Raw genomic sequence first — 138678 nt, 5'->3', positions numbered from 1 at the left:
ATCCTTGTGAGAACATGGTAACCAGAAACGCGAGCAGTGACTCGTGCTGCTGGAAATCAGGCAGAGGCAAGACGATGAGGTTGACGAAAGAAACAACGAACCTCGCGTCTGTAGGGAACATTGGGTAATGCAGAGCAGATAATTTCTGCCAGAAAAGCTAGGTTCCTTTTGGCGGTACCTAACTGAGGCGATGTGCTGATGACCAGCTAAATATCGAGTCGCGGCAGATTGATGTCCGACACGTTGCAGATCCAAGAGAAGAGTGCGCATGCAAATGAAGATGTTGTATCCAATGACAATACCTCGCCTCGTATTCCCAAGTTCTCCTCTAGAGTAACCAAGAACAGCTTTGATCAAGCGCGATGTCAGAGGACTACTCAAGGGCGTTGCGAGAAGGTCGATGTTCCAACAGGATACCCGCGTGGTCATGTTCCCATACGCAGCCTTTTGGACATTCACGAGTCTCTTCAACGTGACAGAGAGCTGGGCTTTTAGAAATTGATGGGGCTAGTCTGTATGTATAACCGCAATAACTTGAAAACATTGGGGGCTCGTTGTGTAGCTAGGACGATGTAGCGATAAGCTAGACGCTGTGTTGTATACCGTCTCGAGTTTATGGCTTGTTTGGGTAAAGAGGTCCAGTATCTTGAGATAACAATTGATGTCAGTACTGATGAATAGCGGGAATAATAAACTCACACTTGCACCACGGAATCAGACTTGGCCCTTGAAGCTTCGATCTGTAATTGTACGATAGAGCATGAAGGCCGTCTCGTGACCTAGGCCTCTGTATTGTTTTTGGAGCACAAGATATAGATCATGTGATATGGATCGCGGCCGGCCGTCCATTTCGATCTTTGGGAATAAGGTTGTGGGTAGTTTAAAGAGGCTTCAGCCTCCAGCGCACAAACGTAAAGAACACCAATAAACACATACGGGCAAGATACTCATTACCCTTGCTGTTGCCTAGGATTTCGATCTTTGAGTCTTTTCAAGTGTCATGGATGTAAAATGCGCCGCGATATCTCGACCCGAGGGAACTGGTTTGAGAAGTCAACATCAGCTAATGGGTTCAATAGTTGAGATCCTGTAAGGACATCGCGTCAATCACCAGCTCTGCAATAAAGATGAGTTGGGTGCTTGTCTTGTTATCTGGCTGTGCCGGTACTGATCTCTTTGACTCTCAGTAGTATGGCAATGACCTCGATGTTAGATTCTACGTACTAGTAGTCTCCACGGCATCGAGAGGAACGTGTCAAGTCAAAGAAGGAGAAAAGAGAGAAAGTTGTCCTACGGGCACTACAGAGATCTTTTAGACGTCCATGTTATCCCAGGGTGAGGCTCTTCATATAAGATCCCTTCACATTGAGGGGATGTGTGGGAGCGAATATGAGGTATGAAAACAAGTAGTGATGAACAATGGGTTGCAATCCTCAGCCTCGGTCTCAACGAGTTCAATCCCGGGCTTGCTCGTCATCCTCAAGCCGTGTTGGCGCATCGTCCACTTCCATAACCACCTGCTTCTTCCGGATTGCTTGCCGACAGCACAGAATATCATCAACGTTATTGTCGGCAATAATATCCAGAAACAACTCCTGCCGGTGAACACTCCACTCTGTAATCCCATCAACTCCCAAATATGACAGGTTCTTGAGGCCGCCAATGATAGCCGCCTTGTCCTCAAGCTTTGCCAAAGCCTTCTGTTGCAGTTTAACAGCGTTGAGGGCATCGGATCGCTTCGATTCCTCTTTCTCTAGCGGACGAATCTTGTCGCTAAGCTCTGGAAGACGGGCTTCAATCGTCGGTTTCTCTCCATCAAGTACAGAAATCGCATCTCGGTGTTTTCGGTGTTCTCGGCGTATTACCTTTCGCTTTTCGCGCTTGATTGCGTTTTGGCGGTCACGTTTGTTCTTTGCGATGCTCTTGTGCTTTTCCTCGGCATTATCGCGCTCGGAGGTAGCATTCCGCATTGCGGTCCAGGCACGATAATGGTCCAGGCTTGCCGTACTGTCCTGATTGGCACGGGCTTGCCTTCTGACTCGTTCGTCTTCGCCTTGTTGTATCTCGTATAGCGAGTAAAGAAGCTCGTTACATCGTAGAGTGGTCGTTTAGCCTAGGGTTGGTGCGGTTTGAACAACGTCGTCGGGCTCGTCTGCTGAATGATCCAGGCCTAGGGTTCTGTAGGGTTTTCGCACTTAGTCCTAAGCATGGCCTATCCGGCTGGTCAGTTTCTCGAATCACTAGGACAATATTTCTATGTTATAGCACATACCCTGCGTTATGCGAATGGGTACTCGCCTCGCTGCCTGCCAACAGGTGTGTGCGCTGAACGGAGTGGAGGCATTGGAACAGACGTGATCAATGTGGTGTTTCTTGGTCCCGTGGGAAACCTTGAGGAGTTTAAGTGATATGAAGGGCTTAGAAGTTCAGGCTGAATAACGAGTCAACAGGCTCACGGCGATCTGAAGTGTTCAAGAGTTTAAAGTGGTGAAGATCGATCCGATGGAGTAGACTTGGCCAGTATCTAATTTTGAAGTTATGTAGGGGGCCTTGTTAGCTCTACATGTAAGTCGCTGCCACCACCAACTATATCTCGAGCTCTCCATTCGTTCTCTTCAACTTGCGTAGTCGTGGATGCATGCATGATATTGGCGGGCCAAACAGCGCAGTGCCACTACAAAAAAGCCCAATCCTAACAGATCTAAACGACTCGGCTCTTTCTTCGCCGTGCCCAAGGCCACTCGTCAAGATCATTATGGTTACGTACACAGCCAAGGGTCTGTCTGTAGTCCCTGCGATTTAGGTATTTCCAATAATCACCAATCTTGACCGATCCCCTGCTCACCTGTCGAAATGAACCGTCCTTGCAGCGCAATGATCAATAGACGCGTGAAACTGCAGGTCACTCTGTCTCGTGTGCGTTATCACAGCGCTCATTTGGCCCCTCGCCGACCGATGACTTCCGAAAGGACTCCCTCCCCCGCCCTGATTTGAGCCTACGGCCAAGCTCGAGATAATGCTTACAACACGCTCGACTTTCTGGAGGGGTCACTCAAGAGGAACACAATTCCATGGCTTGACCCGCTACTAACCTTTGTTCTTTGGCGTTCCGTCCAAGCATTCTTCGGCTTTGATCATGCTCCGTTGTAAACATCGCTTGTAGTATCAACAAGGGTTATACCACTAGCCTGTTGTCGGCCACCAACTAGACCGATTTCACATCTGAATCGTGTAAGACGATTGGCTGATCTCTGACTACGTCCCTGTCTTGTAGTGGAGGGTCACCTAAAGTTGGCGATGAGGCTTGATGATTTCTTAAGCCAACCTGACTCGATTCTGCGACATAGAAAGCGTTGGGATTCACGATAGAGCAGCGGCTGCTGTACTCAAGTGTACAGTGTCATTTCTAGGCCATATTGGCAGCCTGATCTTCATAGTCTTCCCGCGGTGTTGGCCTGCTCCTCTGCCAGATCAATTGATGATCCGAGAGTTCAAGCGTTTTACCCACCACTACTCTGTCCCGAAGGAGGTCACAAATCCAGATTGCCAGAGCTCCTTACGGCTCTCGGCAAAAGTTGGAACTTTGCTCACCTTAATAATTCCGTCAGCCTCTGGTAAAAGAAAGAAACAAGTCAGCGCAGCTACTGAAACGTGGCCCGGTGTTTCCTTGTCTACACGCCATCAAAGATTGCAGCCGTGCAGAGCAAACATCCCGTATCCCGTTTGAATAGCCTTTGGCCTCTAATTTTACTAACATGGCCCTTCTGTGGTTACCCGCATTAGCACTGGATGTTTGAACATTCACTCTTAGCCCCATTTTTGACACAGGATACACGTCGTCTCTGCAACTCGTCATGACAGGCAGGTATCCGAGACACAATTTTATGGATCTGCATTCTCACCATTTGTTGTCAATAGGCAGCAATCTCATCCTCTTGAGAATTAGGGCTTCGGTGTTTTTGACTTTTGACATCTTCATCAACACCTGCCAATGCGACTCACTCAACAAGTTCCTCAATCAGATCGCACGCCACAAGTCATCATGTCCAAGCTCTCGGCTGAAGAGTATGAGCTTAGAGCCCTTAATGCTCAGATTCAAACCACTCTCTACAACATTAATCCGTCTTCACGATTCGCAACACTCCTTCAAGAGGCGATGGTCACCATACGACGTCATCAAGAGTCACGCGCCTGCCGAAGCTCCGAAGGATTGATGTGCGAGGGAGCTGAGGATGATTCGCTCATCGCCACGTCAAGCAGTACCGATGCAGACTCTGATCAGGTCTCTCTTTCTCTCGCATCTACTAGTTCCGACGAACCTGAGGGAGAAGAGGTGACTGCAGATGCGGCGAGTTCAGTGCTTGGGACGCACTTAGACCCGGCCCCGACCGCCCAAGAGTCTGCCGCCATTAACGAATATCCCACTGCTGCCGAAACACGAGTCGAGGCTTGGCCGGACGAGACCACTTCTACATCTTCTGATACTTCAAGCGAGGAGGCGGACAGTAAGAAGCGCAACTTTGATGATGATGATAGCGACGACGACGATGACAACAGATTCACCCCACTGGGGAAGCGAGTCAAGTCTTGAGTATACGACGCATCTTCTGCTGCTCTGTCTTGGTGGTAAAGGGAAATTGTACCTCAGTGCTCGAGTCTATCGCACAGTGGAAGATCCGTTAGCTGTAGCAACAAGGGCAATGGTTCATGAGGTCCCTCAAGCAGACGCGGAACGGTACATTGACGGGGCTGAGCAGATACATGTTGAAGAATCAGGGTGTCGGCATAGGGATTCCATATGTAGAACATGAATTGATTGAGTGTTATCAATCTGCGTGCTCAAATTGAATCAATATTACCAGATCTCAACGCTCCGTTCTCTGTACAAACACCCACTGGGAAATGATGTTGGGTTAAAGTTGGAGGTGTTTACAGCCACTACAGACATCCATTCAACCTGCTCTAACCAGATCATGCTCCAAAGAGCACATTTAGGTACTCACGATTTGTTTTCTGAGGCGAAATAAGGTTCAGGAAGAGATAGGTAGCATTTGCTTTCCAAGATCAGGATGTCTTACAGTCCCCAATGTCATGGGAAATTCGGACCTGACGCTCTCACCGTGCATTCCGTGCTGGAGAATGTGCAGGGTGCAGTATCTCGATTCGGTAGCGTTGGCCCCGGCTTAAAATCAGCGTGGCCTGCGAAGGCAGTGCTAAAATGAAGTTTAACGAGTTCAATACTGATCAAGCTCGACGGTTTGAAGGGTCTCATGGGAGAAGGCCCATTGGAGCTATTTAGAGACACTAAAACAGTTAATAGTAGTAGAGAAGTGTATGTCATTTATTCCGCTCTATAGACGAGTAGTGAATCTGACTACGCTGCTACCGCAAAGGAAACTTGCGAGCTTTCCATCGCTGTTCATATATCACCACTATCCTGGTCCACCTTCAAGTCCCCGGTCGTAACTCGCGCAGTCACACTACTAAATTACTTTTATAGGTGTCCCCCAGACTTAATACTGATCCATCAGCATCAGGGTCTTCAGTATCGCGCAAATGTCTCGGCCTCGGCGTTGTCAGACACCTTTGCATATGAGACGCGACATCCAACATTCGGCTTCCCTCTCTTCGTCTACATTCCCGAACGATCGTTCCCTACATTCCATTCTCAACAATCTAACCAGAGAAACGAGTATTGCTCTTTACTCTACAACGTATCAAGCCAGATCTTCTCCATACTCTCGTTCCTTTCTGGTCCGAACTTGAACAATCGAATCCGCAGACACAGCAAACAAGACCATAACGAGCGCGATGGCCAAGCCTCGTCATATTACGGTCTAGATAGCTGTTGTTACTGAGCAAGATGTCATGAAACTGTGCGGAAATGGGAAACGCATCGACAGACTCTCTATGTCTCGTCAACTTCACTCCAGCGCATCTTGGTGCGTAATAAGGAAACTTTTACATCTAAGGGCTCCATAAGAGAGTTGTTCCCGGCAAATTTGCGTGCCCGCTCATGGATGCAAAGCCATCCGCCATAAGTCTCGGTTGTCAAGCATGAGAGAGCACCAAGGCCCTCCCGACTTCTCATAAGCCACGGCCGCAGCCGCCACGACCGACGACAAGCTCAAAGCACTATGGCTAGCATTAAGTGGCAAGCTTTTTCTTTAGTGCACCCTGAACTAAGGATCTCCATGTTAGCAACTGGGTTGGGAGGCTTGGTACCGTAATTATACATAGTGTGGCAATGACATTACCGCCAACAGTCGCAAATCACTCGGGAACGACTATCTTCCAGCACCGATGGTATCACGCCCAGTCAGGTCAAAGTATATTGGCGAGGGCCTGATGATTGTGACGGAGCTCTATTTCAGGAGTGATTGTAGTACAACCTCTTGACAGAGATTGTGATTCGCAAGGCCTACTTCAAGATCACTGCGTCGTTCTTCCTCCACCGTATCGCGGGACCCCCGTATCCTTGCTTTCGTGAAAGACATAGCATTGTCAGATATGTCGGGATAAACACTGATTGATAAAATGACTAAAGAATGTGACGGCCATGATTCACGGCGTCAAAACAAATGCTACACAGACCCAAGGGCCAGGCCAAGTTCAGGACATCAGTCTTTCTTGTGTCGACAGAGTGCTTGCACCCGCAACCATACAAGCGCCTGACAACGATATGCTGGACGAACTCCGACTCCTCACCAGAATGAAGCGAAAATACTAGAACGCCCGCACTGGCTTCGTCCATGATATTGCAGATAGATCGCCACAGGACAATATTCGCTGAGGCTCATCAAGCGAAGACAGAACGCGGCGGGGAGTGTAGTAGACTGGCATAGCAACCCAGGACGAACCTAAAGATGACATGAGAGAGGGGAATGAGAGCGATGACAAAAGGCATAAGAGAAGTCAGATACGGGGTAGAACAAAGACGCAGCGAACCTCCAAGACTGCTCGACCCGAGTTCAGGATCCTGCATATTTACATTGGGCCCTTCTTCACTTTCAAGAGTGGCCTGCAGATAGTAATGCTCACATCGACACTTTGTTATGTCTCACGTTCGCATCAAGTGAGGATCTCTGGTTTGAGACGCACCGATATCATTCTGTCGCCACCGATTCGAGAGCTCAGGCGACAGATTCTCGGTATAGCGCGAATTGGCATCCGGCTGTACAGTCTGAAAAGTTGTGGTTAGGATGGCTTCGGACCATCCAAGACACTCCCCTCTCCTCGATGAGCAAGGGCTGACAAAGCGAGGTATAATTGTACGGGATACCTCGGATCAGAGCCTAGGATATGCTTCATTTGCCGTCAACGCAAGAGTTGCGTGATGGTGTCACGGAGCTTGACCCACATTCAACTGCAATCGCATCTTGCCAAAAGAATCCACCAACTTATGTCGAAGTAGTTATGAAGCTCCGAGGCCACCGCGAACGATGCATTCCTCAGCTGCTATCGGGACCGTTTGAGTCCTGCAAATAGACACCACGGAGTCCCCTGAGAACATCGTGCTCTGAATTGTAAGTCGGCGATTTCTATCACACAGACCATTAAGCATTGATCTGAGAGCTTCCTACAGAGAATCCCCCTCAAACTCTACTAGCCGCGTATATTCGACACCTGCGTTGAAGGTAGGGCTACCTAGAAAGCGGAACATCATACAGTTGAACCGAGTACGAAGTGTGGCTTGGTCCAGCGAGATCAAGTGCGATATGGAAGAGAAGAAGAGCACCGACGTCAAGAAAGGTAGTGGTGTCAACTGGTGTCAACTGATGCACAGAGATGTTGAGAAAGCTAGATGTTGACTTAAAAGATATATAATTGTTCTTGTTAGTGGCTTCGATGTGCATAATGAACATCGCAGCGAGCTCATCTCGGTCCTTTATGCCTAGCAGTGAATGGACTAGGTTCTGGCATCTCAACTCATTGTCGCGACGAGCCTCTCTGTCGAGCTCACGGGTCAGATTCGGTGATTACATAGGAAGCCTGGTCGCGTATCACCTCACTCTATGGACTCAGAAGCGCATCAAATCAAGTGCTACCCCTTCGATGCTGATGCACCCTTTCAAATACCAGCCTCAGCCTAACTCTGCCCTAAGTACAATTTAGACAGCATTATATCATTACCTCAGATTTGGCTGTCTGCTCGCCGAATGCCTTCGTCCTCAAACCGAGTACAGCGATCTTCCAACCCGCATCTATCCTGACTGCCACCATGAAGACCGCCCTCTTCCTCTCTGTCGATGGCTCAGCTGCCGTTGGAATCATCGCCGAGGATTTTAAGATTGAGAGTACTCTTCTCGTTATCTGCGGCGGCACAGAGAAGGGAAACGGGGATCGGATGTACTACCGGGATACCCTCAAGGACTTGGGCAAGCAATTCTCCGAATCAGCTCATCGATTCGTCAATGCGCCCTGGTATCCTTATTGTAAAGGACCCAGGCTACCTCCGATAGGATGTCACTGGATGCATCTATTCGGAGCTTCTCTTAAACTACACGAGTCGGCAATGATGCTTTGAATTGGACTAGGTGCATCTCAAAATGGACAGTAGTGATGTCCTTGGTGATTCTGAGGCAAATTGCGGCAATACCACAAGAAGCCGGCCTTAAACTAACTATTTCTATGCTCTTACCCACGGGAAGTATGCAACGGTGCTAGTTTGGCTTAATATATATAGTTTGACCGACAGTCAGGGCCACCAACCTAGCACTCTTAGCTCTGGGCTAAACATATACTAACTTGGGCATGCAAGATCTTAACTGTCGTCTTGAATGAGTGAGAAGACCTCTGTTTTCCATATAACCACTACGGACAGACCTAGCGCTTGCTGAATCAAAATCGGCAAAGAGGACGACATGCTTCAATTCCCAGCCCTGCGACTGTAGCCAACTTACTTCATGCGACTTTATCACTTCTCGGCTACGGCTCGGCTCGCTCTCCAGCCACTCCCGCATTCCCGAGGTTAAGATCGAGATAATACTCTCAAATTCATCCGGCAGCCTATTTTTGAGTTGAGTTTGTCGTGGTCTGGTACTCAGTTAATTACGCAGGTCGATCCTTGCAGGTTCAAAGAAGAGGTAGTATCCAAAGGCCATAGAAACAGACCCAGCCCCGGGGGAGCATGGCACCGCCCAGAACGACTTCCGACATCTCGGTTAGGCCATCAGAACGATCGAGACCCTACGGCAGACGGAGAAATTTGAAGAGAACACTTATCCTTGGCAATTGAGACGGTCAAGTTATCACAATCGTCGGAGCTGCAGTGGCGTTGGTGATTGCTTCGGGTACTGACGTAAGAATCTTAACGCTGGACACGAGGGCGGGAAATAGCATCAAGTCTGTGAGCAATGTTAATGTGTCAGCAAAAGCTTTATACTCTACTCCTGCGAGAGACTGCATGGCTTGCCTTTAGTGGCAATCGGCAACTAGATGCACACTTCAATGGCGCTACCTACTTCCAACGGGCAGCAAGCATCTTCAAACACGGCCACCAAGAAACAGTCCAACCAACACAAACTCCATAAGACTCGATCAGTCGTATCTATTTCGGGTCAACTACTCAAGACGGGTTAAGTGTAATAACGACCTCTAATGTCAATCCACTCGGAGAGTTCATATCCTCTGCCAAACCGGGATCATAGTGCAGGAATTCAGGACGGGTTGTTAATAATCACTTATGATCTCAGTAGGTTCGATGCTTGTGGCAATGAGTAAATGAAGAAGAATTGGAATGCAATAATTATGAGTTCATGGTTCAATTTGCAAGCACACTAAAGAGGTATTTCCTTAGTGTTGGGTAGTGTCTGACGTAGTGCCCACTAAGCTTACACTCTGTAACGTTAGTGAGGTTAATAATTACCAATTTGGGAAATCGAAAAGATAATCTGAGTATCGTGAATGGTCCGATCTGAGATTGAGTCTCTCGCTAATCTGTTCTTGAGCGGGTCTGTAAGTTCACTATCTTTTGAAGGATGAATATCTCATGATCATGGCAATTACCACGCCGCCTGTTCATGATTGTATCACTTGGATCTCAGTTATAAGTTCTCAGTGGTGATGGAAACTACCAGTCGCATGTTAGCTGCAAGCGACGTCTCGTTCCAGGTCCCTCGCCATGGAGGTACCGCGATGGATCACTGGACTAGACAAAGAGGTAAAACCATGTCGTTATTACATGCATTATTGTTGGTTACAATGGAGGCCAGCTTGGACGCGAACACTAATCACTCCTGTCTATATCCTAGTATTTACAGGGCGTACTTGAAAGAGAATAAATAGAACTATGACAGTGGCGATGCACTGTAGTGCAATGGCTAACCGAGGATGACACTAGACATGTTTAAAGAGACGACCATACAAATAGCAAAAGATATCCCGAAAGAAGCAGGCTCCCTGAGAAGCACATACTTCAGCACTTCGTCAAAAAAGGCTCAGAAGATGGTGTTGAAGACGAGCTGTCTCTGTATCGGACAGCGAGAGCACGACTGTCTCGATTGGCAACCAATGATGCTCAGTCTTCGCCTTGAACATCGCTAACTTTGCCTAGCGTCCTGCTCGTCCAGCTTTTTGTTACCGTCGCTCTATCCTTATCGAAGCCCTCGATCTCGTCTCGTGTACACTTGGACTTGAGTTTCCCAGCACCTATGTGAAATTCGCGCTTGGTGGATTATTAGGCCAATTGTTATTCCAAGGACAATACTTAGATGGTGTGGTTCGAAGTATGCGTAGCTTGTCAAAGCTCGGAAGATAGCACCAGGGACTTACCAAAGAGAAATACACGTTGGGTATAGTTCTTCCTTCATCTTCAAGGGTCAATAGAACACAGCCCATCTAGATAGATCTACTATCGAGGACAACGACCAACATGATGAGCCATCCACGGTAGCTCGAAATCCCTCTCCTTCCCACCAAGCCAATGGCTCGATACTCTTGAACGAGGATGAGGAAATAACTCGAGGTTACTCTCGACGTATTACAAGTCTGGAGCTGTAATGCGTCTCTGAAGTGTTTACCCTCTCCTATTCGCAACCGAAGGCGATTGCTAGGGCGCCATCCAACCAACAAGGCCGACGGCAGTGTGGCCGGGAAGCTGTTAAAGATAGTATGCAGATTCTCTCCCCCAAGGTCCCTTAAGGGAGCTCGAGAGGACACACGGAGAGAAGACAGCGCAAGACGCAGCTTCCAGATATCATGGATTGAGGTGGAAGCATTCGATCGGGTCATTCGCGAGGTCACTGAGAGTCCCAGGGTGCAGATTGAGTTACGGTGCGCGCGTTCTTTGCGCTCTCCTTGTTCGTTGATGGCGAGCTTCTTGAGCTACTTCTCGCTGCTCCTCCCATTTCTCTTTATTATTCTTTCGTTAATGTAAATTCGACCGGAGGTTGTTGTTGGAACTATCCATAGTGGCTACTATGGTAGCTGGAGGATCGTGTCGTTGATGATCGAGGGCGGGTCAAGGGGAAGATGTCGCAACCAAGACGTGACGCTGCTAATGACGCCATTGATCGATTCCTTCTCGTTCGCGAGTGTGCTGTGCCGCGCTCGGTGACAGGTAAGGCGCTGCTTGAACGGCGGAGGTAGTTGAGGACGTCGGTTTTGGGGCAGCCTCGTCGTGTTCCCTCGCGGTGTCGACATGCATAGCCTGCGTTAGCCAATCATCGGGAGATTCAAACGCTCTTGATGGAAACGGAGGCAAGATGAAGTACAGAGTTCTCAGCAGGCGATAGGGCATTAAGAATCGATTCTAATGCGAGCTTCAGCTAAATTAGCGACAATAAACATGAACTGGTGCCTTGGTAAGAACGCGGGTGCGACGTTGACGCGCGTGGCCAGGCCAAAACATGGCCCCAGCGTTATTTAATTTTCCGTGAAAAGTTGACGTTCTTGCCTAAACAGGGTAACCAACAGAGAGGCATCTGTGCAAACATGGCTATTTTGTAAAAGGCAATTCTTTATTTAATCCACAAAGGTCCTGAAAGCAATAGTATAGGTAGTTGTATGGGGTCAAGAACTTGACGCTTTTGCCTTCAGACTCGCACTCCCCGTGGGGGGAGGAATGGGCAATATTGAGCTTCAATGATCGACCGCCATTCACGGAACCACGACCACAAATAAGCCATAAACAACTAGAACAAGGCCATTTCCTAAGATTTGTCGACAATGTATTGTCAACGGATACTCTTTAGTTAACAGCGTCTCTCCAATGCCCGTGTTTCATTCTTATAAGCCATGACCTACCTTCTTCCTGCCAGAGTGACTACCATGCTCGTCGCTGAACGAAGACCTTTCTTTGTTGGCTCTTTCATTGTTTGTCGTCAATCCTCTTAACAGCGACTCCTCAGTAGGGCTGGATGATGGGCCATGAGATCTAGACGACGATATAACCCTTGCCTCGACCGCGAATGGGTATGAGTGCCGATCGCGTAATCCGTATCATACTTATAGAAACATCGCAGTCTACTTGCCACCATAGGAAAGCAAGAAGCTGGCGCTGATATAGACGGAATTCCTTCATCCAGAGACAAATACCCATTGTGTTTACCCCTTCTATTGACTGCCATCTGTAATGAAAGACGCGCGCTGGGCTGTAGAAGCCGAACGAGTCGGGAGTCCATGGTTGGTAGTGCTCTGGCGGCATCTGTGCTGAATTTCTTCGACAATCGCATGATTTGGTATCTACATCAGTCACGTTATTGCCGCGGCGGGATTTACGAGGCGTGATCTATACATCCGTCGCCGTGCAAGAGAGCGCCACGTCGTTCGGTAAGCTTGTTTGGGAGCGCCTCAACGCTGTTGAACAAACTGCCTAATTCACGACTCGATGGTGAGTTAGATCTTGGGGCGATCCGCTCTATGCTCTTTGTAAGTTGTGGTTGATATTGAACTCGTTCGAGAAACCAGGCTCGTTACTGTACTGAACACTCGAGGCGAAGTGCGAGGGGTCTTCGGTATCAATTTGGCTGCGCTTGCTACTGTGCTCGAATAGCGGATCAACAGGATTGTATATGGCATAACTAGAAGGAAGCTTAAAGTGAGAAGCGACAAGCGAATCCGACCAGTCTGTGCGAAATGGATATGTCGGTTGTGATATCTTGCTCTAGCTTCCTTGGACCATCGCCTTGCTAAGGTCGATCAGGGAAGCGCGCCATCCTCAGCGGTGGTATGTAGAAGAATTCAAGCTTCGAGTGCAGTCAGCAACGTCGTGTACAAAACGCTGGTAAATTCCTTCTGTTGTATTCGCGACAGTTTTAAGGAATTTACATGGCGATCTGTCCTTAGAGTGCCTGTGTCGAAGTGTCGATAGATAGAGTCCAATCCCTAAAGCACGTAAGGAAATGGTAAATCAATCACTCGCCCTGACTGCGTCGGAAGATTAATGCAGGGACTTACAGCAGTACAAGGTGGCACTCACAGGACCGTAAGCCTGGTCATCCGTGCACATCCAAGGTCTTCACCCTAGAATATATTTACAGTAGAGTCCAGGTCACCGAACATTAGTAGTAGATCACCTTCTTGTAGGATATTCTCGTATTTATTTGCTACTACTTTGTCCCGGCAGACATGCAAGACCATTCGTAGAGAGGACTGATCTGTGGTGGATGTACCTTGGATGGGAATATGCGGCTGAAGCTCCTTCATGAAGCCACCAGCTGCCTCGGCTGGCTCGCTTTCGCAGGACCCTTTGCTCTAGTCTTCTAAGTTTGCAGTTAGCGCGTATCAGTGAACACCCGCCGTGCCTCGGTACTACAGATAGGGTCTTTTCAACCTGGGGACTACCATTTGGTCCTGAGATATCGGTTACATTATGCTATTCTCTCAGCCTTTCTCTCATAGTTCCCATTCTTGGTCTCCAGGTTAGACATCCTAACCAACAAGCTTTTAGCGATCTCTTAGCCTACAGCGTTAATAGCTTCTATTTAGCCGCGTCATCTACAGACAATTGCAACCTGCAAGGTTTTACGAAGTTGCTACAGGCGTTGGAATTGTTGACTACGTAAGGGGTTCATATGATCCCGCTGGCTATAAGACTACACTTTACGCAAGCTTCGAAACCAAGTTCGCTCGGAGCCTAACGAGGGCGACAGCAATATCGCTAACAACACCTGCATCGAACTACACTCTAGCGTGAGCTAATATGACGACTTATCTGGCTACGCCCGCCCTAAAGAAAAGAGGACATAGATACTCTCTAATTCCGCATGGCTTTTGCCCTCAACCGGTTTCAACACTACCTGCTGTCCGACTTTGACGAAGGAGACCTGACTTTAAGGAGTGTAATCCGCCGCACTTTCTCTTTAGCCACGCGGTGGCCGGTAACAAGTCGTGTACAGTAGGAGTGGGCTTCACCAAATGCTTCGACCGCGTTTATAGTGGTGACACCGCCAATTGCTTGAAGAATAGCATCATCAATGATACCATCGACGTATACTAAGACGTCGATTGCGGCTCTGGAGGGGAGGTTCGCTAGCATGCCTAGCACTCGGCTTACCACCGTCGCCGCCATTCGAAAGAACCCGGAGGTTCAAGCGATAATGCATGGCGGTAATTCCCTCCTTTTCATGAGAACTTCTTCCTTCAGTAATGCCCGGTCGTTTTGTTGTCGATGGCGTTGCAGGACGGCTGTATCTTAGGACGAGATTCCAAGAGCTTAGAGAAGATTAATCTGTTATTTGGGCTGCTCTTTGGACAAGACGTATCTCAGCATGAACATTTAGGATCTGGCCTTTGGATAATGAGATCTCACTCATAAGTAACGCTATAGGCCTGGAACCCGCGATGCCAACAGGAATAAGCGGATACACATGCAGTAATGGAGTTAACAGCTGATCAGAGGAATCTAGATATGTAGCGGGGGCACAGAAACCGCCAAGATACAGTAAATAACCCTAAGAATGATGTCGCGAGTTCCCCCAGTGTTACTAAAATGGAAGCATTGTTGGCGGCACTATCATCCTTCTACTTGACATTTACAACGCAGAAGTTTTATGTCAGAACTAACCAAGCTTTCTTCCGGTGTCTGAGGTAAATAAAGGTATTGTCAGGCGAGTCCCAAGGGGTAAGGCCGGCCGGGAACCAAGGTGACCGATATTAGTAACAAGGGATGGGCAGGAAGTTCAGCTTCCCGTACTGCCAGAAGTCATTAAACATACAGCCGCGTAATGCAGTTTATTAAATTCAAGGCCTTCAGGGCTGCTTAAGGCTGTGCTGGTGATGTTTTTGAGCAAAGCTGGTGAAGGAGAATAATAACAGAGGACTTAGCTTCTGCTACATTATGCTCTGTTCTTAGCCTATAGATTTGGCTCAATAAGAAGAAGCCATATTATAACAGCTAGTAGAGCAAAGCTCAGCGAACCCGCGTCGGGGACGTTGGTCAATGGTAGAAATAGCGGTTACTTGATCCCAATGCAACATCATCAGGTAAAAGAATTGGCCAAGCTACTGGGAAGCTGACCAAAATGCAGAAATGGCAACTAATGGATTCTTCCCGAGCGAACCACCGAGTTTGCTGGAACGACACCTCCACGGTCCATCCGGAAGCAGTTCACGAAGAAGGGCAACAAGGCTCCTACTCTGATAACCTGGCAAGTTGGCGCAGCTGCATATTCTCGCCCTTCGCTTGCTCATCTATGCTGCAAGCATTGCTTGTCTTGCCAACCTGTCTGAACCTTCGTTGTGCAGTACTCTCTTCGCAATTGAAGCTGTGATACAAATGGCCGTGGGCTTGTTACACTCCTGCGCATGATGAGATTGATTCTTCGAGGTACCGGAGCTACCCATGGCAAGAATAAGATGTATTTGAGAAGCGCTGTGCCTCTGCGGCATCGACAAGGAGGGGGGACACCATACCAGCATCGCGAAGGTGGTAATAGTTGTAGAGGCCATTTGATATCTCGGTGGAGAAGTCGTAAACCTGTTGAAAGGGTTTGATGGGACAGCGAATCTGTTGCCTGGATCTTGGTCATGATATCGATCGGATGATGGGAATGTCAACTTACCGCCACCATCGGTTTGTCGACGGCCTCCTTCTGCACACCATTCTTGACCTTGTCCTACTTCACCTCTATATTCTTTTCCGTCCTCTCAATGTCATCCGCCAGACTGCTCATCTTGTATCCGTATCGCTCGGTCACCGCCAACGCGGTCAAACTCAACTAGTAAATTTCGTAGTTTCCCACCAGGTCTTAGCATCTCTCTTAAGTTGCCATGCTAAAGTCCATCGTGATAGCGTTCTGTCGAAGTTCTTTGTTTTCTTTTTTCTGTACATCGTGGTATCTCGAGACCATGACTGCGATCTTGCCGCTAAAACCTTGATCAGCTTGAGCATCTTGTCATTAGCAACGTCGGTTTCTAGTTGGTAGTGGCGGGCTGGTCGTTGAGAAGCATGCTCAGCAATGGCTATTGTGGTGAGACAAGCTCCAATACCTGGAAAAGAAAGGTCAAGCTTGTTATCGGTCGCGGGACCATGACATCTTAGTGCATGACATCGCTGATAGCATCTAGTATCTCTTTTGGTAGCTCGGATGCCTACGCGGATCGGGCGGCGGAAAACGGACAGATAGCTTCTAGCACCCTATTCGATGTCATTTTGTGTGGCGCAAGAGTTTATATGGCTGCGATCGTGGCCAAGACTTCGGAGGTTCCTCTGGTCCTCAGTTGGAGGTTCAGCTAGTTATCGGGTCTTGCAGTCTCTGCTGCTCTTCGTCTACGACGTTTGGACCCGCGGATCCCTCAATGGGACTAAGAATAATGGGTCGCTAGTCATGTAAATGCACCACAGGCCTTAAGAGCTATTGCGATATATCGAGAGCTCAAGGTTGATGAGTACGCGCGTTATTTGGTGGAAACGCCGGTTTGAGGACCAGGCTGTTGCTCTCGCCATCTGGGTCTACATGAGAGCGGCGGCTCCCGATCAACGTCCGGAGATCTCGAGGGCTGCATGTCTTCAATGTGATAATGTCAGCACAAGAATGGAACGTGTGGAATCGCTGGGCTGAATGAACTGTTTGAAGCCTGTTGAAGAATGCCATACTTGTCGATATAGAGCTTGTTGAGCAACCCAAATAGTTCGGCGGATCTGACCAAGCTTTTGCCAACCGAGCGTCGAGCAAAGCGCAAGGGAGATCGGGTTTGCAGGCAGGCGACTGACCTGTATTCCAAAAGAATCGACGAGTGCCCTTCTGTGATCCACGTCCCTTGCAGAAATGGATGCAACGCGCTCACCAATCGTTCCAGATGTCGTTCTAGCCATTGATCACCCGTAAGGCTGGCACGGCACCTCGACTCTTCACAGTCATTTGCACGTAGTGAATTGAACAACGATGTACTCTTGAGCGACGGAGCTGAGGTGTGCTTTGTTGGAAGCCTTGGCAATCGTACGCTGATCTGCTTCGTGTCGAGAATTATTGTCTTGGGGTTTCCGGTGTTGTTTGCGAGAGCGTAAAGTCGTAACTTGCACAGGAGGCAAGGTGATGAGTTTCATGGTGTGGATAAAGATGCGCGCTAACAAGAGCCTTCATGCCGGTATAATCTCAATGCCGTTTCACAACTCTGTCATATGAGGTCATGCCTAACGCTTACGGATAACTTATCAGCAGAGCCTCATAAGCTTGTGCAATGTAGGGTGAGACAAACGGTGGGTGTGAGGAAGTACAGCGAACGCCTCGGTGGGAGATCAGCGATTTTTGGTGTAAGCCATTCCGCTGTTTTTCCCTTACCCCAAGGGCTTAGTGTATAGGTCCACCATCTCCCCTTAGCTTAACCTCGCTACGATCCTTTTACCTGTTTCGGATCGACAGTTTCTTCTCATTGGGTCACTCTCAGAGATCGATCTTACTATTGACTTAGTGAAGTGACGCAGCCAATGTCATGTAATCGCAAAAGTGCTAGACCATGTAGTGTTCTCCAGGGGTATCTATACTCAATTAGACAGCTCGTCCACTACGGACCGCAGTACGTTTTTATTGCACGCCTGAGGAAGGCCGCTTGACAAATTGCTTTTTCGGCCTCCGTTACGTGACTGCGTAAAGGTACACCCTTGCCAGCAACGTGCCGCGGCTCTTTTCCTTGACAGATTAGCGGGAGGAGAAGCTGTGAACTCCGGTTATAGATGCTTCTTTAATTGTAAGACCGGACAGAGCAGGCTACCGGCTTGGGAAAAACAGGAAACCATCGTCGCCTTCGCTGTGTGATTGATGGAGAGAAACGGCCGATGTGCCTTGAAGCACCAATGTCAGTAATTGGCCATCATCTAACGCGATCCTTCAAGTCTAGGGTAGTCGTACGTTGCGCTCTTGTTTTAAGATGTCACCTGAAGAACGGCCTTTGTACATATTCCCCTTGTTGCTCTCAGATTCGTTATTCTCTCTAACCAATGTATTTTGGTTAATTGACCTTAACTATAATACTTTGCGATTAATTCAACTGATCTTGCTTTCTCCTGGAAATAGGAATTTGCCTTGGGGAACTGTGGAGTATCATTGTGAATGTCTGTCTACTGTGACCAGGTGAGCTTCAGTGGACGTGGAAAACGATACAGACAGAATACAAAGCACTACTACAGTTATTGAATAACCTTTCTCTTTTCTTATTTGTCTTCATTGGCGCCCCTTTTGAACAAATAATCACCTGTTTCTCTATTCTTATGCTCCTCCAATGCCCAAGGAGGGGCCCTCCGATTTTGGCCTAGTGGATCTTTGACACAACGGTATCATCAGCCACAATGGCAAAGAACAGCCACAGAAAGTGGCTTGTCTGGAACGAAAACTTAGTACCTCGATCCTAAAGGATAAAAAGACTTAGGTAATTTAGTCTAAGATTACGATACCTTTACTAACTTTAGGAGAGCTTTTCTAAGGTTAGGATACCTTTGCTGAGTTTATTACAACATTATATCCAGGTCTGACATTTTCTTGCTCTCTGGGACTTACTTCCCTGGCTTGGCTGCCCTGCCAACGGCTCGCGATAAGATAAGGTGAATTTGAGCCCCACCAACGCGCAACGCGATGCAACTGAATCGCTGACAGGGCCGACTGAAGTGAATTGCGAATTGCATCATCGGCACCCCACCCACCAAAGCTGCAAATAATCCTACAACTTCCTCCCTCTCTCTCTTCTCTTCTTTGCATCTTCGGCCTCTACAATGGAGCCTGCCGACCAAACAACACCCTCCTCTTCTTCTTCCTCCTCCTCTTCCTCCTCCTCATTCGTGCCTTACGTCCACTCGCCGTCCTCCCCCAAGTCCACGGCCACATCCAGCCGCAAGGTGTCGCCGCCCGAGCTCAAGCTGGAGGGCTATGAGCATATTGTCCGTATGTGTTTGTTGGTGTTATTAACCATTGTGCCCTGGGGGCTGAAGCCTCTTTTAATGTCCCAGACTAATCTTATCACAGAGCTCAAGCAGTGCGAGATCAAACAATCCCCCGCGCCCGAGCCCACCGCGCAAACCCAAACTGGAGCCAGCCGTCTCCCAGAAGCTCTCGCTGACTTCAAGCGCAAGGCCGATGCTGGTGAAGCTGGTGCCTGGACCATCCTCCCACTAAGCAACGAGGACCACACCAACTACCTTGAGCAAATCGAAGCCGCGTTTCGACGATTCGACTACGATCCTACAAGAGGCTGCATAGCTATCCGAATGCCTGGACTAGTACACGAGTCCTTTATTTGCGAGTTCAATCTCCACCTGCGTACACGACTGATTAGCCTGGGACTTGAACATCAGAACACAGTTACTGGGGACTTCTTGAACAAGATCCGCGGCTACGGTTCTGCTGACATGGGATTGAACCCAAGCTTATCGAAGATGCCAAAGCAGAACATGGAAAATGCGAAAAAGCTTACGCGCTCCCCAGATGCTCAATTTGCGCTTAAGGATGCAGGTCTATCTGGTGTCGTCGTCGAAGTAGCATACTCCCAGGATGGCAAGAAGCTGCGCGGGCTGGCCAGGGATTACATTATTCGCTCGCGTGGAAAGGTCAAGGCTGTTATTGGCTTTGATCTAAACCGGGGTAACACGCCGTCAACAATTTCGGTCTAGAAGATTCGGAAGACTCGAAGCGATGAAGGCCGACTCAAGTTGACAGCTGAACCAGTGGTGCATCAAACCGCAAGTTCCCTCCCCCCCGTCACCCTCCCGCGAGACATGACCTAACTAGGTATTCTAGATTTTCCGCACAGGTGAAAAGACTCCAGCTGATGGCGAGCTAACACTACATCTTCACGACTTTGCCGAGGATAAACGCTGTGAAGGCGTCGATGACTTGTGCATCTCGATCCCGTACAGTGAACTCTCTACTATCTTGGGCTCGGCCGAGGGAAGAGCCGCACTGATAAAAAGTGACTTGTTGGACGAGGACGAGGACGAGAGTTTTGACTTGTCGCCGACGTCATCCAAATCCGAAGAAGATCTATATCCGGAGGAAGATGTGCATCCTGAGGAAGATCCGAAGGATGTGGACTACGATCCGGACAAGAGTGACTCAGGCTCTGAAGAGACCAGTTTCACATCTCACGTCAAGAAGCGGCCTGCCGCCAGAGCAGATCTCGCCGAGGGGCAAGGACCCAAGCGACTTGCTACCCTACCAACCGTCGATGGACCGGCCCCCAACGATAAAGAATAAAGACAGAACAGATGCCTACCGACCTTTTGTTCTTGAACAATCATTTTGTGTATCAACGGCAATTTGGTCTAGTTGTTTGGATGTAATGGTTTTGTTCAATGATTGATAAAGGCTGGGAATGTTTGGCGGATGTTGATCCTCAATGACAAAGACTTAGGTAACTTGGTATAAGCTTAGAATAGCTTTGATGAGTTTAGGACACCTTTGATGGCTTTAGGATACCTTTGATAGGTTTAGGGTACCTTTTACTGAGTTTATTTTGACATCCTGTATCAAGATTTGGTGTTTTCTTGCTCTCCGAGGGGAGGGTAACCTGACATGGCATACTCCGTAAGTCATCCAAAGGCCACAACAGCCGAGCTCGACTTTGGCGATCCAGGTGCAACTCACTCCTCCATTTACCTGACATTTGTATCGCATGGTATAAATACATCAATTGCAGCAAATCCAGTGTAATCACAGCCCTGTGACATTGCATCCGACGACTGGCTCGAGAACAAGTTGAGATGACAAGGCTCAGCATCAGAAACTTCATGGTCTTGCCAGTTTGGCTAACATGAGAGCTGCGGCATGTTTCGGACCCATTGTGACTTGGCCTTAATTATCACAGAAAATTGCTGTTAATAACCACCTCCGATAGAGGCGATGTTGCGCGTTGCTCTCGGTCTTGGGCATGATCTGTAAAAGTCTGTGTCATCAGGTGGCTGCCTCAAGGCTCCTTCAATGCCGTGACTGAGACACCAAGGCTTGCAACGCACGTTGAATCATCCGAACCGAGACAAACGGGCGCTTTTGAAATCATCGCCTGATGATGCACATCAGTCACATTCCGATTTTCTTTACCTGGTCCTGTATTCTTGTGGTGACAGCGCTAATGCGCCCACTAATTCAGCCCTGTGGGTACGGTAAGTTTTAGGCGGCTTTACGCGCGATCGGAATAATGCCCAACACTTCTAGAGCTTGAGCAAGCTGCTGCTGTCGCGGCATTGAATGAAGCTGGGATAGCGCTTATTGTGTATCATTCAAAAGATGGAACACGTGGTTCTTGAATTGCGATCAAAATAAATCACCTTGTGAGGTCACCCGCAAGAACCAGGCTTGTTTATCTTGCATGGTGTCGCTTGTTCATCACGTTTGCCCATATTCGTGGCTGGACAGGGCACTCACTGCCTACGCCTTCACCACCGACATCTTTTGTGACAAGAACATGTTCGCAATGATTTGGTGGCTTTTATGTGACATGTCGCATGAGTCTTGTATTCCAGCGTTAACGCAGCCCACCACGTACCGGCAGGACAGCAAACTTCGCGAGGTCCGTGTGAAGATCTGTTTGATTGCGGAAACAAAGGTAAAGTCTTCAACAAGAGTGCACTGCTTTGCAAGCAAACATACGTCTAATACGTAGAGACCATGTGATGACAAGGAAATCCTGAGATATTGAGGCACCTATGACTTCCTCCATTAACTGTGTCCCCGTGCATGTTATTGCTGCTGGTGACTGAACGAAAACAAGGGGGAGTCATACCAAAAGCGCAAGAGTGAATTGTCGTGGGTTTCATGCCGCAATGGAAGAGAAAAACCCCGTATCTTCATTGTCTGTGGTAGTCAATTATCGTCATTCCTCGAAGGGTAATTGTAAGATGGCTGGAGCTCTAGATGTAGCCAAACACCAACGTTTAGCAGTGAATGACCAAGCCTCAAGGCATCAACAACAGCTCCATGTTATAAATATTCGGTCTTATCCAAATGCAATCCTGTTACTTCCATCATACCATCATCCACCGACCCCAACAAGATGGATGCCCGAAACACCGACCGGAGACTCCGCGCTCGACAGTTTCAGAGATTTTACCACCACAAACCACCACTGCAGAACAGAGATCTAATCACAGACGCTATTCTAAAAAAGGCAAACTATTATGAACCAAACTATAACCTCTCTCAATGCGCGCCCGGTGAAGTGGAATTTGAACCAAAATGGACCGAGAATAGAGCTAGCTTACGCTCTACAGTCAACACAAGTTTCTGGAAAGAGGCGTTTAATGCCCCTGAAGAGGAAGAGGCGTCTGAAACTAGCATGGCTGTAAGTTAATCTTGTCCGACTGCATTGGAAATGCTAACGGAAAGCGCAGAGCGCCGCTTCAACATCGGAGGACCAAAATTCGCTGTCTATTGCCCTTGATGGGCCCGAGCTGCCTGACACTACCGCCACTGTAGGTTCATCGCATCTAACTGTCTTTAAATACGCTAATGGAGCATGCAGAGTGACCTGACCCAGACAAAGACCATGAAGTATTTGAGATCCGTCCTGGATACACTGGGAACGGATGGCATGCCAGGCGGCTGGGGAGAGGAAGAAGAATTCCTTTTCACCAACAAACAGGTTGCTAGATATCTGCGATGGACCAAGAAGGAAGGCGAAGGACCTGGAAAGGAATAGCGAGAGAAACGATAGGAGTTATGCATATGTAGGGAAACAAGCTGTCGTAATAGACTATCTTACTTGCGGCCCATAATCACTGGGAAGGGAACAACACTTCGCAGCAGATCCTCCCAAACCTTTCCCGGAAAAGGATAACGAACATCGTTTCCAAGACCAAACAGCTCTCGGTAAGCATCGTCGAGCTCCTCTTCAGTCTCCCTCATCTCCCCCACCAACTCACGCCTCTTGTCAAATAACTCATCCAGGATGCCCATCAACCCCCCCACGTCACCATCACAGACCTCATCCTCTATCAAGATACGGTATATCCGAAGAATCGTCACGTTCCACTCAATAAGCCTCTGAGTCCCTTCGTCGATCTTGGCGCGGTGCATTTCAACCGTGGTCATGAAGTTGTCGCCGGCGTTGGAGATGGACTCGGACGCTTGGATAGCCTGTGCTGCGCTTGTCGTACGAGTCGAAGCAGATGCCAGCGTCTTGGAGTTCCTTGTGGCGCCGTTGCACCCACGATCTAACCTGCGAACGTCAGTTTCACCGACTTCAGAGCAAACCGTGCTGTCGAGTACTTGCCTTGTGAGGGACGATGTTCTCGAACTCAGCTGAGTGGGAAGAACCGTCTTCCTGCTTTAGATATAGAGACCGCTCGATCTTGGGCCAGCCTGTAGTGCTGAACCAACATGGCTGGGCATGTTCTCGAATGAGATGCTGTGTTGCTGCCTTTTTGCATCCCGGGCAGAGCGTGAAGTTGACACCGGGGCGTCTGAACTTGTCTAGTGGCTGATTGCAAGCCGTCTGTTTGTATGCCTTAGCATCGAATGGTCTACAAGTGGGGGCTGCCTACCTCTGCATCGTTGGTTATTCCCATCGCTATTTTTGAGTGATGTTCGAATGAGAAATTTGTTTGACACGAGTATTATGTTTGGCTTTGGGGCAACATCTAACCCCCAATGAGGCCCTGTTCTAGTTGTGTAACCTTGACCCATGTGTAACATGAACTTCGGGCATCTTCCTCAGGCAGCTCTTAGAAAACTACAATAACCACATCATACTGTCTCCAGTTTCTTCTTCTGAAACATCACGAAAATTCACGATTCAACGAACAAAATGGGCGACCGACGCCCTTTGGAATACAACCTAGATGAACCCCTCGAGGAACTCTCCGAAAGGAGGCGACGGAGCATACAAGAGCACTTAGGCTCCATCAGCGAAGCCGGGACTGCCAGGACTGGCAGTAGTCTAAGAACCGCCGACATCGACTTGGACCGCCTCAGTGAACATGGAAGGCATATCCTGGCAGCGAGAATGAACATGACGAGGAACGACTGGGACAAGAGCGAGTTCTTGGCGAGTAAGTCTTCTTCAGGTCCACAAGAACAGACATCAAATACTGACATAGATACTCTAGGCACTGTCAACGGAGGCTCCGTTACGCACAGCCATAAGGCAAGCCAGGTTGGCTTCGGCAACCTGAGAAGCAGCCCACAGACACAGCGCGCTCCAGCGGTTCCAGCATTGACTACTCGTGTTCAGAAGGTCCCGAGAAACTTGGGTGGTGGTAGGTCTTCAACAGATACACGAGAAAGGAGACAAGACACTAACATGAACACTCTAGGCCCCCTCGCGGGCGGCTTTGCGCCAGCTTCCAAGGCTCCCACCGCGACCGGTGCCTTTGTACCTGCCACTAAGCCGCCCAGTGCGACAAGTGCATTTGCCCCTGCTTCTACTACTCGCATCGGCGGTTTTGCACCCAGTACCTATAAACCCATTGCTACCGGCGCCTTTGTTCCACCTCCTACGGCACCAACTGGCATCAGCAGTTTTGTAGCTCCCCCCAAAGCACCCACTGCGACCGGCGGTCCTGTACCTGGCAGCAGGGCACCTACTGTCATCAGCGCAACAACGACGGTAGTTCGTGATCCGAGTGTGAACCAGGGGCTCACCACGACTATCCCCTCCCCAAAGCGTGTCAGAGATGCCTCGCAGCTTGGGACTGGCTCCTTGGCGCAGACGGAGGAACAGTTTAGGGAGCTCATTGATGAGATGGCGGCACTTCAGCAGAACATGTCTCTTAACGAACAAAAACAGCGGTGGCTGTTTTTTAACCTTCAGAAGCAACGGAAGGGGACTGGCGAGAAATATGACTAGGGAGGATACAGTGATGGCCAGCTCGTAGTTAGCCAGTGAGATTTCGTTTCCACGAGCTGATGTACAAGCGATGTTATATCATATCATGTACACGATAATGGAACTGCGTGCCTGAGATTCCCTATATACCCCATGAGACATCAGTGAAGTCGCGGGGTGGCAGCCTTAGACTTGGGGCTATTCATTTCGGCGTGGACCAAGATAAACAACCAACATACATCCCATTCCTTTGAGACAGCATAACTCTTAGCACCAATGAGCCATTGACCTCCAAAACCGGCCAACCACCGACTCCGAAGCATACCTTTCTACAATTACCTCCCCCAATCAACATCCTTTATCACGCCCTGCCCGCCCTTTTCTCTCTCCTCCTGTACCGCTTATACTTTGCAAAGTTCTCAGGGGTCAGTAGTTCCTCCACATCATGGTCCGTCTGCAGGACATAGCCATCATTTCGCCAACCTTGGAAAGGCTTGAATTCGTCCGAGGCAAAAGATAGTAATTCTTCTTCCTCTTTCCATGCCGCTTGTTCGTGTTGCGAGATGGAGTGGCCCGCGGGGTGAGGTCTGATTCCTTCGCCCTCACGCTGGTTACGACGAACGTCCCAAGGCGGAGCCGCGAATTTACGACGGGGTGATGGTTGTGAGTCTTCGTATAGCTCAAGTATTGGATCGAATTGATCACTTAGAAAAGATTGATCCTCCAAGCCCGGGGGCCAACTCCTCGCATACGCGTGGTGATATTGGGCCTCAGGGCGGTCATGAGGCAAAGGTTCGCTCGAATGAGCCACGTCCGTTCCTGTATCCTGCCATGGGTTGGTTTCCTGCGGGATGGTCACCGTAGGCGCGGATCTTGGCGATGACTAGTCAGATGTTAGAACAGGATCCTCCGCCGCCTGGCTGACTTACAGGGCGCGAGGGGCGTGAGTGGTGAGTGACCAGGTTGACTTTCTCTTCGACAGGGGAATGTTCTTCCTGTGTCCCCTGCTCGCCATGTCAGCCGCAACCAAGTCATAATGAAGCATGGGAGCATACGTCTTCATTAACTGCCATAGCCAACAGATCCAGTGCCATACGAAGAGACGTCCAAGATGAAGCCGAACAGAAATTACTCACGCTATCAAGTCCATCCTCTCTACTCTACTTCTCTACCCACCGGATCTCGCCCTCTTCACACGCTTCCAGAGCAAATATCGGCTGGAGCTTAGCAGCACGAGCTAGGTCTGCAGGTTTGATGCAGTCTTTTTGTGGGTTTTCTCCCTCTGCGTGGTAGTACCGTTGTATTTGTCGCGCGCAAAGCCGCATGTCACCAGCCACCATGTTGTTATCGACTTTCAAGGCGAGTTCATTGAGCGGAGAAGAAGGCTTTTTTTGCGGCTGGGGTCTCGTCATATGTGTGGTAAGTGTCCCCTCTGGGGGGTTATCAACACATGAGAATCGCTGACAGCAAAATCCGCCGATCTGCCACCAAGCTGAATCTCATGTTTTTGGTAACCCTCTGTGCCCTATACCGCGTTTTGAGTCCTACGTAGGGTGGTGCCATATCAGCAGCATTACAGTCTGCCTGCCTGTACAACTCTGTAGTCTGACTGGATGACAAGGGTCTGGTTACACAATTCGGGGGTGACCCCGGGGCTTTCCGTTGTATCTCTTTTAGTCCGAAATCATTGGTTCTGCAGCTTAGGTGTGTCTATGTAGAACGGAGGGCGGATAGTGTATAATCACACAAACTTTGACGAGGGCGTGTTGCACTATGGATGCTGTAGATGCCGTCCTCACGGAGACCATACCTATTCGAGGCAGGCCAACTTCTCAGCTAGCCACTATTGTAACATCTTCAATCTGTTCACCCTCATCACCACTCCACAATAGTTCCAGCCTCCTTCTAGCTTTCCCATCCACACATGTCCTTCAATACGTTCGACCGCCCACGAATCTTCGTCCAAACCTGCCTATCGTATACACCCCGAGTAGAGTCATTCGTCAAAATTCCCGCGGTGCGAATCCAGATCTTTACCTGACGGGTTTCCACCTCAAGATTGCCTTCTATCTTGGCGATTGCGGCGTCCCACGCTTTGGCACCGATGTTCTTGTCTCCTTTCTTGGGCTCATCCATGTCGAGGACACTGTACAGGGACGGAGGGCTGGTGGAGCCTGGCGACTCTTCCCTGATGAGGTCATATACTTCACAGATATCTTCTAGTACTTGTCAGTGCTGGGTTAGAGCATGTGGATGAAAAGTCGGGTACCTATTGCAGTATCGGTTTTTCCGAGCGGACTCCCAACTCCCTGGTATAAATACCCCAAACAAATGGCTAGGACTAGTCCAAAGAGGATCCACAAGATGGTACTGAGGATCGTGCCCAGTAGGTTCATTGTCAGTGTTTTGAAGAATAAATGCTTGAAAAGGATGAAGAACGATATTTGATGGGTTATCACACTGGTATTTATACGTAATTTACTTCGTCACTTCTGACCGAGACAGATTAGTGACTCACTTCTCTCAGCCAGGGTCCTGAAGTGAATTGAGCAAATGATGTGTATGCCCTGGCATTGACCATGGTTCAGGTGAATGTCTTTCCTGTTTTGATGGCTCACAATCTCTACCAGTCTCTCATAAAACCAGGATAAGGAAGAGGACATGTCAACTGTGGCTTGTACTAGTACGGCACCATATGCAAGACTAGACCGCCAACCTCAAAGAGAATATTATTTAGCGCTAGCCATATCCCTCCAGGAGGAAACTGTTTCTCATACATACACTCTGCCCAAAACACCTTGCTATTTATTAAAACAGACTTTTCACCAAGCTGATATCTCCCAGGGACCTCTTACGCTCGGGGGCCTTGGTAACGTGACAACTGGCCAGCCAATCATTCGGCATTAGCTAAGTGATTGGCCTTTGGTCCTCCGGGTTACTAAGAAACATCAACTACTGACTCCAGTCGAGAGGCTCCCACACGACACGCTGAAACCAGGATCGCCAAGATGTCTGGAAGCGGGCTCACCCCAGATGATTATCGCCGATATCAAGAGCACATGAAGCGTAAACAGGAAAGAGAGAGAAGAGCCAGGGCTGAGCAAGAAAAGGCTGAGCAGGAGAGGGCTGAGCAGGAAAGGGCTGCTAAAGAGAGAGCAGACAAAAAGAGAGCAGCCAAAAAGAGAGCAGCTGGGGAGAGAACCGCCAAAGAGAGAGCTGCAGGAGAGCCCGCTACCGTACGTTTTCCCACCACAGTCTGTGTGATACTTGCCAACTCACCGACCAGCAGCCAGTTGATGAACCGGAGAATACCAGTGATGGAGACAACTCCTCCACCCTCTTGAGCCCAAACTATCGAGGCATAGCGAGCGGCTGGATAAAGGTAATCTGGCAATGTCTCATGAACCATAAACTTTCTGTTTTATTTCTAATCGCCACCATCGCCGGTTTGTTGACAAGTATCCCTTGGATGAGGTTCATCCTCAAGTTTCCCCTTCCTGTTCCTGGCGGCAGTCTTGGCAGCTTGTTTATGGTGGCAGTGAAAAAGCTTGGCCTGCCTACACCGACAGAAAGCCCGTCTTGCGTCCGTGATGGGCCAGTCTTCTCTGCCAGTGGCCAGTTCCTTGGCGAAATAGCCAAGTTACTGGACGGGAAAACCTTTGAAGGTGTTGACTTCAACTTCAACGAGACATTGTTGCTCGAAGTCAATCGGGCGGACGATAGGCTTGCAACTGTCACCAGAAGCATTTCCAACCATTCTTACCACGTTTGCCGACACATATCTCGTCTGAGTGAAATCGTCTCCTCCGAGCCCTCATTTTTAGCACCTTTTCTTGAGTTTATTGGGTATGAAAAGTCGAAGGAAACGGTTATAGAGAATGAGACAAAAGGCTTTCTCTCCACCTTGGATCATGGCAACACTACCCGTTCAGAAATGATCAACCAGACCAGAGCTGTCTACGAATCGATCGGAAAACTGCAGAATGAATTCTGTGAGGCAAGTGATAAAGTGCTGAACATCAAAACAGATGTTTCCGAAAAGCTGTCCGCCAAAAAAGCCGCCTTACAAGCCCAGAAGAAGCACACCGCCTTACGGCAATATGTTGCTCGCCGACTTCATGGCATCGATATCGATACTCTGAAGATGGAAAACGTGGCACTACGGCAAAGGCTAGACGAAGCGACGGACTTACGCATCCACCCTGCGTTGGGATGCAACGGGGGTGGGATCTTTAGGTCCAAGATGCGCAAGCTGGAGAAGGCCTTGAAGGGTCATGATAGGTTTTCCAAGGATGCGAAAGCCAAGGCAGAGTGGATCTTGGCAGAGCTACAGAGGGATGGTAACTGGAAGGCTGCCGGAGAGGAACTATCTAAGACTATGAAGGACTATGATGATAAGATAAACGGATTGTACTATGGGATAACCTGATGCGAGACTAGAGAGAATCATAAAGGTGTTGCTTGATGCATGGAAAATAGTGAGAAGAATATGGATGTTTACAGATAAGAAAGAGCTGATATAACTTGAAACGGTGCATAGCATGACGCACTGAGGTTAACCGTGTCATATATGGAATCTAAGGTAAAAAGAGTAATCCAATTTTAACCTCTACGGCTACGTATTACGCTAATATTCATGCTGCCTCTCTTCCTCCATCGAACGACTGAGCATCACACCACACCTTGCCCAGGATCGGCGACACCACCACCTCCACTTCACCCACGCCGGCATCCTGTCATCATCCATCAAAGCCCTCCATCTAAATTCTTCCTTCTCCAGTTTGATCGGGAAATCCGGCTCCATATTCCTCCGTTTGCGCTCGCGACGATACCATTTCAATGCCCTGTCCCTCGTACGTATGATGCGGTGAAGCTTGTTTTGCACCCGAGAAAGCCCAACGGCGACCTCCGAGAGATCCCCTCCAAGTCTCAAGAAATACTTTCTTTTGAGGTCGCTAGAGAGGGTTTTGGCTGCACTTTCTGCGAGCTCTAGTTTACTTACGCTGAGCTTGTACAGATCGGCTATGTGGTTGGCGTGAAAGATGTGTTCCTTTGTCTCGAATGCATTCTTAGTGCTGTGTGTGTTAGGGTATGGAGATGCGTTTCGGTTACGATCAGAACTTACTGGTTGATTCGGTTGAAATACTCTTGGCAAGCTTTGAGAGGCCCGATAATCTGGCTCATTGCCCCCATTAAAGCATGTTTACGGTGTCTGAAATTGTTTATCATCTCGTGAAGTTGGTCCACACGTATAGGTATCACCGTGTCCAAAATGTCGAGACTATCTTCAGAAAGGGCGGCCATCGTGAAGTTGTCTGGATGTCTATCACTGAGAGTCATAAACTTTTCTGTGATCAGCGTGATGTATGTATTGGTAAGGCGTAGTGCCTCCTGTGGCTTGGTTTCTTGCCCTCTGGCAACGGCATGGTCAGGGAGCATAACGAAGTAAAGCCAATTTTCAACGTGTGCATCGTCCCATGCTTTGGTCATGTTCTTTATCTCTTCGTCAGCTGTTCCCGCCGTCTCGGACAACTCTTGACAAATGGCGAGGGCAATTTCAATAGGTCCGCGCGCCTCATTAATGGCAAATTGCGATGGTTGCAGGCCGTTAAACGGATCTAAGCCGCCAGAGATTTGAAGAGGAATGAATGTATAGAGAGGCAACTGAAGAACGGAAAGTGCGAGGCCAGCGTTCTCGGCTATTTCATCCATGAGGTCGACAAAAGGAATGATGTCTTTGGTTGCATCGTACCAATCGAGGCAAACGGGGCTAATAGTCCAAAGAAGCCATCCAAGGAGGAATACAAATATCAAGAGGAAGACCCATCTGTAACAGCCCAGCCCATCTGAGGTGCGATGAAGAAGTCGATCGAGCTGTTCTTTTGTTGGCGGAGGGAGGCGGTCCATTTCCCAGGGAGGGACTGGGTAGCGGCGACGCTTCAAGAAGCACCAGGGGCAGGCGTCCATGTGCTCGGGACTTGGACTCCCATGACTATATTTGCAGTAGTACATTGTCGGCAAAAGATCTATAGATCAAATTGTTGACTTTCAGAGGCGGAGAGGGGAAGTCTGTCGAGTTAGTATTGAAGAGAACAAAGAACTCAACGCACGTGACTTTGCACAGATGGATGTCATAGCACCCAGTTACCAGCCGCCGCACGATCTGCCATCTCCTGAAAGATTGTGAGGCTCTTTGTTCTATTTTCGGAGTCTCTTGTTAATATGACATGAGTTACGTGCTTGGAAACAGCCTAGCAGAGAGACAGCCCACTCCGGTTTGTCTTTGGTGAATTCCGAGACCTTTGCAACTTGACGTAGCCTACAAACAAAGACATGGAGAAGTTTTTGTTCTAAAATTACGAAAGAAACATACCCTACGAAACTCATTATTACGGACTAGTCAATAATACTTGAGATAAAGATGATTGAAAGCGTGCTCTTTGTTGCCCCCCAACCTCGACTGTAGTCTTGACAAGACACGCTACCTCTCTAATACTACAAATCGGTAGATATTGAGGGATCCATTTGCATACTCCCTCAAACGTGGCTATATACCTTCACGCGAAAACAGACCAACAGCCTTCGCATCGCGCAATTCTTGTGCGGCTTCCCAATACTTGTCCCGCCATTCAGTAATTCTCCTGTTCAGGTTACACCTTGCCTCTCTAAGATGTCGTATCTCTTCCTCTTGAGCTTCAACTCTGTTCCACTCCTTCTCGAGCCCCGACAAGTCAGCTCGTCGAGATCCAACAGGGAGAGCAGCCTCATTCCCAGAGGCGATGGCATCTTGCACCAGGCCCTCTGGATTGGAGAACCTGGCGGCCAGGTGCTTTACAATGCGTGATGTTTTCCCTCCGATTTGGCTGCCGATACTGCCGGCTTTGACACTGAACTGCTGCGTTGATTTGATGGCCTCGAAAAAACCAACGTCGGGACGGCCCCTGAGCTCAGAGCATCGAGCTTTGATGTGTCAACGCGTTGATAGCGATGGATACTTCATCGCCGCGACCATCTTCACCAACCCTAGGCCAGATGCCAAGATTCTCCTGGAGGGGATCTTCTGGCCAGTTCTTACTATATAGAAGTTTTATACTGAAGACACAGCACCCTGTTCGGCGAATGACACTGAGTACGGACTTGCAGGTAAGGATAGAAGATGCAAGCAAGGTATGGGCTAATTATACAACGAGTCTGTATTCTGAGCTTTGAGAATTTTGGATGATCTTAAAGCAGGTAATATCAATACTAATGGCGCTATGGGAAGTATCCATACTATGCCATTTGGTGGTTGGAAGCAGAGTGGTTATGGATCAGAGTGTGGATATCAAGGCATCATGGAATATCTTCAGGTCAAGACGACTAACACTCGCTTGTCATGGACGAATTGAACTTTACTATGTTTGTGACTTTTGTATTTAGTATTAGATTAAATTGACTTGATTTCTCAGCCGTCTTTTGTCTCGTAGGAGGCTATCGGAGCACACCTCTTGAGGTTCAATATCTTTGTTCGTGATCCTCTCCTCATCGACCTTAGCCTTTTAGTTGCCCCATTCAACTTACACCGAATTCGATACGCAGCAGGCCACGAGATTCCTTCGGGTCAGCCGCCAACAGGGCAATGATGCCAACTTGTCATTGTCTTCTGACCTCTGAGTTCGATTTCTTATAACAATCGCTGGCTGTAGTCAATTGTGATTTGTCTTAGTATTCAAGTCTCTTCCTCAGCCTCTACAGGTAGGCTTGGAGGCATCTTTACATTGCGTAAAAGCTTTCAGATCTATTCCGGCCAGTCAATGTTAGCTTGTCAGAATATATCACTGTAGCAAATCTCGCAGCATTATAGGGTCAGCTTTCAGCATTTCGACAATCTTTCATATTTCCGATAGATTCGGGATCGCCGCCACAATATTGAGGTCGTTGGAGCACATATATCGGAAGTTCTTTGCAGGATCTGCAGCTGTAGCTTCTTTCATTTGGGCTGCAAAGAATACACAGAAGCACAGAAGCACAGAAGCCATCGGGAAATGGCCAGGAATTTGATTCCGTTGTCGCGTCTTGAGGATGTCAGTTAGATTAATACAAGCTATTTCATGGACATAATATGGAATACCGGGCAATGGACATTTAGACCGAGGAAGAAGCTGTATACAGTTCAATGTGGGAGGATAATACCTGATATTGTGATTCGGGTCTATCTTCAGGTTAGTACCGCACTTGGACAAACAATGCTGGAGACAGCATCTATCTAAAATTGACAAAGGCTATTCCAACGTAGTGTTTTAAGTACAACTTCTGAAAACAACTCCCGATTCGTTATGCAATCAACCCCCTCCTCCTCCCCTGCCCTCCTCCTATTCATCGTCCTCATATGAAACAGGCCGGTTTATAGAAGCCCATTGTTTCTCTGCACTACTTTTAAAGGGCGGGGGAATAAATCCATTAACTCGCCAAAGCTTTCTCTCTGTCTCGTCGACGTGGTACTCGTAGTCATAGCCTTTGTCTGCAAGATGTGGCTTCAATGCCTTCTCAATAGACTCAGTACACCTGTGGTATGCTTCAGCAGTGGCATCCAGGCGCACAGCGATATGGTCTATAGAGATCCGCACAAAGGGCTTGTCAGGAACCTCTCCTCCTTTCCACAATGTGCCAGTTGTCATTGGAACGAAGTTAACAATTGCGTAAAAGGCTGGAAGTCCGACGTTGGTGTAGACGGAGGTAATATCTTTGGCAAGTGCTTGCCGAGATTCGTTATCACGGAATATATCCGGCGTGTGGTAAATCAACCAAAGAGGCATTTTCAGATACTTTAGCTAACTGCTGGAATAGATTTGTAAAAAGTAGTAAGGAGACAATAGAGTATCTCGAATTGAGCTCAAGGTAGTGAATTCAAGGGTTAATGTAAATAACTCCTTCGGAATAAGCAGGTATTTATATAAGCGTTTCTCAATTAATAAGGACTTATTTCTATTACGTATTTTGAAATTGAGATCGACACGACTAACCCAGAAAGATCATTTGTGGATAAATACTTGAATGGGGTAAAAATGCAAGTATGGAGCTGGACGAAAGTTATTCCGTTCATGTAGCCCAATTGAGGTCTAGCGGTCGGACTCGTTCACTAATCTTTCGGAATATGTGACTTTTCTGCTCGGCTTTTATGGTGTTCTGAACAAGTGAACAAGTGAACAGACCAATGAAGACGTGAAGTGACGGAAGCGTTTAATAATCAGAGGCTTTGCAGCATCACAAGGACCAGCAAGACTAAAGCAAGTACACAAAGCGTCGGCGCATTTAGTAAATGGCGATTTTATAATTAGTAATTGAACAACATAAAGTTCAGGCTGTAAACTCGGTGGTAGATAAGCTATTGTATAAGATGTCAGCAGCAGACTATCTGTGTTTATTCACAAACCTCATCCATTGACTTTTCGTCGCCTAATACCTAGCCCAAATGTCGAACAATCTAGTTTTCATCACGGGAGCCACAGGCTTCATCGGGGCGCATGCTACCGCCAAGATCCTCAAGGCGGGATATCTTGTCCGCCTCAGCGTCCGACGAAATGAGCAGATTGAGAAACTCCAGCGCCTTTATAGCGAGTTTACGAGTCAGCTGGAGTTCGTGCTTGTGCCTGACTTTGCGAAACCAGATGCCTTCGTAGAAGCCCTACGTGACGTCAATTTCGTTGTCCATATTGCATCTCCGATGCTGGGACAAGGCTCTGATTTTCAGAAGGATTATATTGACCCAGCTGTTCGAGGCACCTTATCAGTTTTGGATACTGCCAAGTCCCTACCTTCTATCAAGAGAGTCTTGGTTATGTCCTCCATCCTTGCACTAATGCCTCTTGGTGCCTTGCATGGACCACCAACTTCGATTCAAGGTACGTGATAGAAGTTTGAGGTACAAGAAAGTCACCACTAACCTAACTTCTTGCAGAGAACTCTGACAAGACAATTGAGGTAGATGTCAATATGGACATTCCTGACGGCCCGATCGGAAATGCCATTATGTACCAGGGATCAAAAATACTGGCACATGAAAGCACAAAAGACTGGATTACGAAGAATCATCCTAATTTCTCTGTGTTCACCTTCCATCCGACATTTGTTGTTGGTCCCAGCCTTTTCCAGGAACCCTCTGAGCAAGTCAACAGTATCAACAAGTTCTTCATTGACACAGTCCGTACTGGAAACATTATCATACCGCCCATCTTTGTCGATGTGACCGATGTTGCCAATGCTTTGGCTGCGTCTCTGGATGCCCCTATCCCTGACACTCAGGAAATCATTATTACAGGCCAACCTACAACGTGGGCCGACATTGCGGCTGAAGTAGAGTCTCTCTACCCTAACGCGGATTTCAAGCTTAAGCCAACTGTTGAAGAGGGGCCATCGTGGTCAATCTCACCTGTAGCAGCAAATAAATATTTGAAGATTGAATGGAAGTCATTGAGGGAGGTTATTTCGGGTGTTTTGGGCCAGCAGCTTAAGCTTGAAGGTTAAGATTAGTATGTATACATATCAACCATATTGAGAAAAGACGGGTTAGATTAAACATTAATAAGATTCGTCCGTGGCACAGCTGCAGAGTACTATCTACCAACGGCGATGAATTGCGGTCGCGGCAAACATCAAGTGACCCTTCTGGCATTTATCGGAAGAGCAAAGGGTCACCTCCGGCATTAGTCGCGGGAGCAGTAGAGCTGTGGCAAGAGTAGTGTTGTTGATCTGAGGAGCAATCAGGTTACAGGGAGCTGCCCTACACACTCCCGGGGGGAATCCACCACTGTATCAATTCCGTTGGTAGTGACCAAATTACAGGGCGTTTGCCGCTCTAGGCCCGTGTATTGACCCAGAAGCAATTGAGGGCCCTGGACCCAAGGTTGAGATTTCTACGAGATCTGTAGCAGACTTGGCTCCAGGGGCATCCTCAAGCGCGGCTCCAGACTGTGTTTGTATGTTGGGAATAGCTTCATTTCATCCGGATCTGTTTCTTCAGGTGCAGCCGCTTGCTTCTGTGGCTTACGGGGCACCCCCACTGAGCTTATTCTAGCGAGGTCAAGGCCGCTCTGGGTGAGAAAATCACACGCTAAATCTTTAGCGGGAAATCGGTCTCGCCCCACAATGTGCATTTGACCGAAAGAGCAAAGGAGACATCACAACGTTGAGTAGTCGCGGGCACGGGTACTCGATAAATGATGATACAATTATCAGAAGTTTAACTAAAGCTCGGGGGAAGCTGAATTATAGCATGCAGATTCAGAATCCTCAATAACGTCACCCGAAAACTTAGGCATCGGGTTAAACCGCGCTGTCGATTATCCACAAGAGCCACGACAGTACATGAAAAGACACAACATTGAATCTCTAAGGGAAAAAGCACAGCTCTTTATCCACCCTAGTATAATAGTCTGTGCCATTTATGTCAACAAGATGATACTCTCATCTTGTTTCAGACATCTTTCACTCGTAACGCTGTCTAGGGGGACATGCTTTCTCGTCATGGCGATCCTTGGTCTTTTCCACTCAACTCTGAGATCTACCTTATAAGTATCAGTTATTTAAGCATAATAAACAGTCACAAACGGTCTTGTTGAGAAAAGGCAGAGTAAAATCGTGTTTGATTTATCCTGGCATAATGTCCTGTAGTTTATTCCATCCCCATTCCCCAGACGTTCTAATCTCGTTCTTCGCCCCAAAACACCCTAGCTTTACCCAAGAGCCCAATCCCATACCACATCACATCAGATCTTAGCCAATCATCTTGTTAACCAGGTACAAGACAATGGCAAGCATGTAGGCGATCAGGCAAGTCTTCACAACAGTGACCAAGAGTGTGAGAGTACCCTTCACAGTTGCCACCACAAATCGACCAACGAGAACGATTATGACCAATGAGATGAAGAGCCCTACGAAGTTTTGCGGAAGGAGCTCAGAAACGTGTTGTTCGGAGGCCTTAAATGCCTCAGACCAGTCGATTTCTTCGCAGAGTTGCTGGACGGAAAAAAAGAGATGATCAAGGGCCGATTTAATGGTCTCGTAAGGGGACGCTATTCTTGTAAGATATCGTCACGGGAATAAAGTGTGCACTTACCAGTGAGGTCTAGTGGAAACATGGTGAGCGATGGTGTTTGAGTGTGTGTGCTATGAGCTGGCCGTGTCAGTTGCAGTCGAGACTTGTGACTGAGAGCTTATGATTACCAGATAAGTTGTGGGCTTGTGAGGTTACTTTCCTGTTGCAGTATGTGTTGGGTATTTGTTTGAAGAAAGTAGAGAAGCGTTATGTAAAGAGTCAGTCTCCCGTTATATACCTCTGACAAGCCGATTTGCAAGTAGTGACTAAGCTGAAACGCTGCTTTATTTATGTCAAAGAACAGTGAACGATCAGTTTGTTTAGTATGGCCCTTTCTTCTGGCTGAAATGTTTGTACTCTTTCATGTAGCTGTTGCTCAGCTAATCCGATGCCGGGACAGACCCACCCCGAAAGTGCCGTCAAGATCCGGTGCCGAAGCGGAGCCAAACCCCGGAACGGCTCAAGATACACACTCGCAATAACTATACGTTATTTGCACCATTCGGCCTTCCATCAATAGTTTTAAATCTGCTTCATACCGCAGAAATTGAAGCTGATGTATGGAGTCAAGATACCGGCTCAGCATAAGCTGTCAGGTCAATTGGGGTCACACCGGAAGAATATCTCCCGCCTTCAACAAAGACTTCATTTCTAACGCTGCATTAGTGCTCTGCAGCCTTCCATACCGCCTATTGGCTCATGCGTTGTAGCAAAAACTCTACTCTCTATGCCATCATCGTGTTCTCCGCACCATACGTCTCCATTCTGTTCAGTGGCCATTCTTGCTCGTCTTCGTCTCTAGCTCCCATCACAGCATCTCACATCATAAGACCACAATTTCTGGTCCTACACAGGTCTTCATACGATTCAATAGCCAATCTCGCTCAATCCGCCGTCACTTCTCAAAGCACAACATCCACTGTCTCTACTTCTATCTGCTACTGAGCATCAGGCATCATGGGAAGACTAGTGGGAGTAAGCCGTCACGATGTGCCCAGATCTCCGAACCAAATGCTGACTGAACTTCGCGCAGGAAGGATCACAGATCAAGTTCAATGGTAAGCTCCTTTCGGAGCTGGCCACCAAGACATCGCAACGAATGCATTGGCTCCCTCAAGATCGCGTGGCCATGAAGCAATGGCTTCGCGCTAATCATACAACGGCGTTTCTCGAGGATACCGGCGACGCAAGTCTTGATCAGCTGGCGCTCACAATTGGTCTTGACTTTCGAAGGCTGGATAAAGATCAGAAAAGAGTTGCTAAGGCGAAAATGTGCAGCTCCCTTAAGTATACTCTCAACAAGCTCAAGATGTCGGGAGAGGTCAACGAGAGATGGGATCCTGAAGGTAAACGGGTTATCCTCGATTGGACACACAGTGCAGGACGTCATCTACGGGGACTACACGATAGTGAAATCAACTCTCTTTACCCAGTACCTCCGGCCCATCACGCTACACCTCGAACATTGACTTTCGACGATCATCAATGTCGAGCTCCGGAGACTGATAATACACTCTCATCGAAACAGATGTCTCGGATATACCCCACAGTACCGCCTTATTCCGGGCGGATGACGCCTCTTGAACGCGAGTTGGAACAGGCACCTGAAGAGTTCTACCGCCAAAAGGATCATGATGATCAGCCACCCCCGTATACGGTCCACGCGAACTTTGTCGAAACAGATCTGCAGCGGGCAACAGAAGAGTTCTTTCGCCAGAAGGCCCACCTCGATCAGTTTGAGGATCTCATAAGCAAAATATACAAGACAAAAGCCCAGGATGCTCTCGCTCAACAGGCATCGGCGGTATCGCGTACGCAAAGACACAGTCAGCGAGAGGTGGAGATACCAATGCGTTATGGGCAGACTGCGAGAATGGAGGCACGAACCATTGATCGGACAATGGCTAGGGGAGATAATCAGATCAACTTTGAGATACGCAAGACTTCGTCTTGGCCTTTGACGCCCGAGATGACCGAGCGTAAAAGTCCAGCCCTACGCGAGTCTGACTCAACGAGGGCCCACAGACAGTTCGTCAATGGTCTCAGAAGAGGCTGCCAGCCAAAGCCCGCGGCCACGACTACTCATCACACAACACCAGCACTGGACGAGGTTGTCTGTACAAGAGCTGATGGAGACTTCCAGCAGAGGCTGGCTAACGCCTCTGTCCCGGATACGTTGCTTGTTCCACGACGATCTGATCAAGATCACGGAGCGCTCTGGCAGCGATCTCGCTCAGACAACAAATTTCTCCAACGACAATCTCGATCAGATCGCAAGGTCGTTCAGCGACAGCCTCGGGTCATTATACTCAAGGAACCAAGTTCAGGATATCTCCATCCTGATTTAGTGCGTGGAATCGAGTGGCCGTATGCAATGCGGTTGTGTGCCGGGCTTCTTGTTGTACTGTTGCTTAGTTACTTTTATTTTTGATGCTTGAGATGGGTTTATTACTTACGCACCAAGGAATATTTGTACAGGCGTTTTGCCGTGGAATTTGATCGATTGCGGTCGAAGTTGTCATGCATGTTTAGCAGATGTGAGATAGGAACAGACCGACCCGTACCTTCTGGGACACACTTGAGGTATGATTACTTGCGTTAAATAAGATTTATCTCCTTCTATCCTCATAAATGTATTCGTTCTCTTGTGGAAAGACCCTGGAGAAAAGCTGATGAGCTTGCCCGAATTTCAGTTTGCAGAGGGAACAGAGCTATCAGCGATGCACCTCAATGACGAAAACAGAGACGTACCCTTACCGCATACTCTTTATACTTAACAGCGACATCCTCTTCTGTAAAGAATTTTACTCGCCTCCCGCGAGCCGAAGTGACAAAGTTTGCTCCTGCGGCAAGTTTTCAGGGCCTTCAGAGCTGGTGCTGCATGTTCCCGTTGCAAGCAGTGGCCTCCACAGGCAGAGCAAGCAAATACACAGCGCTTGCTCCCAGGCTGCAACGACTCCTCTGACAGATGCCTCTGCCTCTTTCGGTCAAAATGCCCTCTCTTCTGACAACTTTGTGCACAGCTATCCGACCACAGCAGTCCTAGCTTTGAAGTCTGCACGACAGGAATAACAGATCATCTTCCATATCAGACAAACTCAGCCCTACCGGTGTCTCAAACAGCCTTGGGTCCCCATTCGAGATCCCTGTCCTTTGGCGAGCCTGTTGCGCCCACGTCTATCGGGACTTCTGCAACGAGGAAGAATCATGAGCTCACGCCGACAAGATATGCAAACACATCACCAGCTCTACTGCAGATTTCACTTGCCAAATGAGCCAATTCTCTGTTCTTAAACAGTAATGTTTATTCATGTGCGCCAGGTGACTCTTGAATGTTCTACTACATACTAACGCTCAGTGCAGTCTTATCATGTCACCCGGCAAGAAGCGATGCGAAACATGCAACAAGTACTTCAATTCTCTTTCATGGTTCAAACATGCTCAGAAATGTCGGAGATGCAATAGATGCAACGTCTTTTGCAGTACCAACGAGACCTTGTTCGACAGCCATCAAGCGCTCTGTGGCAGAGATCACGGAAGGGGGGTACATCCCTGCCGAAACTGCGGGCAAACGTTCAAAAGAAGAGGCAATCGTGACAGACACGAGACTATATGTGTACGCTGTGAGGATTGCGGTCAGTGGATGACGTCCGGCCCGGCGTGTAGGGCAAATCACCGCATCAACTGCCGGCCTAGGCTTCAACGGCAAAGTCCACAGCCGCAGCCTCTCAGTCAACCTGAGATCCAAACCCAATGCCAGCAGCAAAAGGACTCTGTATTTGCACCTACAGTGCCGTCATCGACTGACGAGCTCATTCAGTTTTACAGATCGAAGGCTGAGAGTGCTATTTCACGTATGATGACAATGATCGATGCCAGAAAGGGTGCAGAATCCGGCAGCCGCGAAAGCGAGGATTACCAGAGCCTGCATAAGTATTGCAATGGAGTTAGTATTGGACAAACCCTGTCTGCTTCAGAATATCTCGACCTCGATCGAGACGCTAAACCTCAGGATAGTATAATTGTATGTACTATGGCTGAGGCAGCTAATATCTTCAACAGAGGACCGCCCAATATACCAGTTCTTATCGTTGGGACACCTAACCCTCGGCGACTCAAGATCGACACCTTTCTCGCCTGGTTGACATGTCGAGATACATTACACGTTCATGACTTCAGCCGCCCATCCAAAATGGGACGTTCTCCGATTTCTCTGCCCTCCAAAGACGCCAAGACACTGTTTGAAACGCGCGATAAGATGTCTGGCCCAGCTCTCAATTTCCTCAATCTCAGAGGGACAAAAGACCATGCCGGGCCAGAGTGTATTACGAACATGTACGACTATAAGTGCATTGAACTCTCTTCAACAGACAACGGGAAGATTGAGACTGAGGTTCTTGTTGGGGATCTTGACGACTCAACTCGGTTTCAGCTATTGGCATCAACTGGAGCTATTCACTTGCCTCATATTGACAGGCACGGGGTGTTCACGACTGTGTTGAACGAACAAGGGGAGAAGATCTGGTTGGCCTGGCCCAATCTGGGATTGAAAGTGTTGAGGAAGTGGGATGAAGAGGACGAACTGCCGACTCCCCCTATCGCCATCCATATCGAAGAGGGCTCCTATCTGATCCAACCTCCAAACACGCTCCACGCCCCTGTGACCATGAAGACGTGTCTGATGACAGGCACTATGCACTGGTACTCGGGCCACCTACTTGATATCATCCAGGCTACCTGTGTACTAAAGGAGGATGCCAATATCACGAATGAGGATATGTCGGATCAGTTCATCCCAAAGATGGCCAAGCTGCTTGGGCTGTGGAGGGAGAATCAGGCGCCCTGCTCGTGGCCTCCACTCGATCAATACTCAGAGGCTATAGCCGCATTTGACGTAAGTCTTGATGCTGTAATGGTCACGATGCCTTGCTAATGATGATTAGACTCTTCGAGAAGGGTGCAGTTGCAAGGCCAAAAACGCCCTCTGCGCAGCCAGGTCGTCGTGCCAATGCAGAAAGTTAGGGTTACCTTGTTTCGCAAAGTATCATGTCAGCCGAGGCGATTGCGAAAATCTGAGTGAGTAGGCTGGCGATGCTGGAAAGACTTGGGTTTGGCGATCGAGGGTGTAAGAGCACGGCCGGGATACGAGTCTTTCTTGCGTGTGAGCGTCCTTGCCAGGTACTCCCGGGATGAACAAACGAGAGGTGAAAATTTGAGAAGGTGCGGGATTGTAAATGTAAAAAAGGCAGAATATAGAGGAGGGACATCTTCAAATATAGGAACACGGCAATTGTCAACTATCTTGACGCCGGGGGCTATCATGTCAAGAGAATCCTACCTCTCAAATCGTGGACTTGTTAACGGCGGATGGCGCATGCAAGCAGCCAAAACCAACTAATAGTGAAATATTATCAGCATCCCTAAAATACTCATTGTCCAAAGTCGAGATGACTTGTTCGAACTTGGCACCTTGGTCATGCTCTTCGTGGGGGTTGACGAATCTCGTTTTTGGACGGCGAAGACAAAAACGGTTTGTGGTGAAATGATGCTCTGAATAGACTAAAGCTTAAAACCCCACGGTTTTACTAAAATAGCTTGCAATTTATCCACGGAGCAGCTGCATAAATAATGCGTAAGAGCAGTCTAGTAATAAGAGGAATATCTCCCTGGCCTGATCTAAGGAAATATTATGTACAAGATTCCAGGACTTGTTGTAGAATCTACCCTACACGGCCCGGCATGCAACGGGGTCGCTGAGCTCGATAAGGAATGAAAATATGGGGCGGGGTATTTATCGCAGGAGCAGGGTTTTTGACTGGAAAAGCAGTAAAATTACAGGGCATTTCTCGCAAGAGTATCCCACCGACTTAGGGGGTCGTTGTCGCACGAGCAGGGCGATTAATCGGGACAGCAATTAGGCTCAGCATCCATCGGGATACGAAACAAAAAAAAAAAACAGTGCCGCCCCTTTTGGCTCAGCCGCAACAAATAGCGACAAAGCTCAAAAGACCGCTCCGGGAGTAGTTTGATCACATCAAACTACCGGAGGAAACTTATCTTGACGGCAACAATCATTGACCACGAAGTCGTTGATCTGAAAATGACCCATACTTTGAGATTCTTTCCACAATACACGCTTTGTCAGCTGAATGCCGGTTCCATTTCGCGGCAATGAAGCTATCGCGATAGCATTAAATGATCTCAAGTGCGGGGAGTATGGTGTTGAGGGGTCCTCTTTTTCTACGGAGAAACGCTGGCTACCTTAGGCAGAGGTCAGGGTTCGAATCCATGTTGCTCAAGCCACTTGTACCTCTTTTGCCCCCCCCCAACACCGCATCAACCATGCTGAGTTGCCAGAAGCACAGGATCAGCAACCATACAATCGAATCCAAGATTGCATAAAAATTGCCTTTGGACATAATTGAGGAACTTGTTCTTACCCCGCGACCTACAGTTCTTGGTATGGTGCATGCTATCAGCAATTGTCAAGCCCTTCCTGGAGGTCACCCTGGCGTAACAAACAACGGAGGAAGTAGCACATATACATAATGACAGCACTCGATTAATTCGTGCTCGACAGCTATTGCCTCTTCCCCAACCCCATGAGTCAAGTCTAGCTGGCATCTACATTACTTTACTTCAGCCTAGACCATCACCCATTGTCTGCGAGCCCGGGAGACTCGAACCTGCTCCGGTGTGTGGGTTCGCAATGAGGTAATCGCTTTGTGGTATTGTAAGGCTCCGCAGTCTGCGTGTCTTCAAGGCCGGCTTTTGTTACTTCCGCGTTAACTGATTTTCGAAAGACATGGAATTGACGTCGAAAGTTGACTTATGCCGAGAAATGGCATACACCTTGGCTATCAAAATGCCAAAGGTACTGTAGAACTTCGTTGTGGACTGCTGAAGCGCTAGATCGACAGAATGCCATTTCTGCAAATTGCGGCTGGCGAGGAGGCATAGCAAGAACAGAAATTGGAACAAGGGATTGGACAACAGACCCAAGTCGCACTGCCTCACTCAACGTACATTATACGGTAAAAGAGCTCAGCACATGCCCCTGTTGTCAATAGGTTCCACAGATCTATCGTCAATGTACCCTGGAATATGGAAGACACTCCACACCACCCCTCGACGCGGACGGCAAGGGACCAATGGTCTTACACGATTCAATCCCTAGATCACCATGGTGGCGCATGTAACACCCACTCACTGCACTACTTTCAACCAGTGGCGCACTTATGTTGAGCTACCATTCCGAATTGACTATCATGGCCCAGCATAGCAATGGCTAATAGAGGAAGCTCTCCGAGTAGATCGATGGGTTTCTGGACTTATCTAACATGAAAACATGCCGATACAAAGAGGTTCTGTAGTGCAGCATCCAGTTCATGGCAAGGTCTACGGGGTTGAAACAAGAATGCTAAGTAGAACCCGAAACTATTTGTTGCCAATATTCATGTGGTTGAAGACGGCCTGACTCTTATTATCTCCACCTAATCGGTCAACAATCTTCTGATACGCATGAAAATTCCATGGGTCAAGTATTCGTTCCAGCTTGGAATAGTGTAACTGGCCCCAACGTCAGTATTCCCTTACCTCAGTTTGAAGAATCTTTCCCTTGACATCTCCGTCAAATTTGACCTACATTATTGAGAAGACCTGAGTTAAATAAACACCTTATCCCGGTATTCGCTGTACGTTCTTATGAGCTTATCAGTGGAGGACATATGCGCTGGTTAGACGAGAGACATCCTTCAACCTCGTTTCAACATGATCTTCACCCATATAAGAGGTCAATATCCCCACGGATTATAGTGACTAGACAGTAACGCAGCGCAATTCTATTGGTAAGACAAGTGATCAAAGTTGGGACAACTTGCGTTAGCGAGGTTCAGCTCGGAAGAAACCGACCCATAGGGATCCTGTACTTATAGGCACTTCTGGCGCAATAATAGAATGCCCTGAGATGTTGTGATTTCTTGAGCGTTATAGTTAAGTATAGTTTTAGTAACTACGTTCGATAGTGAGCAAGAATTCCTTACTCGAGGAGTGATCGAATGTAACACCACATACACTATAAAGGAAGCTACTTCCTGGCTTGAGCTGAGTATGAGAGCCCTGAGAGGCTATGTAGTCTGATAAATGGTGCTTTCACCCATGAAAGAGATTTTAGAACGCTGGGGTAGTTGACTTGATCAAGGTAACCGTCCTGCTGGTGACCCCGATGCTGGATCTCAACTCCGCTCATATCTCCCGAAAGCCATGCCCGATGTCTAGTTGTACTATAGTCTAGTAGCAGTCTCATTGTTGAATCATTCACCGGACGACTAAATTGACTTCCTCTCGCTTCCTGACATCTTTGTCATTCCGAATGTCGCTTATTACAGCTCCAAGTCGATCTGTTCGCAATCTTTCGTCACTGTGAAAGCGACCGTAGATTCCGATCTAACACCTACTGGTAAGATTGTGTCCTCTGTCAGTGGTGTAGCGGCGACAACCAATACATTTGAGAACACAGTCCAGGGCGCTAATACGGGATGTGAATTCATCAGCCTCCGCTAATTATTGGGCATTCTCTGGTCCGTGACCCTGGAAGCCATCACCAAGATGCAATTTGTTTGTATCTCAAGACCGAGGAGTCAGCGAGACCTTTTCTTCTTTTTCGGCAGTAACTAGATCATTGGCAAGTCCACGTTATGCCTTATCGATGAGGTCCGAACCAATGCCGCCTTACAGACATTGGCACAACTAGACCTTAGAGATTCCTCGCAATCAAAGATGTTCAGAGTTACGGATTTATGGCAATGGCCAAACGGAAAGATTACTTTGCTACTAGCGCGACCATACCCTGAAAAAGCATCTGGAAATGTCAAAGCGCGATATACCAAGTTCTATCTGTCTGATCAACCGCGATGGGATGGTCACTACTGACAGGCCTGGTCTCGCGTTCCCGCACCCAGCTGATTGGTTCGAAGCAAGTAAAAGCTTAATAATCTTTGCATTGTGAACAATGAGAGGCCAATGGTTGCTTAGGCTGGTTCTGCACCTCTCATATTGGAGACGGTGCATTCGTGGTGTTTTGGTGTCTTCAACATGAATGCCTGCCACGCTGAATTCCCAGGGACGGCCCTTGAACGGCGAAGCAAACACCACTATTACTGAATTGCCTATAAAATATAACTGTTATGTAGCCACTTCTCGAGGAAGTCTGAATACTGGGGATATGCCTATCAGTTTGACCAAGGATCTGAAGCATACAGAAGCTACTCGCTCCACAACTGGGTTTATATATAACAGATACGAACAACAGACAAACAGATCTATTTGTACAGCTTCTGCATTCAGGGACATCTCCGTTCAAACGTGTAGAAGGCAGTGTAAAGGAAGTGCGTGGTCCACTGTCCTCCGTAAGCGACAGGTCGCCGCCAACCATCGGCGAATGCATATACAAGTCCCACGCATAACTCCCGGGAATCGCCTATCCCAGATTTAACGCATGGTACTCAAGTGATGATTAGCCTGAAACGTTAGTTAAGGAATCGAGGGGCGAAATGGAATGTGAAGCAGCTCTCGTTTTCGACACAAGCATCAAGAGCTCGATGCTGGGTGCCGTTGGAGCGAGTCGCTGGTGGTCATCCCTTCTCTGATCCGCGTCTTCAAGAGCCGTGACGTTTAGGGTGCGCTCAACACTCACAAGATAGACCTGCTGTGGTGAAAGACAAGCAGGCTATTCTGTAATACAAGCTTCGACAGTAAAGAAGGTGCTGCAGCGGCAAGATGCGCACGTCCAGCTACGATTCAACGCAGTGTTTGTGGGATGATAAGGATCATCTCATCGCATATAGCATGAAGCTTACTTTATCTGCCCTGAAGGACTTGGAGGTCTACTTATATGCACGTGCTGGGCGTTAAGATACTGAATGGCAACCTCACGCCTTTCTCGTGAACATCTAGGTGAACGTTTCACACCATCGAGCTTCTGTCAGCAGTCTAGCACAGAGTTGCAGTATTTGATGCTCCAAACGATCACCTGCTCTTTATAACCACAGATCAGACCAACGTACCACAATACCTGCAAGAACTGCCACCTATTTGGCGACGGTGCCGCCTGCTCTCCAATCCTCATCAATTCCCAGAGCCGCTAAGACGACTGACAATATATATAGACTAAAGAATACCAATCTTTCCTCCAGCGCAGTAAAAGAATCAGCCACGTAAGTAAGTTCCTCCCAGCAACAGCCAATACTTCACGGCGGGAACCAACCAGCCGTGGTCCAGAAACCCATCAGCCAAAAAGGTACATACCACAAACCTGTAAGTTTTGACTAGCGGAACCAATAGACACCTGACAAGTGCAAAGAAGCAAGTCGTGCCCGTTGACTCATTGTGCAAGCATCTGGGCATCTCAACATGGTTCAAGAGGCGGTAAAAAATAGCATTTTTACGAGGCGCAGGAAACAGATTCTAGCACTCGCTTCAGCCATACGTGGTATGCCCGGGAGGAACTAACAGCGATATCAAAGTGCAGGCCATGAGCCTCTTTGAGAGAGACACATGACAGAAGGTTATAGCTTCTTAATCTTCGGGCCATTTGCTGTGATAGGCTCGTGGCCTGAGATTCTATCATGATGTATCGGACAGAGATTACGCCGCTGGCACTTCGCGGTCTGGGGTGCTAATTTTGTTTACAAATGAAGCTAAAGATTTGTGAAGACTTGTTTTCTCTTACTAAGTTAGCCGTTGTAGTAGGAGCCGTGTGTTGAACGAAGAAGTAAATAACTTACAGGGAATGTCTACTGACAGGACGGAACCCCGCCTCCAATGGCAGCGCTAAAAAGAGTAGCAGCCCACTGTAGCCTGAGTGCATAACCCAAGGTCGCTATCTTTCTCAAATGTTGCATCGGCACTGAGCTAACGAACATGTCTGTCATTTATTCTAGCTTCACATCGCAGAACCGCTAAACGGCCAATGGCAACAAGTGTCGGAAATCGAAAGTAGCCCGGCTACCAAATGGTAGCTCAAGTGATCCTTGGAAACAGGCACGCTACTATCTAGCCGTGTCCCACCTGAGTACAACAATTCTATCCTTTTGACCACATTGAATCACACCACGACCAATAATGTGTCATTACTCTTGCTTCAGGATAGTTGATCAGTCAGTCGCATGTCTTGGGGCTCCCGGTCTGACTACTCCAGCAAATCCTCAACACCATGCGCCGGGGCCCCTCCATGCACAATATTGCCTTCTTCCCCTTCTCGCAAGCCGCGAATACCTCCTTGATTGTTCTAAATTGTGCCGCTCGCGCTGCTTCGTTATGTCCATTGATCCGGATATTCACCTTTTCACGACTGGCTTTGGCTTTTACAGGCTAGACGTTGTTTCCTCCTCTCTTTCCTTGAGTCCTTCAAGAAACAACCAGTCGCCTGAACACTGAGACTGTTTTTGTGGATATTGCGATTTATATTCGAGACTTTCTCGAGGCTCTTTGACTTAGACTGTGGTGTTATGACGAGTAGCAAGTTCAGCGCTCTTCCTGAGCATGCTCTTGGAAGGCAGATGGCTTCAGCATGCCAGAGCAGAGCGCTCCATCGCCAAGCGTGAATACTTACCGTTTCTTGTACTCCGGAAGAGGTGCCTTTCAAGTTCGTCCTCCGCCGCTTCCTTCACCATCGCCCTCCAATTTATTTCGCAGGTCCAGCTTGTATTCCTCGTTCAATTTGAGGTTGGCGTAGCTGTTTTGATCCACACCCTCAGTCACTCGTGGACAATGCTCTCTGATGATGTTGTTTATGTCTGGGCAAGGTGGTCTTACTTTTTGGGCTTTGGCGTTCTTCTTCTTGGAAGACGCCTATTCCATAATATCCATGGGTCTCTGGGAAGAGGGTTTCTCATAGCTGCGGTGACGAATATGGATGTGCTCACAACTCTAAGACGGGGTAATCCCCGTTCCTCAGGATTCGGTCTCAGTCCCTCAGCCAGTTCGTTCAATGAGAAGTGATGCAAGACGTGAGCTTGTAGACATTATCCCCTGCCGCGATGCCAGGGGTTCGGCTACTTTGACACCTCGTTCGGATGAAACATGTTCCCTTACTCCCATGGCCTGGAGCTGGATGGCGTGCGAATTCGTTTCGCGATGCATTGGACACTTGGAGTTAATATATTGTTGTATGGCAATAGGACTGGGCAGCTGCTGAGCTCTGAGGTCGGTCCTATGGCTCTGAAGCGATGAGAGGGTATAACAGCGGACCATGGCATGTACGAGCTGAGTGATATCGAGCGACCTGTATAGAAGTGGAAAGGACTTTTAAAAGACGAAGTGGCAGAAAGTTCCGATCACACCAGAAGTGATGTTGTAAGTTTAAGCCGAGCGGTGAAACGGCAGACCAGGGCGGCCATCTTGAGTGAGAATGAAGGGCTCTACCCAACTCTTTTCCTGGTAGGTTGAAAAGGGATAATGTCAATTCGAAAGACATGTCATATCAGGCCATTCACCCCCCGCTCCTCAATCTTGGAGACCTTCAAGAACTTGTACCTTCTCATATACTCCAATGGCTTTCGTTTCAAGAGTTAATGAGTCTGTGTTAATTCCTACAGCGTGGCGATGAAGTTACTAGATCTGAGCCAGTACTCTTGCTTTCAGACCTAGAGGACCACGACAAACCTTTTCCAACGTGTCTTGCTACTATTGACGAAGTAACGGAGGATGCATGGCGGTAGTTGCATGTCAAGATACCGGATCATGAGGTCGAGGATAAGGGATAGCAACGGTTTCTCGTTTCATTGACCATAATACTAAACTTGACGAGGCCAAGATAAAGCAGGATTTGTGAGACCATAACACGTCTTGTCCCAGAGCCCTGTGATACGTTTTCGCGAGAGTTCCTGGCGGCAGACACTTCAGCGGATCTCAATTATCGTGTCGATAATCGATCTGACGCCCCTGACAAGCTATCTACTCTCAAATATCTCAGAATAGCAGCGCGCCCGCTAGTAAAACCGCATGATCAGACAGCTTCTCGCTGACAACACCCCTATTCTGGCTAAGAGAAGCTACGACGAAATGACCAATACACCATCTCAACTCATTCCAAAAGACTACCCCCTGGCTCGTTCTCAGAATGGAGGACCAGGGGCCAAGTACATGATAGGTTCCTCAAAGGAGACTCAAGATTCACCGTAAGAACTGTGCATTGTCCTCAGGTTGAAGTACTATAGACTTCCTAATCACTTACCTTTCTCTAATAACTGCCTCATAATCTTCGGCTCTCTTTCGCGGAAGCGGACGGGCCAGATCGGAGGTAGCAAGACACCTTCTTGAGTACTCGCCTGGCGATTCCTGTCCTGTCAAGTGTGTGTAGGTAAAGCTGGGCCCTAAAAAGACTCACTTCAGTCTAGGGTCGAGCAGTATCCATAGCTTTACTGTTGTTCTCGAGGCCCCTTATTGGAACGCGGCTTCGAATTGGCTTAGAAGGCTGATACAACGTGGAGGCGTATCACTGCAGCCATGACTGTTCACGGTAGGGTTCTCGGTGGCATCGCGAGACAGGAAACGGCCTCGAGGATTCAGAACCAGGTTATTCCTTGAGTCATTGCCCCTATATGATCGGAGCGGCTATCTAGACTCGCGAGGATGCTCATCAAACTCTTCATCTTGACTGTCCTCAACGAAATACGATATCCGTCTGTGTCTGTAGTGCATGGCTACGTAGGCTCTCGCGATATGGCTGACTTGGACTGCCACAACCTCTGATGACGGACATGTAGATCTTTCATCTCGCTGGAGACCTCATCCGACGAGGCGGAATCGGATGAGGTTGGAGAATTGCAGTTCTTACCAGCCTGCAACCGCCTGCGAGCAATTTCATCAATGTCTGCAGCAAAGAGAATGATGATGTGAAGGATTCCCACCGAAACCTGTGACATTTATCGCCTGGGACCAGAACCCCTCCGAAGATGAAGGTGCTTCTCGCATCGTGGCATCATTGTTGCCGAACAAACGCAATCGGCCTGGAATTTACTCCGCTCGATGCTGAACCATTGGTAATGTCTTATTACCTTCCTCCCATACTCGCTAGGCGGTATAGAAAATGTATCATCGCACTTCAACCTTCATTATGGTACCACCTCACGTACTACCTCACCGCTTGACTTGTATGAACTGGTTACGTGAAGCCGATGCCCCTAAGGGCAGCATGAAGCAATGGGGATTGCCGTTTCTTGCTGCGAGTCTCCAGTGAATAGTAGCAGATGAATCAGCCTGAAAGCTCAAAGGTCTCACCAGTCCCTTCTCCTTTTCGTTTTGCGGTAGATCGCGCAGGAAGAACTTACGCATTATTCCCCGTAATCGACAAGCTTCCCAAGTTCATAATTAACATCAGCGAGAAAGTGCTGACTGTTAAGAGGGGTAACATGACGGTCAAAATAAGTCTCGCGTATCAATTCCGTGTCCTCCATCATAAACGCATCAACACGCTGCCGTTTCCGTTCTCTGGCATCGATACCCCCATCTTGGTGATACTCCGAGGTATCTTGAGTGGTTCGCTTTCTCTTGGACGGGTCCCCATATGTATCCGGCCCTGGCGTTACGGGGAGATCAGATCGTGCTGTGAAAGGAGAATTCGTCCCGGACGTAGCTGTCCTGGACGTCAGTGTCGTCGTCAGTTCGGGAAGAATCATATTGGCGGCCATATTTTCGATACAACACATCTCGTAATGGTGTGCAAGAGCAGCACGGTCCACATATTGAGGGATATTAGCTATACATCCGTGGTAATCCAATATCGCATCGTATGGAACAAAGGCTCGTATGCGAAACGTCTCGGGATGGATCGAAAACAACCGCGCATCGAAACTCATGGATGTGACTCATCATGAGAATGCCGTTAGCGGGCGCCCAAGTCGACAACCACGCCTCGTGCAGTCGTCGACTACTCAACTCCAAGTCTTGACCATTGGAAGAATCGGGATACACATGAAACTGCTGCTGCGGAACAATATGACAGGCTTGCAGCGATGGTCCGATAGCTGGACTGATGCACCAAGATTGCCCTTTCCCCGTCACGGCACAACGCTTCGCAGAGACCATAACCGACGAGCGAAACGAGTCCATGACTTTTTGCGCGTACGTTCGATTGATGTCCTCCGTTACAGGGATGATCATGTCGCTGACGTGCTGTGTTTCTTCTCCGTCCTTGTCCGGCGAAACAGAGCCTGATTGTTCCCGTTTTGGGGATTGAGAGCCGGTTCGGGGTTTCGCTCTCTTCCGGAAGGGCATTTTCGCAACGCGTGGGTCTTCAGAAGCTTTCTTGGGTGCAAGGTAGCGGGGGTCATGACGACGTTCGGGGCGGGGGATGTGTGTTGCGCATGAAGCTGTGACAGACAGATTAGTATGGAGTGTGATAAAGGGGTCTTGAGGGATAAAGAACTGACCTTTCAAGTGAGCTTCTAATGGTGAGTCCTTAGGTAGGTCGCATTGTCCATGACGCACGACATGGTACCGCACAATTGCTCGTTCCTGTGCATCAGGACTCAGCAAGCTCGGTACCACCGTATCAAGCTCCTCCTCCTTAACAAAAACCGCACCATGTACATCATTTCGGTTCCTTTTATCTAGTCCAAACGCGACGCCATTCCAAGAATCTTCCTCCTTGGTCGAGCCGGGAAGTTCAAAGCAGAGGCACAGCTCATCAACAATGTCGCGAAACGTCAGAAATGCGTTGTCATGGTGCTGATAAACACCAGCGAAGTGGACCGCCCTTGATGTAGCGACAAAATGCGTGTTCCAGCCGTAGGAACGCATGCGCGGTGTGACTGTGGTATTGGACATGATGAGGTTGGAGTTCGTGATTGTTGTTGCGGCATCTTTCGGTATTTAGAGTGCTAGGCTGGATTCAGGCTTATCGATAACACATGGTTGGCTCAGCGATGTTGCTGAGTCAGCTACTTTGGACCAGTCCTTAGGCGTCACAGTATTAGTGCTGTAGCCGCTACATTGGTGTAATCTAGGAAGCGGGTGGTGCTTGTTGTTATCTTGATGCAAGGCGCAGATATTGAGTGCGCCGAACTTTGAAGAGGCTGTCTCCAATATAGCCTCCACCGAGGCATTGGGAGCCCCCGATCCAACCGAGCCGAGTTCAGTAGGCCGAGGCCGAGATTGACCAAGCCTCCGTCCCTAACGGTGTAATCTAAACCACGAGCGGGCTTCCGGGGTGTCCGAGAAAGTGGTCCGCCTCTTGTTTGCAGGATCATGCCTTTCTCTGGGACGGGCGCGGAGGCGAAAGCGGGCGCGGCGCGTTCGATGAGCAGTAACCTGTGCTGGTGAAAGACTCCAAGGCTTTGAGAAGCACGCGACATGATGTCTGCAAGTCGGAGATCGATTGGCAGTGATGCCCTCTGCACGGTGTAGCCAGAAGGCCCCTCAGTCCCCTCTTCCATGGTCTGGCAGATATCCCGATGTTTGGAGGTTGTTTATGAAGCGGACATTTGAACCGGTCTGCATCGGCATCGCATATTTGACTGTCCCGTGCTTCGCTCTGTTGATATCTTGGGTGAATTCATGCTTTTTCTGCAAAAGGAGCTGATGAGGGAGAGGACTTCCGTCCGGGGACCGACGCAATGAGCCTGCGGCCATGAGGGAGGATAACAAGCGAGAAACGTATATCCCATGCAGTACAAGACAACAGCAAGATGACGCAACTGCTTTACCTGCCCGCCTGATTGAACCAGTCTCCTTTCTGGTTGAGTTGGTCTTAACTTCTTCCACGCCTCTCTTGCTTTCGATGGCTGGCCGAATGGTCGTGCTAGAGGAAACTCAGCACCAGGTTTCTCAAGAATGGTCTGAGATTCTACAAGATCACTGGATAATAGTACCAGATTGCTGCGGACCTCCAACCACGTGTGGCGTTCATAGTTTCCGATTTAGAAATGTCTTCTCCAAAGCAGCCCTTCCCTCAAGCTTTTCCGTAGTGCAGTTTTAATCTCGTAAATAGTAGCTTGCAAGTGTTCTCTGGCCCGTTCGTCGTTCTTATGCATGAACGTTCTCATGAATCGACGTCGGCTTAGTGGTGAGTGATATTCGGGCGACGTAGAGGTGTTCTGGATAACCTCCTTGCGTGGTCGAAGGAGTTGGGGAGCTGCAATATTAGATCGAAGTTTATAGCAACAAAAAGGCAGACAACTTACCTCGAGACTCAGCACCTTCGAAACCTCCATTGATAAGAAAGGGCGCAGTCCTTCAAAGTGCGTCAGCTCGAGGAGCTTACGAACCAGTGTAACACCGAAAACGGACATTCGTTTTCCATCGTTAGATCGTCAGTTGTTGACCTGACGCCATGCGATCATGTTGACTGACGTATCCACATAACATAGCCATGTTCATTCAATCGCCACCGCAGTGACCTACAGTACGACAAAGTCGGGGATACTGCTGGCAGGCCGACGCTCTCCTCACGGTATTGTTCCCGTATCTGCTGGTGAGGTGCATCTCGGTGCGCTTGAGCAAATAGGTGTATCGGGTCCCCAGTCGACGTTGTGAACATGATCTCGAAGGACAAGATTATGTTTTCGAGCCTGCTACTGACTTAGCCCGTATAGGCTGCATCGGAGCGCTCTTGCCGGTCGCTCGCGTAGTCGGTCAACCATATGCTTTTCGGGGCGGGCTGGAAGCTCAAGAAGGAGAGTTCAGGCTTGCGAAATGTCTAGGTGCGGAAGACGCGACATTGACCGTACCCTCTTGTGAGAGTGGTCGGGGGCATCGAGTTGGAGTTGGGCACCGCGATCATCGTCGGCGTAAAGTGAAGTTGAGGATCACGTTGTTACCATCACTTGGGGTCGTGGTGGGGAGGGCTTGTCGTCGAGATTAACGGTTTGCCAATGCTGATTTTTGGCGCCCTATACGTGCTGAGTGCGCTCGGTTCGAAAGGTGTTGATGCTTGAAGGGGACGCTGTGCGACTGGCGCTGGGGAGTTCTTGTTGAAGATACCAGACGCGTTCGATATGGTCTCACGGAGACCTTGACCAACTGTGGCTTGCCCTCACGCGTGGAGCTCTTGTCATTCGGCTCGGGCGCTGCTTGTCTCGACGATCTTTTCGGCTCTCAAGGGTGCTTCCGGTCGATCTGTAGCGGGCTACCGTCTCGATTGTGGTTGCTCGATGTTGGTGATTGCTGTCGACGCGTAGAATTGGAAGTTTGAGCAAGGCGCAGGCAGGCTGTCGAGCTCCGTCTTCAGCACAGATCGTTGGAGACGCTCATGCTGCGCGCGTGTGTGAGGCATTCGCATGATGTTGGGCATCGCATTGGCGTGTGGTGGAATGAATGAGGAACGATGATTGCTGTGGCCGAGGTTTCTTGCAAGCTTGAGGTGCCCGAGGCAAATGATGTATTTGAGAAGGAATCCGCACGCACGCGAAGCACCCCGCCGCCTAGCGCTTCTGGAGCAGGCTGGCCATCCACTGTAGCTTGATTGCTCCTCCAGCGAAGGACCCCGCCTGCTCGTGCGATAAACTTCCCCTGTAATTTTACTGCTTGTCAGCCCCGCCCGGTCAGCACCCTAGGCTGTCTCTCAGGGCTCTTTTACCGCGCAGAACGACAGTCCGTAGAACCTTTAGAATTATTGGAATAACTGCGCTTCAAGTGACGCTGCTCCAAATAATTATTTCCCCTATTCTTTGCTGTCTATGAGCGATTGCGTTTTTGTGAGAGGCAAATAAAGAGCTGCCAGTACGATTACACAGGGCGATCTTCTCAGGGGCAGCGTTCCTCATCGGGAGAGCAATTGGAATAGTGGGGGGCTTAGCGCTGTTACGACTTGGGGTTTGATTCAGTGGCTTGTGCTGGCAACGCGTTTATGACCCTGACGCTCGAGGGGTCGTGTTGTGTTGCATCGTTGAATCAATGAATGACCGTATAACGAGACTCAATCAAAATTCAACCAGACCTTGCTCTTTGGCCATTCCATAAAATCTGGAGGTACCTGAAGGAGCTAAGAACTGAGGTGCCTGAATGATAGACAAGTCGCCATGAACTAACACGTGGCCCACCTCTCAGTCTTGGCGTAAGTTCCAATGCATGAGTTGAGTATACGCTCATCAGAAAACCAAGCCATTAACCGTTGGCGATACTTCTTGTCCATCTGCCATTAAACTATTCTCAAGGCTATCGGATTATTTTGGTGTTTACAGGATCTGGTACTGCCATTACTTTTACAAGACGATCTTCAATTCCACGTCCGACTTTGTTAAACATACAGGGTAAGTCTCGCGGTCCCAGTTGTTCTCAGGCGGAGTCCCCATACGCAGTGTGTCGACCAGCTGATTGCACCCAAGTGAGCATGAGAGTGAGGTTTCAGGGGATCTTTCATTCATCAAGATCAAATAACCGAGGGGAGACTAATTTAGCAGTTAGCTTCAATTGATATAGCTTGGGAGCGATAACCCGGTCAGTAGACCAGAGATGATCTTCAGGTGAGATTAGCGCCTGAATATCCAAGATTGAGTCCCGATCGATCGAAACACTACGGCCGAATCACACTGGGAGCAACGCTCAATATGGCAATACTGAGAAGCTTAAGCCGATTAAACTCCACGCGACTTGTTTAAAAGAGAGCCCCATTTCAGAACTGTTTCATCTCGCCATTGGCCGCGATGATCCTCTCAGTAACGTGCGCAAAAGTCCTCCAAGATGTTAGGTTCAACTTGCGTTCTTTTACACAAGACATTGTGAGATTGAGTTTTTCTCATTCCATGCCCAAGAGATAGACCGATTGACGATAACGCGACTCGAACAGGGAACGAGTATTATTAATAATCTAGAGCTGTCTCTGATCATGGGTATGGATTCACACGGGACGGTGGATGATCTCGCTAAAAATGACAACATATTCTACTGCCAATTACTCCTCCAACAAGACCTTATCAATTGATCTTTACGACAAAACATGGTGGCTCTCTATCTGTGAACTTCATCCTCAGCTGTTCCAATTTCGTCCGCCCGTGAGGTTGAAGGCAACTTGGCAGTGATAATTGTCAACACAGTCAAGTCCAAAGCTAGCATTCCACGGAGTCACAACCCAAAGCAAAGATACTGCACTTGAGGTTTCAAAAACGCTCAATGTTGTGCTAGCGACAAATGGTCTTCAATTAGTCGCTCCCACTCGAAGACAACCCATCATTTCTTTTGTGTTATATACAAGAACTCAAAGTTCAAAAGACTTCGCCAATTGATCCAATATACGTGGCTCCCTCACTGTTCATTCGCGTCGCATCACTGTTCATCGACTTTCGAGTCACTTTCAACCCCCCTGCGGTCACTGCAAGACTGAAACGCGCAATTTCTCGTGACTACAAATCTTCATTCAATTTATATGCAACTATTCCCGCTCCGATTTTCGCCCAACCCAATGTCTCTTGGTAGTCATTCATCGGCGTCCCTCAAACCACTTCCAACAGCTGAAGCAAGTAACGAGCAACTACATACAAGAAGGCCAATCTACCTAGGTCTCTTAGGTCCCCATTCTTGGGGACCACCAAGTTGAGAGGAAAATGTTTTTAACCCGACACCATGTGGACATCTTCATCTTCCCTTGCCTCCTCCGACGACTCCTGCTGCTCCTCCTCTTCCTCACCCGCAGCATCATCATCAGTAGTACCGTCGTTACCTACCCCCCGAATATAATCCAACGTCTCCTGGAACTTCTTACGATCCTTCTTCTCAAGAATAATAGCAGAAGCCATAAACCGAACGAACATGTTATCATCTTCGTCCTTGGAAAGAAAAAGTTCGGTCTTCTTTTCAATCCAATCCTCAACTTCCTTCAGCCTAGCCCAGATCTGGTCGGTTTCCTCACGGAGAGCCTCATATTTCTTCTTCGCTTCGTGAGCCTCTTGCTTCGCCTTTGCTGTTTCCACCTTGTTGACTTCTGTCTGTACTTCCTTGACCACCTTCTTCCAGTTTGACTGCTGCTATAAATTAGTATAATTCTTACTTATCAGGATATGGGCATCATACAAGTCCTTTCTTGTTGTCCGTGACAGCATCTTGCAGTTTCGCTGCCACCTTAATGAATCGTTCAATGAATTCTCTACGGTCGTCCTTGTCCCATTCCTGAAACACAAGCAATCAGCATCGAGAGACGTTATACTAAAGACCTTTACTTACTATAAGGTGCTTCTTGGCATAGCGCGCGGGCTGCTCAAGGTTAGGGTGTAGCAAAGTAATCAGATTCTGTCGGGGTAACTTACACTTTCGCATCCCAAATTTTTGTCACCACAGAACTTACAGGCTACGTAGTTCCCGCCTGTCCTGTCAGTGCAAGGCTCAGGATGCCCGTTCGACGGTACCTTAAGCATGTGTTTAAGGCACGGGACACATGGATAATCCCGAAAGCTGCCGGTTTGAGTGGTGGTGGGACCAGCATTGTCCGACTCTTCCTCGGCGTCAGATGGAGGTTGAGGATCGGGTGCAAACTCAGAGTCAGAGCCAGGATCAGGAAAGCGATAAATATCCTCCTACATATTATTAACTCACATCAATGATTAGAGAGATAAAGACTTACTTTGGTGTCCCTGATCCCGGCCTGGTTGATGGATCAGTACGATGATAGCCTACGGTCCGCAGAAACGTGGACTTACACGCGTTGCTCGCCCCTTTCCGGGTTTGAGGTTGGTGTTGATCCAACCCTAGGTATAAAGGTCAGACTCTGATGATGTAATATTGGAGCGTAGTATAGTATACCTTAGGTGCCATTCTACCCAATTGCAAAAGATGGATGTGAAATAGACGTAAAAGATAGATGTAAAAAGTGATGTGAAGTGTGATGTGACGTTGAAAGATAGAATATCGATGTGCTCTTATTTTCTCTAACGGATCTATTAAGGTTAAGTTTATAAAGTATCATCAATCATAGCCAACCTTACCATTCAGTCTTGAACATAAAAAAGAAAGCTCGAGAAAATCCGAGCATCAGAGTTCCGTAGAACGGCATTGAGAAACAGCTTAGTCTAACGGGTAGGTACCTGCACCTTCGACCAGGTTCTACATGCTAGTCTTGTCATCTCAATTCGAGCGTGGAGGTCTGCTGCCGCCTCATGTTTCAGCCGCGTGGGGAAATATGCGGTTGCTGAGTGGTTGGCGAAGTATCTACAGTGCCATTCAACCTGGCTACCGCTGGTGAGATGCTGATGCTTCACGCGGAGTTACGCTATCACCTTCCGGATCGAATACGGGTTGATGTATGTCGTTCTCAAGGCTGAAGTCAGGAGATTCTATAATTTCATTATGGTTGACAGTTTCGTGGCTGTAAATACTACGAAGTTGTTCGGAAGTCCAGAGCCTCGAATTGGTGATTATCGTGTCCCCCGCATGCAGCTGAACCGAAGACTGCCAACAACTCACATCTCCTTCGTTTGCGATAATTCGCGTGCTGCAAACCAAGACCTGGAATTCACGTTGCGTTTCGTTGAGGCGGCATCCTGCCTGCACGGAAAGATACATTAGTTTTATGACTGCTTTCTTAGCCGATATCTCATCATATTCTGGCCTGAGACGAGCCGTTGCTTTTGGCTGTGTAACGTCCAGCCATCTTTTCTCGGTTCTTCAATTTGGCTGGGCTTGACCAGCACGATACGTATCTTATACTGTCATGACTGTATTTCACGTGATTTCTCAATTTCTTTTCGCATTGCTGGACTTGAACCTGTGATCATCTGTAACGGGGAGTGTACTTGGAGGCAGACATCTCCCAGCTGGGAACACGGCCAGATATTTAAGGTCATTGTGACTACACAGTTGTAGATATGTCGCTTACATTTGAGGCTTGTGGTTGAGAGCATAAAAGTATAGATGACTTCAATGTTACTACACATGTGTTCCCAAGTAGTTCACATTCTTTATTCAGTAACTTTTTTCTCATACTTACCCATTAATGCATACATCTTAAGCCATCGGATTCTCAGCCGATTTATCGCAGACAGCTTTATGGAGTTCGGCAATTGGCATCAGAGATATTTTGTCTATGCGGACAGCTAGGCATAGAATTTAGTACCTGCAGGTGGTGACTCCGTTCTCACGCGGTGTCTCATCGAGCTGGAACGTTGGCGCATTGATCGGCAGCTACCTACAAAGCACACATAAGCTGAGACTTACCTTAACCACCTTGGCCCCGATATGACAACGCGACAAACCGGGTATCCGGAGCCAATCCTCCCGTGTCTGCCAATGTACCTTCGTGCAAACGGGCTATCACATTGCAGCGAAATTATCCAAGTGCTAACTCCCGCCACCTCCACCTCATGTCTCAGCCCAGCCAGAACGTATCGTTGTCTCATCTCACTCTCCCACGCAAGTACCCGTACACAAACGCGCGCTTGCATAACCGATCTCACCCCCCTCCCCTTGTCCGTATCGGACAGCACCGTGTAGGCTAACTAAGCTTCCCAGGCCGCCCGCCCCAGAATTCCAACGTTGAAAACGGATTGAACATCTCGGATCCTCCCGTTCAAACAGAAACAACGCAATATTTGCAAACATAAACGCACATTTATCAAACTCGGTTGCATTTCCAAACAGAATTGACCCAAACGTGTTGATGATGCAGCCATGCTATGGGCAGAGAGACGGACGGAGCATGCATGTTACCTTGCTGAGGAGGGAAAAAGCAATTGAGCCAGGGGAACAGACAAGGCAAGGCTGGTTGAGTGACTTTGAAGAAATATCTTACGCTTGAGTTTGAATCGATGTTCATTTATTTATTTATGTTTATCACTTGATGTGATTATCCTTTCTGCTTCTTGCATATCGAATTCACACTTGATGAGCTGAGTTCTTCTTACCTTACCTACAGTCCCTGTACCTTGCACCAAACACAACCCTTAGTCTATCACCATGAGTGACACTAAGAAGAACGCATCTGCTACACCATCTGAGAAGTTCAGCGTAAGCCGTCCCTACACTCTGACCTCCAATTGTTTTACTAATCAGTCTAGTCTTTTTTCCAAACCGATGCTTCCAAGCCCAAGCCCAAGGCTGCTAAGGCTACCAAGACACAGGCCGACAAACTGACCCAGCCCAAGACTCAACAGAAGCCAGCAAGGGGCCGAAAAACACCTCTCAAGGCCAAAAGTCCTGTGGTGGTCGTTCCAGACTCGGAGGGTTCCCACGACGAGAACGCTGCGGCGTCTCAGACTGTCACGCCTGCCAGACGCAGGGTTCGCGCCACCAAGCGTCCCGCACTACAGGCATCGTCGCCCTCTCCCAAAAGGTTTAAGAGCATTGATCTCCTGGTGAATTCCACCTTCGACGACGCACCGGCCGGTGAAGCCACCCCTAAGCTCAGTACTCGAAGCCCTGCGCCCGTCAAGCGCCATGCGGTTGCTTGCCGTGAGTGTATCGACAAATGGCGTACTGACTCTTCCTGGATTTGTGAGATGACCGAGTCTGGCAGTAAGTTTTGCCTCTATTGATACTGATAGCTTGTACTCATTATTACAGAGAGGCCTTGTGTTAGTTGCGAGGTTGATGGGTATAGATGCTCGGATGTAAGTACATACTTGCAAGCACAGTGACTTAAACTGATGTATCCAGGATATGCTCGAGGATTCTCGCATGGACGTCCAGAGAGTTCATGAGATGGCGAACCGCCACCGACTGGGTCTTTTTGTGGTATGTTCAATCTTTTCCCTCTCCTTCCACAATATTACAGTATTTAACTTAACTTAGAACCCTGAATCCTGGCACACTGGACTCTGTTCCGTGTTGTCAGGTGTCGAGACCTTCGATGCTTGCCAACGGGCACGAGAGATCTCGATTCAAGTGAATGAGGCTGTCGCTAGGATTGAGTGCCACATAAGAGAAGAGAGGGCTGAGCTCGAGGCCCTCAAGGACGCCATGAAGGAGGAGAGAGCCCAACGGAGAAAGCTCGAGGCTCAGGTTAGAGATATGCAAGTACAACTTGACGACTTCAAAGCTGGTAGAGATGGGGACAATGAGGATGATTGGGAGGATGAGGTTGAGGATGAAGGTGATGTTGGTAAGGCTTAGAATGCCGGTAGTGTAGAGTAGAAGCGGTTGCCCTTTTTCTTTTGTCTTTCTTACATACTCTCATTACTTGGCTTGTTATTTCTCGGTATGGGTTTCTTTTCGGGGATCGCTAATTCTCACAATTTGAACATGGCAATCTTTTGGTTATTCTGCATTGCATGAAAGAGTTCTTCAATAACAGCCTGTTGTCCTTTCACCACCCACCGACGAGCCCGAGTAGCAGTCGTGGACTGATAATCAGAGTCCCAGCCCCTGCGAAGATGGTCACCTCTCGGATGATGAGGTGAACAGGGTGAGGCCTTGACCGTCGCCCCGGCAGGTCAATAGTTGCCCTCTGAGGCACAAAACAACTGCCTTTGAAAGAGCCCCTAATGTACAACAGGTAACATCCAAGCGCTCAAGATGTGAAAAAATAAGAGCAGTGACAGCGGTAAGCAACAATGTCTCTGCCAAAAGCTCATAAACCTCCACAGAGGGCTCGCCACCAAACGAAGGTGCATGTTTCTCCTCGCCAGCGCTGTATTTTGCTCATAGCGGCGATCATGTCATCTTGACTGATGACTCGAGAGTTAACATGATACAGCTTCACTTCCCTCGTTTCGGCTATATATTGGCATCATCGAAGTTCAGTCTACCCAGGTTGCCTTGTTTCCGCTTGAGGTCCGCTCCGCGATCTCCCTCTGGCTGCAAATTGAAGTTCTTGACAGCCAATAATGAACTTCTGACTCTTATCTCGATGGTGCAGGATATTCGTTTTCTCTGCCTTAATTACCCGCCTTGTTTGTTTTTTTGCGCTCCTTCTTTCTGGTGTTTGAGTTACAATGGCGCCCTTCATAGCTACAGAGTCCGTTGCTCGCTGATCTACTGTGATCACGAGCTCAATGTACACAAAATTCACGTAAGCTATTCAGCAAAGTAGCAAGTTCTCCGTCTAACCTTCAATTGAGAGTCGTCTCCACGCCTGGCGGCTGGTTCGTTGTCTCTGTCACGGCTTGGTGAGAGCCTGTTGTGTTCACTGTAACCACGTTGATCTTTTCGTCCCCACTGTATATTTTTTCCCCTAGAAAGATTTCTATCACAATGCATGTACAAAATTTCTGTTCGCAAGGGTGTTTTGTCGCTGAGGTTGCTTTCGTTGGCCTTAGTATTGAGGAAGTCCTGGAGTTCTTCCACAGTTGCACAGGTACCATCTCTGCATTTGAACTATCGCCTGGCGTTTAGATCCATGAAAATTGATAGTCTTGTTCAACTGCTCGACTTGAATGCGTTAAATTTACAGTAGCATTATAGCGGTAAGTCCGATGACACTTGATATGTGAAAAAGCTGGTCAAATGTAGCGTAATCTCAGCCCAATCAATCGCAGCAGTATTGGGGTTCAGTGGCCGCAATGACTAAGAACTGCGAAAAGACCATCATGGAATTCAGCGCCATTCATTCATGTTATACTGTTGACGAATGCTGAGAGAGAATAAGCCTTCTCAGCTGTCACATCCGACCAAGAGCAGCAACGAGGCCCGATGCGAAACTCAAGCATAACGCTGTACGAGAACGGACGTAAGTCAGATCATCGCCACTCAATATCAGCATCAAGTTGACACATATGCGAAATTTCAAGTTGCTCCCTACTTAGCACAACTTGCCACGGGCCAGTACGAACGAAGTGGGAAATTACGGCTGCCACAACAACCAGCGATCTCCCCATATGCCACGCCTCCTTAGGGACAGCACTGAGGTCTTCCAGCTCTTGAGCCTGGTCAGAACTGCTGACCTTCAACAGGGCATGGAGCTCTTTATGAACGGTCTTTCCGTCTCCCAAAGCATGTCCCCAGGGCATCTGCGTAGTCTGTGTCTTCCATCTCGCACTCAACAGCCTCAGGGTTGGTCCTCAGATGGAGCCAGGGCCATCCACTCGCTCGACTATCGGCTTCTCGATAGGTCCAAGTTGTTATATGGAGTTCTCATCACCTAGAAAGGCAATCAATTTCACGCGTGTTGAATGGGAAGGCTGATTCGATGGTCGCAGTCAGCGATGTGAAGGTTGAGATTATGCAAGAATGGTGGGAGGGGGAAACGTTCGGCAACAAGTATAGAAAACAATGATAGGGGAGGGACGATGTCTAGCGGTAGGGGGGATCTTCTTCCCTAGGTAAACTTGCACATAAAATGGCGACGGAAGAGAGAGTGGGTGTAAGCAAAGGACTAAAGGACAGCAGGCAACAGATGGACTTCAGGCCATTCACTCTCCCTGATTTCAAGGCACAAACAAACAGCAATCAACAAAACATCCTGTTCAATTCACACTCCCTCTCATCTTCCTCAATCATCATATCTGTACTAATGACATCCGACGCACAATCTGTCCGAGGCCTTGAACCCAGATAATTCGGCGATCGCTCGAAGACCTTTGCGACTGTACTAAACTAGGTCTCATACCCCATATTGGAAGATCCATCAAAAGACGTCACGCTTACAGTTGCACAGGGCATATGCCACCCCCTGACTGAATCATATTGCCTGCCTTGTTATTGCAATTGTAGCGTGTTGTTGCTTGCTGCCATGCGAGCTACGCCTGCTGCACCCGAGTGCGATATCCGGACCCTGCTGCCTGATGTTAGAGGCCAAGGGAGATGCGACGAGGAGCCAGCTTTTGGCGCCGATTCATGACTCAAGATGAAAAGACCCTTGTCGAGGATACAGGATCAGGGTCAGAGTCAAGACAAACAGGCACTTGACCATGGTCCATAATCGGAGCAGGCAATGCACCGAGATCTGGACCAACATTATTGCCGCCAAGCTTGTGTAGGTGCCGCAGTCGTTCCTAGCACTAGCACACCAGTCTTGAGCTCACAGAAACCTCAATCCTCCCCTGGCCCAAGTACAGAAGCTGCGTGGCGGTCACTGTAGCAGTTTACGCATTGCATTGGCTGCAGCATTCAACTCTTCAATGACTCTCTTGGACTCTCCTCATATGTCCAAGTATCCCTTGTCAGTCGCTCGGGATAGCTGCATCTTGTAGGATGTGAATGCGAGTTAGTGACAGGTAACATGGGATATGCAGATGCCTCTGTGTCGATCCATGGTAGTTGTCAATTGGGCCCATGCTGCGTTAGCGACAGATCCGAAACATATTAATTTTGAACTGGTGAGGTTGTTGGTCTTGCTTCCCTTGCCCAGGACGGAGGTTGGAAGACGCCGAATGTCGCAGGCTGCGCTGTGACGGAAAGCGTGCGGAAGAAGCATGGATAAGAGGGGTGACAGACGTAGGGCATTGCAATTGAGGAGATCTGCCAAGATATAGGTCAGGGCCCTAGTCAGTACCTCCTTGGTCTGGCATCTCAACTGAACTCTCTGGGCCTAAAAGAGATGCCGAGCTTCTCTGGCCAAGAAACACTCGCTCCATACAGTCCGATCTTGAGTTCAGGATTGGACAACGCCCCAATGTTTCTGCTGCTCTTCCTACGCAACATTGATCCGCAGGGTTCAAGATTCTCTACAGCACCATGGCGAGTTCCCTTGGAAAGGCATAGTGTCGGGTCAAAGCTGTCATCACCGTGGTGCCAGAGCACTCAACCTGCTTAGTTCTCGTAACACTGTTGCTCCAGAGGAACATCACAAGGTGTTCTCTGTGTAATCGTTGCCTGTATCATGTTGTTCAGCGCAGCATTGACGGCTCGTCGTGAAGTATCCATTGTAAGCAGTAGATATCCAGCGATTTTGTAGAATACTATTATTAGAGGAAAATAGGCAAGGGCGGAGAAAGTAGCGTGAGAATGACTTTCTTCTAAACTTGTTGAACGATAGTATTCTGCAGGAGATGGCCAGCGAGACAGATTAACTTGTAGTATTTTGAACTGGCGAGAGAGAAATGCAATTTGGAGAGTTGGCGTCATCCAGAGCACCACTTCCCAGCACGACACCGACAAGTCAGGGCTTCTGGGCAACAGGAAGAGATGCCACATGTTCTTACGAGATGACGGAGGCTGACTGAAGCATATAAGAGGTAGAAAAGTCGCTAGATCCAAACAACAAAAAGTTGGGATTCACTGTGTCCAAGTCAGGTTCATTCAGTCGTAGAGATCGTAGTACTAGAAGTCTAATGCAACACTTCCGACCCGGAACATCAACAGCCAGCGTAGTCACTGCGCTCGTCAAACTGGCTACGGCGAAGGGAATCAGCAGTTCTGGTCAGACCTCAGCTGATGACGGTGGGCTTCCCAGCCGAATTGCAACGAACGCTTGCAGCAAGTCTCAGAGAAGAATCTTTCAGGACCACCCTGCGCAGCTTGCTTATTCAAGCGTGCAACTTTTCAAGCACTGCTGTATCTCTTCTTGAGCAACCAACAGGTGACCATCCTTACTAAAACCAGGGGCTCTGTCTGGCAGTTGTGTTTGGCATTGTACGGGTCGCATGGATAGACGCTCTTACTGCTTAGAAGTAATAGGGAGGATCGGCCATTCAAATGCTCGTCGCTTGTGTGCCGATTGCCTAATGCGATCGCTCGTGATGTCATCACCTGTGTTGTTAGCATGTTTCTTCTCTGGATCTGATCGTCACCCTCGAGAGGAGGTCACAACGACTATCGTTTATTACTTAACGAATCACCAGAGATGGGGACTCAGTCTAACCGGCTGATGATTTACCCTTGCTGAATTTTAAAACCAGTGGAAACCTCGACCTCTCCCAAACTCGAATCCCTCCAGTCCAAACCAAATCCGAAACGACAGTCATCTCTTGAAGGAAACGAAATACGCAAGCAGCTACATCTCCCAGCCGCCAAACTCAGGCAGCAGACCTTTATCCCTGTCGCCTGGCCCAGGCGTCATGTAAGTCCAAGTCCTCCTCAAAACAGTCGGTAGAGCGCGATGAGTAGCTGCCACCAGGCAGCGCATCTGGCGAGAAGTTCTTTCTCAGCACGACAGTCCCAAGCTTCTGGAAGGGTTGCGCCCACTGAGCTGAAGCCACAGCATCAGACAAACCCTTATCCCTACCGACTGGATTCAGCGTAACGAGAGCAAGATAATGACCTACTGTAAACTTCAAGAGTAAACCTTCTGCATTGCGCGCAAGGGCACGATTCCAAGTCCTCCTTCACGACTGTCCACCACAGCCTTGACAACTACATCGGTTGCGAAGCACAACTACAGGCCTCTTCTACGAGTCTGACGTCAAAAAGTGGCAACACCGATAGCCAAAATATATCTACAGCTAATGCAAATGGGAAGGAGACAGTGGAAACCCAGTCCGGGCATCGACACTTTTACGGATAACAGCAAACTGGCCAAGGTTCTCGTCCTTCATCAGCCTCGGAGTTTCCAGGCTTGCATTGAACCCCAGACCATTCACCTACAACCTGATTAACTCACAGCTCACCACCGGCATGAAAACCTGCAAGGAATATCTCGACTCTTGCCACGAAGCCCATGAGGTTGCATAGCCAGGCTTGTCTACATCGCCGACTCAGGTTGCGGTAAGTCCAGTCTTACCATTCCTCTCTACGAGACCGTTTCTCACTTCATCAAATTGACATTAGATTCGGCCCCCGTATCATCTCCCCTGGTCCTCCTCACTCAAAATTCGGCACTACCAACTCTTCCGTCCCTACCAGAGCGAATTGCCCAGCCGTTTTAGCAAGGAGCATTGATAGAAACACTAGATGAACACGATTCTGTGACAATATGGTGAGCGCTGGGGTGGAAGCACCGAGAAATCTCCACGCACAAGTTTCTGTTGTCGATATTGCTCGGGTCAAGGACCGGGCTGGATTTCGTCAGGTTCGTGAGGGACAAGGTAACTTGGACCTGCCAGCGTATACACCATTGTGCAACAGTCTGGTTCGTGACATGAAGGATACTCGGTGATGAAATATTTGGCTATGCCATGGCAAGATCTGTCACAATTATCTCGGCTGATAACTGACCGACTCGTAGTACCACTACAGGCGTCAACCCCAAATGCTACACGTTCTTCGAGAAACCAACCATTGTGTATCTTGTCACCTGCTCATGGCTAGAGCGTATTTGATCGAGATCACGTCGGCTCGAGAACCGCAGCAAACATATGCAAGGGAAACAACCATCTCCAACTTCACGTCCGACCCCATGCTATGCAAGGTTCCCCCGTGGATTCCGGTTGAGAGAAAGCAATACAAGACCAGCGTTGTTCAAGGCGAGACAGGAATCCACACGGCAGACTAGAAGTTCCTGTGATTCACGAATATCGAGACAATAAACCACAAAACGCTATGTATACTCCCCAAGCAAGTGACACGCACGTCGAGAAAAGAACGGCCAAACGCATTTCACGACCAAGTCTCCCAAACTTTATATCCCCGTCTCGGTCCATTCAAATCAACACTTGGCCAGCTTGTCAATTACAGAGAAGTCTGTGGCGGTGCGCTGTAGTCAAGCAGCAGATGGTATATGGGAATGACTGGCCGGGTGAAAGAAAGGTCGAAGGAGTCAGTGAAAGCACCAACAGGGCAAACTGATGGCCAAGGCGATGTGAGTTATTGCAAAGCAGGTATGACGCCGAGCACTGCAACTAGTTGATCAAGTTTGGGGAATTCGACGCCACGCCGTTAGTGATCCGTCTAAGCCAGGAAAATGCAAGCCTACGGAAGGGTCTTTCGGTTGCATGTTGCCTATTTGTTCATTGAAACCCCAAAGACAACTTGAGCATCCTGATCTCGGTAATGGTGCCCTTGGCTAGCGCGATTACAATGAGAGGTAGGGCTGCAACTCGATGAAGGGTGAGGCGACTCGGTTTGTTCCAGGGCCTGGACCATGACCCATTTGAGGAGCATAGGATAGAATCTCCAGCAGGAAATTGTGCAAGACGCAGTTATATAACAGAAGCACCAACAGGGAGGCCGAACGAAAGGGAGACAGTGGCAGAAGTATATGAGAACAACGATAGTGTATTCCATTAACATCTGGTACTAAGGAGGACCGTTACTCTATCGTACTACCTTCTAGCTTATTCAAGATGTCGACACCTAGACTAGCAGCTGTCCTGCTCCGCAGAGTTTGTTATACAAATATTCGATAAGTTCCTCAAGGGATACATTGTTGGTTTTGGGAAGGTCAACGCTCAGAAATCTCGCGAAGTCCAAGACAAGATTCTAGCCCCATTCCTTGGGCCGAAGGTGATGACCTCCCAGGGCCGTATTCCACATTCATGCGACAAGGCGCCGTTGACTCCCGACGAGGCGGCCTTCTCCTGTTTTCCCCGCCCCGTTGTCCGCTGGCAGAGGCATCCTGGAGTAGTTGAGTCATGCTAGAGATGGAGGCTTCGGAACAGAGCTGTGTCGGAGAAGCCGCGCTCGCCAGTCTTAGGGAACTCGCCAAGACCATCATGGGCGTTGCGCCTTTTCGAGGGGCGTGTTGAAGAGATACGCTCGATATTGCGGTGCCCGTGCCCGGATACAGCGTATGCCCTTAACAGGGTACAGAAGGGCTGCCAGATCAAGATGGTGGAGCAGAAGGGCAGGCGGACAGCCCAGCTCCTTGCTTCAGATACAGAGACCCAGATACTGGTGAAAGGCCATACCTACCGTGGTCCAATGGGTAGTGACGTTTATCGGATGGTCATCTGCTTGGACTGGGGGTCCTTGCTCGATGCGCCAGGGACCCTTTCCCATTGCTTTTATTGTTGGAAGCCACAGGACTGGCGTGGCACAAGGCTCGGAGGAAAATACACCAATCCCGTCTTCAAGGATCTGCATGTACTGTTCTTGATACAGGGAAACGAAAGTCGGAAGAGAGTACCGTAAGATTTGGGTACCGAGATGGCCCGGGAGTCGATGACAAGTACGTGAGTCGGATGCGTGCAGGCAGTGGCTCAGCAAGAGGTATAAGGCCAGCAAATGGCATGAAGGTGATGAACATTGTGCGAGTGGTGACTGATGTTATTGACTCCTTACTCCAGCTTGACCCAGGTGTTATTATCTCGATGTTCCGGCCCCTGATCCTCTCGCTGTGCAGCCCAGACACAGCAGCTGCTCGCTACCCTTAGCAACATCATGTACCATTGAGACATCCAATCTTGGTTCACGTGAGTACCAACGCTGGCATTCCCACCATCCACGTTGTTCCTATGGATTGGCAAGGCATCACCAATGAGCATCTCCACCACCAGCCATGTCGAAACAGGTTCCAAGGGGGTCTGGTCTCGCCAATGCAATCGAACTGCTCGGCTTCTGTAAACATCTGATAGATGTACCTCTTGATCCGAAGACAAGTTTGACACACAGGAGGCAGCAGTAACTGATAGCATGAATAGATGGGCGATGTTGCTGGAGTGGACTCCGACTGGGCCCCCACGAATCTTCCCTTGAACCGACCGCGCTCCAACGCTGCCGAGCCCTTGTGCAATGCTTACCGCCGGTGAACGACGAGGTGCAAGGGTCTTATAATGGCAACGACACTAGGGTAACCTCTGCAGCACAATATATCCTCTCACGCCCTGCCTGCCCAAGCTGCTGCATGAGCTTGATAAGAGAGAACGACTTTTTTAGCATCATGACCATAGTAGCGGATAGGGTAACGATGCATGGCCTCGGTGCAGTCATGGCCACTATGACGCTGCCAAACTCCACCCACCTCTACAGCTTATCCTTGAGAAAAAGAGTCGTCGTTATCGTTGGCGTCGTGGAATGTAGCTGACGGTAGGTCCAAGAGCTGGTCGTGATACAGCAGTCATTCGAGATCGTCGCTCAGCTGGTCGGTGGGATATGGATAGCGATAGCGCTTGTTGGCATAAGATGCTTTTCGAGTGATTGGCAAAGTCTAGTGTACCGACCGACAGGCTTCAGTGCTCCTTGGAGTTGAGGCTGATCGATGCGTCAGGTGCCTTGCTGTACAGCTCCGTCTCCTTGTCTAAAACTGAGCATCACTTCAACTACAAGGTGAGAATGCCGGTCCGCTGCTTTTTCGACTCTTCTTGGGGTTCTTGTGATGACTCCATTCTCAAATGCGATCATCATCCATCCCCGAGCCCGCCGTGGTCTCGGGCAAAAGGCGCTCGGTCGGTACTCCTCGGAAGCGATTCGGTAGCAAGGGACGATCGATGCGGGATGCGCACTTGGAAGCTCGAAGCAGAAATTGACGACAGGCAGCAATGGCCACAGGCTTGAGCCGAATGCTCTGCAAATTGCTCAACGATCGGGATGCGGAAAGCTGCGAGACTGTGTGAGGTGAGGCAAGTGCTGTTGATCATTAAGACGGTCTGTCTGGAAGTTGGAAGGGAGCCCGTTCCTGTTGCTGGCGAGCAACGGCCTCTCCTTCATCAGTGGACCGCCATAATCCCCAACAGTGATATTTGCAATCACGATCGTCGAGCGACAGGAAGTGGCCCGCCTTGATCGGTGATCAAAGAAGCCCGACGCAAAGCCTCCAGCATCTGTATATTTCTCGCCTTCGAATCCCAATTGTTTCAACATCGGTATCCCAGGACCGTCGTTTTTAGACCCCAGCGGTTCGTTGTAACTTGTTTAGCATCGCAATACCATCACATATTCCACAGCAAAGCTGTGATCGAAGCTTATCTCGGAGTCGCAGTCGGAGCCGGAGCCTCGGTGGCGACGATGATGGCAGGTACTCCAGTACAGGGTTCGGGGTCATGTCTCTGGAATTGACGTTCTTTCGTGGTAGTGCTCAGTGACGCCGTTGAGGATGACGCATGGTGGGATTGAAAGGCCGCGATACAGTTGGCGATGCTTGACCGGTTTGTAAAAGGATAGATATACAGAGGAGCTTCGGTGTTGAGGGCTCGGATCGCCGGTTGCCTGTAGAAGAGGATATCGTTCAGCCGCTCGAAGGGAGGTTGGTACGGGGTAAAAAGTCGAGACCGGCAGTTAGTGGCTCCGAGGTAACGATATGCTGAGGGAAGTGGTAGGCGCTTATCGGAAAGAGGAGGAGTTTATTGAGCGGTTCGACACGTATCCGTGAAGTCTCGAGATGAGCCGGGCCTGTAGTGTATAGGCTGAAGAATATTTATCGCGTGAGGGAGGATGCCATGGCAACCACGACGCGTGCACTGGGCAGATTCTGTGCAGGGGCATTTTCGTTAGGCAGGGTGGAGGACTCCAGGCAAGGCATTCACTAGGCAGATTGCTTATAGGCCGTGCATTGCATATTACCCTTGTCAAGCTGAGCAGACATGCTGACGTGACGGGAAATTGTTGACCTTTCTTCGCCTCAACTCTTAACCTTCAGTCTCTCTCAATTTCCATCTTAACCCATTCCAATCCTTGTCTCATCACTAGCCACGGGAACATTTTTTCACAGCAAAGAATCCTGTCCGGCCGCAATGCCACAAGGACAATCGAGTGCTGATGACACAGTGGGGCAGAAGAGAAAGACCACTGAGAACCTCGACCAATCCACGGCTAAGAAGCCAAAGAGCAGCGATGCTCTGACGCACAATGACTACACTGTGGGCTGGATTTGCGCGCTACCTAAAGAGCTTACTGCATCTATCGCGATGTTGGATGAGAAACACCCGGGCCTACCAAAACCTCGGACAGACAGCAATGCATACACTCTTGGCTCTATTGCAGGCCATAACATTGTTATGGCTTGTCTGCCTAAAGGTATTACAGGGAATGTTTCAGCAGCAACAGTTGCCCGGAATATGGCAAACAATTTCCCTTCTATCAAGATTGGCCTGATGGTTGGTATTGGGGGCGGCGTTCCATCCAACAAAGTTCGACTTGGAGATGTCGTGGTCAGCACGCCCACCAGTACCTTCGCAGGTGTTGTGAAGTGGGACTTCGGCAAGCATCATGATAATAAGGATGATTTTGAACGCACCGGGGCACTTGATCATCCCCCCCAGTCGCTCCTCACAGCTTTGACACTCTTGGAAGCACAGCAGAATCTAGAAGGGACTAGAATTCCGAGTTATCTGGAAGAAGTGAAAAAGAAGTGGCCAATGCTCGCTTCGAAGTTCTTGAGAAACGATTCACTCAAAGATGTGTTGTTCAAGGCGGGTTACAACCATGTTAAAAAGGCGACCTTGGGTGGAGAAGCAGGAGGACATGAAAGTGACGATGAAGACGAAGACGAGGAGCATGAGAGCTGCCACTTATGTGACAAGTCGATGACGGTAAAGAGACCTCCTAGGGACATGGCCGTTCACTATGGGCTTATTGCATCAGGTGACGGGCTTATCAAGGGTGCCACTGCCCGAAATAAGCTTAATAAGGACCTAGGAGGACATGTCCTCTGTATCGAAATGGAGGCAGCAGGGGTCATGAATCACTTCCCTTGCCTTGTTATTCGAGGTATCTGCGATTATGCAGATTCTCATAAGAACAAGGACTGGCAAGAGCATGCAGCTATTGTGGCGGCCGCGTTCGCAAAGGAACTTCTGCAACATGTCCAGGCAGACGATATACAGAGGGAACGTCCAATAAAGGACGTAATTCAAGATGGTTAGTTCATGTCATGGAATGCCTCGTCGGTAGTCAATCTTAACACAAGGCTAGTTCATTCAGTCGTATCCGAAACACGAGAAGATGTCAGGCAGATCAAATCTATGCACATAGACAGCCATAAAGCCCAAATCCTTAAATGGCTCACGATATCTGACTACGCTTCAGAGCAGTCAAAGTTCAAAAACCAAAGGCAATCTGGAACTGCCAATTGGTTTTTTGAGGCGGAAGAATTTCGCACCTGGATAGCCACATGCGGGCAAACGTTGTTTTGTCCAGGTATTCCAGGTGCAGGGAAAACAATTCTGGCATCAACTGTGATTGACCACATTGAATCAACCTCCAAAGATGATCTCAGCATTGGCCTGGCGTATATCTATTGCAATTTCCAACGATATGACCTCCAAAACCCAGATGAGCTATTGTCAATTCTCCTGAAACAGCTTCTCGCAAAGTTGCCTTCGTTACCAGTCGATATTAACAGTTTTTATACTTCCCATATGGAGAGGGCAAAGCGCCCAGAAAGGCAAGACATCTTCAATGCGCTACAAAATGTTGTTGCACAGCATTCCAAGGTGTATATCATTGTCGATGCCTTGGACGAATACGGGCCAAGCGGAAGATCACGCGAAAGCTTCCTCAGTCTTCTACGCGAGCTCCAGCGGAGACATAAGATTAACGTATTAATGACATCGCGGTTCGATATGACAATCATCGCAGAGATTGACAATATCTTTGGAAATGTGATAAAATTAGAGATTCTGGGATCCATGGAAGATATAGCACGGTATGTCGAGCACAATTTGAGCATCCTGCCCTCTGCTATAAAGGGGAATAGAAGCTTAAAGGACGACATCATAAAGAAAATCTCCGAGTCTGCAAAGGGAATGTAGGTTCCCTGTCATCAAGAGAATAATGCAAATGCTTATTATTTACAGGTTTCTGTTGGCACAGATATACTTAAAGCTCCTAAGTTACAAGACGTCAGAGACCGAGATGCGACGTCAGTTAACAGCCTTCCAGAAGCATGGATATGAAGACGGAATAGCCGACGCATTGACTCAAGCATACAAAGAGACAATGGACAGAATCAACCAACAACAGCCAGATCACATTATACTTGCCAAAAAGGTGCTCTTTTGGATCGCACGCGCCAAGAGAGAACTGACTATCCAAGAACTCCAACATGCTCTCGCAATGAGCTCAGTGCAGTGTGAACCTTGCGAAGCAGATTTGCCATTCGACGAGACATTGGTTACAGTGTGTGCCGGGCTTGTTGCTGTCGATGAAGCCAAGAAAACTATCCAGCTAGTTCACTACACTGTGCAAGAATACATCAACCAAAGACCTTGCCAGTTGCTTCCAGTTACGGAACTAGATATTGCGCGAGCCTGTATCGCGTATCTCTCATTCAGCTCGTTTAAAGGAGGCTACTACGATAGTTGGGATGACATGGAAGATCGACTGAAGCCGTACCCATTTTACCATTACGCAGCTAAGAATTGGGGGCATCATGCTCGTGATTCATCGATCTCTGTCGACGAAATTATAGAGCATTTCATTCCTGGGACACAGCTCATGAAATCGGTCTGCGTACTCCTGGTCAGAGAATCATCAATATCATACATGAAGTATTGTCCAAACCCACCGAGGTCAACGTCGAGACTTCATATCGCGGCATATTTTGGACTTGAGAACATCGTTCAGAAGCTTCTTTTAACATGCTCTCAAGCAGATCTGACCGACGATTACAACAGAACTCCACTATCATATGCAGCTGAGCAGGGATATGAAACTGTCATTGAAGTATTGATCAACAATGGAGCTGATAAAGATTCACGGGGTACTGACAAATTCCAACATGAAGGAAGGACACCCTTATCCTTTGCTGCAGAGAAAGGTCACGAGGCTGCCGTTCTGACATTGATCAACCGGGAGGCATGCCTACACCTCGCGTGTGGTACCGTATTCGAGGGGGGATGGACGCCACTTTCATACGCTACTCGATGTGGGCATAAGGCTGTAGTGAAGCTGTTGTTAGAATCGGGTGCTGAGTTGGAATTCGACAACTCAGGGCGGACAGCCCTATCACATGCAGCGGAAAAGGGACACGAGGATATTGCAAGCCTCTTCCTGCAACGCGGAGCTGACCCTGATCTTCGTATGACTCGGTCTGAACATTTTGGACGAACAGCGCTTTCATTTGCTGCTCAAAATGGGCACCAAGACATTGTACAGTTGTTACTTAATGCGAGCACAAATGACTTTTTCTCTGCCGATCGAAGGGGGATCAGCCCCCTGTCATATGCTTCAATACGAGGCCATGAGTCTATTGTCGGTCTGTTACTCGACCAAGGGGCCAATCCAAATCCTCAACCACAGCCTATGGGCAAGTATCGGAGCTCACAGTCTCCGGATACACCTTTATCATTTGCTGCTTCAAACGGCCACGACGCCATTGTCCACCTACTATTAAAAAGGGGTGCCAATGTCGATTCTGGTAGAGAAAGAACGCCGTTGTCATTTGCAGCTGGAAATGGACACCCATCTGTTGTTGAGCTTCTGCTACAGCAGGATGCAATAGTGGACTCGAGGGCAGAGGGTGGTAATAGAAAACGTAGTGGGAGGACACCACTTTCATATGCGGCAAGTAATGGGCACCTTGATGTCGTCCGAATGCTACTTTATAAATGGAAAGCCAATATCGATGCTGCAGATGATAATGGCCGCACACCTCTTTCATATGCGGTAAGTAATGGGCACCTTGATGTTCTCCGAATGCTACTCTATGAATGGAATGCCGGTTCCGATGCTGCAGACGATGTTGGCCGTACACCTCTTTCATATGCTGCACAAGATGGGTACGCTGGCATTGTGCAGGAGTTGGTCAAAACAGGAGCCAATCTGGAGGCTAGGAGCACCAGCACTTACTGGGACCCAGGGCAAACCCCGCTGCATTTTGCGGTAAGATCTGGAGATTGTGAGACTGTTCGGGTATTGGTTGAGAGCGGAGCCGATGTTAACTCTGAGGACGATGAAGGACGAACACCATTCTTTTGGGCAATGCGTTCTGGTAGCACTAGATTGATTAGAACACTGCAGGGAAATAACGCTGCGAAAAGAGCACCCGATTTTAAACATTAGGGAGCGATTATTTCAGAGATCGGGTACTTAAGAAGAAGCTAAAGCAAATACATAAATAGATTGAAGGTTGTGTCATAAACTGGACTCGAGCGCAGAAGAAGTCAACCTGGCAGCCCGATTCTGATATGTGACATTGAAGGTATATAAACTATTATATAATAGATGCTACCGCCGCTTTCAAATTTCTTAGTTTTACACTGAAAGATTGATATCCAACATTCATCATTGCTTAAAATCGTAACTCGGGCTTACTGTGGTTAAGAGGATCTCAGCTGAATCAGATCCTCGCTACACTTTCCTTTGAAAGCAACCTTGGAGGGCAATCCAAACTAACCATCTCGGTCCTTGAAGTAAGGGATTGGAAGAGCTGGTCGATGGAGAGCAATGATTGCGATCAAGTCCCGCATGGTTGGCAGCAAGACTGGTCCCCGATATTGGCCATAATGCAGAGAGGCTTGTTTCAACAACAATATTATAATTCACCATGAGGGCCCAGGGGCTTCCAGCTCGAGATCCAGCTTGGTCTTCGGCATTCCGGTAGCTACTGAGAGCTCTGAGTAGCACTGGCGTGGCGAAATATTTGCTGTCCGACCCGAATGATGAAAAAGACGAGGATGGCCAGTGAAAGGAAGAGTCGGGAGATGTAGTTGACAAAGCTAATACGGCTGGACAGGATGAGCATCATCAGCCAAAGGAATAATTAGGGGGGGTGAAGATGGTGCCGACTGTTGAATGATGGTTGAGCATGTTGTGACGCAGAGATGAAGTTTTCTGTTCTTGATCGCGATGCCTGATATTCAAGAACGTCCTTGAAGTTTCGGACCACCCCTCGCATGCCACTCTGAGCGCGGGACGATCGTTCTTAGCGCATCCGTCGATACTGTACTGAGTTTGGTATTCCGTCATTCTCCTCATGATCTCGATTCAGGCCATCTCGTTTGCATTTTCGACATCCGTTTTTCTTGTGGTAACAATGGAGCCAAGACGTCAGTGAGCTTGCCTTGCAGTGGGTAGACGACATTCTGGCTGTGCCCGCAACCGCAGGGCTGAAAAGGACCACGAATCCGACTGGGGTCCTTCGCCCCTCCCTTCAGCTCATGCACCGTCACAAGAGGCTTGGACTGCAAGCTGGATTGTGCACATGAAGCCGTAAGGTTTGAGCAAGTCTCAGTGATGAGCACTGATGGTTGGCCCTTGGATCATTGGCTAGCTTGTGTCTGTATCCGCCGCTGTATCTGCCGCATGCTCTGCGGCAGAGGTAACGATGCTGGTGGTTGTGCGTGAGGCTGTACGGTTCCGAAAGGCCTCGTGCTCGCAGGAGAGACGCTTTTGGCGTACATCACTCTCGGAGGAAGAGGGGGCCAAGGTGCCGGGTCTCTTGGTTCCATATGAATCGAACGCACCATTGAGATCTTTGTCGTCAGGTAGGGGGTCGAGTGATGGTGCTTGCATAGCGGTCTTGATCGGGGGCGGGAAGTTGTGAGGTCCAAAGTCGAGTCGGGTTGCTTCTCGAACAGCAGCATCCTCTGGCATCTTTAAGACTGTGTGCGAAATGCGGAAGCATGGTTCCAGGCACTTTCACGACCGTAAGCGGGCAGCCCAGAGACAGTCACGACGGCGCCAAATATGCGCATCAGTCCTGGCCTTAAGCCTCGCGGCTGTGACCATCGTGCATGTGATGGCCGCCTGAGAAGAAGTGGCCTCACTCCCACACATAATCCTATCGTCGACCCGACCGCCGGAAGCTGCTACAGAAGAACGGTAATTGCGTCTCTGTCTCGGGACTATCGTTAGTTAGGACGAAGGGTGGCTGGATCGGCGGTGACTGACCTGTAGGCTTTGCGCTCGAAGGTCGATATGTTTGTAATTCCGAGAACGAATCACCGCACTACTTGAAGATTTACTCCCACCTCCTTCGCCACGTCATGTTCGTCGTCGGTTCCTAGGAGGCATCGCTGCCACAGTCCCTGGCTGCTTGCTGTCACAACAGGAACGTTTGACTTTCCACTACCGTTGAGACTCGTGATCGAATTGAACCTTGGTCACTTCGACGCTCAAACCGTTGGCATATTTGCGATTCCGAGAACGAGATATCGCATTGAGGATGTTTGACTTCCACTACGGTTGAGTCCGGCGATCGAATTGAACTCTCCGCCCCTTTGGCGGGTTACAAGAAGAGCGGATTGGTAAACATGGAATATCGGTGCTTAATAAGCTTAACAAGTGCGCAAAGTTCCGAGGTCGTCTAAGAGATACCGTGCAAGATTGATGCCAATGTCGGCTATACTAAAATCAGCAAGTGAATCTTCGCGAAGATACGAATTGGCAACACGGTATACCGCACGCACACTGACGGAACATCCCCCTCCTAGGCCTATAAGGTAATATACTGAACTATTATTTTGGTCTATTATCGGCTCTCGAGGTGTGCAATTAGATGGGAATTATGGATCGGTGGGGGGGGTTCGCATGGTGTTTCGGCGCAAATGGCGAAGCTCGGGTTGATGTCGCAGCAGGGATTTTCCATGACTTAGAGGGTTGGGTAAAGACTTGGTGGTCGGTACAGGATAGAAAGCCAGATGGCATCATCAGCTAACCGTAGAGGCGCAATGGGGCATGTCGAGGGAGGTTGCTACAGCCTGCAGCCGAGTAGACTCAAGCCATCACAGGCCTGTTGTTCACTGTGATTTGCAGGTGGCCTGACCGTTTCGGTTTCCTGCGTCGACAGTCGAGAGCTGTAGGGTCGATCGATCGGGGATTGGAGCCTTCTCGGCGCGTCGCTTACTCCTCCTGTGTTGCCAAGGGCTGTCGGCCCCTAATTAAGCGGAGTAAGTGACGTGATCGTAGTAGAATGCGGTTGAGATATTGCAAATGTGAGGGATAAGGGGAGGATGGTTGCAATAAGCATATCTTCGCTCAGATACAGAGCTTGTCGCGTCGAGGGTGCCACGGCGCGTGCTTGAGGGTGAGGCCAAACAAGATGATCATACGTACCGTCAGAGACGCAATTCAATGTAGTTCCATGGCGCGGCCTCAAGATAAGAGTCTCCGTGTGTCGCATACTGCAAAAGAAATCGGGTACGACGCGATTGACGAGAGCGCTGAAAATGGGCAATGACGTCGGTAAACAGAATCACACAGATCTCGACAGCTGCAGTCACGTGTTTGTGGATGCAAGACCGGAGCTTTTACCCCGCACTAAAGGTGTCTGCTAAGGTATACCCACGACCCCTGGTGTTTCCCGCGCACCAGTAAGTACCCTTTAGCAGTCTATTTTAATCGCCGGCCCCACTCACACCAGGTGCGACAGTTTTATCCTCATCTCAAAATTCAGCAGCTCAAAATGCTCGGCCGCTAACTACAGGGTAGATGAAGTTCAATTGTGCGATCGCAACAGCAACGAGTAAACAAGTCCTCCCTGACGGAATTCAGAGAGATGAGACTCCTGTGCCAAATGAAGTTCGCAAAGAAAGGTCATCCAAATGGTGATACCCCATAATTTTAAGGGCGTTGGACACGATTACGAAGATTGTCGCGAAACTGTAGATCTTTTGGCTGGGATTGTCACTCGCCAAAATTGACAGCAGCTCGCATTGAGGCCGGCGATTGATCGGATCAGAACGAGCAATTTGTGATCTCAAATGGCGCAGATTCCCTATCCTTTTTATCTATCTTTTATTCTGAGGTACGAAAGAGACTTGCACTTTCATGTTGTCTAGAGGGAAAATGAAGAGAACTTCCAAGACTCCCATACTAGCGATGTGACTTGCTTCGAGATCGCGCACAGTCCTCGGACAATGTCCACCGTCGAGATAATCACCGCCAACTGCACAGCCAGGACTTCAAGCCAGACCTAACATTCTTATAGCCCATCCGACGGAATGAGGCGAGGCATGGGATTGTGACCAAGCCGTGACTGTTCAATCCTGAGGACTTTGTTGGTCGGATCTTGGAAGGGATCTGAACGTGACGGCATTGCGGATGTTGAAGTTGTGGCTTTAGAAGACACCTCATTCCTTACCAATTTTAGCAAAGCCAGGAACCACAAAAGGAAACTTCGTAGAATAGCACTGCTTGATGGGAAGCGGTTCTGAGAAGGACTTGCTGACCGAAATCGACATGTTGATGCTCCAGGTGGTCAGGCCCTCAATATGTGTCTCTCGGTAATGGCGACTGGTGATACCGATGTTTGGGAGCACGTAGAACTGCAGAACTATTCGCGCTTGGGAGATCCAATACCTTTTGTCTATATTACCAGGGCGAATTCTTATCCGTCGTGGAGATAGCGCCCATCTCAGCGTCTCCACCATCCTCGTAAAGCTGACCAATGTTCTAGTCCAGTGACAGGTTTCTGCCAATTTGGCTATATCGCCGTCGGTACGCGACATAGAAGCATGAGTGACAGAGTGAGGAGATGGTGATTCTATGCGAGGCGGGAGACAGGTAGATCCTAAAGACGCAAAGGTCTTCATCAATATGGGGGCTCCTCCAGAAAGGTTGGGAAAGGAGATGCAACTGCATCGTTTCGGTCTAACGCAGTCGAGTTCTTGATGTTCATCCACATGCTATCCCATGGACCTGATCAATGTACAATGGCCTACCAATAACCAAGAGGGAAGACATGGTATGGCCAGCCCGTAGAAGAGCACTAACTGATGGTTCATATCTGGCGGTAGGGATCGCTGGATAGTACACTAGTTAACCTTACTACAACTGACGAGATCGGGTATCGAAACAACAATTGAAGTTATGCGTTACTGTCTATTCGCGTTTCATTCATCGCACAAGACAAAGGATCAAATCCCAGCACTCAATCCCAGCTTCACGATAAGGTTCGGCCCGTTGAAATTTCTCCTAGCTGGCCCTAGATCAAACGAATCACGAAGCACCTTTAGTCCGGAAAGAGTAATACTGAACCCTGATGGGTGGATTGCTGAGGTTTAGCGAGCGGCGTAGGTGTGGAGAGAACTGATCAGCCTGATGTACAGATTAGCACAATCGCTGCGTGCTTATCCAATAATCACACTATAGTATAATAAGCAGAAAGTTTACTATTACGATACTGTATACTCTTGTCCCTTTCTTATATCGATTCAGCCTCTTGCCTGGCTCTCGCTCTTTGCTCGCAGGGCACGTATCTGGGCACGTATCTTATCCCAGCCGAATGGCTACACCATGCAGGTCTGTCGTCAGGTGCTGTGAATCGCTTGACTGTAAAATATGGGGGTATTTTCACTATTTGTCAGGGCAAAACTCCTGTAGATGTAGATATTGTCTTCGTTTACGGCCTCGGTGGCCAAATGACAAAGACTTAGACTAAACAAACGGAGCCTCTACAACTACCAAGGCGTGGAACCTTGCCAGGAGTTTTCTCGCGCTTTTGGGACTCTGGGTTAGATTTTTCCGAGCCTGTATTACCTATGCTAATTACAGAAACCGAGGAAGAAGACTGATACTGGCCTCAGATGCCGCCGCCCCTGGACTTCCATAATCCTCGTATTTTGACGTACGGACGAATCAACCGTCACGCACTCCCTTCATGAAAAGCTAGGTAACTAAATTATTGTAAGCTATACCTGGTCGAGACATTGAGAACAGCCTGACCGTCCAAAGGAAAGGTGATGAGAGTCGACGAGTGATCCTTGTTGCAAGCTGGATGGGTGATCTAGTTGTTAGATCTGTGACAGTTCTCTTTGCAATTATCGCTGCGTTTCCAATTCAGATTAGTGCTTGATCCGGTCGCAAAGAGCCACGGACAAAGGGGCGCTTTGTAGAGCTATCTTCTCTCGACAATTGCCGTACTATTCTCTGGGACCCCCTATAGAGGTTCTGACTAGGCGAAACTTGGCAAATTAGCGCTTGTCATTCCAATGCACAGGGGCAATCTCGACCAGCTTAAGCCCAACAACAGGGTAATCTATGAGTTCGATAACAGGTTTGTCCCACTTCTTCAAGGCTTCTGGATATCGGCATGTTTCCTCCTTTCAAGAGCAAAAGCAACCTTGGCCCTTGAGAAGCAGGGACTTCAGATCTGCGCAGCAAGTCGTCCAGAGAACGAACTTAACTGACCTTGCATAGATGCTCTTCATTAAAGACTCTAGCCTATACGAAGAACGACATAAATAACCTCATCACAGCCAGGTTGAGTCCTCCTTCTCTCGACTGGTATCAGGCACCAGGTAACTAACCATTCGGTCGTGCGATTCATCCGCTGAAGCATTGTCAATAAGGCCAAAGGTGAGCTTATCTGGTTCGAACTGGTAATTAAGGATGTTTTCAATCGCTTATTCACAGGCGTGCACCTGGTATAGATCAAGGAAGACATCAAGAGGCTGCTCAAAGGTGAAAATAGTCAGCTCGATGAGCTCTTTTTACTTGTGTTGCAGAGGACCCCTAAAAGCACCAGACACCAGACCTACGCGATCCTCAAGGTCATGTTGAAGCCGTGACAGATCATGATGGTTCTTACCATAGGGATTCTTCTTAGTCTCGTATAGGATAAAGATGAGGTGCAGTGGTATGGACCTAAGAGCAAGACGATGACCTATTCCCAGAGGCATGACGGGATGTAAGCAAGTATTTGAGGGTGCAGTAGGAGATTCGGACCATGAGGGAGCACTTCTACAGGTCGCGGGATCTGAATCTTCACCGGGATGGGGAATGAATCACGAGACAGACAATATCTCGCACTCAGCTGGAACTGCTAAGCTCTCGAGTAGAACGTAGAATCCTCCCGCCAGACGGTTCTCTAAATAGATTGACGCACAATCACGACCTTCAGACTACCCTTCTTGGCTGCGCCAGCAATGCTAATACTGTGCCTGACAATGACCACGGCGCACCTTCATCTTGTTGATGCCTTTTTGAGGGTCTCGGAGGATCAGTGGAATGGATGACCAAACTGCATGGAGATCACCATGAAACATGCCGGCTGCAGCTTTGAGCTGGCTTTAGGAGATAAACTTCCAGGCTCATGACTGTGCGTGTACTAAGAGCAGGTTTATCCCTTGGTCTCTCCACTTGTGTTTGTTCGAACTGTTGAGACGGTACCAATCCCTGTGATAGATGTGAGGGCTACGCAAGGTGAGGGGGTATGCTTTCTTAAGAGATTGTACATGCTGCTCTTATGCTGACTGTCGGGCTGCTTTACATCTGTCAGTTGCAAGGCATTAACTCCCAGCCAACTTCAACTTACCTTATTACCCGTCTGATCACCTATACCAAGGTGCTTGTTGGGCACCATCTCCTTCTTGCGCCTCGAGGTAGACTCCTTATGGATTAATTGGCGCAACCTTTTATTCCAGAGGAGGTGAGTTAGATTTGGGCGTTTTTTCTCCGAGGAGATAGTGGAAACCTTAGATGGAAAGGTCTTCGGAGTTAGGGACCGCGCGATCTGATGTCCCGAAGATGGCAACGAACGATCTTGACTCCCCAGGTCCGGGCCATGAATTCGGGGCCTTTCAATGTACAAGTTGGTTCATTTCGGAATCCGCAATAGATACCGTTATTGACTCTTCCGAAACAGATACTTCCCGGCTCAGCCTTTACGCCGACACCTACGTCCAAGGATCGCCAATGGCCACCATTTAATGCATGAGCGACCTTGCATGAGTGTACAAAAGCAGTTTGCACCTACTACTGAGCCGGGCTAACCCATCCCATGGCCTCGGTGAAGTGACTACGCAATGCGAACAGCGTTGGCAGAAAAAGTCCTGCTTGGACACGGCGACTGTTATTACATGACGCGTTGGAAGATATGATCTTGGTGCTTATAAGAGAGCTGTCATCTTTTTATCGGTCATGTCCTGTATTTGTAATGAATAGAAAGCTCAGTTATCAGATTGACTCTGATCGTGATCATTGTCCTTTGAACTTCCCGCCTCATTATCATCTGTGAGATCCACAGCCAACCGCATCAAGAGAGGACCTCGTTGGTGCGTTGACATGGCTTGTGTTCTGAGATGGGTACGCGGTCAACGGAAGAATGTGTCGACATTGGGAAACAGCTGCTTTTTAGAAATTGAGTAATACATGAATAATTTTCTAGCGCTGCAGCTGAAAAGAATTTTAAGCATTCGAACCGATCAATACGACAAGTAGAAATTCCGTTGCAATGCTTCAGTAATGATGACGAGGATGATGGTGAAGATAAATGACGTTACAGGGCCCTTTCGCTGTAAAGTCCCCTGTAAATTTCCCGCCTCAAAACTGCCCCAGGTCAGGATATTTCTCTCCTTGGCTCCAGTTCCTCACCCCTCAACTATTACTTTATATTTCGTGCCAATCTATGGGGCTTGGCCTTACCGCTTAATAGACTATCGGATGGATATACCAGACATCGACTGCGCAAACACGTTTCTCCTCTGCAGCGAGCATGGCTGGACATTGGTCAGGGTCCGCGTCGCGTCGAGCTGTTTTCGGGATTCTCTCATCCGAACCTTGGTAACTTTCCCACGTTGATATCCTCCCACCGACAAGCGCGTACAAGGCTCTGCGGCATATCAAATGTTGCCTGACGCGTCTAATCACTGTTGACTCTCTGCGGCAGGCGACAAACTATACAAAACACATAGAAATGCTTGCAAGAACCGCCGCTCCGACTGTACGATCCGACCCCGACCCCGAACCGCCGCCCGTTCGACGCGAACTTAGCCGCAATAACTACCGTCCTGCGCCGCTATCGCAGTCGCCAATACCCCCATAATGCTTCATGGACAAAAGTACGCCATCTTCCGACATGCCCAGAACCACAGCAACCCACCGAAGACTTGCTACAAACCTGCCTTTAGACCAACAAACTGAACAATCTTGAGCCCGCGGTACCCAACCGGCAGCTTCGCTTCACTTCCGCCGCAAGTGGCGGATTGGGATCCCTCAAGCCTGCAAGAACCATCGCCCGAGCGACGACGACAGTCTCAGCGACACGAACCGCGGCCGCATCGACCGCTATAGAGCTAATACCCCTGATAATGCTTTGCGGACCAAACCATGTGCGATCTTCGTTTAGTGACAGCGGAAGCTTGTCATGAGCCTGCGTATGACCAAGGAATCTCGCGCTTGTGAACCGCAAAACTGTGCCACTGCATTTAAACGTTGTCTCACGCTTCTCCCACCACGAGCCCAAGCTCCTTTGCAAAGAAGGGAGCCCAGACCAGTCTATCCATATCTACGGCCAGCGTCACACCAACTCAAGTGCTTAACATGAGTTGCTCTCCGTGACTGCTCGCGCTTTACGGCCTAATCTCTCCCATTTCAGCCTCTACGACGCTCGCTTGTCTCCGTTGTAGCTGTCACGTGTAAAACTTGCTAAGGCTCCCAGCCTCAGCCCGAGTACGCTGTTCAGGGTTTGGCAGCTTTTCTGCTGGTTCTTCGTATTAGTAGTAATGATCGTACCCCGGGTTACTTGGAAGCAAGCCCGGAAACGATTTGAGCGACGAAAAGGACCTGACCTGCCGAGAGGTTACAAGAATGTGCCATATAACTTTCCATTCACCACCATCGATCAGGTACAGTTAGTGTCCGACTGATTAATAGTTATGAGCTTAGGCATCCTCTTGTTAGTACATTGTGTCTTTGAAGGGACGATCGGGTTTGTCTTCAATGGTGTCGTTACCACAGTGTTGTGTAAGATCAGTGTTAGGCCTGAAGCCGCAACCTGTATCTACAACTCACTTTCTATCCCCACACTGGTGTCAATACAGCAAATGATGTTTATTCCCACTCGGCCTTCAGGTACCCACCTGCCTGTGGATAAAAGACATAAATACAGCATGAACGCCCACTTCCAAGTGCTCCATTTTCGCAACCTCACTCATTTCAGCGACAATGGCTTCCACAAAGCGTTTAATCCTGCCCAAGCTGCCGACAGAATTACTCGACACAGTCTTCGCACATCTGCAAAGCGACGATATCAAGAATCTACGCGCAACATGCTCGACACTGGCAAAGCTCATCCCTTTGAGCTTTGATCGCGTTTTTGTCTCAGCCAACTCTCTTAATCTCAAAGTATTCCACGCAATTGCAGATGATGAGACTCTCCGGTACCAAGTCACTGAGATTGTATGGGACGATGCACGCTTGACCACAGGACCAGAATTAGAAGAAGATCGAATGCAGTATGAAGAAGATGGCGTCGACCCGGATGACGTGACCGACAACGGGTGTCCCCTTTGGTTCGAAAAGGGTCGCTCTGATTATATAAATCCTGGGTCACACAGGCTTCCCGATTACCTTATGGGCATTAAAGAGTCCTGGGCCTATTATCAACAACTACTCCAAGATCAGCATCAGGTTCTCGCGTCTGATGCAGACATTAAGGCTTTCAAGTATGGCCTACAGCGATTTCCCTCGCTCAAGCGAGTGACCATCACACCCTCAACCCATGGGAGAATACGAAACCCACTCTACAGAACACCTATGATCAGGGCGTTTCCTCGCGGGTTCGATTACCCTATGCCTACAGCATGGCCTATCAATGAACTATTAGCGCCAGTCGATGTGCTCCCGTGGGTGTCAGAGGATGACAGTCCCCATCAGGAGATGTACGGTACTGATTGTACTGTTGAGGCCTATAGGGCTAAATGGCGTGGCTATCGGGTAGTGATTCGAGCCCTGGCGGAACATGATGATCATCATATCACCGAACTTTATATCGGGGGCAATGAGGTTGGAAGCGGACTGAACTGCCGGATCTTCGATCAGCGCTGTGTTGAGTATGACGATCTGGTAACCTTGCTAAAGCGTCCTGGCTTCCGATACCTTAGCCTTGACCTTTTTACAGGCCTTCTCGAACGCGAGGACTGGGAGTCATATAAGAGTGGACTTCTGTATGATGCTCTGGCTCAAGCTAAAGATCTCGAGCACATGTGCTTACGCAGCACCATGGACATCACCGGCGGATCAAGTGAACAACTTGACTGGGAAGAAATCGAGAACTACGTCTTTCCGCTTCGGACTATCTTTCCTATTGATCAGTGGCCACGGCTTTGTCATTTCGGAATCTCTCGTATGCTCGTACAACTCGATGACTTGATGGAGCTTCTTTCCGCTTTGCCACCAACTTTACGATCCGTGGAGTTGAGTAACTTGGCCTGGGGAAGTTTGACTCATCGGACGAGAGAGTTGCTGCCTAATATGCGTGATGTCCTGGACTGGCGGTCAAGGCCTATTGAAGAAAGGCCCAAGGTACACATGGTCGTTTCCGGGGCAGCATGTGGCGATGGAGACAAGGACGGATGGTATGTCGAGATTGACGACCTTGTCTATTCGTTTATATATGGAGAGGGAAAGAACCCGTTCACTGAACATCGAGACATAATATATCCTTGGGAAGGAGGCGTTAGGCGGGATATATTTAACCCTGGTTTCAAAGTGCCACATACTGACAAGAATTTCTATTTAGTAACTATGTAAAGTAGAAACAAGCATGATTATTTAGTCGCTCATCATAGAAAGAATTATATTATATAAGATCATGAAACCAAACACATGAGGATTTGTAATACAGCATTGAGGCTTGTCTTGATTTGGTCTAACTGTCGCTTTCTGAGTACATGCTCCTCCAATAAGCTAAGTTAATGTCCCCTCCTTGATACAGAAATTAATGTCTAAACACCAATGCAGACATTGTAATCTGGCTGGAGCGCAGAACAATCATTTTTAACGGCAGGGTTCCACTTGTAGAAATCGTCAAGTTTAATCTTGTTGGCATTCGCAATGGCCCAACAGCCGTCACCCTTCTTCACTTTGTAAAACGCCTTGCAGCCCTTAACCATACCAGCCTGTGTTGGGGTTGGTGTAGCGATACCGCCCGAGGTCGAAGTTTTGCTTGTGGGAGATGAGACTGACGTCTGACTGGCTTTGACGCCGATACAAACGTAGTAGTTAGGCTGTAGCGCAGAGCAATCAGTTTTAACAGCAGGATTCCATTTATAGAAATCGTCAAGGTTGATCTTCTTGGCATTTGATATGGCCCAGCAGCCATCACCAGCTTGGACCTTGTAGAAGCTGTTGCAGTTCGACACCATCCCAGTCTGAATAGGTGACGGCGTAGCAGACGCGGTGTTCGTAGCAGAGGCGCCCGTACTTCCGGATTTAGCAGTGGTAGTTGCGGAGATGACGGGGACTGAATCATCAACACCTGGAGCATCGCCATCTGGCCAAATAGAGACGCAATACCATGTACACATTGCGAGCCCAGTGCAGTCTTTTCCAATAGTTGGATTCATGGAATAGAACTGTGTAATATCGAGAAAGTATTGGGCCATAATGTTTTCGCACGTGTTATAAGACATAACCTGATGGTATCGTGTACAGTTCGCTGGAGTTCCTGCCGCTAGAGGGGTAGGCGGCTGAAAATCCTCATCCGGCGCTACATAAGTCGTTGGTCAGTATCACAGAGAATATCGCTGATTCTGAGACGGTAGGGCGAAGCTTACTTGGCGTAGGAGAGGCTAACATTACACAATACGATGAGTTGGCCGAGAGGGTGCATGGGTAGGTATATGGGTTTGCGACAGCCTTGGCTGTTATTGCTGCAAATGTCTCTGCGTCCTTTGACTCTGCCAATGATGGATTCCAAAGGATAAAATCCTGGCGGTTGTTAGATCTAGTATGCAATATATTGTGAGGGATAGTTGTTTCAGACATGAACATACCTGCGGGGATTGGTCCCAAATATTGCATAAACTCCAGCAGTTGGCAACAGGGTTATCCGTGATGTTCGCAATGTAAGTATATCTATAGAGAGGTCAGCCGTGACACATGTATGAACTCGGAATGCGCGGGCCTACTCGACACAATCTTTGCGAGTCCCGTTGGCAATGGGAATCACTGCAAGCGCAGGCTTATTTGTCTTTACTGGTGGATTAGGTAGTGTTGTTGCCGACATTGGCACGATTGGCGGTCTCGTGGAGGAACCATCGTATCCGGGGTAGGTAGAGATGTAACCGACAGGTTGGACACAGTAATAGACGTCGGCCAGCAGGTTGGTACAATTCGAGAAGAGCTCTGGGTTCAGAAACAGCCTGTAAAGATACAAGTCAGTCCAAGAAGTGGCGAAACAGCCCGGGAGGAATGCCTTACAAGTCCTTCCGTGTGATGGTGTTGTTTGTGGCGATAACAGAGCAATCATCGCCGAGAGCAACCTTGTACCACATACCACAATGGGTATTGGTACCCTGTCCAGTGGGAGAAGGTATGGGACTATGCACTTGTCAGTATATATATTACAATGGTCATAGTTTCACATACGCTTCCGTGGTATACAAAGTAGGCACTGGCTTTGAGGTGGTAGGAAGTGCAAAGTTACCAAGCGGATTGCTGATACAGATCTTCCCATCCTTTTGCTTGCTCAAGTTTCTGCGCATATACTTAGCGTTCGAAAATATTAAAGTCAACGCTGATTATTCCTGATGCTTACCCGCAAGTGACATCGAGGGTTGGATTCCATGAAAGAAGTTGCGCGTAAGTGACCTTGTTCGCTTTGGCAATGGTGCGGCAGGTGTCCTTCTGTTGAACCGTGTACTGCTTACAGGAATTAGCTGCTGCGACAAGGCTCGACAACACCCCCGCAAGAATCGCCGGATAGAAAAGAGTAGGCTTCATTTTGTAACCAGTCAGTAAAAGCGTGGCTAGTTGAGAACGAAGCAAGGAATTCTGTCGTGGGATAGATATGAGAACTCTGGATCTTTCTGAGGATGGAAAGTATGCGGCTCGAGCCAAAACTAAGCTTGTTCAAAAGCTTTGGCAGGGGGGGTGTACGTTAAAGTGGAAGATGAAGGACCGAGTCATGCTAACAAGGCATGGTAACGCAAGGTTAGAGTGAGCGATTTAGCTTGAAACTACCCATTATTCACAAATGCAGGCACTAGCCTCAATACAGATTCCCGAGGCTGTTCTGCAAAAGTGCCATTCAGACGTAGGGACGACATTGACAATGCATATCCACCTCCCTCGGGCTCTCGGTCGACGGTTAAACGGCAACGTATGCCAAGACGATGAGCCGCCGCCAGTTCATGTTTATTGGAAACGCAATCTACAGGACCGCAGTTGCTCCAGATAATTTTAGTCAACTCATGCCTGTTTCTTTCGAATCCATTTGCCGACTTATCCGACGGTGATCAAGTGTTCCGACTGGCCTGACTCTATCGCATCTTGTCCGTGTGAAGTCCTCGTCAAGGGCGCCTGGGTATTGAAATCTTGTCAGACAACATTTGTTCCCGCCCGTAGCTCTTATTTAAACTCTTCTTCTGTTCAGAATGAAATGTTTATGTAGCAACTCTAAACACTCTTTTGGTACAGCCAGTTTCCTACTATGATCATGGCAGCTTCCAGGAAGCCGCCAGCACTCCTTGCCTATCTTTGCCTTTTGTCACTCAATGTTCTTTTATTTCCCTCGCTTTGCTTTTCAGTCGATGTTGAGCATGTTGAGTCTATCTTTTTGAGGTCTCTCGTGCCCCGAGAGCTCAGCGCAGCAGCCGGTGCCTCCGGTACTGGAGACTTCAGTTGCGGTCCAACCAAGCCCTGTTCCAACAAGGCTTGTTGTGGCAAAGATGGCTGGTGTGGTTTCGGAGACAAGTACTGCGGCAAAGGCTGTCAATCTCATTGTGACGCCAAAGCCGATTGTGGTGCCAACGCTGCCAAACCAGGTCAAACTTGTCCTCTAAACGTCTGTTGTTCTGAGTTCGGGTTCTGCGGCACCACGTCCGAGTTCTGCGGCAAGACTTGCCAGTCCAACTGTGCACAGCCTAAGCCCAAGTCATCCCCTTCTAACGTTCGCAAACGTGTCGTTGGATACTGGGAGGCTTGGAACGATCAACATGCCTGCGGTACGATGGGCGTGGGTGAGATTCCCGTGAACTATCTTACACATCTGATTGTATCGTTTGGATACATTGACTCGAACTTCCGAATTACCAATATGGATGGTCTCAGTTCAGATGTCTATCGGAGTGTCGGTGAGATCAAGGCCCAGAACCCAGGTCTTAAGATTATGATTGCCTTGGGAGGTTGGACATTCAATGATCCCGGCCCTTGGCAGAGCGTCTTTCCTACCATGGTATCCAGTCAAGCAAATCGTGCAACATTTATCAAGAATCTCCTGGGATTCTTGTCGGAATATGGTTATGACGGAGTTGGTAAGTAAAAGCTCTTGTCATCGTTTCCTTGCTTAGAGATATCCTTTGCTAATTATATTATCTTGACAGACTTCGGTATTTCTCATCTTCTTTACTTCCATGCCTCAGTTCGGAAATGGGGGTATAATTACCCCAACAGTACTAACTTTTCGCAGATTGGGAGTATCCCGGAGCTAAAGACCGCGGTGGCTCTGATGCAGATGGCGTCAACTTTACTGCCATGCTTAAAGAACTTCGTCAAGCTATTACAGCTAGTGGCCGTAATTATATCACGACTTTCACCGCCCCAACCTCATACTGGTACCTCCGTCACTTCGACATTAAGAACATGTCCGAGCAGGTTGATTGGATCAACCTCATGTCTTATGATCTTCACGGCGTTTGGGACGGAGATAACCCCATCGGTAAACATGTTCTCTCCCATACTAATCTGACTGAGATCGACCTTGCTCTCGACTTGGTAAGTAACCCAGACCGAGGAACACTCATTCACAGCGCACTGCTAATTGATAACAGTTCTGGCGCACTAACGTTGAGCCATCGAAAATTGTTATGGGCTTAGGTTTCTACGGGCGTTCATTTACTCTTGCTTCAAGCTCTTGTTGGAAGCCAGGTTGTGCCTTCACTGGTCCTGGTGCTGCTGGACCTTGTACCAATACGGCGGGAATCTTGTCTTATAGAGGTAAGATGAACCAATATTTTGAGCGAAAAGAACTTAGCAAGCTAATATGTTTTGGACTTCAGAAATCAAGGACATTTTTGAAAAAAACTGACGCCACATCATACCTGGACAAAGAAGCAGCTTGTCGGTATCTGGTGTACGACGATAATAGCTGGATTTCGTGAGTACCCGGTTCATATCAATGCCACAGTCACTAACACGGCGCTAGTTATGATGACCCATCCACCATTCAGGCCAAGATCGACTATGCTAACAAGATGGGACTCTCTGGAGTGATGATCTGGGCCATTGATCTTGACGACAGCAGTCTTGAGTCACTCCGCGCCGTGTCAGATTCCTCGTTACTCGACAGCGTAGAAGGCACATTCGACCTGGTCGATCTGGATAAGCTGTTCCCTAAGGAATATCTCCCTGCTTCTGGCAGCAAGCCAAGTTACGGTTTAGTAACATTCGGCGATGCTACCGGAACTGATCCTGCCGCATCTGGCTTTGGCTTCCTTCTTGTGGCAGGTGACTCTCATGTCGTCAGTAGTCTCCGAAAACGAGACGGCGAACCTGAACCATTTGTCTTCCTTGAATGTCCTGAAGATGTACTAGACCTTCCTAAGGATACTCCTCGTACTGCGCGTGTCACGTGTGTCAGTGGTGATCTGGAAGGATGCTATCGGATCATGGAACGTGGTGTCGAAGGCACCGTTGTCGAGATGCCTGACAGCGTATGTATCCCACTAACCATGGACATCAAATCGACTAACCAACCATACATAGTGTGCTTCAGGCCAACTTGTTAGAGCCATATCCCTTACAGCCTCCAAAAGTAAGACCTTTACCCCATATCCCTTATCCCAGCCATCTAATGCATCGCAGACCAATCCATGCCTCATGCATACTCTCAACACCAACGTTTCTCACAGGTTTTCGACTTCATTTTTGATTTCAACTTCAAACTAATGCGTCGCGATTCTAATAACACCAGTATCCGCATGGATTATTCCAACACCCCGGGGTACTGGAATCAGCTGGTTGACAGAGCTGGCATTCAATCTAGGGACTTGAAGCATCTTGGCGAACGATTCTTTGCACCAACGGACCTGGAATGGAACTTGGCTTACGACGACGGCAACAAGTATACCTTTAGTCCTGAGGAAGCAGCTAAGGTCAAGAAAGATGTTAGTGCACCTCTGTACTGGCAAACTGTTGATAATTGCGACATTGACGGTGCCGCCTACAATGAGGGCTTTGGGGCCTATGTCAATGGCGAAATTGACGCTCAATTCTACTACGGATTTTCCTTGATTGTAAGCTCTATACCCTCTGCCTTCATAAGTTACCGAATGCGTGTCTAAGTCTTTTACAGGGTACGGAAAAGGGCGGAGTTTGGGACGCGAGACAATCCCATGGATTCCTTCAAGTCCGAGGCCAAAGCGACATGACCTTCGGCATTGGCGGCATTGGCGACGTTGACGTGGCGAAAGCACGAAAGGGAAACCCTGCCCAAGAGGACACTGATGGCAAAGTCAGCCTCAGAGGCAATGTTATCATGGCAGGCCAATCTGGTGGCTTGGTTTCTTTTCAGCCGTACTACAAAGTAACGTACAGCCTGGGCACTTTCAACGGCAGTGATCGAGACCCTGCAAACTCTGCAGCGTCTTTCAATGGGCGCCTCAACGCTCGCGTTGTCTCTGACTTTGGCAAGTTCCAGGCAGACTTCCCTTGGAAAGGCGATCACAAAGACCCGGATAAGTTTTCGAACAAGCTCAACAAGGCCCAGTTTCAGTTGGGAAACGACAATGTTCTTTACAGCTCTTCATCGGACGGTGGCGCGATTACTATCGGTAGTCAGGTCACATTCGGCCTGAGCATCGAATTCTTGCTTTATAAGGACCTCTTCCGTAGCAAAACCGGATTTCCAGAGGTGAGCAAAAGTCTTCCACTTCCTCTTTTCAGAAACAGAACCCGTTGAGGCCTCTAACGTTACTGTAGCTCTCTCTCTCGTACAACACCTTGTCAACATTCAGCTTTAGCCCGGGTAAGAAAGGCTCTGATGAATCATGTGCTCAGTACGAGCTTTCGTAAGTTGAATTCCCTGTTTCTCAGTTGACTCTACTCTAACGTGGAACCTAGAACCAATATCGTTCAATTAACAACCAATGAGTAAATCTCTCCATCCACGGCATGCTTTTGGCGCTTTGTGTATTGAAACTAACCAAGTCCTTCTCTGTAGGGAGTCCATTGGTTGGACTGCGGAAATGGGCGACGGTATTCTAGTTCAAGAGACGGTAAGCTATACCTTCTAGTCCTTCTATACACTCCTCTGACATTCCTATAGCAAGGGCCGAAGGATGGAGCACAATGCTTCAAGAATGGCGGGAGCTCTTCATCATCGAACTTGAAGCGCGCATCAACTCTCTTATCGTCTGACCAGGACTTTAATGAGACCATCCCGGGTGAAGAATTTGAGCTGAACTCTCTTGCTCGTCGACAAGCCGGCCGCATGCCTGGTTGGGGTCTAGATACCGGAGAGGACTTGACCAAGCGTATGATTGGTATGGACGATCAAATTGGTAATCGCAGGACAAAGTTTGACTGCGTCGACTGTGAAAGGTGCAATGACGAAGACGAGGAGTCGAAAGACTTCTGCTGCGGCTGTGTGAACATGGAATTCAAGTACGGTTTCAGCGATATTCCTTCATGCGCCGACTGCGACTTCGACGAGTCCGGCATGCCTTGGCGCCAGGAAGTCATGGCCTCCATCAATCTTGGCAAACGGGATGTAGCAGATGAGAACGAAGCTGAAGACAGCACGAACACCACGCTAGTACACATGTTGCATCCTCGAAAGTCTGGAGAAGCCAGCAAATTGGTTAAGCACGTCAGAATCTGCTCTGACCTCTTGGGAACCCAGGGTATGATTGGACTCGGATCCCCTTATTGGTATCCGGCGTTCCCTAAGAATCCTAAATGGCCTTGGGACGGGATCGAAGGCGGGAAGTGGGATTCCGTTTCGCGATACTGGGGAAATTCCTCTTTTGTATGCGACAATTGGGGAATCACTTCTCTGCCGAAAGCCGATACTATCTGGGTTGATGTCAAGGGTGTGAAGCAACAATTCCGAGCTGGTTACCAGAGTAAGTTGTCTAACATAAGTGCAAGGGAAAGCCATACACTAATATCAAGACAGCTGAGCATGTATTCGAGGGACAAATCATAGGAAGATTCTTTTCTGAATGGCTTGATAAAGGCTTCTTTAACAAACAGGAACCTATGCCAGCAAATCCCACACCAAAGGCACCATGTTCTTGGACTGACCAATGGATTATGACCCCTAAGGCGAACCCGAAGTGGGAGCTCATAATTAAGGGGGCGCCTAATACTCCGGTATCGTTTGCGCGAATTCTTCTATCAGAGCTAGGCAGTGAAGCACATCTTGACCGATTGACACTTTTACAATCTAGGTTGAATCGTAAGAAAGGAAACGTGAGTAGCTGCTATCTTTCTTTCTATCTCAACCTTGATCATCGCCACAACCGTCTGACTTGTAACTTCAGTTCTTCACCAGCAGCGAACCAACTGCTCCCAAAGCATATTCGAACATGAATGGAGATGATCAACTTCAAGAGGTCAAAGAACTAGGTACTGTTACTCCATCTATCCTCTACACTCTCATGATCCCACAAGCATTTCTTCGCGCCTGAGGTAGTCACCCTTTCCTAACGCCTTGCTCTAGGATTGGTGTTTAACTACATGAACAACAAAGAAGTATGGGCGAAGTTCTGCGTCGTTTATGAAGCCATCTATGACCACATGGGCGAATTCGACACTTGGTACGCGGCACAAACAAATACCGGCGGCGTCACGGCTCCCAATCTGCAAAAAGAATGGAAAGAGTTCAATCGCGAATTACTCGACAGTATAGTCCGAAGGTCAAGAGTAAGTTTGAAGCGGATGTATAACGAAAGAAAGTAAGTTATGAGAATCTGACAAGAGTAGTATAAGTTACGCCTGTGTTACCTTTTATGCAGCTGGCTAATTAAGTATATCTTATAGTTGCTTTGCTCTCGGATGCTATACATCTCCGAAGTTCGCGAAGATGTGGTTACAGAACTACTGGATCAACTACGGACAGATCAAGTTCTCCAACACCTGCAACAACATGGACGCGTCAAAAGCTTAATAGTCGTGCCGCTGGGATTATTCCCCTCCACGGCGAATGTTCACTACTGTAGTTTCTGGGATTATTACACATATATCATAAAAAGGCATTGGAGGAATTCATAGAAAAAAGGCAAAGTACATAAGGCCCAGCCGCAGATAACATGGAGCGAGAAAAGATCTGTAAAGCAGATGTAAAGCACGCATATCTGCTCTGGATCTGTACTGTAGTGAGTAGCTTCATTACTAGGCATATTGGACTTGGATAAATTTAACACCTCGGGAAATTACCACTTGTATTCGCCATGGAAAGTGAGCATGTTGTGTCGAGTGACGTGAGATCTGGCCCCCTTTCTACGAGCATCCTTGTCTAGGACTAATACGCGGACGTTCCAAGTGTTCTTGAGCCATCACATCGAAGGTTCTACCCAAATTCTCGATGCTAGGCGGGTTGTATTCGGTCCCAGATGTCATGCCTTTCTTATCCTTCTCTGCCATTCTGGTCGGGAGGTGATTTAGAGGACCACGACTGAATGCCTGTGGAATTGCTCAGCTTGCGGGATGGCTACGCTTGGGAGCGACTCCTACGTAGATGTCAGCATGTCGCTGATCGTTTTTTGCTGCCAAGGCGAAGAATGATGGTCGAGAGGCGGGAGGTAGTTAGGAAGGATACCTTAGAGATCGCGAGGGTTGTTCGCCTTCTACTGTCGATCCTGATGACAACGTTACGCCAGGGCTCCAAAGATGAATACTTTTGATCAAAGTGGCGGCGCATCGGCGACAGTCGTATTGGGCTTGCGCGTGCCCAAGCGACGAAGCAGAACTCGATCTGAAGTTGTCGTGGTGTAGAGTTCTACTGGTTGGTATCCATCACGGCCCTCATTTCGTGGGAAATCGGCAAGCTGCATGGCGGCTTCAACACTGTTGACTGCCAACTTGTTGGAAACGGTGCATTACGTCTGAAGGATGTTCGCTTCTGAATCTGGATTCCTTTGGCGGTCGAATTGGCTATCCCTCCTACGCTTACCGATCTTGGTTATTGTCCGCTTCACATTGCTGTCTTGTCTGTTGCTTTCTGATGGAGGGTGTTAGCGACTTCTTGATCCTGGGTTTACCGTTATTGTCAGCTCCCCTCTGGTCTGCCATGGATTTGACTGAATGGGATGTGCAATAGTCCGATAATCTTGAGTATTGTCGCGGGCGGATTGGTTGAGATGCACCCTGTATCGCAGTTGGTGGGCAAAATGACTCCTCATTGCCGTTTCATTTAGAGATCATACTGTGAAGGTGAATCAGGCTCAGCTGAGCCTGGGGATCATAAAATTAGCTTGAACTAGCCCCAAATATGTAGTACAGTAGCGGACCGACCCGTTCGCAACGGCCATGCTAAACTGACACCAACAATCCGGCCGGAAGCCTCTTAGTCATTACCATCGTAAACCTCACACTAGAGCTTGAACCTCATGCGCAATCTTTGGTGTACCCTAAGAGTCATATCGCTCAGTGTAGAAGGACAAGCAGTGAAATCCCTTGGGCGTCTGTTCTCGGGACCATGGCCGGAGAGAACAAGCGGCTATAGCACAAATAACCGGACTGAGACATGAGCGCATCTGCTGGGTGAGATCGCCGTAGCCACGTTTCTCCGAAACACAGCGGGACTCACACCGTAATCTTGTACCCTCGTGGCTATTGCGCTAATGAAGTTCTTGACTCAAACACCAAGTTCACGTTTGCTGAGTCGCTGGATGGCCTTTTTCTGCACTGCGCTGTTCATGCCACCACGGAATGTTGCATATCGTTCGAAAGGCCGGGGCCGTACATTTTCAACCACAATTGCCCAACATTCCTTTGGTGACCATCCACACACCTAGCTTCCCGATATTCTCCAGCCCTGTCTGTCTGTCTGTCCCCCCTGCTCGTGGCTGGCCTCATCTCCACACGCATCTTTCAGCCGCTTCGGAAATCTTGACTTCTGAGATCGCCCCGATCGTCAGATGCAAGGGCAAACGCGCTGTGGATATTTTTCGTTTTCGCTATTTGTCGGAGGCTACATTATCACATCGTTTATCACCAAGCTAGCAGGCTCAGATCTCGGCATTGTGATCTGGGGTGTTTACACAGTATGCAACCGGGTATATGGTGCTGACGATCCCTGGACAAACAGCAAGATCTGTCCCGGCTATCTAGATACCTGCCCTCGCTACGAACTGCATTTCCTGACTCCCATATCTTGGTTTACGCAGGGAGCTGCATGTGTCATCCCGCAGTTGATGCTTTGCTTTGCTGTAACTGTCATACGTTTTGTCGTTCTTTTCCCTCTGCAGGCACCGTATAGACTAACATTGCGTGCATCGACTCGGGGCATTGTCGTTCCAGCATGCATCCCGCGGAAGAACGCATACTGTATGGGCGAGCGAGGAGAAAGTGCATATGCAACTTGCCTAGTCCAGGTGAGAAAAGAAGCAATGTCGCGCGCCACTGCTGGTCAGAAACACATGACTTCTTTGCGCCCTAGGCTCCAAGATTGTGGATAAATACCCTGATCATCTGCGATAACTCCGTGTTGTTTCCTCAACTCATCAAATTGCCCGTCCTCAACTTCATCTTCCTTCTATTCCCATTCATCGCTCTTTTTGCGGCTTGATCTCGTTGCTCGGAAGCCTAACATCTTGTTAGCTCCTAGGATCGCAGGCTCAGTCACATTTTTATAACCACGCGCCCCCAGCTGGTTGTTCCAGGACCTCGCCATGGACAAACCTCTCACACCAACTAGCGTGAGTTATTTACTCATTCAACCCATTATCACTAACATTTCTTCCTCAGGTTGAAAGTGACGATTCGTGGCCTGAGTTTTCCGAGGCAGAATTGCAGTGCTATCAGCAGTGCTATCAGGAGTCGATCGAGAATTCCATCACATCCCCGGATGGGCAGATGACTCTTCAGGACCACAGACAGACTTGCACCGATGGGCTTGTCGAAAAGTCTGAGGCTACTGCTGTGAGTGTGCTTCGTACGCTTCGTGGCCAAAGCTGACGTATCTTCGTGATGCCAAACAGGAGGCTCCCAAGCCCGGTGCGTCGTCCGAGTCGGAACTGCTTTCCACCTGGGGATACATCGATCGTTCTCCCGACCCCCCTCCAAAGCAGCCCAAATCCCTTCCAGACTCGACCGAGTTCGCCAACCTGAAGGGGAGAAAGCAGACTTACTCTGTTCGCTTTGCCGAGGATTCCGATATCGTCTCTGTAAGTCTGCTTATGGCGGTCGCTGGTTATCACCCATGCACATGGCTGATCATCATTGGATAGAACAAAGCTAAAAGGGCTAAGCTAGATGGCCATGACCTTGAAGTGAGTCCCGCGTGTTCGTCACCTGAGCCTTCAGCAATCAAGTCACCGACTTTGGCCAAGTTGACCATCTACCGTTGTCCAGAGATGGAACCTAGGGCAGATTCCTTGCGTGTCACGGCTGTGATGAAGCCCGCCCACGATCTCAGGCTCGCCGAGTTATATACGGAGAACGAAGGCTCGGCCGGCGAATCTGCCATTTCTACATAAACTGACACCGCTGACTCCATCTTCACAGGATGTTGTTTGGGCTGTTGTAAGTTCTACGCAGGAGTTGCAGAAGCGATTTGAGAGAGAGCCCTCTTGCGAAACCGCGGTACGTTACTCTCTGTATTCTTGCGATATTAGCTAATACGGTATCTGCAGGATTTTACATTCTTTCGGTGTCGGGTGATATGGCATCTGCAGGAATCAGTATCAGCTATAATCGCAAACCTCAGATTCCTGGACGACGACCCGGCTCTTTTGGAGATGCTTCACAACCGTCTTGGCAGAGATATAGGGATCGTTAAAGCTCGACTGAGTATTCTAGAGAGTGAGAAGCAGTGTCATCGAGATCTTCTCTCGAGCCTTGAGTCACGCTTGTCTGAGTTGGAGACCAAGGTGAAGGGACTACAGGCCTGTCGCAACCGTGAGATTGTGGAAGTGTATGAAGATGACGAGGAGGCTTTACTGGAAGATCGTGTTGAGAGTCAGAGTTGGATGGGAACTGAGATTGAGGCTCAACTTTAGGCTTTCCGGGGACTCGATCTGGGACTCCGGGGTGGCGCGAATGATCGCGCCTTGTATTGGCTCTGATGTAAAAGACAGTCGTGCTGACCGTCGCATTGGATGATGTCTTGTCTTTCTGGGGGGTAGGAAGAATAAAAAAGGAAGAGCTCGAGATTCGACATCTCGTTGTGACCTACAAAGCAGAGAAAAGTTCATATGATTTCTAGTACTTGAATCAATGCGCAGTTGTCCTTCTGTAATGCATCTCTTTGCGTCACCGAAAAAAGATCGCCGTTTGATCATTTGGACTTGATAGGACATCTTTCTTCGTAAGTGCATATGAGCTTATGTTTAGAGCCAACAATCCACACAGGGAGCGCGTGAACACTCATCATCTACATTCCTGCACCGGTATATGGGCCATTTTACATTTTTGACGGAGCAGACGGAGACACATGAGCGTGTCACAGGCCAAGAATTAACGTTGCGGATGGTGAGAATACAACCTCGCTGGTTCTAGGAACCCGCCATCTGTGAGCGCTCAGTGACACGTAATAAGGATGGCCTTGCCAAGTTTGGGCTCCATCCAGCTGATGAGGTCGCCAATACTAAAGAAATTGTTGAGTCGGTCGAGATCATCACCATTATCACATGTTGACTACAGTCCGATCCTGCGCTTTTACCTGACTGCATTTATCAAGCTCATACCCCATGTGGTACAAATATTCCTGATAAGAGAGTTAAGTACTACAGACAAAAGTAAATCTGCTGTATATTACTAGGGACTTTGTGCCCAGCCGGGTACCCTCGAGCTTCGTAGCGTGTACTCAAGCACTTTGGGTGGGTTGCGATGAGATCAATGGAAACCGTCACAATCAACGCAGTATCTTGTACCTTGGAAATCCTGATAAGACGAAAGGAGGACTTGAATCAGTAAGATACAAGGGGCGAACAAATAACATTTGAGAGGCAATCGAATGCGAGGTGGTACGCTGCAAGACTCCGAGAGACAGTCGCCACATTCTGTGCCCTCAAGAGATCGAGGGATATTCCTAGCTGCCAAGTGATTGGGAGCCGTGGCATCTCTTGGGAATCTTTACCCGATGTAATTCACCCTTTTGTGCATTACTCGCCAAGCTACGGGCTCATGGTAGGCTTCCTTATCAAGGGCCTTTGAAGACAAAATTCTTCAGACCATCGCACAACTCATCTGAGCCACGACAAAACGAACCGTCATACGGTTAGAATGGTCTCATAAGTGAATAATATCCTCGTTCGTAACGTAACTGGAAGTTCCCATCTCATCATTCCCTGGTTGCATTAAAAGAGAAAGGTCGGACGCTTTCGCGCCCCGAGAGTCTGGCTTGTCAAGAAACTCTGCGAAAACGCTTTTCAGCATAGCGACGCCTTTTCGATACGCTCAATTGCATCGTAGCAACGTGGTCAAGTATCGTGGATCAAGGTGCGCCGGTTGTCTGATCTTGCGGACTGAGTAGATGGTTCGAGGTCATGATGTGCCAGCTCTTTTGGAGCCTGAACAGTATCTGCTGAGGTATTTTAGTTGTAGATACATAATACCGAATGAGAATTCTACTGAATCATCTGGACATGTTTTTCTGCAAGTATTTGTCTTGACACGTCGTCCTATTTTCAGTCAGGAAAGAGATCAAGTTAAAATATAGCTGGGCATCTCTATCGATCTTGTCGAATTGTATGCTTTCAATCGTCGTCTTGCGATGAATTTCCTGCCAAAAGATCTTTTCCCTTACGCACACTTCTCGAGAAGAAGTTGGGCGATGGCGCAAGTTGGAGTCTAAGCCGCGTAATGCAGCAGAGGTTATCCATCCTTGCGAACTTCACAGTTACCTACCGGGCTGTGAGGATGCTCCAAGAATGTATGCAGGTTGTGTGAGACTGCGAATGCAAGGAAAGCTGTGTCCCAACGTTTATCCGTCAAACCCCAATGGCAATTGGGACCATCAATATCTCGCAGTCGATTGTGCGCAGAAGCCTGAATACTTGATGCTGAGAAGACCTAAGAACAGGTAGTTGCAATCAAGCCAATGGAGGAAAATGAACGCTTCCTCATGGACCAACGGGACCGATTGAGACGTGAATCAGCGATGGGCATACTCGAACCATGAACAGCCTAGTGGAAAAGGGAGCCCTTGATCTAAGGATACTGTAGCTATAGTTTTGTGCAGTATAGTCCGAGTAGAGTTTAACCCTGGCTCTCTCTTTGGGCCCAGGCAGAGGCGTTTCACACTGGAGCTATTCAGTTCGATATCTACAGCCTCATGATTTCGGTCAGGGTGAAAGAAGGGGAAGTGCAGATGCAGGATGATGCGCCGATTCAACAGCTATTCAACGTTGACATGGCCCTAGCAGCTGGTCGGCGATTGCAAACAAATTTGCGCAACGTGTTGCGGGGGCCACTTGATAGGACTGCAGGTGTACTGTCCTTGTCCGTGACCGAGTAGCAAGGCGAAAACGCAACTAGGCGTGCTTGAGATAAGAAGAAGTAGAGATGGTCGGATCAGATGTTGCTGAGGAGCGTCGAAACACGGTCTTGTGTTGACAAGATTGGGCGTGCGAGAGCAGAGGAATGGCTGAGCATTTCGTTTTTGCAATTACCTGACGAGTTCTTTCAAGCTGCAGTGTCCAGAGGAGGAGGGGAACCTGAGGGCTTTGGTTCTAAGTCATAAGAAGACTTAGGTAACTTAGCATAAGCTTGCAATATATTTTGCTGAGTTTATGTAGCATCTCGTATCAAGTTCTGGTGTTTTCTTTCTCGCCAAGAGAATTTGGGGAGGTTGACCGTGGTGCAGAAGCGCTGGGAACCAGTGGGGCTCCGGTAGTTTAGCTCACTCCTCCCCCTGTTGGTGGCCACTGTAACTCAAGTCTTCCCCGCGAAAGGACCCTCCACTTGCTGTAGCACTAATGCAGGTACGAAAACTTGGTTGTACCTCACCAAACAGTGTGCTTGAACATAAGGTACGATCAGCTGTTAGACATCATGCCTTCCTCAAAAGGATCACGCGAGGTTGTTCCGTCAAGTCATACGTCATCAGAGCTAATCCGCTCCCGACACTCGACTTCGCATCACCACGATTTTCACGTTCACAACATTCATTCCACTCCGCCTCCAAACCACTTCACGCACTCATTTCCATCACAACAAACCAATCCGCCCTTCGACAGGCTTGCTCTTCCTTCATCGTTAAACTTGCACAACTCCTTCGAGTCTGCGGCCCAATGCGGGTATGATACATTCTGCACCGCGGGCTCTCGGGTGTACGCAAACTCTTCACCCGAGAGCTCGTCATTTGCCGTCATCAACAGGCGAGCAAATGGCGGTACTCGAGTATCGCGATGAAGGTGAGGCGATACCCAAAGAGCAGGGCACTTATACCGCCTGGGCCTTGATGACCACTAACATTTGTAGTCTCCATCACCTCTCCATAGCTGACCCAGCTCGCTTCTCATTTCCAACTCGTCGCATCTTTCTCAGCAAAAAGAATCCGACTCTCGAGCATCCCCACGCAGCATCATCTGCTCGAGAGTCGGCAACTTGTCCTCGTCGGTGTCACAAAGCAAGCAATGGCGGTACCCGAGTATCGCGAGGGGGGTCAGCCGGTAACAAAATGATCACTCCTTGAACATTGACGATCGCTGACATTCGCAGTCTCCACACTCTCCATGGCTGCCCCCCGCCCAGCTTCTCATTTCCAACTCGCCGCATCTTTCTCAGCAAAAAAGAACCCAACCAAGAGCACCGCCATGGAATGCCACCTTGACTCGAGAATTCGCATATTTGTCGGCATCAACAAGCAATCAAAATGACGGTACCTAAGTATGTTCATCACAGCCTCCCACCATCGATCATCTCCGTCCTCGTCTTCACCCTCACCTTCACCCTCACCCTCACCCTCGCCTCCGCCTTAGCACCTCACTTCCTCCGCCTTCGCGATATTCATCTGCTTCTTCGGGATGTCTTGACCAGTACAAACTTCCCTGCCCCCATACACGACTGTCCTGACTGACCACAAGACCAGCCCGAATCTAGCATCCACGAAACCCCACCCGAAGACGAACAGCACCTGACGGCGAGACAGAATCCCCTGAGAGGTTAAACGGCGGTGGGGGTTAAGGGGGTGATAAGGAATTGGGCCAGATCAAATTGTGAAGGGTGGAAACCCTAGATAACTGCAGTCAGCTTAATAAGACTCCCATTCACATTTTGAATCTGAAGGCAACAGATATTCAGCTATGGACTTGGTACTGCACCGGACAGCGTCGTGCCCCAGGGATGCAAGAGACGTTCCTACTCGGACGTGACTGGCATCGCTGGCAAGATCTTTGTCACTACCGGGCTCAATGTCGCTCCGCAAACACGCATCACTACAAGAACAGCTCTATATACCGCCGACAAATCCCCCAGTCGGTGAGCGACCGTCTCCCAAGCCAAGCGCAAGGGCGAGACCGACAGAGCCGACTCCAAATCGTTTCTCTTCGGAGGCCTCCAAGACTGACAGCCCGAAAGCCTGGAGATGAGTCCCAAGAACATTTACACAACGCCAGTTTCGCTTCTGAGTAGCTTGAAAGAGTACGTCAATACTTCCCCATCTCAATGCCTTGGCTTCTTGCTAACATCTACCCAGTTCCTCAACACCAAGAAAGGTCAACCATACGTCTTTGGCCCAAAGGTGAGGCAAATTCCGCCCGAGAGATACCTGGAATTCGATCTCATTAACGACATCTCCATCCGAGCGAAGGAGTGTGAGGAGTGACGTGAAGAGGAGTGTTCTCGGAACTGGGATATCCCTCTCGAGCTCCATTTTTCGAACAAGCCAAGGTCCAGCTTACGACATTCTCGATGCTGGTATGGCCAGTGACCCCTCAGCCTTTTAATATCTGACACGGTCAAGAAGCACCAGAACATCCGATGAAGTCCAGGTCTACCAGATGGACTCCGTGAATGGCTGGCCGCTGGCTAGACCTATTTATTCTTAGGGGGCAAGGGCGAACAAAATCTGAAGGGTTCAACTCTGTCGAAGGATCATGGTGGGCATTTGTTGATCTGAAGAAGGTGACGTCTCAATGGTGGATGGAATCATAATTTGTACCTTGTCATTTGTCTCCCAATACCAGAGATTTAGCTCAGGGCTTTGAGAACAGAATGTGAATCGATGCTTCCAAGACTGTGGGTACTTCCCCCCAGAGAATCTGCTCACCCAAACATTGCTTGGAGGCAACACTGTATCCCAGCCATTGGAGGGTCAGTTTGGGCAGTACTTGTAACTCGAAGCCAATGTCAGCGATAGCTTCTGCTAGAATGGAAAGATTTGCGCGTGTAAAGTTCTGTGGACAGCCTTCACTTTCACCAGATGGAAGCAAGTATAAGGTTGATATTCTCCTGAAATGCATACAATTATTGTTATCTGGCTGGTCAAGGAGTAGTGGTGTCACGCATGCTTGTTTTCTAAGTAATGATATAAACTACGGCGCCGCGAGGTGCAAGAAAACTTCTGAAACAAAACCGAGGTACCAAAAATACTTAGTCATAGATCTTCTAAATGTATACTAAGTTTTCCTAAGTCTACCTAGGTTTATCTAAGACTTTTTATCACTTAGGATCAAGGTCAGTCTGTTCTACCAACATCTTTCATTGCAAGAAGGGTATACAATAAGAACAAAATAGCTGTTTTTCCCCCCAAGTCTAAAAGACCAAAGCGCCGTATACATCCAACCAATGCATAATGTTGTCCAAGCAAGGCAGAGCCAATTCCAAGGTTCATCATCTCAGAGCCTGCGCTGCTTCTTGGTAGCTCGTGTCTCCATTGTCGGGCCATCGTGTTCGTCGGGGCTAGTCTGCACTGACTGATTGGCATCATCGGAACGGTAGAGTCCATCAGCCCCCTCACTCTCATCAGACGCAGAAGGCTGGGAGGGCTCAGATGGCTCAGATGGCTCAGAAGTGCTGGGAGGCGGAAGATGAGTTATCACACGACGCACCCGGCGGCGTGCCTTTCGATTCTCCTTGACCTCGGTAGCTTCGCGGCGTTCCTGCCATTCTTCTGCCTCATCTAGGCAATGACAGAGGGTTCCATACGAGATCGAGATTTCAACATCCTTGTACGAAGCTTGGCTAAATTCGTCAAATGTGAAGTCGTCGAGATATAGCTTCAGGCTCTTGGTTTCGTTGACTGGGGTTTTGTCAGCAGTGCGGAAGGGCTGGGTTGGTTCATTAGCCTTAGTATTGTAATCAAGGAAAGACACTTACGTCTGAGTCGACGACAAGGTCGATATACACATCCTCGTTGGCTTCGAAGCGGGTTCTCCAGATAGAAATAGTTGATTGCTTGTTCGACTTGATACTCAGGCCAACGACAACCTTGATATCTCCTCCCGAGCCTTTGATATACTCAAGCGCAAGCTGGGGTAGATCCTCTGCTTTTTGCGTATACGCCACCTCAAGGATCACAGTAGGGGTGTCTGTCAGTTTGTGCTGAAACTGGACATCTGGCCCTTTTTCCTGCCCCTTGCTTTCGGTATCGCTTCCTGCATTTGGGTTGAGAGGCTCCAGCTCAACACGAGCATTACCGACAGTCCTAATACCGGCTATGAAGTTGGAATGCCCTTGATCCAGCTTGCTCAGCTTCTTCTTTATGGCATCCGCAACCAATTCAGCGAACTTTTCATGTGTCGGAGTAGGCATACGGAAGGTGATCTCCTGGGTTCCCGGGTCGTAGTCAAACCGCTTATGGACGGATTCTGCAATGTCGTCTTCGTAGCGCTTGAAGTCCGCGATACTGAGGGGAACAGTTACCAGGGCATCAGCGGAGATGGTGTTCTTTTTCAGGTAAAACCCAACAATGCTTTGAGGAAGTCGATCGACGTAAGGATCATCGGCGAAGAAGCGAGCCTTGGTGAGCTTGACAGCTGGGTGCTGTAACTTGACCTCGAGTTCGATTGGCTTGGCCTGGGGCTCCAACTTGGGGAGAGTTTCAACGACTTCACCTGTGGAGGAGACGGTCTGGAATGACGAGTCGGCCGACGTCGTCGAGGGGAGGGTTCGAGGAGATGAGGATGGCTCGCGATTATTATCTATCATGGTGGAAGCATGACATCGCGATGCGGAAGAAAGGCAAGAAACACTAGGAAGGGAAGAAAGGGTTGGAAGTGCGCGAGGCTGAGTTTCTTTTGTTGCTTCGGCCATGGCGATGAATCCCTCTGTTGTTGTTGTTGTGGCGATGGTGGGGTGTGTAACGCGACGGCGGGGTCGACAACCTGGGCTCTTATCTTATCATTTAACGACAGTGATGCGAAACTGGCGCCCTGTCACGTGAGCTGTACATCTGCAGTGACAGCCAGCGGGCAAGAAAACACCAGTAAAAGATAACCTAACCTTAGTAAAGGTCTCCTAAATTTATTCAAGTTATCTTAAATTTATTCTAATTTACCTCAGTGTTTTTGTTACTTAGGATCAATGTGCCGCTTGATAAATGTAGAAGACCGAGATTCCATGTCGGAGACCGTGGTTTCCCTTGTTCCAGTAGTGGTGGTCTGTTGGCTAATTGGTTGAATCACCAAGCTCCAGTGGATTAGCCCTGTAACCCACTGGAACAGATATACTGTCCTCGAGAGATGGGATCGGATCTTGAGAAATTGACCATCATCTCCGCCACACAATCCTATTATCTCGATCATGAATTCTCATCGTGCCTCGCTGACTTCACATTCGCATGTCGCTATATTGGAGTTGGCAGCGCTGGACTACATGATCAGCCTGCCACGTCACCTAACTTTGAAACCCGAATCATTTCCGCTTTCCTCTCGTGAGCAACTGCAATGCCACGACCGTCGCTTGTTTAACTAGTGAAAGCACGTTTCTAAGTACGAGCATCTCTTGAGAACTGATCTGCGAGAAAGCCTCTTAATTGCATCTCCCCCCCCCCGCTCTCATCGGTTTCTGCCATCGACGTTCGGCGCAGCCAACAGCCGCCTGGTCTCTCATCAGCAATCAGGGTTTCTCGATCCGTACTCTGTCACTAATAATCGCACATTTTGGCTGGAATGGTATAGAGACACGAGGTAAACCCGGCCTGGTCTGGTTTCTGGATTGCAACAAGCCTCGCCAGCGGCGCAATACGCCTAGGAACCGCGCAGACTTCTTGAGGCAGCCGATGAAGCTGATATCCTTATGTGAGCAATTCTAATAGCAGCAATGGAGTCTCCATACCGTGGGCCGCAGTGGAAGAGACTTTCTGGAGTAAAGAACTTTGTAAGCCGCCAGTTGATCTTTAGGTTTGAGGTTCGAATGTTTACTAACCTGGATCATCATCAGCAGGCTTTCTTCTTCGATCCTCCAGAGACCATCGAGCTAGTCGCCTTCGCCTCATTTCCATGCCTACCCTGCTCGTCTTCCAAGTCCAAAGCGCTCAAATATACCAAATTGACTGTCTCCACAGGTTCAACGTCGAACTTCCATGATTAGATTAGGCCCTTTACACATGTTGACCGAGTCGTCGTTGGCCCCGAAGCTTATGACGCACAGAATCATGTGAATCCGATCGCTTTCTCAGCTAAGTCGCCACCAGCTTCAACAAGAAGAAACAAGAAGAATGCCTACCGGTGTACAATATCTGCACCGGCTTTGGCCGTTGTTTTATTCTTCAGCTGGATTTCAGACCGACTTCTCTGATCTGTTAGCACTGCCGCTTCGAAATGTCCGACATTGGCATTCCAATCCATCTTGCTCAGACGAACCTCGAGACCGCAGTACCAGCTCTACAGTATTGCCAACTACCCAATCATCAACCAACGAGCTGTCTTAGGTGTCTCAAACATGGTCCTCCTGTTGAAGAGTTGGGGAGGATATACCATGCGGGCAGTGGTCATGCTAGCCGCGGAGAAGTGGTGTATCGACGAGTCGACATTTTCCACAATGTAGATCATCAAGCACGGGTCGGCGATTTGTTCGGCGATCAGGAAGTTCAATATGTCCATGTTTTCTATCAACGTCGTCACCTTATATGCCTTCCTAGACTCATTCGTCGACGTCGCTATGTACCTTATGCTGACAGCAGCGCGCGCAAGGTCGACTGGACCTGTTTGAGTCTGCTCAAGTCAGATGAGCCTAATTCAAGACCTCTGAATTTTATTGGTGAGCGTAATTGGATCAGAATGAAGCCTGTCGCCTAAACACGGGACAATCTCCCCATTCATATAGCTGTCTTTGCTCACGGCTTCTCCCAGATTGGAGACTTGACTCTTTCCCCGAAAAAGGAGCTCATGTATCGTCAGTAGGATGGTATCCTCGCTGAATTCGGCACTTGAACTTTGTTAGAGCGTTGAGCCTGCGTCATCATGTCAGCCCACGGTGGACCTGGCTGTGAAGCAACATTTTATTCTTTATAAGTGTGTACAAACATCCGCGCCTTTTACATTTGCATCGAGAAACTATGTTTAAGGATAACTATCCCGCTCAACCAGAAACAGCTGTGAGTAGTCCTCATGATATTCCCGGTACATCTCACGTCTGTAGAAATTGCCTTGGACACCTGGCCAACCAGTTTGAGGCCACTCCCATCCTCTATGTGCCTACTCTTACTCTACGTGCCGATCTACCAAGCGCTGTTATTTGATCCAGCATTAGTATTTACATGGTCTTATCCAACGGTAGTTAGGCAAGGAGCTCTCGTAGTACATCTTCAACCTCTCTTCCATCCAGTATTTGCGAAGCTGCGATGGTCTCAACACATCTTTATACCTACTGCTAACGCCAACTAAAGCTTGACTCCAAGCACTCTGGTGTGTCAAACGTGTCAACAAGTGGAAACATCCGGTCAGACCTTTCGGATATTGGCCGTGAGATCAACCACGACGTCAGCCGCCCAGGGATTCATACTGAGTTTCAATAGCAACTTGTGGCATTCCTCATACAGCAGTGTTGACGGTACTCGGTCTTGAATGCATTCACGATTAGACGAGAACACTTAGGTGCTATTTGCAGGTAAGAACGTACCGACACATGGAGTTCACCAGAGCAAGAACTCCAAGCGAGGCTCGGCTTACCCTATCGGAGGTGTGTGAAACTCCCCGTACTTGTCGACCAAGAAGCTCTTCCAGCTTATGATTATGAAGCACAACTATCCAATTAGATTCAACCCCGCAGACCAATGGCAAGACCTGTCCTTGAACTGTCTCTGGCGGCCAAGGTTTTCTTGTTTTGTCCTAATCTTGGTCGATGAAGCTGGTGTTCTGATTGTCAAACAGCCGTTCACCACTACCCCTTCTTTCTCATTTGATCCATACCTCCCATCTGGACGTGAACAATCATTCAGGCATTTTTGTATCCGCGAAGATCAGTTTCAAGCTCCATGATGCATTCTTTCTTCTCCTGTAGAGATAAAGTGAAAATCACTCATGCTCTGGCTTCAACTCCAACCTGTTCAGCGTCGAGTATATCTTGATCAAAAGGAGATCGACTGATTTTCGATTCATAGGCTGAACAAATGTGTATAGATGCTGTAAAATGTCCTATCAGCTCTATTGAGGCAGTGAATAGAAATGCGAATGGCCAACGAGACAGAAGACAGCCACTCATCTAGCTTGCCGGAAGGAACACGCAAGATAATCACCGTGGCTCGTAGTTATGCTATCTTCTTCTGTTAAAATATCCGTAGTAACATGGTTATCTTGAGTAGCAGAATGTATTTGCCAGCATGTACATCAGGAGTACAAGTTGCGCCAAAACCCATCTCCTGACGTTGGCCCTGTTTCCTGTCTCCCCCTTCTTATCTTCTCTTGTATTCTTCCATCTCCTTCTTAAAATCCACACAGTATTCACAAGCTTGACAAGGTTTACCGTCTTTCGGCGCCAAGCAAGTCCAAGATAACCACTGAGCTGGAAAATCCCAGATCGGGTTCTCTACACATTCCCAGACAAAAACCTCCCCTGAACCCCTAAAAATAATCCCCTGCACTATATCCCCAGCGTCTAATCGCTCTTCCAGTTGATGCCCCACTGAGGATAACAGATCAATCGTTTTTGTGCGACTTTCTTCCGTGAGGTCTCTCCAGTCTCGGACCGTTACTTTGTACGGCCATCTTGCGCAGGTGAAGATAAATGGCATTAGTCCGTCAAATTCGTCGCAGACTTTGTTCCATGCCCTTCCGGTATGGTAATGGTCTTTCATCTTGAGGTATGTATTGGTATCCATTCCGAGTTTCTGAGCGACTTGATCGACATTTGTTGAAGTAACTCGATCTCGACCTTCTTCCTGGAGGATCTCGAGGGTGCGTTTAGCAAGACATGATCGCGCATATTCAACTTGGAACTCGGTGAGGATGGTCTGTTTCTCAACTTGTTCGAAATACCTGAGATATGCATTCACGTGGTTCTCGTCAGTCAGTTCGGCCTTCTTGGAGATAATAGTTGGCGCGGTCCGAAAGCCGAGCATGAGTGAGACGATCTGCTGCTTGGCTTGGTCACTCAGCACCCAGGCTATCATCCTATAGAGGTGAACTTCGCTGGGATCCAGAGTGAGTGGCATATTCAAGTCTGGAGCGGCAGTTCGTAAGAAATCTCTGATAACTCCCGCGCTCAGTGGTTCATTTTTAGGTTCATCGCCAGACCGTATGACTTTGACACTCTTGGAGTTGTCCTCGTCGTCGTCGTGAAGTGCTTTTCGTTTCTTCCCTTTGTTATTCACAATTTCGACGTTGAAACCTGCTATGAAGTAGAGAAAAGCAAGACTGCATTTTGTCTGACAGCAGCGGAGAGGATTCGCTTGATCGAAGAAGGTGGGTGTTTCTGATCCACTGATGTAGTTGCTAGAGAGCGACAATGAGTTTTGAAGGTTGATGACTTGGTGATACTGATTCCGTTTCGTGAATATGAGATCTCCCACTCGTTGAAGAAGGATTGTGAACCGTATGCCTGCTCCATCGAGTTGCTCCGGTCTGAAGAAGATGCCCAAATGGCGCACCCACTGATCACAGCACTTCCCTTTCGGAGGAACATCAGGAATCGTATCTCGGACCCAATCCTCAAACATCTTTGTATCTCTTGTATCGACGAGCAGAAACGCCCTCGTCCCAGCGAATCCCACATTCACTGATCCAAAATTGGCATCCTCTTGGTGCATCGCAGTCCCCGAATATTGCTCCCCGCAGTGCGTGTACGGCTCATTAGCCCTTCTGAGCTCCTCGATCTCAGCGAGTCTGCCTGCATGAAGAGGACAGAGATCCCAGAGGGGGGATTTCACGACTCCAGCGTAGTGAGAAACAGAACGGTCGGGGTCGTTGACGAAGCATGCTAATTTACGACCTGCTTCTCTTGTTGTCATGCGGTAGTTCAAGCCCCCGAAACCAGGCCAATGGAAGAATTGCTCTTTGTTGGATATTCCAATCCTGATGATATCGTCGGAATCAACTGTGATCATGTTTCTGTTAACGTCTCCGCCATCGCTCGGTTCGAGGTTCCATGTATCTGTCGGACGGTGTTTCATTGCTTCTGCCAAACCTGACACCTGGGCCTTTTGGATCTGATTAGCGTCAGAGGCGAGGGCATCTATCGTGGCGGCGAGATTCTCTCCCAGCTGCTGTAGCTCCAAGGTTGGTATGTCATCGCGGTCGTCGATGTATTTCTCGTAGCGGCCGAGGTTCGGTTCTGGCTGAGCCATCTTGTTCAGTCTGGCGCTGGTGCGAGTGTTGACTCGTCGCTTGTGCACTGCTGCTTTGGCGGCGTTTGAGGTTATTTTTTTCGCATAGCTTTTCGGTCTAGGTTCTGGTGATGTTTCCTCTGACTGGGTTGTGGATGGGGTTGCGGGTGGAGTTGCGGATGCGGTTGCTGTGTTAGGATGAGGCTCAGAAGTAACGTCCGGCTGGCTTGTACTTGGCTGTTCCTCGTTGTCGGAAGTGGTAGTCTGATCTTGATCAGACGCTTGCTGAGTCGAATCGTTCAACACCTCATGGGTCGCCTCTGACTCGTCAATCGTCGAGCCAGGATTCCTCGCAGAGTTCAAGTTCAAGAGTTCGTTGGCAGTAACGACGTGTTCCACAGCTGATTCGAGTTCTTTGAGTCTCGTATCAAGAAGCGTGTAGATATTCTCTACATCTTGTTGTATTTCCGCTGGCAATGTGTAGTCTGCAGGTTTGAGGCGGCTGAGCTTACAGGCCTCGGACCTGACTTCTGCGACGAGGGACTTGAGCTGTGCAACGATGGTGACTGTGCGGACTTGTGTAGTTTGACGTTCAAGGTCCGCCATTATACTGGTATTCGCGATGCTGGTTTGACTTGGCTATGTGCATATTATCAATGAGGCCTTTCTTGTCTTGTTCATCTTCTCCGCGCTGTGTGACGGACTGCCTGACATTCAAGGCTCCCTCGCTCCTTGTGACACTCGGAAAGTAGAGCCAATCAAAACAACGAGTCTTATTCATTAGCTTGGTTATGCTCTCACCTCTAAGTTAACTAAGTCTGAATGAATATGTTTAATTTTTGCTTCATCACAGCCCGCCCCGTAGATATGCGCATTCGGGTATGCCGACTCTTTACAGGCTGCCCGCATGCTGATTGAACATTTACTGGCGTGCTGTATGTCACTTTGGGACACTGAAACCAGAGCATATCAGAAAAGCCTCTCTTGTGGGTTCTCTCCCAACTCTGCGGCCTCGAACAACCGTCAGATGTTTGGATTGCGCGCCCCAGCAAGATCAGTAGCTCGCTATCACTTGCCGGGGATTCCAGCAGCAGCCGTTGTTTGCTCAGAGGCGAGAACGCGTGAGAAGGCTGATGGCATCATGACGCATCCATGTACTTGTATTGCGATGGTTAAGTTCGGCATGGCGCGATGTCCTTTCCTCCCCGTGAATATCATGCTGCGTTGGCCTTGAGCGGGAAGTGGGAAGCGGCTAAGAAGTGATAGCTTAGAAAACACAACAGGGCACGTTCTGCCCCCTGCAGGCCTCTGCTTCTAGCGCTCTGATTAGCGTCTCGAGGCGCAGGCCGTTTTAATTTTTCGAGAAGAATTAACCAGTTCAACAACAGATACAGGATAAACTCACTAGTTGAATTTAACCTCATCACTAAAACTTCTTCAGTATGAATCCTGTCTTTACTTAAAATGTCAATTGGAGCAATGATGCGATGTGAATATAGATCTGTCACATTTGTGCACCATGACCAGACCCAACGACTTGATTCAAATTCTGTCGAATTGCCTACCCTGGAAGAGGCCAGCCGGTAAGTGCGCAACTGGAAAGGCCACGACATTACGCTCAAATATCTTGAGTGGCACACAGCAAGAGCCAATTAGTCAATTCATGATGATAGATGCAAGCGTTGAATTCATTTTCTCTAGACGTGGGCGTGTTTGTTGAGTTGTTGGCATGCGATCCGTTGTGAACGGAAAGCAGCAGAGAGTGCCGACCTGTTCCGTTGAAGCCCGTGCAAGGGTGTGTTGGGTACATGCACAGTACATCTGGGCTAACAATTTACCACGCGTATTCGCTCTACAACTGCTACTGATCATGCCCCTGTCTTCTATGCATGAGGTTGGTCTTGTCCACATCGAAGTTTGAGTATCGTCCGCCTCGTCGGTTGCCCGTTTGATAGCATCACAACGTACTCATCATTCACGTCGCTACCCGTCAGAATGGCCTCTAGAGCATGCAAGCCACTATCGGACTTTGATTGCCATGAATCGCCGCTATGAGAATTACAAAACCCCCATTGCTGCCTGTTTTTTGCATCTCTCAATCGCTTTCACTCGCAATCACCTTTACTCACAATTACTTTCATTCGTGATTACTCCCAAAACACACTCTGTTACCATGCCTCCTAAGAGGCGAGGCTCAGGCAGAAAACGGCAGCGCTCGCCGACTGCCAGTCCCTCCCCGCGGCCTACGCGTGCAGCACGCATCAGCAACGACGACCGAGTCGCTAGTCCGGTCCTTTCAGCCGACGAGCCCCAAGACAGTCCAGCTGGCACTGGCGAAGAATGTGTGTATGCACAAGACGACGGTCTCCACAGACTCGTAAGTCAACGCTCTTCCTTATCAGACTACGGTACAATATATTGATCAACAACAGCCTAACATCCCTGACGAAAAGCTCTCCGAGAGATAAATTCGTCTGGATGGCATTTCCGAGGACATCGCCCAATATTATTTTGCTTTGAAAGAAGCAAAAGAGAAACTGGGGGTTGACTCTGCCGTTGTTAAAGTAGTAGGTAACACTAGTCTTGCTGTGAAATAGATGAAAATTGACTGTGATTAGTTAGAAAAGGTTAAGCAGGAAGCGGTAGCCCAATATAAGCGGATCGATGCTGAAAGGACGCCTGATGAAGAGCCGACTGAAGATAAGGTGCCCGGAGGCTAGCCTGAAGTCCTGACTTTGGAGCAGCGACAAGTGAGCCTGGAAAGTGAGCTTTTTGTATTGAGAGGCAATGTGTTCCCCATGATAAAGGACTTGGAGAGAGCGGTGTTGGTGTTGAGAGAAGAGATAGAGGCACGGCAGGAATAGAAGGGTGTAGATGAGCTTTCTCAAGAGTCGTGAGAGATTGTTGGGTTTTGGAGAGAGTCAAGTCTTGTACATTGAGCAAATGCCTCAAATTAACCACTTATGAAGGTGAATAAATGCCCGTTGAGCAAACTCTTGAAGAAAAACGATAACACTTCGTTGCCGACGAAACCTTTATGTGGGCATTGTTGTTTTTGATGGTGTTTGCTCATGAGATCTCACGGCCGAAGCTTACGGTGTTTTGGAGTCGGGAGCCAAGGCTAAAATATAAGGGAAAATAACTTGGATGTGAAGTATAATCCTCAAACGTTCTGTCGCTGGCTTAGATGTACAACTTACGGCACCTCAAGATTGTTAGTAGATCGTTGGTCTCGAAGACGAAGGCTCCACAACAAACCAAATTGAGGCGTCTATTGAATTTCTGTATTGATGTGGTGTCATTGACCTGGATGCCCTCGCTGCCTGGGTATATTTTGTAGCTCAATTGACTCCGTGACTCGCTATGGTTTAGATCTTTTTCTTCGTAGCCGCGTGTCGTTATTGTTGGAGATCCAGAAACGATGATACAGGGAGTCAAGCGAGGGCCAGGGCTGTGCGCAAAACTCTACTGCACTGCTCAACCTCTTGGCATCGCATCCATTTAGCACCATCTCAATTTGACCGCGCTTGCACTGGTCCCAGGCTAAGATTCCATGCGTGATACGCGGCCCATAGCGGAGAGAGACGACAGAGATGTTTGAAGCAGAGACTCGGTTGGTCAAATGGTGGCCATTGTGAGATGCTGGTCTGGCACTGGTTGAATGGCAAGACCACTAGCGGGGGGGGGAGGTGGGTTGAGATGCGATATAAACATGGGAAATGCCGGACTGTTGCTTCCTCTCCCCTGGTTAATTGTAAGAACACGAGCCTCTTGAAGAAGAAAAGACCTGACTTGATTATAGACCTAAAGAACTGCTTTACCCTTGTTAGAAAAGGCGGGGAATCAATCTTTAAGCCGCGGAGCTGTCTGAGACATGCTAACCACGTTAAGACCACTTAACCTTTATAAGCTTATAGGATCAATAAATTGTCCTGTGGTGGGCTGATAAGTCAGACGCTATGGCGCAAAGTTGGCTGAATGCTGAATGCAATCCGTAGTGACATGAGCGCTTAGACACAAGTCTTAACAGTAAACAAGACATCCGGCTCATAACATGTACGAGGCTTGGACCTGTTCTTCTTTAAATTTTATTTCAATAGCTTTCTTTGTCCCTCGGGACAGCTTATTTACCCAATCAAGAGCAATAAAAAAGAGCTATGCATAATCTAGACCATAATGTCTCAGCTATCAGCTTGCCGCAATACTGATTCGAGGTAATTTTAAGCGATGGGGATATTTTAGCTATAACTTTCTTTCCTTCTAATAAGAATCGACATAAGGACCTAAGTAGCTAGTACCGCCTTAATAGTCAAGTGGTAGTATGAAATAAGTAGAATGTACTTAATTATTTCTTATACTGATAGTTGATTTTGTGGCTGGCTGAAGAGCATGATATTAGCTTAGAATGGAACGGTCTAGACTAGCCATACATAGAACTATATCGGCAAATAAAAGGCGTTCTATTTAACCAGATTGCCCCATAATAGAACACGTAGAGTAAAGCCGTTACTCTATTCTACGTTTATCAGGCCTTTTTCAGCCGCGCCGGAATGTAATTCAGAGGGCCAGAACGAACCATGGACTTCAATATGACCATTCTTCAGCTATGTTATCCTTACGTTTGTTCAATTGGTTGAAGCCAGTTCAGCTTATCTATCTGTGTAGTGTAATTCAGCCAGCCTCCTTCTTAAACACGGCCCTCGGTACTAACTGAAAGGCGATTCTGAGCTGGAAGACTAGGTAGATACACAATTTCTTGTTAAATCATCTATAAGAGGCTTGAATCGCATCCAGGAGAGGAGTCTTTCCTCTTTTAATTATCTCACTTTCTCAACTCCACATTACTGAGTAGATCAGTACACAATATGCGTGAGTGGTCTGATCCTCAACTGGTTATTCCAGGCTCCATTGTTACCTCATCCAGGAAGCCGGCCATATGCGACTATAATGGCACGGCGTTCATTGCTTGGGCCACTCAGTCGATTGATTCACCCAACGACCCAGGGCCTACCTTCAGCTTTACCTATTGGATCGCAGACAAAGATGCGTGGGCTCAGCCAACTCTTGTTCCTATCGGCGACTCTGGCATGTATCAGAGCCACACATCTGCTCTCGTCGTCTACAACAATGACCTGTATGCTTTTGTCCCATACAAGTCACGAGGCGACGACAAAGGTTGCCGTGTCTTTCGCTATGACGACGACAAAGATACCTTTTTCGTCGCAGAAGACTGGAGCAAGGAATGGAATGGAGATCTTGCAGCAGCTGTTGACAATGATAGCTTGCTGCATGTAATCTGCAACTCCAACGATAGTTTGGTGTGGACATACTCCTTGTCGAGCTCATCGGGTGACCTTAGCTGGCGCGGGACCTCACACAATACACGGATCCCGATGGCAGGCACTACATCGAATCCCGCCTTGACTGTTATTGGCGGCAAGATTGTTGCATTCTTCTTGTGGTCTTTTTTTAATTGTCGCAGCGTTATGCAGATGACCCTCGATATGAGCACTAAACAATGGAGTTCAATAGACAAATCCAATATCAAACAGTCTGGCAATAGTGGTATCAGTGCTATGAGCACCCCTGATGGGCAACATTCATGGATCTGTTTCAAGAAGCACGACGGCAGCAGCAATCTGTTATGCGAATTTGAGAAAGGTAGCAACTCTTGGAGCGACAATTATCCTATGGGATCAAGCGATGCCTACCTTTGCTGGAATGAAGCAGCTATAGCTTGGTCCGACAATTACGTCTACGCGGTATGGAACTCACACCTGTCGGGAAGCCCTTTGTGCTATAGCCGCACCTTTTTGAAGCCTACCAGGTTTGGTACGGGCTACACGCAAGACAAGCCAAGCTCTAAAGACGCAATTGTCGATATGTCTGCTATGAACATGGAAAAAGTCGCCAACATCAAGTACCGCAACATATCTAAACCCGAATGGGTATTGAATCAAGAATCCGTGGGGTCTTGTACCGCCAATGCCGTCGCAACTGCCTACCGCTATGAGCTTAAACGCCGGAACAAGGCAGACTTTATGACTTCTCGTCTCTATCTGTACTATCTTGCTCGGCTTGGCAGCCTGAATATTGGAGAACCGTCACCCGAATTCTATAACGGCCTAGCCAAGCAGCCTCCGACTACAGAAATGCTCCAAGACACCGGTTCCAACATCCGCGAGGCCATCAGAGTCATCACTTCCCTTGGAGCTATCGCAGAAGCCGACTGGGGATATACCTACGCTTTTGATCCGGATAATGACAAGCGGTTTGTGAAGAAATGTAATGCCAGCTATCCTCCTGGCAACGTTTCATTTGCAACTGCAAAGCAGCACTTTGCAGTCAAGTACGCGGTGGCAGACGCCAAGGACCGAAATTGCTGGAAGACGTGCATTGACATGGGATACCCAATCATATTCGGTTTCAGACTATACCCATCAGTGCATAGCTTTATGCAAAAGAAGAGCCTGACGACAAATGATGAGGCTGTGGCGCCTGTACCGGATACCTCGAAAGAAACGGCAGATGGAGGACATGCTGTGCTTGCCGTTGGATGGGACGATAACCTGAAGGATGGATGCTTTCTTATTCAGAACTCGTGGGGCAAGTCTATGACAAAAGAAGGCTTTTTCTGGATGCCTTATAAGTGGTTAGATATAGGCATTATTGATAATGCTATGGGATTTACTTTAATGGACACTTATGGCTCTTAGGTTTAGATCTCAGTATTAGGTCTAGCCTTATATAGTTAGCTTTAATCCAAGCTTCTGGAGTAAACCGTGTACCCGCTCGCCACTTTCACAGTCTCTCCCCTACTAGTAATATTTATCCCCAATCCATTCCTCAAGAAACCACGATGGAGGCTTAGCAGGTTCCCCGTCGCCCTCCATCGTTACCCCATCGATGCTATCGACGCCTTCCCAGTCGCACAGCCAGCTCAGTTTCTCACGCTCTCCCTGCAGATTGGCATTTGCCCAATCACGAAAACCTGCGGTGTCTTCTACCAGGAAAGACGTCATCCTGAGAGTAGAAGCTTTCGACGGTCGGACCCTGATAGATTGGCCGGTGTCCTCTGGGCAATCGATAGATGAGATGACTATTTCCAGGTTGTCGGGAACGTTCTGCACATTTCGCCTAGTACAAACTCGAAAGCCCTTGTCGGAGATTGTCTGCATTTTATTAACATACCACGCGAATGAGTGATAACTGCGGCTATACTTGGTTTCGAGTTGTGGCCAAAGCTCAAGTTCAACTTGCTTCTTCTGTATGTGTCCAAGGGGCTGCCATGATAAATTCAAGCCAGCCGAATCCTGAAGCTTGAGATCGAATCGGCAGCGAAGCAGGTCGGCTCTAGACACCAAATCATCCAGTTCAGGATAAAGAGAATCCTTTTCGAAATGTAAGAATGACTGTTTGGATCCTATCCAAGCAGACACCATTGGGTCCGGTGGCGATAGCGATCCGAAGGCATATTTCTCTTCTATTTTCAATGCATATTGTTGTATCCAGTCAAGGACAGCCATGTCGCCAAGCAAGAAAAGAGCCATCCACCAAATAGCAACCCGAGGTCGGCGGGAAAGAAAGGTCTTTACTAAGACTTCGACTCGTTTCTGCTTGATTACTGGCTCGAGCGTATCCAAGACAGATGCGAGCCACGGACTGACTAGATTGCAATCGATGTCTGGCTGCCAGAATATGCTCCATATAATAGATCCAATCGAAGGAGGATGGATGCTAAGAGTCATGAAATATCGCATGTCATTGAAGTACGCCCGAATGCTCTGCTCATGGGAAATGCGGAATGTACCAATTCTCTTTGGCCTGGTGAGACGTGGAGGAGGTAACTGGGGTTGAAGCTTCATGAAGTTATAAAAAGGGAGTACAAGTGTGGCCAAGAACGACGCCTTATAGGGCGCCATCGGTTACAAGCCAGAGGCATCGGTTGCCTCAGCTCCAAGATCGAAGAGTCGGCATAGTTCAATGAACAGTTCTGTGGCTTCAGAAGAGCTCGGGGGCAACCCGATTTCTATAGCTGGGGTTAAGGCCTTGATATTAAGTTTGACCTCTGTCGTTAGAGAAGTTGCCCATGGCGGTAGGCGTCCTTGATCTTTGGCTCGTCAACCTATCTTGGGACTAAGGATCGCGCAAAGCCACCGGATAAGCGACGGCGACGCGCCTTCGAGATCGAGATCGATGACATGTTCGCTTTGGCGCTGAGACGTATCGGGCCAAAGACGATCCATGGTGAATCGCACCTCCCGACCTTGCATCTCAAGAAGTCGAACCGAAAAGATGTATGACCAGCACATGACCAGTACAGCAAGGCTATTGGTTATCTCTGAACCGACACCCAGGGAGTAAGATGCTGCATCTGGGCAGATATGGCACTGGATTGGATCTTAGGTCTGCAATCGAAACACAACTCGGCGGCCGTGAACACGGGCATTGTTGCTGTGAGGATCATGGTCTTCGCAAGATCTAGCAGCGATGTCTGGGGGCAGCTCCCAGCATGGCCTGCCGTATAGCCAATCGCGGCGAGGCAGCTGCTCTGGCATGCTCGGGACGTCTGTCAAAGTGATGTATGGATCTAATGCATCTGCTGGCCAGAGACTTAAAGGACCTTTGCTTGTCTGGTATAAGAATGTTTGCTACGTTGCCTTTCCGTCACAAAAGGTACGGTTAACATCGGTAGGGTTTGGTATTAGTATATTGTCTTTGTCGCTGTTAAGAGGCCAGTCTTGGCTTGAGGATCGGTCGCTAGAGGAGACGAAAGTTGATGGTAAAGATCTAGACAAGGTCGATTGGGAGTTGTTATGCGCCATGACTAGCAGGCTTCCTTTTGCCTCTTTGTCTGCTTAACAACGCGTCTGTGGATCACCACGAAATTCTGGGGGGTGATTCTGCTCTTTGTTTATCTTGCCCAGCAATTCCACGTTTTCACCAGCTTTTCTTCCACTTCCCCGGTTGCGTTCAAAGCTGCCTAAAGTGCAATGCGATCGTGCACCCGCGTGTATAAGGAGTGCCTTCACTGAAAGAGAAGATCCTGGTCATATAGCTCTATGAATAATGACCAATGGCTCTAATTCATCCCCAGAGAGTAGGTTTTGATCAGAGGGCGATGCTGCAAATCTTGTGATAAATGTGACCAGACTGGGGAATGAGCAGCAAGACGTGCTCGGTTCCAGATTAAAGAGGTCATGAGATAAGTAAGTCAGGGAACAGCTAAAGGTTATTAGACTCATATGGTTAGCTTCAAGGGTTTGTCGGGCGGAGACTGGGAGTCACCATAACATTTTTGCTAAACACAGAAGTGTGCACAGCGCCCCCGTAGGAAGACATGTTCACCTCCTCCTTCGGTATGGATGAACCCTAGTCCGGCGATCTACGTCAAATCGAGCCGTACCCCTCACCTACGACCGTCATGCCAACTTATCACATTAACCATGGCATCCACGGACGCGTCTGAGGAGATCGCAAAAAGGTCTATATCGGAGAAAGGCTTCTATCGTTGGCAAGATACACCGGCGGGGGATCGGGTTTCGGATTTCGAACAGAGAGGTTTCCCTTACTTTACAGAGTATGGGCTGGATTTCCTGATCGACTTTGCATTCAATCCCGTTAGTAACAACTCTCCTCGTTATTCACGAAGCTAAGAAATCACAGCGCGTTCAACAAATCTTAAATGCATTTTTCAATCGATGTTTTTTTGGGCACTGGCTCAGATATGAAAGCTTACCTGAACCATATATCGAATGTTTTAGGCGAGGTGGACCTGGCGCTGGACGACGGGTTCTCGGGGTGCATTTGTGTTCGAAAAAGTCGCAAATCACTTATTATACTGGATCGCATCTTCATCGGTTCCATACAACAGTGGGTGCGAGATCAAACTACAAAGTGTTGCAAGAACAGCTGAGCCATGCCAGATGCGAACCAACAGTCATGGACTTTGCAGATGGAGCCTTGTAAGTCCACTATCCTAATTCCTTCATGTGTCTAACGGTTTCCTCAAGGGTCGTGTTTGATGCCCGTGTCTGTTTTGAAATAAAGCAGGCGGGGTTATGTAATTACATTCATGTTTACAACAGAAGACGTGGTAGCCAACTGGGCCAAGATAGACCTCCCGAACTTGACGGTGCTCCAAGATAAAGTGGCACAAATAGAGGCCAGAAATCCAAAGATAGGACACAACTTCGTCTTCCAAAAGAACTAAGTCGATTCCATGACAAAAGTTCAGGATATAACAAGGGGAATTGCTTACTGGTTTTGCGTGTATTGTACTCCGTATTAGTTGTCCCATTGCGGAACAGTCAGATGATCGCTGATATCAGCGAATCCGCTTTCAAAATCCTTGTGCTGAATCTTGTGACCCTGCCTGTTTGATATGGGTTGTGGATAACGCAAGCGAGAGTCTTGATCTTTTCTTAAAAGTCTCACCCTACACATATATCACAATTCGACATCCTCTATCGATTGCAAAATAGCCATGGACTCTGAGAAGTGTAAGACTTGTAATGGCCAAAAGGTTGTTAGGGGTATTCTGTGTCCAACCTGCGGGGGTCATGGCTAAGTAGCATTTGAAGGAAAAGAATATACGGAGAGGTACGTTTTCTTCCCCCTTCCTCTTTTTCCCTCTGGTACCTGACTTGCACCACCAGAACCCAGAAACTTCACGTTAAGGAGCGCGGGAATGTGTTCACACATCTAATCTATTGAGGTACAGATGAACTGCTTTGGGCTGTGGAATTCAACTGGTCGTGGTTCACGGATAGTTCTGTTATTTTTCTTGCGTACCTTCGCTTGTACCGACTTTTGAACCATGCAGCATACCAAAGGCATATAGGATCTCCCATATCGAGCAAGATCCCAACACCTCCCTCATTCGCTGGCTGCAACGACACCAAGCACCATCTAAGCCATAGGAAATCCAGCCGCGCTTGCACGACGTCGACATCTAGACCTACGTCGCTGCTGGGCTCATATTCATATATAATAGCGTGATGCTTTTCAGTTGGCGAAATCTTGTGTACCTTGTTTCCCAAACTTACGATGGGAGGATATAGGATTGAAGGCATTGTGCAAAGCGCCTTGCCATTTATCGACGTCCAACCGTAGCATTCCCTTAGACGAGGTGCGGTACTGTATTCCACTGCGCCCTGCATCGTTCGGTACACTTGTCGGCTGAGGCCATCGTCGGTAATCGCGTGAAGATTGGAGGCTGCGCCGTGGAATGTTGTCGGGTTTGGGTTCAACCAGATAGGGTCGGAGGAACTGTCGATCGCGAATCGCATCTTTGTAAGGAGCGACGCGTTTTGGCATTCCCGTCGGAAGGCCTAGTATCGTGTATCTTCTGGTGGTTGGTTATCCCAGAACTTGATGAACAGCAACATTAGGTACTTCAGTCAATGAGCGATCCGCTCGACCAGACTTACCACCTTAAGCGCATATGTCTGGATGTCAATGACGACTTCCCGAACGATCCCATCTTACCCATATCCGAGTTATTTGATAAAATCCATTCTTTTGTAGCTCGCGAAACGCCCCAGTAGAGGCCAATGGAAATTTTCCCATGCACAAGCGGCCGCAGTATCTTTCATTGGCTTCTCATCAAGGAATGGCTGGGCTTTCGCATGGCGACATCGTCTTTGGAACTCCTCGCCCCCCTCAATCAATCAAAAGGGACCTTGCCACCACTAACAATATACTCCTTCAATTTCTCAAGGCCGTGGAAGTCGTTCTCTGGTACTGCAAATTCTGCTTCTTCCAACTCCCAGCCAAAAGTCCCTCTCTTGTCCCCCATCTTCTCCCCTTGGAGCCTGCAAGAGTCAAAGTCGATAATGACAGGGATGTTTCCATCGAGTATAATGTTTGCAGGATTCAGATCGTTGTGAATGAGTCCGATCTGATGCAAGTGTCGCACCCCTCTCTCAACTCCTTCATAAAGCTTCACTCTCTGATCAGGACTAGAATCGACCACCTTGTCAGATAGTTTTGAGGTGTACTTGCCCAAGACCAGACCAATGATCTTGTCGTCTTCGTCCAAGCAACCGAAATATCGCACAATATTCGGATGCGGATGTTTCTTGAGCGTCTCACAAATCTCTGCTTCCTGTAAAACTAGATCTGCAATGCTCGTAGGGTTTGGATCCTTGGCATCCCACGAGATAAGGCTCGGTTGCTTGGGGTATACGTCGCCAAGCGACAAGGTCTCGGGTGCTTTGCTGATGCCTTCCTTGAACTTTGGACAGTAGTGATCTCGCGGAATAAGTGTGAGGTCAAGGGAAGAATGATCGAGGCTCTTGAGCTGTGATTCTCGCTGTTGGGAACTGGCGGCAAAGTAATCGTTGCCAATTCGCAGTATGATCTTGGTGTGATTAAATAGCCAGTCGTCGTCCTTCTCAGAGAAGGCCTCACTGTAGGCGACGATTTGCGACTTTCCCTTGGACTCTTGGCTTTCAGCAGGATTAAATCCGTTGGAAACTGGAGGTGATGGTTGCTCGGGCTTGGCGGACCTTCGTGAAGGGAGGTCGCTGGGATGAGAATTCGAGCTCATGTCATCACCAGCGAATGCACTGCTGTGACTTCTCTTGAGATTGACTTCTTGAATCTCCGCGTGGTCACCGTCGCTATCAGGAGCGCTGGCTTCTTTGTTATTATCACCTTCTTTGTTCTGCATTCTGACACGATCGTCAGGAAGAGGAATGCCATCCGTGATCTTGCTCTGGCCTTAGAATACAAGGTTAGAAAACCAAGTGCTAGAAAATGAATAATCTCAAACCACTTACCAGACTTGGAAGCTAACAAGTCAGTTGACGGCGGTTCACTTATATTGTCCATTTAAGATTGATACTAGTGACTTGAAATCGTTAGTGTAAGGAAGCAGTGCGAACCAAAGAGGGGCAGCCAATACCTGTACCGGCCCCGGTGCAACTAATAGCACGTGACCTTTACAGCTCTAACTGCTTACTACACATAAGGCTACATACGGTCTAATCCTGAACGCCTTAAGCGCAGTAATCTGAGACCCTATCAAAGGAGCCGAGAGCGGGGAATCTTTGCGCCTTGGAGTTGACCTGATATTTCCCAGCTCGTAGCCTAACCAGCTACGCGACTTATAGTAATGACCACGCGATCGGGAGTAGATAGGGTTTCGACAGCGGAAGAAGCAAGACTCCAGAAGCGCATAGACGTCCGTTTAGCAGAGATTCGTTTACAGCTTGAGAAATGCCGCCGATCCCACGGCACAATGTGTACCAGGCAAGGCATGACTGGTAGTCAAGGTAGCGATATCGTCCTCATCGATGTCGAGGCAATGCGGCTTGTTCGGACGACGACTCAAGTCCGATATCTTGCTCTCAGCTATGTTTGGGGCGGCGTGCAGCAGTTCTACGCTACCAAAGCGAACATATCTGAGCTGATGGAGAATGGTGCGCTTCAGGGCTATCTTGATAAAATACCGACTACCATACGGCATAGTATGAAGCTGGCCTGCGGTCTGAAAATTCAGTTTCTCTGGGTTGATGCTTTATGCATCATCCAGGACGATCTCTCGCACAAGAATGGCCAGATTGCGCAGATGGCTGCCATTTATAGCCAGTCTTACTTGACCATCGTGGCAGCTGAGGCTACAGATGCCACCTCACACCTCTCAATTCTCAAATCATATCCCCGGACTCCTAGTCGATCACAATACCTCGGAGCCCGATCTAGATGCGAACAGCTAGTCAGCCGGCTCCTAAACTCGACATATGGAAGTCGAGGGTGGACCTTCCAAGAACGCGTGCTATCACCAAGAATCCTCTACGACTTTGCCGATCACGCGCTGCTACTATGCCCATCAGGGCTGTGGCTAATGGACTCGGTAAGCCGCTGGCAAAAGGTCCAAGGATACAGCAAATCCTTCCGACAGCTAAGTCCGCTCGCCGGCTCGGTGAACTTTTTAGGATCTGCACCTGAATCACAGAGCTTTAAGCTCGATTTAGCAACGCTTGATACATATGCATTGATCGCTACAGAGTATACCACGAAACAGCTGACTTACGAGTCAGACATCCAACTTGCCTTCTGTGGCATCGCTGAACGGTTAAGCCGATGCCACCAACCGCCCCTGAGCTTTCTCTATGGTCTGCCCGAGAGGTACCTGGATTCTGTGTTATTATGGCATCCTGCCACGTTGGCCAAGAGACGCAAGATCGGCGGTCTTCCGAGCTGGTCCTGGATGGCCTGGATTGGGCCGATTGGATTCTCCTATCACATGTACAATACCAGTAGTTGGACCGTGTTGGGTCCTTGTCCCTGCCCCTGCATTGGACCTATTGAGATATGGTCTCAATCTGAAAAGCGGCTGATGCAAAGGGAATCTTGGGGTACGATAAATCCAATTCTGGAGCCCTGCAAAAGTGCCGAGTGGTCTTCTGCGGACCTGACGTGGCCACAGGAGGGAGCAGGACAAGTTCTTCGGTTTAGAGCTTGGTGTATGCCATTCAAGGAGACCTTCACCTACAAAGACGCTATGATTGAGGCTCCCGAGACCTTGAGAAGGCTTAGAAAGAAACGGCTTTGTCCCGGTCTGAAGCTTTGGTCTGGTAAAAACCACTGCGTGGGTTGGGTGATGGGAATATCTTCTCAAATGTTGAATCAGTACGAGGTGGGCATTTGGCGGCTCGAAGTGGTTCTTGTCTCGCAATGTGATCCCCTTTGTACGATCAGAGGAGGATGCTCCCTCTATTCTCCAGACGGGTATCTGTTAAACTTCTTGTTAATTAAAACACGGTATCCAGGCATGTTCTCAGAGAGGATTGCTGCTGGGCAGATGATGTACGAGGTATGTAAAAAGCGACAACCTAGTCAGAGAGATGTGTATCTCCATTGAGTTGCATGACCCTTGCGTTATTTTCGTCTTTTCCCTGAGTGTGGGTTACATATCTTGATTAAGAATAGCCAATGAACATTAATACAGATTATCGTTACATAAGTGTGAGAATTTGCGACTGAGCTCTGGTCAGGAAACAGCAGTAGATAATTATATTACCTTCTCACGTTGTTGAGGCATGCTGGAACCCGGGACGGTGCCAGGATATTGCCCGACCTCGGGCAATAAGCGATCAGGAACAAGAGTTTGAGACCGCGGATCTGCCACAGACCTTTCGAGACGCCATCAAGTTGGCGAGAGACCCGAAGATAAACGTCCTCTAAGTTAACTCGCTCTGTGTCATGAAAGGACCTGAAAGAGGCTGGAAAGACGAATTTGAGCGCAGAAGAAGTCTATTCTTCAGCTTACTGTAGTTCTGGGGCGCTGGTACAGGCGGTACTGTACAATATATTGTGATGAGCCAAATGTGGGCAAATGGCTATATGTCATCCCCGATGACACGACGTGAAAAACAGGCTTTGTTTCTTTGAGTCTCGAGGAAGGAAGGGAGAACTGAAATGGCGTATAAGCCACGAGATGCGTCGAGGTCGGGAGGCTGTACCTTTGGCAGTGACATACAATAGAGGTGATAGCCCGTATCGAAGCAGCCTTAATGAAACTCTTTCAAGTCGACGGAACATGATCGCGGGGTTCGTGAAGAAACCACGGCCAACGCTCGGGAGCATGCCAAGCGAGAAAGCTCCAGGTCCACCACTTCTCTTATCCCAGAACCCCTCTTCTGTCTGAACTATCTATTTAATGTGGTCAGTGACTCAGTATCGGCTGGGAAGCCTCCTGAGCTAGTAGTAAGCTCATCGATGAACCGGTTTACCTTCCGGGATTCGAACCATATGTAAAGTGCATCGGCCTTGAACTAAGCGATGACGTTCCTCGGCTAGCGATGGCTATAGCGACGACGAAGACGACCATGAAGATAACAATACTAATCATAAGAACGAAAACGAAACGCCCCTGAAGGGAAGTTTGGAGCACTGGCGACTCTGGTTTATAATGCAGCAAGTTTGGTTTGAGAAGAGAAGCGAGGTAGGTGTTGCTAGAGGCGATGTTGCCAGGACCTCTATATTCTTCAACTCATCTCTTGCACACACAAGTGGTCTAATTTGAAGTTTCTCTCTTCATCTTCGCCATAATAGTTGCCCTTCTCTAGCTATGCCGAGTGAATCCTCCCCAGTGCCGCTTTGCCACCATCATACGCAATCGTCCTTACACTGAACTGCTTAAGCTGCTTATAGTCAGTATAAAGTCCGTCTAGCGGTAGGCGTTGTGTATGTCCGACTCTGCGTCGCCTTCGTCGTAGGTTTCTAGGATTGTACTGAGACTAAGAATGTTATTGGTCAGCCTCCATGGCCGGAACTGGAGAGCTGGTGACGGAACTCTGCTGTTTAGCTGGGACAGCAAAATGGTCAGTGGAGTCATTTTTTCGAATGGTACTTGTCTTCCGCAGGCGTTGAAGATTTGTGAAGTTGGTCGAAACACAAGAAGAAAGGCAGCATGAAGGATGTTGCTGATATATGGAGGTTGCGCAGAGAGGTTCAAAGTATAACGCAGGCACAATTGAGGGGCCTTCTGAGGATGAGGCGCGTATCAGAAAAGGACATCGTGCAGGTAGATACTGTGATGCCGATGGAAGCTCTTGTATCAGACTGGAGCTCATTCGCTTCGATGGATCTTCAGGGTCCTGAGATACATCACAGAACCGGATCTGCTTAGTGCTAATTCTTCGGCCTCCCATATCGTCCTAGATGTGGATTGGGATCATTTGGAGCCGAATTTATCCACGATAATCTCTTCAGTGGGGGCGAGTTCCTTTTCTATTCGAGCACCACAAAGCCACTTAGCTATTCACAAGATCGGGATATCACTCTGCCATTTACTCCTTGATCCTCAGGTCCTTAAGGATATCCACTTGTATAATTTCTTGCGAAGATGGGTTCGCTTTGGGGCACACGAAGAGGACCGTAACGTCACCGTAGGCCTTTGGCAGATTCTCCTCAGTGATTTTCGGAGTTCCCAATCAGTTGGAAATCCCGGTTCTTCCAGTCTGAGGGGTATGACCAACTTTGGGGCAGCATTATCGGTACGGAGGTTTATCCTGGTAGTCTCCCCATTTATCTCTCGTGCTGCTTCGGCAGCAGACTGGGCAAAGAAGTTCTCTCGTGACTCCTGCATAGGTTCCATCGCGCTGTGTTTCCGCTGGTCAAGGCGAGCCCTCTCAGCGTCTTCGTAATGCCCCCTATGACGTCTTGCCTTCTCCAAAGCGGCTTGTCCGTACTGGCTATCCTGACATTCCTAGATGCTAGCCTTATCGGCGGGAATGTTCTTGAAGGGCAATGAATCCTCTGACGGAGGCCGTCGAACAAAGGTTCGTTGACAGCACTACCAGCATAAGCTCCGAACAGTCCTTGGTCATCAACCCTCGTCATTTTAGCTGCCGGTCTCATTCCTCTGAGCGGGATCTACTTCCTCTCAAGTGTGATATAGTCGGCCAGGCGTCTGAGATCTCGATCCGATTGATAACCGGGCTATATGTGAACAAGGCCAGCAGTGGAGAAGTGAAAAAGGAGAAGAAGAGAGTCCATGGACAGGCCATGGAATGTAGCAATAGATGAGGAACAACAAATCAACATCATCCTCATAGACAAATAATGCCAGGAGTGAAGGAAGATAACAACCTTATAATAATTTGATAATAGTTTCTCAGACGATAAAATCGATGAACTCGCTATCCTTTGTTGTTACATGACGAAGGCCCCTTGGGCGAAACTCACTGCCCTGGTGTGTATGTATAGGGTACCCTGTGAATACGAACATGAAGTGGAAGTGAAAGACGGTATAGCCGACCAAATAAAGGGACGGATCATTGCCTTGACATCGAATAATCATGATTGACCAAGGGCGAGGAAGGACAAAAAAAACAAGGTCTTGGCCCTAGGATTGGTTGTGAGGCACGTCAGTTTTTCTACCTGCCGCGTGCTTCAAAGCACGTGAATGGACACGAGCTCACGCGACGAAGTGGTAATGTTAGACTAGTAGAGGGCAAGAAACAATGCATAATTCTAGTTCGGTACGACACGAACAAACAGGCATCTCGGCGGATCACCACATCAAGTCAAGCCGTGGCAACAGGTAAGCTCTATCGTTTCCCCGGACGCCGTGTCCGGTTTAGTGGGGCCGCGCGGCTCGGTACGGAGGTTTATCCTGGTAGTCTCCCCATTTATCTCTCGTGCTGCTTCGTCATTCAACTACGGGGGTGATCCTCCACAACCATCAGTCGGCACCCTCGTTACTGCCATCTCTATGGGCGACTGTGACGCGAGATCAATTCGTACGTCCGTTGGCCATTATTCGAGCCAACGCGGTGGCACGTCGCGCATCGCGTCACGTCTTCTGAGCTTGCGATGCTGCTACAATGCTCAACATGCGCGGCAAGTGAACAACAAGACCACAACCACCTTAACGACTTGAGCACGCGCTAGACCACGATGTAATAGCTTGAGAGCCTTTCGAATTATATCCTCGCTTAGCGCCCGCGCCTATAACTGCGAGCGACGCTGTCCGCGGATTCTTGCGCGATCCTTGCTAACGCACCGTCATTACTTCCGCCCGACGCTATACAATATCTCGGCCATAACCCTGGGAGCGACAGTCTAGATATAATCTACGGCTGCAAAAATACTCGCATTCTGTTTCTACATTTTACCGATCGACGTGAGGACAATTGCGAGGCGACGATGTCCGACCGGACGAGTTGAGTGCGAGGGACTTCGTTGGTGCTGAGCCGGATTGAGAAGCGCCCAGTGTCACTCCCGAAATGCTCTGGATATAAGCGGTCCTCATTTGTCTTCTCATAGGGGACATTCAGTATCGGGTCCCCAAGACGGAAGCGATCATGACTGCCTTAGCCAGGGAGAAGGGAGCATAATTGTCCAAGTTTCCAGCGGAGAGCTGATGCCTCAAGTGCAACGTTAGCCATGCCACCTTAGTTTAACCTAGTCTAGTCATGACTCCCGATATTACCTCCCGCGGAACCTATACACTCAATTCAAGCACGACCCCCCTTAATGCCGAATCGCCGCCGAGTCCAATCTTCATTGGAAAGAAGAGGGGAGATCAACATGAAGCTTAGCAGCACTGAGGGAAAGGACCTAAGGTTACTTGGTTTATCCATGAATACATCCATCTACAATACAAACTCGTGGTAGCTCGGCGGCCTAAGCTATACAATAACCCGATTCATGTCGGGGATACATGACGACACTGCAATGGAGTCAATTCGATATGAACCTCTGTCGACTCTATTGGGATACTTCAACTAGGTAGTGGTTTCAGATCGACTCTGGTCTGGTTCGTCTGCACCTTATGTCGCTCACGGGGTCTTCATCAGTCTACTCCCGGACTTGAGTCAAACCCAGATCGGTTCCTACGCGTCAGGTGGCTGTTGATTGCTCTGCTGTTCAATCTTCCTTTCAAGCGGCCCGGGCTTTACCACGATTGGAGACCCTATCTTGGGTACCCACCAAACTCTTCTTGCCGTCGCGATTCATCATGATATTGTACTCATACCAGCCCGCTCATATGTATCTGGACCGACATTCACGCCTTTACGCCTGTTAGTGCAATGATCAGTGTTCACAAAGCATGTCCGCTTAAGGATCTTGCATAGACCTATATTGGATCTCATCTTTCCCAACAAGGTGCTTGCATAATACACGTGGAGGACGTTGCGAAGTTCTTATAAACGATATCGACGGAACTCAGCTCTGTAAGATACCTTGTTCTCGGGCCAGGAAGACCACAGGGCGATACGGCATTGGACAAGGAGGTCTGGGGGCCAATGAAATGCCTGGCCAGGACAGTGAAAGGCTATACTGCGAGATCAAAAGCTTCATTGCCGATTTAAGCCTTCTTACCAGCCATCTTAAGATTCTCAGCATAGTAACCAAGATCTGGGGCTGAAGCTGACCTAGCAGTTGATACTGATGACAATGCACTTATGTCGGCTTCTGCAATAGGTCTCGTTATCAGTGAGGACTCGGTAGAAAACGCAGACGGGGGATGCCATTCACGATCAAGCCCTGATCACACTCAGCTCTCGTGGCATTCAATCACTTTCTTCCTTCAATTTCTTTACAGACGCCCTTATCTCCACGGGAAACCATATAGCTAAATGGCTCATTATACTTTTCCTGCTGATTCTGCAATGTAACTCGTATTGATGTTTCTTTTTGGGTAGAGAAGTAAGGATCTTGCTTATGGATAGTTATGGGTTCTCCAATTTCCTACCCCGCGTTGTCCGACACGCACGTTTCAGGCAAAAGTCTTGTTGTTAAAGGTCTTTTGTTCCAGACCGACCCTTCGCTGCCCAGCGATCCAAGGACCTACCTTGACCAGCGACCTGATAATTTGGGTGGTCAAGACATTGATACGTCGATGGTGTTTGGTTCTGAGTGGCAAGATATCACAAGGCATGGTTTAGGTATTCTAACTTGCAAGCCGTTGTGGTTGATTATGATGAATGACTATACTATCTGCTATTCTTCATGAACAATCGACAAACAATAAAATCTAGACATCCCGCCCTCGCATTTCATCCGAGCCTTAGTATCAAGCATGTATGCTTCTGAAGACTTCCATTCAATGATGTTACTAGCTCCTGTTCTGACATTCTGTACAGTGACTTGAAGATTGCCAGAGCCATGTAAGGGTCGTGGTAAGTAAATCAGCCTTTGACCTTTTCCTGCCACCAAATGACCTTTCATATGGATTAGGTCTTTCCCTTCAGATATCAGCCCTGATGATTCTTGTTCAGGCTACTTTATCCAATGCGGGTGCTTCTTAGTTACTGAATCCCATTATATAATTTATGTTCATTACATACCAGTACTTGAAGGACCTCAAGAGCAACCTCCTGCTTTTTATCGCTCCATGGGACTTTAAAGAAAGCGGCAATTGGGAACTGAAGTTTCTTCAGAGATATAGGGTCAGGAGGATGCTTGGCAGAGAGATCATCTGCAGCTTGAAGGTGGTCCTCAAGATCGGCCGGCAACGTCAAACGCGTGAAGACGCCGTGGCACACAGGTTCTCGCATATCTGGCGAAAGTAGTTCAGAGAGGTCTTTAGACATGACGGCAAATTTGTAAGGACAAGACAAGGCCACCCGAGACTAGTGGCTTGGTGGTGAGCATCATCAAGCAAGACCTTTTTGCTGATCAAGGGTCTGTCTTTTATACCAGCCGACGTCAAAAATTAAGCCCAACTGGAACCCAAGAAGCGGAGGAACATATAGCCGACAATGCCCCCGCGCAAGCTAGGATAATATGCATGTACTGCGCGCGCGAAGACACACCAGAGCGCGGGTGGTCTGCGCGCGAACTCTAGTGCTTGTGCGAGCCTATGGATTGCGCGCGCGCAGTCAAAACCAGGATCTACTGTTCTGCGCGCGCAAAGGTTATTTATTATGTGATACTCTTAGTCAGACATACCCCTCATGGCGGAACTCCCATGATGTTCCTTGCGGGGTTTTCTGACCACAGCAGTTGGGCCGCGAAGCAGCACAACAGCTCAGCGCCTAACCAATCAATATACCGTAAAGGCTGGCTTGGTTGCTGTCTTGATCTTTCGACCTGCACAACCATTGAACCCTGCTACTGTGACCCTGAGTTTTAAAGATCTTATTTTTGCAAATGAACATGGTAAGCAATCTCATGCGCTTTTGTGCTTTTACACTCTACGGTACTAATTTTGTCAGGATACTGATCGAAGTAAGGCTATTGATGAGTCTATATGGGACAGTGCTACTGTATTGGGACCAACCCTTTACAAGGATGGGACGATGCTATGGAAAAACTATACTACATTATGCAAAGATGTCGATGATAAAGACTAGATCCGGATGAAAAAGACTGGGCAGTGGGAAATAAGAAGGCACTGGGAGCTTTACCTGACTGGTGGCGAGATCAGGAGAAAGAAATAGTCTTGCTCAACAATTCCAAAAGCATGACGATATCAAGTTAGCAATCTTAACACCAACGACGAGAGTAGGCCGGCATGGTACATTAGCCGCACCAGAACCTCTCACGTCGAGCACCTTGAGAACGCAAAACCTCGTTCTTCCTCCCCAAGGCGTCTCCTACAGTGCTGAATTCCGTTGCCGATCATGGTTCAGAAGTACCTTTCCCGAATTTCGAGATCAGTCTCCTGGAATCTCAGAGTAGGAATGACCTACAAACGCCTTATTCCCTGCCGAATACCACCCCTCCTTTTTCCATGCTCTTGAAACCGCACACTGTAAAGGTTCATGGCGAGCCGAATACAATCTGAAGCCTGTATTTCAATGATAACTTTGCACTCATCGGGGCCATATTCGGATGCGAGCAGTATGGCAGCCTGAAACCATATCTAATAACTACGCTGCCAAGTTCATGTTGAAAGACAAAAAGCAGCCTACTAACATCCAGATGCACATGATTACCCTACTAGTTGATCTAGAAAGGTGGAAGATTTGGATTTGCAAATCGCTCAAGCTTATATCCTCATGGTTGGCTACTTTCTTCTGAAGCGTCGACTGACCTGGCGGATTACTGCACAAGCGATTAGCTGAGCCTCGACGATGGTGATGTTGGCGGTGGACTCTGAAGACGGAGTGGACAGTGGTAAAAGCTCTGTGATACAGTCTCAAGATCAGGAAGAGTTGACTTCTGCGTTGCATCTTGTGGCGACGAACCCCAGCACGAAAACCCGTTCAGATTTGAGAAACCTGCCTAGCTCAATTACAACAACGATGACCTATTGAGGTTAACCAAAAGTACGCCAATCAGATACGTGGCCCGGTCGTGTGTCCTGGCTAGACTACCGCTGGTTACGAGATCTTGTAGGTGACAATCAAACAGCCACGCCATCGTAGAGACAAGCCGCCTACACAACGCAGAGATGTATCGGGGTCGATCATACAGTCCGTCTTCCGCAAAAGGCGGCCAAGTGACGATTTTTGGAATCGGATACGCGACGACCGTAGCAATCCGCCGTTATCTCCCCGATATTCCACGATCTCGCTATGGTAGTAGGGGATTTGGTGGCTACGTTATCTTCGACATGCTATTAGAGGCGCTCAAGTAAATTTCGTAATATAACAATCCGATATGAAGCACTTTTTACATGCAGTTCGATGAATCATTCTTTCAAGCTGATCTGCTTGACGCGTCCCCCCTCCGGTAGACTATAATGGCTACCCCTGATCCAGCATCTTCACCCATCTCAGCAAATAAGGTTTTCATCGACTGTCATTACAGTTGAATGGTGAATTAGCAATTATTAAAGAACATGGGAACCTTGAATGATCGCAAAGGGCAGCTGCAGAAAGCTTTCTTTGAAGTTCCTTTTACATGTCATGCAGATGCCACAGTACAAAGCTTTCATCACATCCACTGCTTCAAAGGCAGGCATTGCAAAGAGAAATTGCACTCGCTATCAAAACCCCGGGTATAAAAGCTATTTCGCCAGCTGGACTCTGACTTAAGATCCGCCACAACTCAGAATACAGTCCTCACTTCCCGTATATCCTCATCTGTCATCCATCAAAGCTGATATAAACACCTGGAGGCCAACAATGACTTCTCCTACCAAACCATTCCAAGGAGATAAAGTCCGCAGATACTTCGCTCAGCTCTCCGGTCAGGCGAAAAAGGACGCCATCTACAAGTTTCTCAAGCGGTACAGCAAACGTGTACAAGAATTCCTCAACATGATCGAACCGGAACCCGAGCCCAATCTCGCTCAAAAACTCCTAACAAGTGTCTCCGAGAGTGATCGTTCGATCATATCGGACCAGCAAGCGACTACTGAGGCCATTTCACCAACGCCGGAGCTCACTAACAACTCATCTTCTGACCCTCCTGCAGCAGAACATTTGCGACTTGCCTTTGAAGGTTTATCCTTAGGTTCTTCGGAAGCTGCGGTCATCAGGAAGAGAGCTCGGTCGCAATACGTTGACGACGATGAGGCAGATGGTCAACCTGCTGCCAAGCGCCGCAAGCGTTTCCACGGTGGTTCATCTCATTGTCTTTAAAAGGGTCGTAAGGATCAACAGTTTTGACAACAATGAACTTAGAATGTGGTTGATGGAGGAAATGGACTTGCAGGACGATAGGTCGGAAGGGACTGTTTGAGTTATTGAAGGCTTCCCTACGTCGATGGCATTTTGGATAAAATGGGGATCTTGTTGCGATAGACTACGAGACAGTTGTTATTTTACAGAGGTTACCCTTTGATCTCAACTTCCCACTGCAGTGACTTGCGTACTGCTTGTATCCAACCTCCCAGTTGTCATTTTGCTGCCCTACGGCGTTAAGGTGAGTTCCAGGCGTTAGTACAGAAAATTCTACCGCTTGCTCACAATGAAATATCGAACAGAAATCCCTATTTATAGCGTGTAATCAGACGTCTTTGCGAATCGCCCGGAAAAAGCTGCCCCGCCAAATCAAGTAGGCCAACTGGAAGTGGGGAGGGACGTCAACAAAGCCTTCAAGGACCTTTTGACCTCACACAACTGCGTGATTTCACTTTTATCTCATAATTGCGCTCTATTTTCCTGGCTTGACTAGATTCCTCTCAATGAGGGCAGGTTAAGTGTCAGCCTTGGGCGTCAGGATTGAGATGAGATGGCACCCGCCCAGCCGGTTCTTTGCATTAGTGTTCCACCACCATGATATAGGGACCCTCCTAACATCGCATCGATGGAATACCACCCAGAGTACCCAGAACTTCTGTCAAAGAATATTACATATCAAACTAGCCAGAAAGAGAAACTTCTCTGTTGGACAGTATGTAACCCTGACCACATTCTGAGGCCTTGCGTGGTGGATTGTACCATTTGGCTGCTCAGAAATAAGACACTGCGCCTAACCAGGTCAGGTCTACAGCCTCTGACCAACGCCTCAGAGAGCTCAGTAATGTTTAATCCTGACGGAATTTGCGAAGATTGTCCAAAGCAGGGTTTAAAATTCCTATAGGTACCTAATAATAGCTTAATGCCCAGTTACCCAGGCATATAGTTAGGTAAATAATAGTATATATAGGTACCTATAGGTATTTTAGAAACTCTTTATACTACCTAAAAAATATATAAGTATTAAAAAGTACCTATAGGTACTTATAGGTAATATTATACTCTTTTTA

The 138678-nt window shown here is 48.5% G+C and overlaps 32 protein-coding genes across 32 annotated transcripts; 17 read left to right on the top strand and 15 right to left on the bottom strand.

The window, feature by feature from the left end:
- Nucleotides 1-1454: 1454 nt before the first annotated feature.
- Nucleotides 1455-1970, bottom strand: FSUBG_6148 (uncharacterized protein; the record flags this gene model as incomplete). The annotated part of the gene is made up of 1 exon (XM_036684317.1): nt 1455-1970. The coding sequence occupies one exon, from the start codon at nt 1968-1970 to the stop codon at nt 1455-1457; it is 516 nt and encodes a 171-aa protein (XP_036538348.1).
- Nucleotides 1971-4042: 2072 nt separating this feature from the next.
- Nucleotides 4043-4591, top strand: FSUBG_6147 (uncharacterized protein; the record flags this gene model as incomplete). Its single annotated transcript, XM_036684316.1, has 1 exon — nt 4043-4591. One exon carries the CDS (start codon nt 4043-4045, stop codon nt 4589-4591), a length of 549 nt encoding a protein of 182 aa, XP_036538347.1.
- Nucleotides 4592-8221: 3630 nt separating this feature from the next.
- On the top strand, nt 8222-8527 carry FSUBG_6146 (FK506-binding 2; the record flags this gene model as incomplete). The annotated part of the gene is made up of 1 exon (XM_036684315.1): nt 8222-8527. The coding sequence occupies one exon, from the start codon at nt 8222-8224 to the stop codon at nt 8525-8527; it is 306 nt and encodes a 101-aa protein (XP_036538346.1).
- Nucleotides 8528-19147: 10620 nt separating this feature from the next.
- Nucleotides 19148-20624, top strand: FSUBG_6145 (uncharacterized protein; the record flags this gene model as incomplete). The annotated part of the gene is made up of 3 exons (XM_036684314.1): nt 19148-19316; nt 19398-20012; nt 20182-20624. 3 exons carry the CDS (start codon nt 19148-19150, stop codon nt 20622-20624), a joined length of 1227 nt encoding a protein of 408 aa, XP_036538345.1.
- Nucleotides 20625-22419: 1795 nt separating this feature from the next.
- Nucleotides 22420-23064, top strand: FSUBG_6144 (uncharacterized protein; the record flags this gene model as incomplete). The annotated part of the gene is made up of 3 exons (XM_036684313.1): nt 22420-22707; nt 22757-22837; nt 22888-23064. 3 exons carry the CDS (start codon nt 22420-22422, stop codon nt 23062-23064), a joined length of 546 nt encoding a protein of 181 aa, XP_036538344.1.
- A 59-nt stretch (nt 23065-23123) lies between these two features.
- On the bottom strand, nt 23124-23932 carry FSUBG_6143 (uncharacterized protein; the record flags this gene model as incomplete). Its single annotated transcript, XM_036684312.1, has 3 exons — nt 23124-23578; nt 23634-23859; nt 23909-23932. 3 exons carry the CDS (start codon nt 23930-23932, stop codon nt 23124-23126), a joined length of 705 nt encoding a protein of 234 aa, XP_036538343.1.
- A 239-nt stretch (nt 23933-24171) lies between these two features.
- Nucleotides 24172-25212, top strand: FSUBG_6142 (uncharacterized protein; the record flags this gene model as incomplete). The annotated part of the gene is made up of 3 exons (XM_036684311.1): nt 24172-24415; nt 24473-24622; nt 24680-25212. 3 exons carry the CDS (start codon nt 24172-24174, stop codon nt 25210-25212), a joined length of 927 nt encoding a protein of 308 aa, XP_036538342.1.
- Nucleotides 25213-25552: 340 nt separating this feature from the next.
- FSUBG_6141 (uncharacterized protein) lies at nt 25553-27327 on the bottom strand (the record flags this gene model as incomplete). Its single annotated transcript, XM_036684310.1, has 4 exons — nt 25553-26063; nt 26121-26195; nt 26368-26588; nt 27229-27327. 4 exons carry the CDS (start codon nt 27325-27327, stop codon nt 25553-25555), a joined length of 906 nt encoding a protein of 301 aa, XP_036538341.1.
- An 872-nt stretch (nt 27328-28199) lies between these two features.
- On the top strand, nt 28200-29620 carry FSUBG_6140 (uncharacterized protein; the record flags this gene model as incomplete). The annotated part of the gene is made up of 2 exons (XM_036684309.1): nt 28200-28427; nt 28481-29620. The coding sequence occupies 2 exons, from the start codon at nt 28200-28202 to the stop codon at nt 29618-29620; spliced, it is 1368 nt and encodes a 455-aa protein (XP_036538340.1).
- A 331-nt stretch (nt 29621-29951) lies between these two features.
- Nucleotides 29952-32191, bottom strand: FSUBG_6139 (uncharacterized protein; the record flags this gene model as incomplete). Its single annotated transcript, XM_036684307.1, has 6 exons — nt 29952-30146; nt 30194-30266; nt 30317-31183; nt 31677-31686; nt 31747-32132; nt 32187-32191. The coding sequence occupies 6 exons, from the start codon at nt 32189-32191 to the stop codon at nt 29952-29954; spliced, it is 1536 nt and encodes a 511-aa protein (XP_036538339.1).
- Nucleotides 32192-33542: 1351 nt separating this feature from the next.
- Nucleotides 33543-33986, bottom strand: FSUBG_6138 (uncharacterized protein; the record flags this gene model as incomplete). The annotated part of the gene is made up of 1 exon (XM_036684306.1): nt 33543-33986. The coding sequence occupies one exon, from the start codon at nt 33984-33986 to the stop codon at nt 33543-33545; it is 444 nt and encodes a 147-aa protein (XP_036538338.1).
- Nucleotides 33987-34642: 656 nt separating this feature from the next.
- On the top strand, nt 34643-35694 carry FSUBG_6137 (NAD dependent epimerase dehydratase; the record flags this gene model as incomplete). Its single annotated transcript, XM_036684305.1, has 2 exons — nt 34643-35072; nt 35129-35694. The coding sequence occupies 2 exons, from the start codon at nt 34643-34645 to the stop codon at nt 35692-35694; spliced, it is 996 nt and encodes a 331-aa protein (XP_036538337.1).
- Nucleotides 35695-36942: 1248 nt separating this feature from the next.
- FSUBG_6136 (uncharacterized protein) lies at nt 36943-37307 on the bottom strand (the record flags this gene model as incomplete). The annotated part of the gene is made up of 2 exons (XM_036684304.1): nt 36943-37241; nt 37286-37307. 2 exons carry the CDS (start codon nt 37305-37307, stop codon nt 36943-36945), a joined length of 321 nt encoding a protein of 106 aa, XP_036538336.1.
- Nucleotides 37308-38221: 914 nt separating this feature from the next.
- Nucleotides 38222-42197, top strand: FSUBG_6135 (uncharacterized protein; the record flags this gene model as incomplete). The annotated part of the gene is made up of 5 exons (XM_036684303.1): nt 38222-38239; nt 38298-39631; nt 40045-40317; nt 40628-40672; nt 40961-42197. The coding sequence occupies 5 exons, from the start codon at nt 38222-38224 to the stop codon at nt 42195-42197; spliced, it is 2907 nt and encodes a 968-aa protein (XP_036538335.1).
- Nucleotides 42198-51597: 9400 nt separating this feature from the next.
- On the bottom strand, nt 51598-53092 carry FSUBG_6134 (uncharacterized protein; the record flags this gene model as incomplete). Its single annotated transcript, XM_036684302.1, has 3 exons — nt 51598-52022; nt 52132-52635; nt 52696-53092. 3 exons carry the CDS (start codon nt 53090-53092, stop codon nt 51598-51600), a joined length of 1326 nt encoding a protein of 441 aa, XP_036538334.1.
- A 4718-nt stretch (nt 53093-57810) lies between these two features.
- Nucleotides 57811-59008, bottom strand: FSUBG_6133 (uncharacterized protein; the record flags this gene model as incomplete). Its single annotated transcript, XM_036684301.1, has 7 exons — nt 57811-58224; nt 58271-58366; nt 58421-58450; nt 58504-58770; nt 58818-58838; nt 58894-58941; nt 58997-59008. 7 exons carry the CDS (start codon nt 59006-59008, stop codon nt 57811-57813), a joined length of 888 nt encoding a protein of 295 aa, XP_036538333.1.
- A 2136-nt stretch (nt 59009-61144) lies between these two features.
- FSUBG_6132 (uncharacterized protein) lies at nt 61145-62299 on the top strand (the record flags this gene model as incomplete). The annotated part of the gene is made up of 5 exons (XM_036684300.1): nt 61145-61195; nt 61246-61702; nt 61751-61797; nt 61844-61921; nt 61979-62299. The coding sequence occupies 5 exons, from the start codon at nt 61145-61147 to the stop codon at nt 62297-62299; spliced, it is 954 nt and encodes a 317-aa protein (XP_036538332.1).
- A 10310-nt stretch (nt 62300-72609) lies between these two features.
- FSUBG_6131 (ankyrin repeat) lies at nt 72610-76879 on the top strand (the record flags this gene model as incomplete). Its single annotated transcript, XM_036684299.1, has 4 exons — nt 72610-73735; nt 73790-74522; nt 74574-74624; nt 74674-76879. The coding sequence occupies 4 exons, from the start codon at nt 72610-72612 to the stop codon at nt 76877-76879; spliced, it is 4116 nt and encodes a 1371-aa protein (XP_036538331.1).
- Nucleotides 76880-78085: 1206 nt separating this feature from the next.
- FSUBG_6130 (transcription factor) lies at nt 78086-78412 on the bottom strand (the record flags this gene model as incomplete). Its single annotated transcript, XM_036684298.1, has 1 exon — nt 78086-78412. One exon carries the CDS (start codon nt 78410-78412, stop codon nt 78086-78088), a length of 327 nt encoding a protein of 108 aa, XP_036538330.1.
- An 8292-nt stretch (nt 78413-86704) lies between these two features.
- Nucleotides 86705-88291, top strand: FSUBG_6129 (uncharacterized protein; the record flags this gene model as incomplete). The annotated part of the gene is made up of 1 exon (XM_036684296.1): nt 86705-88291. One exon carries the CDS (start codon nt 86705-86707, stop codon nt 88289-88291), a length of 1587 nt encoding a protein of 528 aa, XP_036538329.1.
- Nucleotides 88292-88485: 194 nt separating this feature from the next.
- On the bottom strand, nt 88486-90484 carry FSUBG_6128 (uncharacterized protein; the record flags this gene model as incomplete). Its single annotated transcript, XM_036684295.1, has 6 exons — nt 88486-89175; nt 89536-89617; nt 89671-89904; nt 89963-90082; nt 90131-90238; nt 90300-90484. 6 exons carry the CDS (start codon nt 90482-90484, stop codon nt 88486-88488), a joined length of 1419 nt encoding a protein of 472 aa, XP_036538328.1.
- A 709-nt stretch (nt 90485-91193) lies between these two features.
- On the top strand, nt 91194-96872 carry FSUBG_6127 (glycoside hydrolase family 18; the record flags this gene model as incomplete). Its single annotated transcript, XM_036684294.1, has 16 exons — nt 91194-92016; nt 92172-92476; nt 92533-92698; nt 92819-92858; nt 92907-93414; nt 93467-93515; nt 93566-93996; nt 94056-94613; nt 94682-94770; nt 94823-94852; nt 94923-94977; nt 95028-95826; nt 95880-96175; nt 96247-96331; nt 96426-96628; nt 96801-96872. 16 exons carry the CDS (start codon nt 91194-91196, stop codon nt 96870-96872), a joined length of 4509 nt encoding a protein of 1502 aa, XP_036538327.1.
- A 2725-nt stretch (nt 96873-99597) lies between these two features.
- On the top strand, nt 99598-100926 carry FSUBG_6126 (uncharacterized protein; the record flags this gene model as incomplete). The annotated part of the gene is made up of 5 exons (XM_036684293.1): nt 99598-99624; nt 99674-99847; nt 99907-100092; nt 100433-100510; nt 100561-100926. The coding sequence occupies 5 exons, from the start codon at nt 99598-99600 to the stop codon at nt 100924-100926; spliced, it is 831 nt and encodes a 276-aa protein (XP_036538326.1).
- Nucleotides 100927-106707: 5781 nt separating this feature from the next.
- On the bottom strand, nt 106708-108124 carry FSUBG_6125 (uncharacterized protein; the record flags this gene model as incomplete). The annotated part of the gene is made up of 2 exons (XM_036684292.1): nt 106708-107139; nt 107189-108124. 2 exons carry the CDS (start codon nt 108122-108124, stop codon nt 106708-106710), a joined length of 1368 nt encoding a protein of 455 aa, XP_036538325.1.
- A 3783-nt stretch (nt 108125-111907) lies between these two features.
- On the bottom strand, nt 111908-114179 carry FSUBG_6124 (transcription factor jumonji; the record flags this gene model as incomplete). Its single annotated transcript, XM_036684291.1, has 2 exons — nt 111908-111934; nt 112005-114179. The coding sequence occupies 2 exons, from the start codon at nt 114177-114179 to the stop codon at nt 111908-111910; spliced, it is 2202 nt and encodes a 733-aa protein (XP_036538324.1).
- Nucleotides 114180-115746: 1567 nt separating this feature from the next.
- On the top strand, nt 115747-116293 carry FSUBG_6123 (uncharacterized protein; the record flags this gene model as incomplete). The annotated part of the gene is made up of 2 exons (XM_036684290.1): nt 115747-115950; nt 116192-116293. The coding sequence occupies 2 exons, from the start codon at nt 115747-115749 to the stop codon at nt 116291-116293; spliced, it is 306 nt and encodes a 101-aa protein (XP_036538323.1).
- A 2145-nt stretch (nt 116294-118438) lies between these two features.
- On the top strand, nt 118439-120289 carry FSUBG_6122 (uncharacterized protein; the record flags this gene model as incomplete). The annotated part of the gene is made up of 1 exon (XM_036684289.1): nt 118439-120289. One exon carries the CDS (start codon nt 118439-118441, stop codon nt 120287-120289), a length of 1851 nt encoding a protein of 616 aa, XP_036538322.1.
- Nucleotides 120290-120391: 102 nt separating this feature from the next.
- On the bottom strand, nt 120392-121438 carry FSUBG_6121 (uncharacterized protein; the record flags this gene model as incomplete). The annotated part of the gene is made up of 1 exon (XM_036684288.1): nt 120392-121438. The coding sequence occupies one exon, from the start codon at nt 121436-121438 to the stop codon at nt 120392-120394; it is 1047 nt and encodes a 348-aa protein (XP_036538321.1).
- Nucleotides 121439-125241: 3803 nt separating this feature from the next.
- FSUBG_6120 (uncharacterized protein) lies at nt 125242-126249 on the bottom strand (the record flags this gene model as incomplete). Its single annotated transcript, XM_036684287.1, has 1 exon — nt 125242-126249. One exon carries the CDS (start codon nt 126247-126249, stop codon nt 125242-125244), a length of 1008 nt encoding a protein of 335 aa, XP_036538320.1.
- Nucleotides 126250-126693: 444 nt separating this feature from the next.
- Nucleotides 126694-128768, top strand: FSUBG_6119 (het-domain protein; the record flags this gene model as incomplete). The annotated part of the gene is made up of 3 exons (XM_036684285.1): nt 126694-128272; nt 128354-128397; nt 128622-128768. The coding sequence occupies 3 exons, from the start codon at nt 126694-126696 to the stop codon at nt 128766-128768; spliced, it is 1770 nt and encodes a 589-aa protein (XP_036538319.1).
- A 5456-nt stretch (nt 128769-134224) lies between these two features.
- On the bottom strand, nt 134225-134629 carry FSUBG_6118 (uncharacterized protein; the record flags this gene model as incomplete). The annotated part of the gene is made up of 2 exons (XM_036684284.1): nt 134225-134257; nt 134384-134629. 2 exons carry the CDS (start codon nt 134627-134629, stop codon nt 134225-134227), a joined length of 279 nt encoding a protein of 92 aa, XP_036538318.1.
- Nucleotides 134630-137110: 2481 nt separating this feature from the next.
- On the top strand, nt 137111-137569 carry FSUBG_6117 (uncharacterized protein; the record flags this gene model as incomplete). Its single annotated transcript, XM_036684283.1, has 1 exon — nt 137111-137569. The coding sequence occupies one exon, from the start codon at nt 137111-137113 to the stop codon at nt 137567-137569; it is 459 nt and encodes a 152-aa protein (XP_036538317.1).
- Nucleotides 137570-138678: the final 1109 nt, after the last annotated feature.

This window comes from Fusarium subglutinans (genome assembly GCF_013396075.1).
Source record: "Fusarium subglutinans strain NRRL 66333 chromosome Unknown NRRL66333_c0000062, whole genome shotgun sequence".
In the NCBI taxonomy this organism is placed as follows: Eukaryota; Fungi; Ascomycota; class Sordariomycetes; order Hypocreales; family Nectriaceae; genus Fusarium; species Fusarium subglutinans.
Note: the sequence above shows the minus strand (reverse complement) of the source record. Positions and strands in the feature narration are given on the sequence as shown.